The sequence below is a fragment of the Amborella trichopoda genome, chromosome 1 (assembly GCF_054954075.1).
Source record: "Amborella trichopoda isolate Santa Cruz 75 chromosome 1, AtrichopodaSantaCruz75HAP2 v2.0, whole genome shotgun sequence".
NCBI classification, from domain to species: domain Eukaryota; kingdom Viridiplantae; phylum Streptophyta; class Magnoliopsida; order Amborellales; family Amborellaceae; genus Amborella; species Amborella trichopoda.
The window spans coordinates 41,743,870-41,888,048 of record NC_142336.1 but is presented as its reverse complement, the minus strand read 5'-3'; the positions used below and the strand labels follow the sequence as shown (position 1 = coordinate 41,888,048).

At 35.9% G+C, this 144,179-nt stretch overlaps 3 protein-coding genes, 1 long non-coding RNA gene, 1 other non-coding gene and 1 pseudogene across 24 annotated transcripts; 2 read left to right on the top strand and 4 right to left on the bottom strand.

Moving 5' to 3' along the window:
- Positions 1-8,410: 8,410 nt before the first annotated feature.
- Positions 8,411-17,129, bottom strand: LOC148783837 (uncharacterized). Of its 3 annotated transcripts, none has more exons than XR_016054882.1 (3): positions 14,068-17,129; positions 11,377-11,489; positions 8,411-8,695 (listed from the first exon to the last, which is right to left on the bottom strand). It is a non-coding gene; the product is annotated as an uncharacterized LOC148783837 (long non-coding RNA). The 3 variants fall into 3 exon arrangements; XR_016054881.1 differs by lacking the exon at positions 11,377-11,489 and adding an exon at positions 9,119-9,165; XR_016054880.1 differs by lacking the exon at positions 11,377-11,489.
- A 25,592-nt stretch (positions 17,130-42,721) lies between these two features.
- LOC18425628 (AAA-type ATPase family protein) lies at positions 42,722-69,938 on the top strand. Of its 3 annotated transcripts, none has more exons than XM_088865670.1 (9): positions 42,722-43,197; positions 43,512-43,555; positions 43,658-46,122; positions 47,630-47,849; positions 50,586-50,864; positions 50,938-51,144; positions 52,221-52,866; positions 62,715-62,778; positions 69,591-69,938. In XM_088865670.1, exons 3-9 carry the CDS (start codon positions 44,074-44,076, stop codon positions 69,681-69,683), a joined length of 3,558 nt encoding a protein of 1,185 aa, XP_088721796.1. In that variant the 5' UTR covers positions 42,722-43,197; positions 43,512-43,555; positions 43,658-44,073; the 3' UTR covers positions 69,684-69,938. The 3 variants fall into 3 exon arrangements, with proteins under 3 accessions (XP_088721796.1, XP_011629383.3, XP_088721802.1); XM_011631081.3 differs by having other exon boundaries at positions 42,724-43,306; XM_088865676.1 differs by lacking the exon at positions 43,512-43,555 and having other exon boundaries at positions 42,839-43,197.
- A 2,794-nt stretch (positions 69,939-72,732) lies between these two features.
- On the bottom strand, positions 72,733-78,125 carry LOC18425627 (Peroxisomal membrane 22 kDa (Mpv17/PMP22) family protein). 4 transcript variants are annotated; one of them, XR_016054878.1, is made up of 6 exons: positions 77,849-78,125; positions 74,569-74,712; positions 74,211-74,343; positions 73,984-74,023; positions 73,099-73,240; positions 72,733-72,976 (listed from the first exon to the last, which is right to left on the bottom strand). XR_016054878.1 is itself a non-coding variant. In XM_088865737.1 (5 exons), the coding sequence occupies exons 1-5, from the start codon at positions 78,107-78,109 to the stop codon at positions 72,864-72,866; spliced, it is 678 nt and encodes a 225-aa protein (XP_088721863.1). In that variant the 5' UTR covers positions 78,110-78,125; the 3' UTR covers positions 72,733-72,863. The 4 variants fall into 4 exon arrangements, 1 of the variants encoding a protein (XP_088721863.1); XR_016054875.1 differs by having other exon boundaries at positions 72,733-72,963; XR_002279514.2 differs by having other exon boundaries at positions 72,733-72,963; positions 73,984-74,343.
- Positions 74,598-114,399, bottom strand: LOC18436336 (Nucleotide/sugar transporter family protein). Of its 12 annotated transcripts, none has more exons than XM_088865690.1 (12): positions 113,686-114,399; positions 113,343-113,506; positions 109,880-109,965; positions 109,645-109,694; positions 102,027-102,094; positions 96,348-96,448; positions 96,117-96,129; positions 95,713-95,897; positions 95,446-95,532; positions 93,870-93,964; positions 91,908-92,059; positions 74,598-74,712 (listed from the first exon to the last, which is right to left on the bottom strand). In XM_088865690.1, exons 1-11 carry the CDS (start codon positions 114,276-114,278, stop codon positions 91,936-91,938), a joined length of 1,566 nt encoding a protein of 521 aa, XP_088721816.1. In that variant the 5' UTR covers positions 114,279-114,399; the 3' UTR covers positions 74,598-74,712; positions 91,908-91,935. The 12 variants fall into 12 exon arrangements, 11 of the variants coding, with proteins under 11 accessions (XP_088721816.1, XP_088721822.1, XP_088721813.1 ...); XM_088865696.1 differs by lacking the exon at positions 74,598-74,712 and adding an exon at positions 81,250-81,307; XM_088865687.1 differs by lacking the exon at positions 74,598-74,712 and adding an exon at positions 81,368-82,264.
- LOC148783836 (uncharacterized) lies at positions 83,294-84,398 on the bottom strand (annotated as a pseudogene).
- Positions 114,400-120,827: 6,428 nt separating the features above from the next.
- Positions 120,828-136,882, top strand: LOC18425625 (large ribosomal subunit protein uL15x). Of its 2 annotated transcripts, none has more exons than XR_016054799.1 (2): positions 120,828-121,336; positions 136,650-136,882. It is a non-coding gene; the product is annotated as a large ribosomal subunit protein uL15x (transcript). The 2 variants fall into 2 exon arrangements; XR_016054801.1 differs by having other exon boundaries at positions 136,620-136,882.
- The last annotated feature ends 7,297 nt before the right edge of the window (positions 136,883-144,179 follow it).

The window sequence follows — 144,179 nt, the reverse complement described above, 5'->3', positions numbered from 1 at the left end:
TTCCATTCCTCTAGGTTCTAGGGTGCCCTTTCTAACTTTAATATATGTTCTAGTTTTTTGAAAAAGGTTTGAAATTGTTTGGTGGGTGTGCTCTGGTAAGTGATAGTATGTATAATGGAGTAGAAGCACACATAAAAGAAGTGTATCAATCAAGAAAGTGCACAATAAAAGAGAATGAGCACTAGGCACAATTAATGTCAAGTGTGGTATATATAACTTGAGTCTATTGCAACTCAATCAGATGCATATGTAGGGTTGGGGTTTCTTGGTGGTTCTTAAAGGTGTTTATTTTAGTTTTCTTTTTCTCTTGTTTTCTTAGCAAGCACAAAACATTGAAATGATACAAAGAAGGATAATTAAAGTGCAAAAATTATCGATAAATATTTTAAAATTATCAGAGGAGAAAACATGAAACTTTGAACTATAGACAAGTAATAAATAAATTAATGATTTACTAATATAATATTCTTTTTCTTTTTCTTTTTAAGAATTAAAAGTGAAAAATTAAAGTAAGAATAGAAAGTAGAAAGAAGCCGGGGTTCCCCAAAAACTATCGGATGGAGGGGAATTTTCTGGGATGGCGCCCTGACCCAAACTCATATCGCCTCAGCCTTTCTAAAAAGATCTTAAGGGGAAGGATGCCCACAAATATGATAAAAATGTCACATGTGACTTGGCCACAACTATGAGCAGCCATAGGGGAGAATGTACTAGTAGCACACTCTGTATCACAAAAAGCACCATAGCAATGTTGTGCATAGCTATGTAATCCCTGCAACGCCCTAAGTGTCAATAAGTTTGCCCCTACAAAAAATTTCTTGGGGCAAGATTAAGCATGATACAATGGGTCGCACGACTTTGAGGGCTCATGTGGCCCTTTTTGCCGCCAAGCTGTTCTCCGTCCTCTGGGACTCCCTGCTTTTGGTTTGCAGTTATCAAAAATTGTATAGATCAAAGCTTCAATTGTGTTTTTTGGGGTGAGAGCAACGACATCCCTTCACCTTTATTAGCATTTAAACTCATCTGTTTGACCCATATCCAATTCCCAGGCTTGTGTCCCAATGTGGTAAATTTCTTCCCTTTTTGTTGAGAAAAGTACATCATCTTGTCGGACTTGGGTGGCCTTGACACCTTATCAATCATTTTTACTGATTTGTTAGCTCTAGTGGGAGCTCGGCCCTCGAAAGGTGATAGTTGGGTGGATCTCTAACCCATTGTGAACTCGTCGACCTAAGCAATCTGAGGACTAGGCTAGGTGCCATTGACTCAGGAATCCCTTGACCATGATGTTTGGATAGTAGCCTCATTACTGTGAGGGCTTTAAAGGATAATTCTTTGGTCAAGGTCAATGTGTGTCTGTGGTCAGTGCTGAGAGAATGTGTTCCAGCATGGAATAGGCGGCATATGAGAACAAAGGCCAAACCCTCAACCCATCTTCATTTACAACATATGCATTTGGCAATTGCTAATAGATAGGAAGTTGCCTTCCTGGGAGAGTGCCCAGTGAAGGACGTCCACATGTGCGTAGAGACGAAGCGCCACATCCTTGTGTGGTGCTCAATGTGCATGCCCTTGGGGGCAAAAATGCAGTCCACTAAATCCCCGAATACTTGCCATTTATCGGTCAGCTTCGATGGGTCAATCACAATCCCTTGCTAGAAACTGTGAGCCATGAATATTATGAGGTCAATTTGAGAAATTGGTAGAGGATTTTGGGGTAAGCCGAGTGGAGTGCCCAAAATCAATGACTCCAAACCCATGGCACCTAATTTCCCTTTATGATTTTTCTGAGCCTAAAATAATTTGAATTTATTGATTATATTGAAATATGATTTTTGAGGATTTAATACTTTTTAGAAATTATTCTAGATAAGGAAATGGTCATAAATAACAAATTCAAGAATATCAAATAAGGACATAACATGTGCGAACTATGGCACATGTAGGGTCCAAATGGCCAAAGGACCCCATATGAGTCTTTAGGGCCCATATGTGGCCCCCTTGGTGGGCCACTAGATAGCGACATGGTGATCAGGTGAGTCCTAGGGGCTGATTTGGCATACTTTTGTTTGTATAGCATTTTGAACATAAGCCACCTGTAATGGGAGATGAGGGGCAAGCTTTGGTTTGTTTCTCCAAAGGTCAAAAGAAATTTTTATCTTTAGTCCATGGCTGGATGGTTTGGGTATGTTTTGTAACAGTAGAAAGATGTGACCAGGCTCCAAGAAGATACAAAAGGAACGAGAGAAATGCACAACAAGGGGTACCGGCAAGGAAAGCCTTGCAAGTAAGATGACTTCTGGTACAAAAAATCGAAAGTCTTTTTTAAATTTTAACTGCGAACGATATAATTAGATAAAGTCTGAATAAACAAATTCAAAATGGCAAGATCTAAGGGATAAGGATGAAAAGGCGAGAGCAAGGTATTGCCTCCAGAAGAACAAAGAATGAGTGAAATTTAAATTTGAAGCCTCTTGACCAGATAAGAGGAAAATAACAGTTCAAAGTTGGAAAAGATTGGGTTATAACAAATTTTCCCACTCAAAATTATTTAAATAAGAAACTCCAGGCAATGGATGGTTACTCTTGAGTCTTACATTACTGCGACAAGCAAGTAGTCGAAGTAAGGAAGTAAAGTGAGGACCTCATTCTGGATCCGCTTTAGTGACGATCTATTCTTCCGCATACTATTTGAGGGACCTTATAGACCAAACTATATTATATGAGTACTTAATTTTCTTTCTTTTCGAGCTAGATGATCAAGGGAGTTCTCTGTTCTCTCAATTGAACTTTGATATAAAAGAAACAAACGACCTTATAGGCGTCTGGAACTCATCCCAAATCCAATCTATGTCAATAAATTTTGGACTTGTTTTCCCATTTGTCATCTCATTCTCTGGTTTTGTTTGGCATCATTTTAGCATATTTGTATTTCTTTGCTATTATCATGGAAACCCATTTTGGGCGAAACATGGATACATGTCACTAGATGACTTATACCATGTGTAAAATAACCTTGTCCACATGTACACTTATGATTTATGACATGTGTGAGTTGGTTAGAAGTTAGAAGAGAAGATATTTTTGTATATTCCATTTGCCCTCTGATGTAAAAGGAGAAAGATGAACACCCATGAGTGACATGTCATTCTTATTTCCCTCTTTAGCTTTTTTCGACTAACATAAATGTGATTAACAAAATATCTTCATAAATGTGATTAATTAATTAAAGATGTTTATGTGATTTGTGTGGTCTAATGTGATGTTATTCTAATTCTATATATAGTTTTAAATAAAAGGGATTGAGGGTTTGGAAAGTTAGGGAATAAGGTGTTAATCTCAACCCTTGATTGCTAATAGCTCATTAAGGGTTGGATGGCTTGAGTGAAGCCTCTTTCACCCTATATATTTCCTAGATGAATGGCCCACATTGCTCTAGCAAAGAAGAAGCATCTAGGCTCATATTAAATCCTAACTCTTATCTATAGATATTCAAATACGCTTCGCTTCGGCCAAAGCTTTCAGATTTTAAGCATAAACCGAAGCGAAGAGAAGCCAGGTGCTGCTGCTTCAGTCAGATTCGGGCCACTTCGAGCTGCTTTGGCCTGCTTCAGGTCTGCTTCGGTCAGAAACGAAATACACCTATATAAAAGTATTTTTTAATTTTAAATTTTGAATTATTTCTATTGTTTTTTATATTTAATATAAAAATATCTAATTTATTTATATTAAATAATAATAATAATACTAATAATAATAATAATAATAATAACAACAACAACAACAACAACAACAACAATAATAATAATAATAATAATAATCTAAAGTCTTCCCCCAAATCGACCGAAACACTGAAGTGCTTCATTTTTATCACCAAACCAAAGAAGACTCTGAAACGATTCTGACAACATTGATAGATATGGTCATGGGGGCTCATCCATTTCAAAGCAATGTTATACTGCTGAAAATTTCCTTGAAAAATACTCTCCCATGCCCCTTCTTCCTTGAGGTTTCTTAGGTGTTGCCTTGAAGCTTATCCTTTGTTAAGTATCCCATACTCCTTGGTGCATTATGTAGTGTAGACCACTCCTCACACTGTCTCCTATAAAGCTCACCAGGCTACCCTTCAACCTCCATAAGAGCTCCAAGAGCCCAGTGAGCAACTATCAGCCCCATTCTCAGTCACTTGCCTTAGCCTTTGATGGATCCTTGATACCCACGTTGAAGCCCTAACTTTGTGGAATATTGTGTTGGACAATATTAAAACTATGAAAACCATTTAAACACACTCTGAAAATACACCAACCGTCCTGACAATAGAGCACTTAATCCCACATTAAATCAGACCCCATTCCCATCATTTAATCTCGGGCACTTTATCTTGTTTTTTCGGCTTCCCATGGTCCAGTTCGTTTTGAGGCTTCAATAACATGTGTGGATGTATTTGTAAAGTTAAGATTTCTGTCAAGTGTTTATGTGAACGTTGTGAATTTGTCTTTGATATAGTTGTGCTGAATTTTGTGTCAGTGTTTGATAGCACTCTCAACTGTGTCTTTGACTGGAAAAGTGTGTATAAGAAGTGTCTCTGAATTGGACTTACTATAAATTGTATTAAATATTCCATGCAAATGGGCTTCTGTATGATTGTTATGTAAATTTTTTAGATTGTACGCTATTGTCATCTCATTTTTTTACTCTATCTTCATTTATATTTTCATTAGATCTGCTTCAGATTCAAATTTCATTAAATTTAAAGAATCTTTGGAGTATTAGACAGTGCAACTGGCAATCCACAAAAGGAGATAGTCACATTGACTTTCTGTGGACCATTATTTGACATGACCTAAACCATTACCATTTCTCAGTATTAAGAATAAATATTTAAGACAACTAAGTTCGGAGATCAATTAGAGAGAATACATATTGCTCTTCCCCAGTTTAAGTATAAACATAAATAATACCAAATGGTTTTAGCATAAGAATACCCCAACCCAAGCAAGGTAACGGCATAGCTGTTTAGAAATAAAATCATCTTAAACAAAATTAAGAAATGCAATCAGTTTTCGTTTTTTTTTTTTGGAAAAAGTACTGAAAGTTTTTGCTCAAACAATAAGTACAGCAAACTCAAAAAAAAAGTACATTCAGCTAAGAAATGAACATAGGTTATTTGAAGTAGAGAATAACCACATGGCCATGATACTCACCGATCCATAACATCCTACTCTCCACTCCCCCTATTAACATATCAGAAACGTTTTGAAAAAATTTCTCAAGAGAACGAGAATAAAAAAAAACTTTTCCCTGTAGATCTGGAGGACTTTGAGAATTTAAGAAAATTACCAATGTGCACTAAAGTATAAGCATAAAAAAAAGTGTGCATTGGGGCTCTCTATTCGATCTTGAGACTTCATTTTTTCCAAGTCCATAGAGAGTATGATTCATTTTATGTTTATTTTGTTAGGTAATTCAGTGGGGAAGACATGCCCCTCTTGTTTTTTCAAATAATTTAAGGGGTTAGTTTTTTTAAAGTGCTAGTAAGGTGGTGAACCACAATGTAGTAATAGGATATGGGGGTGCTACCACCGACCCCAGACCGTTTCCCAATACAGAGTGTAATTTAAAAATCTCTTTTATTAACATTATTATATGAGTTGAAGAGCTTATACCCACAAACAACATGCTACGGTGGGAGCACGAAATCCTCCGACTAAACTAAATTACTAAGAGCATTTTTTATTACAAGAAGTTAGGGAGAAGCAAAAAGAGCTTCACTATTATTGTACAAGTTATGTGTTTCATGCACGAAACTTATACATTAAAGAAGTTGCCCCTAGAACTTCATTATTCTCTTGTGCTTTGGAAAAAAAATTCCATCTAAAATGATGGAACTTAAAATAAGAACTTGAGTCCTCGAACACTATTTTGCCTCCCTCCTTATATTTATATTGTTAATTTCAATTTGTATTTATATTATATTATATATCTTCTCCAATACAAATAAATATTAATAAAATAATTTATTATATTATCTATTATGCATAATACAAATATATATCAATAAAATAAATTAAAAATACACTATATTATATATTATATTACATTATATATAATATATTTATTTAAATTATTCTTATACATTTGCATTATATATAATATATTCAATATATATGCATTAGATATAATATATTCATGTAATACAATATATGTTTTGTTTTATATTTGATTGTATAATATATAATATATTTTATTATATAATGTATTTTATTTATATGATATATTTTTATAATATTATATATAATAAAATATATATTAATAGAATATATTATATATTTATATTTAAATTATTAATATATTTGTATTATATATAGTATATATATTGATGTAATATAACAAACAAATAAATATAAACTACACTATATTATATAGTGTATATTATATATAATATATATTTACATATATTCTATATTATAGTATGTAATATATATATTATATATTTAAATTATTGATATAAATTTGTGTTATATATAATATACATATTTATGTATAAAATATATTTTATTAAATATTATATTGTAAATATCTATTATATACATAAATATTTAATATAAAAATAATATTTAATATATAATATTTAAGTAAACAAGACTTTATATTCCTAACAGGTTATCAAGCACTAGTACTTAGAACTTCTTTAACATTCCAACAAGTTATCAAATATACATGCTCACAATTTTTTTTAAATAACTTTTTTCTTATCAACGAAACAGAATTTATAATTTTCAAGGGATATTGGCCATCGAAAACATTGGGCAGCGCACCGAATAATCGAGCGCCACCCGTGTTTTGGGTGGCACAACGAAATAGTATTTAAAGCAGGATAAGGCTCCATGAGAGGTGTGGATTATGTGATGGGACGAGGTGAGGTTGAGGAATGTGTTTGCACGTGGTTGTCGCACAGGAGACGAGACATGTGTAGGGGAGAGAAGAGAAGGAATGATTTCCCCCACAAAAACGATAAGACCCACATACCAAAACACATTTCTCTCATTACCGACTGCAACATGCCACTATTTAAACCCAAATGAACCTCTCTCTCTCTCTCTCTCTCTCTCTCTCTAAACACAACTTTTGAGCTATTTCAAGCCAAAGGAACCTGTCTCTCTCTTTTTAAAGACAAAGAAACTCTCTCTCTCTCTCTCTAAACTACATTATTTAAAGACAAAAGGAACCCCTCTCTCTCTCTCTAAAAACTACATAATAAACACACAACTTTTGAAGGTAGAAGAAGAGGGGTGGACATTATTTAATATTCTAAACAAAAGATTACATGCAATAACCTGTTCCTGTTTTCGAAACAAGCAACCCAACCCAACAACCCAATCCGATTTAACACATCCAACCAAACAAACACCGCTGCTCCCATATATTGTATGATACGAAACGTGCATACATTAGAGTGATTTATGTACGGACCCGAAAATATTTTCTAAATATGAAATGCTCTATTGAAAGTAAAAATTACAAACAGGGCGGTGTGTTTTGTTTTTTTTTTTTTAAAAAAAAATTACCTCTCAGTCCAAAGACATCCTTGGGTGGAATTTTAAATTTTAAGCTTGGGGCACTGCCCTCCTAAAAATAAAAATTTAAAAAAATAAAAATAAAATTTAAGCCGAGGATGCAATCATCTTACCGAGAGACAATTTTAGAAAAAAATAAAAAATATATTGTTGACCCATCTTCTTGTAATTTTTTCATATAAATGGATCATTTTGTATTTTTAAATAAAAATTGGGATCACGAGAATAAAAAAGGATTCTATCCATAGAGATAAGGTAAGGGAGAGCATATTTCCTAAATATGAGACCACCCTTAAACAAGGAGTCCTTTCCATAAGCATTGTCATATGGAAACAAGCATTTCTTAAATAAAGGGTATTCATATTTTCTTGGGAGGAATTTTAGTATCTCTTATTATTATTATTATATTGAATGTTAACTTTAGTTATTTTTATTAGGAAAAATTGTCAAAATACTTATAAGAGATATCTTACTTTGACATTTTGCCCATTTGCGACTATTCTAACTCATGATCATGTGTCTCTTTATTAGTATTTTGACATTCAATCAAAGGACATGGTAGAATGCTAAATCATCGATCCCTCATAGGTATTTAGATAAATTTTTCTTTTTATTAAGAAAAAGTATACAATAAGATTATTTACTTTTAATACAAAGATGTCATGACTCTTGTTTCGATGTAAAATTCGATTGTTGATGGTATATCATTGAATTGATACAAAATCCAAAATAAAATTTCTTGAACTTTGTAATACACACCCAAGTTGTCGAGTTTCACATCCAATAGCTAAGATTGATTGTGGCATCCATGTAGTAAAAACTAAATGGCCTTGTAGTATACAACTCCTTTTATTAATATATACATCAGTCAACATACATTTACTCAAAAAATTGTTTGGCAAGCGAATGTACGTTCATGTTGCATTCTTCATGACAATGACTGTAGTGTTCTCCCCATCCCTTGTTATGTCCATAATCTGAAAAAAATTGGATTGGATCTCTATGGCACATTTCACTCCACCACTTGTTAACTCCTCCCTAGTAGTTTTCTACCAATTTTTTACCTTCTAATTTGGCCTTTGCCTTCTCTTCACTGGTATTAGAGCTACCTACCAGACCTGAAAAGGATAAGAACAAATGAGCATTGTAATCTCTAATCAGGCATAGGCCTCCAGTCCTGCCTAGGTCCCGGTTCCCAAGGGAAGTCCAATTAAAATTTAATTTAGTTTTTTTCTTGTGGGGGAGGTATCCATTGATTTACTGTGTTCTTTTCACCCAATTATTTTATTTATCCATGATCAACAAAGCTGTATTAAGGATGCACCACAACCTTACCCATTGCTTTATTCAATGAAAAAGAGAGCTCTACTAAGGATGCAGCAGACCTTTACCCATTGCTTTTGTTTACACGTGATTCTAAGACTAACTACACTAATCAAAGTTTGATCTGTTTGAGATTGTATCCAAACTTAATATTTAAATAGTTGAGAGAGTGGGGTCTCATCACATTCAGATCTATGAAGAAATTAGCTTTACAAGACCTATTCTTTACGAATATGTGGCCGAGCTGACTTAGGTGGTGTGAAACCTGAAAGAAACAAAATAAAGAGAAAACAAGATTGAAAAGGAAACAAGCAATGTAAATTTACTAAAAGAATAAGGATGAAATTCCATGAAAGAAAAGATGAATACTAATTAAACTAAAAAATCTAATGAAAAGAAACAAGAGAAACAAAGGAAAGCAAGAATAACAAATTTACTAAGCAAATGAAACTAAATATCTGAAGAAAATAGTAAAAAATAAAAAAAATAAGGTACAAACAATAGAAAGAACCTGGAAGGCTGGGCTTTAGGAGTTGGGTCCATATCAGAAGGAGAAGATTAAGCCATTGCTCTTTGATCTTTGAGGTTAGTTAGGAGTTGGGTCCATATCAGAAGGAGAAGATTAAGCCATTGCTCTTTGATCTTTGAGGTTAGGATCCTAAATGATTAACTGCACTTCGGGAAAGAGAGTGATGCCGAGGAATTTCATATCTAAGGCTTTGAATAACTAAATAGGCATTTTTTTCAATCTCTGAAGTTGGTTTGAGCAGGATCCTAGAACTAGGGTTTTAATGGCTTAAGTCTAGGGTTTGTAGGCTACATGTTTCTATAATTAGGGATTAGGTTTAGAGTTTCTATTCGTATTGAGATCTTGGTGAAAATCGGCTGGAAAAGTTCTTTTTATAGGAAAAAACTACCACAAAACAGGAAGTTGGCAATATGCGCCATTCCAGAGGTGACACTTGGCCATGCCCCACTGTGTAGCGTAGAAGTTTAATGCCGATTTTTCTAGGATTTTGATTATGATGATATTAACTTGTCAATTTTGATCAGAAAATTTTGGTTTGAAGACCTTCAAATATTTTCTCTCCAACTTGCATAGGAGCTTGCCTATTTTAGTTAGTTTGGGGTCACTAGGAAATATTTGGCTTACTGAAATGGGGTATTTAGGATCGGTTAAAGGAATATTTTGGGCTGGACTATGGTTTGGGCATAACTATGGTTTAGTGTGTCCTATAGTGTACTGGAATAGTGTGTCTAGGGCTTTAGAATCCATAAATAAAATTGAATTCAGAGGGGTTGTCAATAGTTTCTCCTCTTTGGCATCCTCTATCCTTTGAGGGACAGGATATGGCAAAGAAGTAGACACTCGAGACTACTTAGAACCAATGGTCAAAGAATGGTTGTCCCATCAGATCCATTGGCATATTAATTGCCATTCTATCTTAGCCTACTATTCAGGACCACGCCTGAGCGTTCTCTCAGATGTTGACATAATATATGTGGGGATTGCTGCATGGGTTCCATTATGCCACTATTTGTAACTTTTGAAATCTGAAATGAAATGAAGTTAAATGAATATAAATTTATCTTTATCTCAAATCCTTTTACTCTTTTGCACCGAAAGCTTCCTAGGGCTCAAAGGTCGAAAGTTTGAGGGAGTTTGGTTTTAGCAAAGATTTCTAATGAAGGCTTCTAATAACTTCGGAGGTGCTTAAGAAGGTCTAAAGATAAATCAATATGAAGGTTTTGCTTAGGTTTTCCCTTCCCCATTGCACTTTCAATTCTCTGGATCAAGCAATTTCTTAGAACTCGGATTTGAAATATGAATGACGGGACTATGCCATCATTTTCCAGGCAGATCCAACTCCTTTAGGTTTTAAAATATTTTAGAAAATTTTGAAAAACAAGGAGAAGTTTTTAGAAACACATATTGATACTAGGTTACCCTTTTTAAATCAAAAAAATTAAAGTTTTTGAAATGACAACATAGAATTTCGAAAGCATCTAAATTAGAGCTACCCCTGTATTTGGAGTTTTGGAAATTTAAAATTATAAAAATAAGAATTAAAAATTAAATTTAAGAAATTAGGAATTAAGAAAGCTGAAATGAAAAGAACATTTTGAAAGGAGGAGATTTTATGAAAAATGACTTACTTAACGGTTTAAGCACATACAACCATGGAGCCTTCTAAGCAGTTTAATGTCATGTAGTGATGGACATGGAAATCTTCATTAAGGGGTTTATTTTGTAAAATTTTCCTGTTTTAAAATTTCTAATAGTTTGCTACCGAATTGAACTCCTAGAAGCTAAATTTTGGAAAACGTTTTCAGTGTTGTTCTTTAAAGCTGTGATTGATTAACTAATTTTCCATGAGCTAAACTGACCTTGACTGAAACTTTTGGGACTAAAAACCGCCAGGTATTCTCTTGTCCTTAGAATTCTAGTTCTATGTCTCAATCTAAAGAAAGATACCTCAAGGTCTTTGAACGAACTGTCTCGGAAGATGTCGACGCTCTTCTTAGTGTTTGGGATCTCCTTGGGTTTCCAATTTTGTTTTCCTCCGAACTCACCAAAATCCGTCAATTCTGAGAGAGAGAAGTCTTGAACTTGATCCTTTGATGGTTATGGCAAATATAATCATAATGGAGCCCATTTTAGCAACCAGTAAACAAGTGTCGTGGTAATCAACCCTTTCTTTTTAAGTAAAACCCTTAGCTACAATTTACTTCTCTAATTGCCCCTCGGAGTTCAGTTTCTTTTTAAGACCCACTTACAACCTGTAGCTCTCTGGTTAGGTGGTACTAACTCCCAAACATTGTTTTACTTAATGGAATTCATTTCATCTTCCATGTTGTCCCTCCATTGTGTTAATTAGGTGTAATTTATGGCTTCTTAGTATGTAATGGGCTCATGATCGGGTTCCTCACTTATTCTTTCGTAAACCTCACTTGGGTAAGTGAAAAAATCGGGTAGTCTTTTTATTCTTTGACTCCTTTTAGGTCGGTTCAAATGTATGGTTGAACTCCTTATTTGCTTGTCCTTTCTTTCTCATAAAAAACCACTCGTTTATTACTCACTCTTCCCTCAAGGAATTCATCATCAAACAAATGTCAATCACAACTTTCGAGTACATTTCTCTTGGATAAGTCTAATATTTACCATGAGTTGGATAACCAATGAAACACATTTAATGGTCTTATGCCCAAGTTTAGCTCTATTTTATGAAGGGATCTAGACAAGTGTTGAACAAGCTCAAACTTTGAAGTGCTTAATAAAATGATATGAAGTTGATGCTTCCGTCTTAGTGGGAGTCTAGTTGAGGATGTATGTATTGTTCGCAAAATCGCCCGATCTAACCGCTAACCGCCCGTTTAGATTGGAACCGGCTAGTGGCCGATTCCGATTTTGGACGGTTAGGGTGATCAACTGGTATTTAAAAAAAAAAATCAAAAAAATATATATAAATTCTCAAAAATAAGGAATTTGAGTTGTAATGTATTTTTAAGTATTATTTACATTATGGTAAAGCTTAAAAATTGTTTTGGTGATTAATACTCGTTTTTATATTTTCTCAAACTTTTAAAATTTTTTAAAAATAGCCATTGGAAAATATAAAATGGGTTAAAATCCACTTTTTCATTAATTTTCAACTTCGTTTGAATGTGTTTTGTTTTAATCATTCTTTTATATGCTTTTCATATTTTAGTAGATTTTTTTTTTTTTCTACACTTTTTTTACTGCTCGAGACTTGCCCGATTAGGGCGGTTGAATCAGCCGGTTTACCGGTTAGGCCGGTTAAACCGCTTCCATGCCCATGTCCGATTTACCATTCCGGTTCGATTTTGCGAACACAAGATGTATGTGACAGTCACCTCTCCCCAAAACTCCAATCCAAGTTTGACAGTTCATGTTCTATCCCGCACCATTTCTCTTAGGGTTCTATACCTTCTTTTAGCAACCCCATTTTGTTCGGGAGAATAAAGCATGATAGTTTGGTGTATAGTGTCATTTTTTATACAGTCATAAAAAGCATGGGATGTATACTCACCACCTCAGTCCGAACCAAGGTTCTTAATTTTGTTACCTACTTGGTTTTTAACCTCGGCCTTATATTCTATGAATGTTATTAAATTTTTTATTTTGGAGGAGATACGCATGGCAATACCAGGAGTGATCATCAATGAATATAATAAATATATCATGTCTTTTTAAGGCCACACTCATAGGACCGCATATATCAGAGTGATTTAATTCGAACAGGCTCGTAGTCCTTTAAACATTGTTATGGGATTTTTTAATCATTTTTCCTTGTCTACATCGCTCACACTTAATTTGAAAATAGACAGCCTCACACTTATTTTGAAAATCCACATCATCTTCTGAAAAAGATCATCGCTCATTAATCTTTCCATTCTTGATTTACTGTTATGATCCAATCTTAAATTCCAAAGTAATAATATAATCGTCATAGCCTAGATTGTTCCTTTTAGTTTCCTCCCATGCATGTGTGTGAGTGTCAGGCTTAACATTCTTAAAAGACCAGAATCAAGACACTACGTATGGATCCCAATCATCACATCAAAAGTCACAAACATAGTTAGCAAGTCGCACTGAAAATAACGACCTTTTCAAAAAGGCGTCATTTTGTTGTAATACATTTTAAACTGTATTATTTAGAAAATACAAGGAAAAATTCATTATTTTGATTAAAACATTAAAAACACGTTTTAATGACTTTAAAAAAACGGTTAAAAATTTTCTCATTTATTGCACCCAAAATATTTTTTTTTGGAAAGTTATATATCTTCTGTTCCAAAAAAACCGGTTTTTAAACTCATATCATCACCACAACCCATCAAATGGAACTATTATATGAGGCATATCAAGGGTAATGGCACGTGGAGTACAATAGTACTTTATGGAGCATGAAAATATTAATGGAGTCTAAGGGAAAAATGTTAGCATTATGACCCCTTGTAAAATATAACTTTTTAAGGTGATGGGCTGTTTATATGGGTCACAAAGTGCAGTAACTTTTCCAAATAAATACTTACCCAAATGTTAGGGAAATGGATTCAATTCAATGCATAGTCATTCGAGGTAGTGTAGAAATAGACATGCATGGAAGGAATGGCAATTGAACCAAGAAAAAGGAGAATTTACCTTACTATAAATGTACAAGAACAGTAAGAAACAACGAGCTAAAATTCACCAAAGGTACTCCTTGTGTGCTCCAAGATTGGCCACCAATACATACTCTATGGGTGTACAGATAATGAAACAAGGAAAGGGCTCTCTTCCTCTAACTATCTCTGCATGTTTCTCTCAAAACCACACGTTGGGATTTTCTCTTTTTAAAGGTTTATTAGAGTTCAAGAGATAATGGGTATTTATAGAGAGTAGCTAGGGTTCTTTAGTTGGCCTTTTGTTAGATTGAATTGAGATCACAAATTTTGAGCATTAAAAGCTTGGAGCGAGGCAAGATCTTAGTCATCGAACCTCGCATCTATCGATTATAGATGTGTGGTTGCAATCCTCCACCATATCCTCACATGAGTGAGGCAACTCCAAATTTTTCAAACTAATTAATTTTATAAAATCTCATTTTCCCTTACTTTTGGAATACTATAAGAAGATAAAATCATAAGGAGGGCAATACCCCTCAATTCTCTACAAAAATTATGCTCACTCTAAAACGAGTTTTTGTGGTGAAGTCGTTGGCTCCATTCTCATCAAAGGGTAGGGCCCAAACATTCCCTTAGACTTTACCTTTTTAGATAATGGGTTGGAGCCTACGTGGTAGTACCAACGGCTCTATGATGAAATCTCTTACTCCATTCTCACCAAAAGGTAGGGCTTAAATCCCCACTGACTTATCTTTTTACTTACCAAAAAAAATATGTTCCATTCTCACCAAAAGGTAGGGCCCAAATCCCCACTGACTTATCTTTTTACTTACCAAAAAAAATATGTTGAATTTGAAATGAAGGTATTTTCTCACTCAACACCTCATGCCCTCTACAAATGTGGTGCGTCATAACACACTTCATATCATAAACTCAATGTGAGTAATGAGAGATTAACGCCTAATAAAGTTCTTTTGGATCTAAGCTCTCATTGGTTTAAAACTTATGATTTTAGGAAAAAAATGAAGGATCAAACTATCTACCCAGGCAACAATCCGAAAATTTCAAAAGCACCCTCAAGAGAGAAACGGGGGACGCCCACTTTTGTGGCTGACATCACCCACTAGGCTTATGTGAGGCTGACATCATCAGCCATGTGGACATTCCTTGTGAGGTCCATTGGCCATTTGGGCCTTATGGGACCTGTCTTTAGGCGAAATTGATCAAAAGAATTTATTTTAAGAGAATTTTACCTTAAAAAATTCCAAAAAAATATAAAAATTCCTAAAAGATAATCTCCAAAAGTCTCAAACCGATTATGAGGTGAAATATTACGCCCTGGCTCAAACCAATTATGAGGCGAACTCACCGACCCTGATCAAGAGAACCGTCAAACCCTTTTTGTTATAATGCCCCTTAAATCAAGCCTCATGCTTCAAGGTTTTGGTGCAGCTCCGAATTCCAGTTCGCACAAATCCAGTAGTCACATTTTTTGGGACTAAGAACTGTAGAAAATTTCAGTGTCAAGGCCCTAAAAGGCCACAACCCCAACAATATTCTCGAGCATATGTGTATCACATAGTAGCTAGTAGAATATTTTTAGCACTTTGATTCCGAGTTATCCAAATCATGTAGGAACCTCTTGTAACTTTTGTGGCATTGGATCTAGGTTCATGACGAGGATCTTGAGTAATGCGAGGTATCAGCCCTTTCTCATGAAGCACATAATCAACCTTCCTTCTCCACTCTAGGTAATTGGAGCAATTAAATTTCTCATTCTTAAGGAGCTCGGTCACAATAGCTTGCTGCCATGACCATGTACTTGAAGAACAACTTTAATACACTCCAAAACTCAACAAAAATGGACAAAGGAACCTCTTTTAGAGCTTGGTCATGATACCACTTGATAGTATAGGAAACCAAGATTAAGGTATAACTCTTGAAATTTACACTTAATTTTGGCAATACAACTTCAATTTTACATGCTTACAAGACATATGGCACTTTTTGCCTCAATTACAGCCACATAAAACCAAGTTACAACCACTAAAAAACCTTCCATGCACTCTTTACAATGAGGATACAACTTACTTTGGGTTCTTTGTAAAAATAAACCATGCAAGGAGATCAAGTATATACACTCATTACCAATGCTCTTGAAATTTTAGCACTATACAAAATTACAATGCAAAATTATAGATCAATTTTTAATACAAACACATGAAAATTTGATCTCCACATTACAAACACATAAATGCTCAAGTACTAAGTAACATGATCATGGGAAGCCTTAAAAAGCTCTTGGTGCCCAATTTATGGCCAAGGTCCTAGCTATATACTAGAGTGACATGTGAAGGTAAATATCACAGTTATGGCCAATTTTACACTATCAACACAACATGAAGAATTTGCATCTTGGATTTTTCACTTTTAATGGTGAAATAACCTTTCAAAAATGGTATCAAGCAAGTAGGAAAAATGGGGGAGAATATGGTGGCACAAAACTTCAAGATCTAGCTCGTAATCAAACGAGCATAGCTTGGAGTATCCCTTAGAAATTCTCCAAAATATTCTACCAATTATGTGATTTAATTGACTAATTCTGATCCCAAAATTCTCAGAAAGTCTGGTCAATTAAATCCTATAAAACTCGATGAAAATTCCCTCAAAAGATCAACACAATCAACTATAGATCACACCCTTAAAGACATAGATCAATCTTAGATATCAAAACCTCTTCAAGAAATGACATAGATCAATCTTAGATATCAAAACCTCTTCAAGAAACTAGGAGATAGAGATACCTTGCTATAAATGATGTTTTGCAATCATGGATTACTTCAAGGTTGAAGAAGATCTCACTCAAACTGAACACCACGATGCTTTCTGATAAATCTAAATTGATAGAGCTTTGATTAAGCTTTAATGGAGCTCAATTCAACTTTCTCTCACTAAGATCATCTAAGACCAACTCACTTTGCCTCACTTCATCTAACTAAATCTTACTTTAGAGAACAAGAGAGAGAGAGAAAGAGAGAGAGAGAGAGAACTAGCTTGGGGCACGCCACTCTAAAGAGAGAAAAGGGATGATTAAATGAAGTGGCATCGGTGTATTTGTAGGCTTAAGTATAAATATACTTTTGGATGAGTTAATCTTGGTCATTCATGTCAATCATCTATGGTATGAAGAGAGGATTGATCCTAGCCACTCATCCGCATCATGTCATCATGATGAGTGGATGAGATTTGACACCCTTGTTCTCCATAACAACCATAACACTTCAAATTTTCCTTTCTTAAAATTAATTACCAAATTCAAATTACTTCAATAATTGCCTATGTTTAATCAACTTAAGTAAATGAGAAACCATGCCTAGGGGCTTACCCTTATGGTAATCTGGAGCACATTCTAGAAATAATTTTGAATTTATATTTTCCCGTTTTTGTGAGCATGTTCAACCAATCACATGGTGCCACATAAGACAGGTGGTTATATGCATAATTCCACATGACCTTAGTGTTTCAACCATAAACCCTGTCTAATAGCTTTTGCACGTATGCATCTCACACATAAAATGTTTGCCAAAATTTCACTTTTGAATTTTCATAAAATCACCAAAATTCCCATCATAAAGAGCCTTTATATAACAATGTGACAAATGACAAGGGGCTCCCCAATGGGGTTGATATCTCCCCTATGTCAACTCCACATGGGCTAAGGTAGACACCTGATGGGCCCACCTGATCACCCATTGGCTATTTGGGTTTTCATGTGTGGGTTCTGTAGTCCTATTATCATTTGTTATTTCTTGAAAACAAATATAGAAATTCATATTTTTTGGCTCAACAAAATTCAAAAAAATCTCTAAAAATTTCTAAAAAATTATCAAAGCATTTTTCATCAAAATAACACATTATGGCACTATTTAAACTATATTAATAAGGGAAATTAGGATCTTATAGGGAATTAGGTATCAGAGCACTTCACTTGGCTAGACCAAGATCCAAAGCCACCTTCTCAGTATGACCTACAAACCCATGAGCTACAGTGCTAATCAGGGCCTAACACTTGATTTATCAAAGTCAAACCAACGTATGGCTTGGGATTCTCAAGTTGTAATGGATTATAAGTACACCCTCAATTGTATGCACTCAAACTAGATACGAGGGTTCCTCGCTCACTACATGTGTATATCTTTTTATAGTAAATCATCTGGAAGAGCAGCTTCCTAGTTGTGACTGTTCATGCACATGTTACACAAAGGTCACTTTATCAGGAATTTAGGCTTATGTCCTCTCTAAGCCATAATCTCTTTACACAAGGCTAAAAAGTACATAAATATCGAGCTTATATCTCAATTAATTATACACATATGCAATGCCCTGGCCATCACATAATCATGAGGCATAAAATAATAACTGACCTGATTAGAGGCAACCCTTGATTCTCTCAATGCTTTTCACCCATATAGATTTCCCTCATGACTCTCGGAGTTCCACGACTCTTGGTCCCTGTTAGCGTATTGATATACATTATTACTGATATATATCAGTGTCTGTATGGATACATATCTGTATGGGTGTATGGGTATATATCTCTTGGGTATATATCTCTTGATAAGATTAGGTGTCTAACATCTCTTGATTATGATAGTATTAATTAGTAATTATCAATAATTGTTGGTATCTATCCAGAACTGTTACTAGCCGTATATTTATATGGGGTCTTGTATATTCTTTATAAATTTAATATACAGAGAGTTCCCGCAATGTTCAGAGTTTCTCACATGGTATCAGAGCCATAGACTCCTTGGCTCATATCTGAGCTCGCCAACCTCAGATCTGAGGTCGGGAAATTTCAAGACCGTCTGTCATATTGTTGGCTCATATTCGTTCCAAAAATTTCGTCTACATCTTCCTCTCTCTGTTTCAAAGCCCGAAGTCTCTTTCTCTCTCTGCTAACAAATCTGGTTTACTCTCACTACATTTCTTCCATGTATTTCAAGGTGCAAGTATTACTTCCTCTCTCTCTAGAAGCTGGGTCCGACCGATCACGTGTAACTTTATCTCTTTCTCTCTCAGCTGATGATCCTATTTTGCTCTCCCTCTCTCTGTCTAATAATCTCTAATATCTCTAGCTCAGCAGTTATCTCTTTATGTTTCTCTGTAACTCTATCTCTAAGCTTTCTCTCTCTAGCTTTCTCTCTGTAAAAGAGGCAAACTGTGTGTGGGTCTCTTAAATTTTTCATCTCTCTCTAGTTTTCTCTCTCCCTGTGGGTATCATCTCTTTGTCTCACATCTCCCCAATTCAAGAGCAGCTCCTTGATCCGTAGCTTCCCATGCACTCTGATACATCTCTCTCTATCTCTAGTTTAGAGCCTTTCTCCACTCTATTGACGTATCTCTCTCTCCTGAAACATGTCAGGATTCAACACTTTCAGTCATGATGGGGAGGAGCCTAGGGCTTCATCTCGCCCATTCGATGATGATGGTTATATTGGCTACCACCCCAGCCTCCCGTCTCAACGCTAAAACTCTGCAATAACTTTGAGGTTCTCTCTCATTCTCTGTTTTCTCTCGGTCCTCTCTGTTTCTCGATATCTCTCTGTATTCTCGATGTCACAGTCTCATTATCTACTTTCTCGATCACTCAGATATTTTCTCTCTTAAAAATCTCACTCTCTTATCTCTTGGTCTCTCTCCACTCTCAGAACTCTCAATCTCTCCCATCGATGCCTCTTACCTTTTACAAACAGCTATCTCTCTCTAAACTACGGCACACTTCCTCTCTAAACTGTGCATCAAACTTTATTTGATGCTGCTCTATCTCTCCCTCTCTCACGCCTCTTTTCAAGGTTTAAAGTTTAAACTTTGCATGAACCTTTCTTTGACGCAACTCTCTCTGTCTCTCATCCCACGCCTCTGTCAAGGCCCCCTTTCTCCATTGGATACCCATTAAGGTAATATCTCCCCGTTCTCTCTTAACCAAAAATAAAAATCTCCTTATCTTTCTCTCTACACATTGGATGCCCCACTTCTCTCTCTAACTGATCTCTTTCTTCTTTCTCTCTAACTGATCTCTTTCTCTCTGATCTCTTTATCTTTCCCAACTTTCACCAACTCGGTAATTCTCTTTTCATATGGCGCAAAGCCCATGACTTACCTTTACTGCCTTTCCCTATTTCTGTCTGAGGGGTAATGAGCAATCTCTTTTTTTGTGATAGCTTTTGTTTAGTCCTACAAAAAGGCCAATGTTTGGCGGTGGTGGAGCTATCACTTGTATGGTTTAAGCCTTGAGCAACTTCTCTGGAGCCATCTCTTTCTCTAGCTCTTTCAAATTTTGAGAGAGAAACTGGTAACTACCCTCTCCTCACGTTTGAATCTTCTTTGTTTTGTAAACCATTGCTGTCGCACTCCCCTCTGATGACATACCCTTGTTGATCCAGATCTAAAACCCTTCTCGAAATCCATATCTGAAAATGGCCTCTGAAAATGGCCGATCTGCACTATCTGCATAACAACCATCAAGTCGTGTTTTCGACTCTCTGATTTCTCTCTACCGAGTCATGTTTCAACTCTCTGATTTGCTTCTCTGCCGAGGTATTTTGAATTTTATTGCTCTCAACTCCAAATCTAATGCCCAATTGTTGATCCGCCGCTGATTTTTGATGGCTCTTCCACAGGTCTTCTGTTTGATGTTTGCATTTCTAGATCCCGAATGTTTTGAATGCATATTTGTCTGCTGTTTGATCGAGTTTTTCGTTACTCGATCTTTGTTGTGCGGCGGCTCTTAAGGCCATCTGTTCCTAAGATCTGTCATTATGTGTGCTTGTTGTTCAAGCAATCTCAGCATGGAGACCACTACTTCTATCAGTCACGCCTTGCACCTGAACACCTGAAGATCGAACTTAGTTCTTTTATGCAACTTATTGTTCAAAGTCAAGCTGCTTTGTGTCAAAGCATCTTGAGTTTGAGGGGCAGTGTTAGCGTATTGATATACATCATTACTGATATATATCAATATTTGTACGGATCATTGATTCAAAAAGTGGACCGCCCAGCACTTAGGTGGTCCAAAAGGCTTGGGCACATCGCCCAGACCAAAGTGGCTAAACTGGGCAGCAGACCCTGCGGTATGGAACCCGCTTAGGCAGGCATCCAGTGCCCAGCCCTGGGCATCGCCCTACCCAGAGGAGTGGGGGCCTTTTTTGACCATGTTTTTTATAATAAAGAGCCAAAAATTAGGGTTTTAGGTTCATTTGAAACCTAAAACTTATTGGAGCCCATTTTAGAGATATAAAAACCCCAAAAAACTAATTTTTGGTGAATTCTTTAGGATCGAAGAGTTTCTCAAAGTTAACAAAAATTGATCAAAACATCATCCATTGATATTATATTTAATTTTTTATGTTTTGCAAATCTATTGGGGGGTTTTTTAGACGATTTTGAGTCTTCTAAATCATCTTTGAGATGGAAGTTGGAAGATTGAGCAATCAAACTTTTTTTATTACTTTAGTAAATTGCATTACTTTTTAGATGTCTTCTTCAGGATCTAATAGGAGTGGTGATCCCAGTTTGAAATATGGCTACAACCAAGATCCTAATGATAAAAATTTCAAAAAATGCAAGTTTTGTGATAATGATACAAAAAGGGGCATAAACCAGTTCAATAAACATCTTGCCGATATCAAGGGGGATGTTGCCCTATATAAAAAGACTGCCGATATTGTTAAAGAAGAAATAAACTATTGTTTGGTAACTTGGTTTGATAATTGGTTGGTTGGTAAATTTTAAGTTTTAATTGGATATGGAGTATGAACCGACTATGGATTATGGTTATGCGTATAGAGTGTGTACTAAATGCTAATAAGTAGTATAATTTGAATTATGATGTGCCCTAAATACCTAATTTTTATTTTTTATACAATATATATAACTGACATAACTGCAGAATCCTTTTTGGATTCAACTGGGCCGCCCAGGTTCTAGGCACCCGCCTAAGCACTGGGCGGCCTGGACCCCCCAGGCCGCCTAGGACCCGACTAGCGCTTTTTGAAATACTGGTACGGATACATATCTGTATGGGTGTATGGATATATATCTCTTGGGTTTATATCTCTTAATAAGATTAGGTGTCTAGCATTTCTTTATTATGATAGTCTTAATTAGTAATTATCAATAATTGTTGGTATCTATCCAGAACTGTTACTAGCCGTATATTTATATGGGGTCTTGTATATTCTTTATAAATTTAATATACAGAGAGTTCTCGCGGTGTTGTGAGTTTCTCATAGTCCCAAGGCGCCAAGGTCCTAGAGTCATGTCTCTTTTTTACTCCCATTGAAGTCAAGAGTTATGAAAATGGGCCCACATAATGACCAATGAGCCCATCCTTGGAGATAGGGCCAACATTATGATGGTGAATGAAACTGGAGACGACTGGGATGAGCAGATTGCCCATCTTACCCTGACCCTCCAACAGATTATGGAGAGATTGAAGGAAATGGATGCTATGATCAAGACCATGAGGTAGCAAGCACGGATTTCTCACCATGGACTAAACTAGCTCGCTCAAGTGTCGCTCGATGTTCCACTACAGAATCAAGCATGTCAGTGGCGCCTATCCCACTTTGAGTCAACCCTACAATGGGTGTACCTCCACTTCCTCCAATGACACAACATATAACTTACAAGGCGATTCAAGCCATGGTCACAGAAAGCCTCAGGAACTTACAAGTCTTGAGCTTGTAAGGTCCTGAGCTATACAAGAAGGCCTAACTAGCTTACATCGATCGACACCAATTCCTAACATCGTATCAGGGAAAACTCTCCATCTTTAACCCAATGGGCTCTCCTCAAGAGCACATTGTCCACTTTGTCTCAGCTTATCAAGACTCGATGGATGATGAGTGTCTATTATTGAGGGAATTGGTAGATAAGTTATTGGGATTATCATTCAAGTTGTACTCTTGAATCCCCTTGAATTCAATTCATATGTGAGCAGACACGGATCAAGAGTTCTATGATCTCTTCTACGAGGTTCAATGGGAGTTTAAGGCCATTCAGCTCCTAACCATGACTTAAAACCCCAGCAAGCTAGATGATAAGTTCATTAAGTGATGGAAGGACCTCATCATTTATCACAAGAACCCGATGTCCAGGGCCATAGACGTGCATAAGAAATATTCAAAAGAAGATATCCATGTATGTTGAAGCATCCAACCCTTGCACTTTCAGTGACCTGATCACCAAGGCAGTGAGGATTGAGAGCTTGTTAAAGCACCAGGGAGACCTCAACCAAGCTCAATCTCCCAAGGTAAATGCAAATTGCAATGTTGGGATCGGTTAGGACCTTAAAACAATCAGCAAAATAACTCAATTACTGTTGTGGTCATCACCAATCTGTGTCACAACCAAGGGTCCTAAGGAGGACAGCTGTAACAATCCTAAAATTTCAAAAAAAAAAAAAAAAAAAAAAAAAAAAAAGGAGAAAAGATGGTTTTAAATAGGTGATAGTCTGTTTGAGTAGGATGGTCCTTGGAGACCATCACTATTTTCAAAAGTTTTTACTTGGTTTAAACTTTTGCTTGCTGCTTTTGCCTGCTTTTGCTTGCTGCTGCTTTTGCCTGCTGCTGCTTGCCACGTCCTTTACGTGGTTTTCGTATGTTAAAAGCAGACTCTTAACGCGACACCTCAGGTATGAGGTAGAGCGTAATAAAATAATATAATAATACGTTATAAGAATTTAAATAGGGGAGGTGAGCACTCCCACCCTAGAAAATTTTGAGATCTCTCTCTTTCTCTGGTCGAAACACAGTGAACTCCTCTCTCGAACAGAATTTTTATCGGAAACTCCTTCTCAAATATTTGTGAGTAAGTGACATCGTCTTCCTGAAAAATAGTCTGTTTTTAATAAATAGTGATATTTCCGTCCAGGATTTTTATTTTATAAGTTTTGTATGTAATTGACCCCATTGTCTCGAAAAATAATCTATTCTTTTTAAAAATAAAATGAAATAATTATTTCTGCTTATTATCATGAATTTTAGGTGCGATAAATTTTATGCGCACGTGACCTCATTATCTTGAAAAATAATATTTCTAAAAAAAATTGTGATATTTTATCTATGTTAGAAATTTTGAATGCTGGAAATTAGAAAAATAAATTTATTTATTTTTCTTGTTTATTGTTAGAAATAAATGTGATATTTCTGCTTTTAGTAAAATTGTGATATTTCTTTCTATTGTTCTAAATATTTAGACATTGTAAAATTCATGTGCAAATGACTGCCTTATTATTTAAAAAAATTGACATTTTTGCAATTGATTATAGTATTGTTGTGAAATGCTTATTTGTGGATTGATATCCCATAAATTGTGATAATTCCGTATTCTTGAATTTTTATAAGAATTTTTCTATACATATTAAATTGGCAATTATGCTAGAATGCCTTTACAAACTGCTACCTTTCTAAAGTTGAGCCCAAAATATTTGATTGGTTATTTTTGAAATGTTATAGAGAGTGACTGTTATTAATGGTTTAAGTGAAATTCATATTAATGATTTCAGTGATATGTTGAGTACATGATATTGCTGCTTTCGAATGTTTAAAGAGATTTAGAAATAATTTAAGTATGCAAGTAGACTCATCCGGTTCGCCGGTAAGGTATAAGTGGACCTATCTAGGACGCCGGTAGGGATTAAGTGGACTCATCCGGTACGCCGTTGAGGTATAAGTGGACCTGCAGGGATTAAGTGGACCTATATGGGACGTCGATAGGGATTAAGTTGACCCATCAGGACGCTGATGGGGTATATAGGTGACCTACTTGGGACATCAGTAGGGTATTTTGTGAAATCCCTTGAATTATGTACTGCCGTTAAAAGTGTTATACGCATTTCAATTACTCGGATTATACTTAATTATGCATTTATTGAAAGTGAAATTGTTGATGCATTTATGTTAATAGATCTCATTTTGAAAAATATTGATATCTTTCAATCATGATTATTTTTAGGATTATGATGATCACTTACTAAGTAGCCAAACTCATCAAACTATGGTAAACATTTTTTCAGGATAACTATAGATTCATTTTGAGTGCTAGTCATGATCAACCTTGGAAGATACTGTTGTTGTGCTAGCTTTCTTTATTTATTTTGTAAGACCCCGCCACTATAAATTTGTCCTATCAATAGATGTATATATGTTTTGTCTGTCACATCTCAGGAATAACAATACTGTAAATTCTTGGAGTGTGACAATTATGGTATCAGAGCAATAGATTTAAGATCCTTAGGAAATTTAAAAAGAATGTACTTAAAATCACATTTATTGTGTGTACAGACCGGGATAAAGTCAAGATCCAGAATAGCTGAAGCCAATATGGAAGGAATTCACAAAGCCTTGGAAAATATGGTTGCTCTAATGCAACATCAGATGGAAAACAACAATCCACCCAGGCAGTCAGTTACAGGAAATGGTGGGAGCAATATCGAACAATTTAAGAAATTAAACACACCTTCTTTTAAGGGTGCTGTAAACCCACTGGAAGCCGAGGGATGGATTATGCAATTGGAAAAAATATTCGAGGTTATGGAATGTCCTAATGATAGGAAGGTGGCCATGGCAGTTTTTATGTTAGAAGGTGAAGCACAACACTGGTGGCGAATGGCAAAAGGAGTATTGGTCAAAGAAAATAAAACCTTGACTTGGGAAGTATTTCTAGAGGCATTTAATGAAAAATATTTCCCAGATTTTATTCGAGACAAAAAAGAAATGGAATTTCTAGAATTAATCCAAGGAAATAGGACAGTAGCACAGTACGAGGCCAAGTTTACTGAATTGGCCAAGTTTGCACCACATATGATTAACAATGAGGCAATAAAGGTGAAGAAATTTGAAAGGGGTCTTAGGCCAGCTATTAGAAGCAGAATATCAGTCTTGAAATTAAGAACTTATGCTAAAATAGTGGATCGTGCCCAAATTGTCGAAAAAGATTTTGAAGATTACCAAAAGACGAAAAATCAGAACAATCATGTTAGACCTACATCATCTAATCGACAATAGTTTGAAAGGCCAAACAAGAAGCTAAGGCCCTCGCCATTTCAAAACCCAATAGAACCATGTAGAAAATGTGGGAAAAATCATGGATCAAGCCCTTGTTATTGGAATACCGAAGCCTGTTTTAAATGTGGAAAATTGGGACACCAGATTAAACAATGTCCTAGCTTACAGACACAACAGCTTCCAAAGCAGGGAGAGATAGCTCCAAAGCCTCAGATGAAGGGAAGAGTATTTGTGATTACCGAGCAAGACGCTCAGGCCTCAAAATCAGTGATCCAAGGTACTCTTACTATCTTCCAAAAAGTAGCTCATGTTTTGATTGATCCTGGATCTACTCATTCATTTGTGTCACAACACTTTGCATGCCACTTAAAGGTAGAACCAGAACAATTAGAATACATTCTAGAGGTAGCCACACCGATGGGAGATTCAATTAACACCAATATAATGTACAAATCATGTGTAATAAAGATAGAAGAAAAGGAACTGTTGGTTGATTTAATACTCTTGGAAATTCAAGATTTTGATGTAATCTTAGGCATGGAATGGCTTTCTGCATACCATGCAAGTATTGATGGTTATAAGAAAATTGTTACCTTTAGTATTCCGAATCAACCAGTATTTTACTTCAATGGTGTCAAAGAAGACTCCCCATCATATTTAATCTCTTGTATTTGAGCTAATCGCCTCCTTCGAAAAGGGTGTCAAGGCTTTCTTGCCTATATCAAAGAAGATAGGAAGGAAGAAATAAATTTGGATACCACTCCGGTTATCCGAGAATTTCCCGACGTTTTTCCTGAAGAATTGCCAGGATTACCGCCTGACAGGGAAATTGAATTCTCCATTGAATTATTGCCAGGGGTAGCACCAATTTCTAAGGCACCTTACAGAATGGCTCCTGCAGAACTTAAAGAACTGAAACAACAATTGGAAGAATTATTAGATAAAGGTTTTATTAGGCCCAGTGTGTCACCTTGGGGTGCTCCAGTACTGTTTGTTAAAAAGAGAGATGGGACTATGAGATTGTGTATTGATTATAGATAGTTGAACCAAGTGACAGTGAAAAATAAGTATCCATTACCTAGAATTGATGATTTATTTGATCAATTACAAGGATCACAAGTGTTTTCAAAAATTGATCTTAGATCTGGATACCATCAGCTTAAGATTAAAAGTGAAGATGTACTCAAGACAGCTTTCAGAACAAGGTATGGCCATTATGAATTTTTAGTCATGCCTTTTAGATTAACCAATGCACCAGCTGCATTTATGGATTTGATGAATCGGATCTTTAAGCCCTTTTTGGATAAATTTATTGTGGTATTCATCGATGATATTTTAATTTATTCCAAGAATCAGAAGGAACATGAGCAGCATGTAAGAATGGTATTGCAAATATTAAGAGAGAAGAAATTGTATGCCAAACTTAGTAAATGTGAATTTTGGCTTGAACAAGTGACATTTTTAGTACATGTCATATCAAAAGAAGGTCTATCAGTTGATCCTTCAAAGGTTGAAGCCGTTGTTAATTGGAAACAACCAAGTAATGTGACTGAAGTTCGAAGCTTTTTGGGATTGGCAGGATATTACAGAAAATTTGTAGAAGGATTTTCTCGAATCGCAATCCCATTGACTCGATTGATACAGAAAAATGTCAAATTTGAGTGGACAAGTGAATGTGAGGAGAGTTTTCAAGAACTAAAAGTTCGATTAACTTCAGCACCTATTTTAACTATTCCTGAGGGGAGTGGGGGATTTGTGATTTATAGTGATGCTTCACATAAAGGTTTGGGCTGTGTATTAATGCAATATGGGAAAGTAGTAGCATATGCATCCAGACAGTTGAAAGAATATGAGAAAAAATATCCAATTCATGATTTGGAGCTAGCTGCAATAGTATTCGCTTTGAAAATATGGAGGCATTATCTATATGGTGAGCAATTCGTAATATACACGGATCATAAGAGTTTGAAATACCTTTTCTCTTAGAAAGATTTAAATATGCAGCAGATAAGATGGATGGATTTCTTAAAAGATTATGATTGTACAATCCATTATCATTCAGGAAAACCTAACATTGTGGCCGACGCTCTAAGTAGAAAATCTACGGGAGTCTAAGCTCATCTAATGATCCAAGAAATGCGATTGTTAGAGGAAATAGTGGATTGGCATCCAACTCCGTCCATTAATGGTGTGGTAAGTATGACTGCCAACATTAAGGTGGAACCCCAATTAATCCAACAGATTCTATTGGAACAAAAGAAAGACCCTCAGCTTATAACAATTATAGAAGAGGTGAAGCAAGGAAAGAGAGATGAATTCTCTATATGTAGTGAAGATTTGCTAAGATTCAAAGGTCGGGTTTGTGTCCCGAATGATAAGAGTGTAAAGAAAGCTATCTTAGAAGAAGCACATCATTCTCGTTATACAATACATCCCGAAAGTATTAAAATGTATCAGGACCTGAAGAAAACCTTTTGGTGGAATAATATGAAAAAAGAGGTAGCATTATTTGTGTCTAAATGCCTAACATGCCAGCAAGTAAAAGCTGAACATCAAAGGCCCGCTGGGTTGTTGCAGCCTTTACTCGTCCCAAAATGGAAGTGGGAGCACATCTCTATGGATTTTGTCTCTGGCTTGCCTAGAACAAATTCAGGACATGATAGCATTTGGGTCATTGTGAACCGATTGACCAAAGCTGCCCACTTTCTACCGATTCGCACGACGTACACTTTGGATCGACTGGCTCAGTTGTACATTAAGGAAATAGTGCGATTACATGGAGTTCCTTTCAGTATTATATTGGACAGGGATACTCGGTTTACTTCTAAATTTTAGGCTAGACTACAGTCAGCCATGGGGACGAGACTCACCTTTAGTACTGCCTTTCACCCCCAAACTGATGGACAATCGGAGAGGACCATCCAAACCTTGGAAGATATGCTGAGGGCCTGTGTTATTGACCTTACAGGAAGCTGGGATGACCATTTACCCCTGATTGAGGTTGCTTATAATAATAGCTTCCAAGCCAGTATTCAGATAGCACCATATGAAGCCCTGTATGGAAGGAAATGAAGGTCACGCATATGTTGGGACGAGGTTGGTGAAAGAAAGCTTTTGGGGCCAGAAATTGTCCAGATAACCACAGATAAAATAACATTAATTCGTGAAAGGCTCAGGACAGCTCAGTGTCGGCAAAAGAGTTATGCCGATAATCGAAGGAGAGATCTTGAATTTGAGGAAAGTGATCGAGTTTTCCTAAAAATCTCACCAATAAAGGGCATTATGAGATTCTACAAGAAAGGAAAGTTGAGCCCACGTTACATCGGACCATTTGAAATCCTGGAAAGAATCGGAGGTGTCGCTTATAGACTTGCCTTATCACCCGAATTGGCAAATGTCCATAATGTCTTTCATGTATCTTCACTACGAAAATATCAGCCCGACCCATCTCATATCTCAAAATATGAACCTTTACCGATCAGGAAGGACCTATCCTTCATTGAGCAGCCAATTTTGATACTGGATAGAAGGGTGCAAGTGTTGCGTAACAAGGAGATTCCTTTGGTCCGTGTATTATGGCAGTACCATTCAAGAGAAGAGTCGACTTGGGAACGAGAAGACGAAATCAGAGAAAAATACCCCTATCTTTTTCAGTAATCAGGTACACAAATTTAGAGGACTAAATTTCTTTAAGGGGGGAAGAATGTAACAATCCTAAAATTTCAAAAAAAAAAAAAAAAAAAAAAAAAAAAAAAGAGAAAAGATGCTTTTAAATAGGTGATGGTCTGTTTGTTTGCTTGCTGCTGCTTTTGCCTGCTGCTGCTTGCCACGTCCTTTGGTAGACGTGGTTTTTGTATGTTAAAAGCAGACTCTTAACGCGACACCTCAGGTATGAGGTAGAGCGTAATAAAATAATATAATAATACGTTATAAGAATTTAAATAGGAGGAGGTGAGCACTCCCACCCTATAAAATTTTGAGATCTCTCTCTCTCTCTGGTCGAAACACAATGAACTCCTCTCTTGAACCGAATTTTTATCGGAAGCTCCCTCTCAAATATTTGTGAGTAAGTGACATCGTCTTCCTGAAAAATAGTCTGTTTTTAATAAATAGCGATATTTCCGTCCAGGATCTTTATTTTATAAGTTTTGTGTGTAATTGACCCCATTGTCTCGAAAAATAATCCATTCTTTTTAAAAATGAAATGAAATAATTATTTCTGCTTATTATCATGAATTTTAGGGGCGATAAATTTTATGCGCACGTGACCTCATTATCTTGAAAAATAATCTTTCTAATAAAAATTGTGATATTTTATCTATGTTAGAAATTTTGAATGCTGTAAATTAGAAAAATAAATTTATTTATTTTTCTTGTTTATTGTTAGAAATAAATGTGATATTTCTACTTTTAGTAAAATTGTGATATTTCTTTCTATTGTTCTGAATATTTAGACATTGTAAAATTCATGTGCAAATGACTGCCTTATTATTTAAAAAAATTGATATTTTTGCAATTGATTATAGTATTGTTGTGAAATACTTATTTGTGGATTGATATCCCATAAATTGTGATAATTTCGTATTCTTGAATTTTTATAAGAATTTTTCTATACATATTAAATTGGCAATTATGCTAGAATGCCTTTACAAACTGCTACCTTTCTAAATTTGAGCCCAAAATATTTGATTAGTTATTTTTGAAATGTTATAGAGAGTGACTGTTATTAATGGTTTAAGTGAAATTCATATTAATGATTTCAGTGATATGTTGAGTACATGATATTACTGCTTTCGAATGTTTAAAGAGATTTAGAAATAATTTAAGTATGCAAGTGGACTCATCCGGTTCACCGGTGAGGTATAAGTGGACCTATCTGGGACGCCGGTAGGGATTAAGTGGACTCATCCGGTACGTCGGTGAGGTATAAGTGGACCTGCAGGGATTAAGTGGACCTATCTGGGACGGCGATAGGGATTAAGTTGACCCATCAGGACGCTGATGGGGTATATAGGTGACCTACTTGGGACGCCAGTAGGGTCTTTTGTGAAATCCTTTGAATTATGTACTGCCGTTAAAAGTGTTATAAGCATTTCAATTACTCGGATTATACTTAATTATGCATTTATTGAAAGTGAAACTGTTGATGCATTTCTGTTAATAGATCTCATTTTGAAAAATATTGATATCTTTCAATCATGATTATTTTTAGGATTATGATGATCACTTACTGAGTAGCCAAACTCATCAAACTATGGTAAACATTTTTTCAGGATAACTACGGATTCATTTTGAGTGCTAGTCAAGATCAACTTTGGAAGATACTGTTGTTGTGCTAGCTTTTTTTATTTATTTTGTAAGAGCCCGCCACTATAAATTTGTCCTATCAATAGATGTATATATGTTTTGTCTGTCACATCTCAGGAATAACAGTACTGTAAATTCTTGGAGTGTGACAACAGCCACCTTAAAATGCTTCAAATTAATATATCTCAGGGCCCCCTGTTGTAGTTATGGCCTTTCAAGGCCTTAAAAGGGTGGGGCCTATCTCCAAGGGTGGGCTCATCGTGATGAATAAATAAGTAAATTAGGCAAGAGGGCATTGGTTGGTTTGTCCAGCTCTTGAGCTTACGTCCGATGCAAGCTCTAAGTTCATGAGGGTGCTTGAAGCTCGGATACCCCGACATTCTGCCCATTGGCCCCCGGTAAGAAGAGGCTCCTCATTATTGATTAGTACTTGGAGGTCACATTCACCATCCTCTTGGGCATTAATCACATGGCAACAGGCCACGATGCTCTCTTCTTTGGCCATGAGTTCCCGCAATAGGAAGAAGGGATTAAGCTCCTCGAGGGGCTTGTAGGTGATTGCACCATATCGATTCCCTTTCCTCGTGGACAATTGAACACCTCTTTTCAATTAACTTTTTAGTTTCTTGTGGGCGAAGGTGATTAGCTCATCCAAGTTAGGATGGAACTTGGTATGAGCAGTCTTTCCTAAGGCCCGACTCAAGAGAGAGGCATCTGCTCCTTTACCGAGGGTTGTCTTCCCTTATTATTTGATGCAGCTGATATGCATGTTTCAAGACGCAAATTTTTTTTTTTTAATTTTGATATATTCATTTTTCATTTTCTAAAGTAAAATATTTTTTTTTTAATTTTTTTTAATGTCGTGATATTAAAATTTGTTGGGGTTTTATTTTTGTTTTTACTCATGATATGGATGCATTTTCTAATAATTTTTTAATCACATTTACTATAACATTATAATTAATAATTATACATATATAATTAAATATTGTATTTTATTTATTCATTTATTTACATTATAAGTTATTTAATGTATTATTTTTCTTATTGTTGTAAATAAGATTATAAAAATTATATGATATTATAAGATATTTTATATTTTTCTCTTATTTATATAGTAAAATAATTATAAAATATAAATCAATAATTTCAATTTTACTATATAGTATTATAGTTAGTTAGGTTGCGATAATTTTGGATGAGTAAATCGAATTGATAAATATTTGATACTTTGATACTAATTTTATATGGGAAATTATTATTTTTAATATGATAATATGAAAGTGATTTTTAATATTTTTAAATTATTTTGATGTAATATTATAATACTATATTATAATTAATAATTACACAAACATCCACACAAGCAAACAGCATCTCAGTATTCACCTATTTTCACAAAGTAATGAAAGTACATAATGCACCACTCTTAATATCTTTTTAAAACTAAAAAGACATTATTTTTAGAGATTTATAGTGATTTTTTGAAGAAAAAAATTGAGTGAAAATTTGTCAATTCGATCAATTTTCCAATCCAATCCACCGATCCGACAGGAGCATGGGTGTGAACAATTCGGTCACTAATCCACTGTTTTTTAACATTGGATAAGACCAGTGGTTTACAAAGCGGATCAGTGACCTGGATCGAGCACCTCAAAAACCCATTCGGATCTGTGAATCGACGATCCGGATCGGGAATCAGCCGAATCGGTCGGATTAAGCCTTAAAAAAAATCCAAAAAAATTATTAAATTCATTATAAATATTGTTTTTTAGGAATCCAATAAGAAATGGGGGTATTCTATTAAGAATTTTCATTTCTTTGCATGAATATGCGAATATTGATATATGTTTTCCCTACATGAACTAATGTTTACCATTTAATTTACATCACACAAAAGGATAAATATAGAATTATGATAGATTAAGTATATCATCATACATGGACTACAATAAAGCATACAATTCGTAACATACGACCTAAAAATAAAATGACAGACGACATCATTCTTCATCTTGGTCACGTTGGTGCTATTGATTGAATTCGCGTGACAATTCATTGACTCGTTCTAAAAACGAATCATCCAAATTAGTGGGCACCTGATTATACTCAAATCCCTGAGTGTTAGTGTTTGTTGTGGTCCTCATCCAAAATCCTCAAAGCTTGTCCATCCTTCATGCTCACCTACACTGTCGTGTTCATCCCTATCCTCTTGCTATTGGGATTTGATATGTGAACAATTTGGCTGGGATTGGGTGGCCTCAGAATTATTATCTCTCTCATTTTCCCTTAGACCCCCTTCTCACTCTCCCTCATTAGTTATAATATCACCGACATCTCAGATGAATTGTTGATATGTTGGCGGGCTGCTTCTTCTTTTATGTTGTTCATCACCTTCTTCAAGATCTTCCTTACCAATAGCCTCAAGAAACGCTTTCTTGTGCAATACTGGCTCATCTTCCTATACTATCCATTGTTCTGCTGTGTCTATGACAAATATTGTGTCCAAGTCTATCGGCCCGTAGTCTTCAAGCTTCCTTCTTATTTGTCGCTCTCGAAGGTTTAAGTTATAATGAACGTAGACTAGTTTATGAAGCCTCTCCGAAGCGAGTCGATTTCTCCTAGAAGTGTGCAACCATTGGAATGTACTCCAGTTTCGCTCACACCCAAAAGCAAAACATATCTGGGAGAACACCTTGATTGCTATCCTCTTTAGGTGAGGTACATCACTACCATATAACTCCCACCATTCAGCTGGATTAAAATGCAAAAAGCATTGTAAGGGCAAGAACAATTGTTAATGCAATAAAAAAGAGATTGGTTATCGCAAAGCGGGTTATTGCAGAACTGATTATCTCTTTTTTCTTAGACTATTCTCTGAACAAAAATAAAATTTTAGAGTGGTTATATATAAATCTTGACACCAACCTTGCTTCCTGTAGAGTCTCCTTCATAATTTTGATCTTACCTATCTCCTCTAACATAAGATGGATGCTGTGTGTAGCACATGGGATCCATACTAGATGTTTTCTCTTATCCATCAACTTCCTGCCCGCAGAAACACGTGGACACGCATTGTCCATAATAAACTGGACTACATGCTTATCTCCCACCTTCTCCACTATCTGATCATATAGTCGTACCAAGAAGTTTGCATACTTCTTTATCCCTGATACGCCTTTGTTAGTCAAAAAAATTATACCTTTTGGGGAATAGGTCAAGAAGTTAAAAAACTCCTTTTTGCTAACCTTATTCAACCAATCATCACTCATGAGAGTAATGCATGTTCTTGGCCAACTCTGTTTATATTCTTCAATCCACTTTCTAATTTCCTCCACATCTTCATCCAAGAATGGCCCACTGAGCTCATATGTCGTCGGGGGCTTTATCCGGAGCCCGGCTCTACAGATTGCGTTGACCATAGGTGGGAAATATGGGTTATTGGCTACATCAAAGGGGATCTCTTTATCGTATAACTATTTACCAATATATCTACCCAACATTTTCCTCGTACATTTCACCATACCGTTAAGGGTCATCTGTTGTGACTTAGGCTTTGAGAGAAATGGGTTTATACGATCATGGCCTGCAATACTGGCACTTCTAAATAAGCCAGAAAGAATGTCTTCAACGTCTAATTCCTCTTGATACATATTGCCACCAACCCCTCCATACATATTTGAGTTGGGCCTGCCATACATGCTCGAGTTGGGCCCGCCATGCATGTCTGAGCTAGGCCCACCATGCATGCCCATGTCATAACCACCAGGCATTCTAAACCCGCATTCCCTCTTGTATGTTTCCTGTAAACTCATTCTTGTGGCCATCCCCAAGTCATTATTTCTGGATCATTCCCGTTCGATGGTGTTTATAAACATGTTATCTCCACATCCATCATCTGCTTTGGTACATTACTAGGGACACTATTGCACCCAGAAACATCTCCCTTAACCCCTGTCAAGTGTTGCTTGAACCTATGTACCCCACTACTTATCACTTTTTGACAATAATTACAAATAATTTTATCTTTTTTGTTGGGATCAAGTCTGACCCCATGTTGCCATGTAGGGTCTTCCCTAGATCTTGTCATGGTTCAAATGTTTTAATATGTAAATGGTTAAAAATTAACCTGACAATTCAACATGAAAAATAATCACCATGTGTAGTGATAACATGTAAGGGTAGTTCATGAAGTTATATTTGTTGTTAATGCAAAATACTTCTATTGGCAAAAATATTTTAGTTCCTACTGACAAAAATAATTTATTTATGCAACATTATAGATAAAAATAATCTATATCAGCCATTACAATAATATAATCATCCATAATGCCACTACACGTACATTAGGCATAAAAAATATTTACAATGATATAGTCATTCACAATGCCACAAATAATATTTAATTTAATATATGGGCACAATCCCAACTCAATTAAAATGACCACAAATAGTTATACATCTCAATTACAAAAATGCAAGATAATATAATAAAAAAATACAAGCTCCAAACATACCTGCAACTCAATTATCAAGAATATATATACAATTTATGTATCAACATACATTTTTTTGCATTAAAAATTTAACAATAAAATTGGAAAATGCAAGATAATATATTTATCATACATGCTACGATTTTTTTACAATGATATTCATACAATTAATTCCAAGAATATATATACATGCCACAAATAATCTTTACAATGATATAGTCATCCAAAATAATATAATGATAAAATATTTATCAATCATATACATACATTTTATGCATTAAAATTAAAAAATACAGTTTTTTCATTAAAAATTTAATAACATGTATTTTTTTGCATCAATAATTTATCAACATGCAATTTTTTAACAATAAAAATTAAAAAATACAATTTTGCATTAAAATTTTAACAACATGTATTTTTTTGCATCAATAATTTATCAACATGTAATTTTTTAATAATAAAAATTTAAAAATACAATTTTGCATTAAAAATTTAACAACATGTACTTCTTTGCATCAATAATTCACCATGCAATTTTTTACAATAAAAATGAAAAATACAGTTTAATTCTTTAAGATAATCAAAACCTAGTCATGATTTTAACAAGTTTTCAGAAAGTCATGATTTCTCGAATAAATCGATCATCAATTTTTTTTTAAAAAAAAACGCAGTTCTTCACAGACCCACCTGACATCAATCATTCCAACTCGAAAATCCGCCTCAAATCGAATAATTTACATCAAATTGAATACATGTTATTTATTAACACATTATTATCAAAAAAAAGAAATAAAATCGATTGAATGGGGGAAAAAAAAAACGCAGTTCTTCACAAACCCACCTGATATCAGTCATTATATCTCAAAAATCAAGCTCAAATTGAATAAATTAAATCAAATTGAATATATTTGATGATAAACAACACTATAAGGAATCAAAATCCTATAAAATTAACATATTATTTGTAAATAATTGAGTAAAATTGATTAAATGGTGGGGGGAAAAAAAATGCAGTTTTTCATAGACATCAGTCATTTTTTCTCAAAAATCAAGCTCAAATTGAATAAATCATAACAAATTGAATACATGTGATGATAAACAACACTATAAGGAATCAAAACCCTATAAATTTAACCCATTATTTACATATAATTGAGTAATATCGATTGAATGGCTGAAAAAAAAAAAAATATGCAGTTCTTCACAAACATCAGTTATTTTTTCTCGAAAATCAACCTTAAATTGAATAAATCATATCAAATTGAATACATTGATGATAAACAACACTATAAGGAATCAAAACTCTATAATATTAGCACATTATTTGTAAAATATCGAATAAAATTGATAGAATAGCGAGAAAAAAAAAAAACACAGTTCTTACCTGTTTTTCTTGCACCCGTGACTTTAAATTCAAATCTAAGATGTAATAGTTCAAAATACTCACAAATTATGAACAAAAACTTGTAAACGACACTCTTAAAATCAATAACCCTCATATTTTACAAAAAATGATGTCCTATTTTGCTTGAAATCATAGCAATGGTGGAACCCTAAAACTCACGCTTTGTTCTTCACAGATCCAATTATTTGTGATCAAAATCAATGATTCTACAACAATTTATTGATTGAAATGTCTAAAAAGATTAAAGTAAAGGTTGAAAGATTCGATTAAAAAGCTGAAAACGATGAAAAATGACAAAAAAATCAAAGATCTCGTGAAGAACATTGTTACACCCGTGTTTTTCTATTTCGAATCGATGACCCGGCAAGTTTACTGTTGGAAATCGCCCGGTTCTCTCGAGACACGGGCGATTCCTTGTATTTCTATGGAACCGGCATGGGTGTGCTGGTTCCTGAGTCGAACTAGACGAATCCGTTCGACTCGCCGAATTTTCAATCATTAGATAAGACCATTTAACCGACCATTCAACCATAGCAATAGTTGAAAGTTCGACCGGTCCGGACTTGGCGGCCTAATGGGGCCGTGATAACTAAATGCAAGAGTAGTCGTATGTCACAGGTACACGTAGAAAGAGCAGTGCCTGCATAAATGCAACGGTAACCTGGCAACCAGCAGGCGACATATTTCTTACTCGTATCTCCCCTACATGCACTGAACTGCCCATAAAAAGCTGCTTTTCTGCCACCGCCGCTGCATGAGGCTTGTTTGACGCACCAACTCGAATGTTCCAACCCTTCTCTCCATTTATTTCAGGGAAGCCATACTATGGTCCATATGACCGTTATCATATCTATGGTCACAACTGTCATCATCAACAAAACAATGATCGATTGGGAGTGATGGAAACCCAGGAGAACAGCAACAAAATAACATGACCCAGTGGTGGGACCACTATCCACCTCCATGGATGGTGAAAAACTCATGACCATAAATTTTCTATGGTCACGTGGAACATTTTAAGCTATTTGGAAGCTGAACTATTTCTTCAAAACAAACTCTTACTTTCCCAAGTTGGTCCTTTTTTTTCTAAATAAAATTATTATTTATTTACACAGTCTTGGTGCAGGGGTGGCAATGGACCTGGACCATACCCGGGACCTGCCGGGTAACTTGACATAGGTCTGGGTATGGGTCTAACATTTGGACCCAGTGGGTCGGGTCCGGATCCAAAACTTGGACCCGAACACTATCGGTTCTAGGTCCGAGTCCAGTTAGACCCGACCTATACCCGTAGACTGTTGGAGATAAAATACTTCAAATCCTATTCGTTTGGGTACATTAATGATCATATACAATAAGAACTCGTAGTCATCTTTAGCTAGTGACGACAAATCATATGGTTTAAAATCTAATGGTGGGTGATTGTGACATTGTTGTCAATAATATACGTATATGATGGTAAAAGAAAAGAAAAAACTCATAGTGAAGGTGGCAATGGACCCGACCAGACCCAGGACCCGACAAGTACGGGTATGGGTCCAACTTTTGGACCCAAATACTATTTGGATATGGGTTTAGGTCCACTCCAACCCGACCCGTACCCAACCCGTTGCCAACCCCATTTCGATCTCTATCTCTAGTGTCCCACTGATGAGGAAAAGATATGATATGATTCATAGAGTCATATATATATGTGTTTTATCACTTGTCCGATCGTGTATTTTAAAACTTGGCGATTTTCTATCTGGATTGTTGATTCAGTTATAAATTAGTCAAGACCGAACTAGTTTTGGGATAGTATGGTTTCGAGCCGATTCTCTGTTAAAAAAAATATATATATATATATATATATATATATATATATATATATATATATATATATATATATATATATATATATATATAAGTGGAAAAGTCTTCCCAACGCCTATAGGCGAAATTGAACAATGATTTTGCCTATCCCGCATCACCGTCCAAAGTTCATCGTACGGTCACGATTGTCTGGTAATGTTTAATTTTTTTTTTTTTTACAAATTAGAATACTCTGAAATTTAGAGTGTGTGTACATCTTAGTGATGCGCACCTAATAAAAATATTAAAAAAATAATTTGTAAAATATAAATTGATCAAAATACCCTCGAATTTTTTTGGGGGTAATTTGGTCAATTTTTTCATGTAAAATATTTTTTTTATATTTTTCATAGATTTTCATATTTTTGATGAAAACAAGCTTCAAATTTCAGGCCATTATGATTTGTAGAAAAAACATGAAAAATGAAACACTACCAAACAATCGTGATCGTGCGATGAACTTTGGACAGTGATGAAGGCAGGCGAAATCACTATTCATTTTTGCCTATAGGCGTTTTGTAGTATCTTCTTATATATATATATATATATATATATATATATATATGCAACGAGACTATTTACCTTTGATACAAGGTGGTTACAATTTCTGACAACCATTTGATGTGAAATTTGATAGCTTGGATGTGTCATAGGGTTCGAGAAAATTTCTTTAAAAGTTTGAGCTTGGTCAATAGAATTGCAACCACCAAATTTCACATCTAATGGTCAAGACGAATGTGACCATCTTGCATCAAAGGTAAATGGCCTCATTCTATGCTTTCCCATATATATATATATATATATGAATGATCCAATGCAACTGTTGTATCATAGTATAGTACAACGACACTTCTAGAAAACCATGTTTGTGGTATTTGTATGACCTCAAATTTTGCACACACACTCTTTTCATCTCAACAATCAATCCCCCTCAAAAAAAAGTTCAATTTGAACCCTAGATAAGGTCAAAAAGAGTCCCCTCCGAAAACGAATCTAGACCATTTATTTTGTGAATTTCAAGATCTTAGCCTTTATAACTTCAAAATCTTCTTTTTTTTTTCTTTTAACATTGTTCATCTAATGATAATAAAGCCATCAAAAAATATTGAAAATGAAAAAATCCTTCTAAGGCCTAGATTTAAACATCTTACCAAAATGAACGGCTTATGTCAATTGGGCAAAAAAAATACTTTCTAAGTTATGTTTTCAAATATATATTTCTTTTGTGATTGTTCATTAGAATGTAAAGAGTGTATACTTCAAAATTTGGATCAAACAAATGGACACAATATGGCTTTTTAAGGTTGTTGCATCATATTACTATATAACGATTGCATTAAATCATTGCTCATATATATATATATATATATATATATATATATATATATATATATATATATATATATATATATATATATATATATATATATATATATATATAAAAGGGCAAGGATTCCATGCAATGATTATATAGTAATATATATAGTAATATGACACAACAACTTTCAAAAACTATGTTGGGGCCATTTGTTTGATCCAAATTTTCAAATATGATTCTTTTCATTCTAATAAACAAAAAAAAAAAAAATGAAAATGCAACTTAGAAAATATTTTTTTTTAGCCCAAATAACATAAACCGTCCATTTTGATAAGATGCTTAGGTCTAGGCCTTAAAAGAAATTTTTATTTTCTAATTTTTTTAGATGGCTTTATTATCACTAGATAAACAATGTTTAAAAGGAAAAAAATGATTTTGAGTTTGTAAAGGTTAATATCTTGAAATTCACCTAATGAATGGTCTATATTCGTAGTTGGAAGGGACTCATTTTGACCATATCTAGAGTTCAAATCGAAATTTTTTTTTTTTGGGATTGATTATTTAGATGAACAGAGTATGTGTACAAATTTTTGGGTCATACAAATACCACAAACATAGTTTTCTAAAAGTAGTTGCATTATACTATGATACCATGGTTGCATGAAATCACTGCCCATACATATCAGGGTGCTCACTCTATGAAGTAATTTATCATTGTACTAAACAATTTTGGATACTTTTATACTATTGTTTTGTACTTGGAACATTTTTTTAATAAGCGTATTTTTTATTGATGTAATCAACATAGGTGTAACATCACCCACATGAAGTACACTAGTGGCATTTAATGTTCCATGTGGATGATGTCATACCTCATGTGGATGACGTGACATCCTGTTCAAGAAAAAAAATACCATTATTAAAAAAATGCTCAATGTACAAAATAATGGTATAGAAATACCCAAAATTATTGAGTACAATAATAATTAGGGAAAATTATAAAAAACACCCTAAAATTGACTATCTATGCAACTTACCCCCACCCCAATTTTTTATCTCAAAATTTTCCCCAAAACAACATTTATTCTCAAAACCCCCTAAAGTAAATATTTGTTATTTTTTGGACGTAAATGCCATTCCCATACAAACCAAATTAATTCGCGAGTCCCAAGTAGCATACTGTCGGAGCGGATCTTTGCAATGCCGAAGCACATATTTGCACTGCCGGAGCACGCTCTCAAAATGCTCCGTACATTTAGAATGCTAGAGCGCTTGTTTATACTGTCGGAGCGTTGTGGCTCCAGAGACTTCATTGTCAGAGTGAAACGTCGAAGGGCGCCTTTGTACTACCAGAGAAAGTTCTCATAATGCCGGAATGCACATTTAGAATGCCGGAGCGTGTGTGAAAATAAGAGAGAGAAGGCCGTATGAAAACAAATAAGGGTAGTTTAGTCTTATTTCATCCTACTTTTGAGTTGAGGGTTATTTGTGAGGAAACGTTGTTTGGGGAAAAAAGTGAGAAAAGATTGGAGTGGGAGTACACTGCATAGATAGTCTAGTTTAGGGTGTCTTTTGTAATTTTTTCTAATAATTACTCTATGGTGTGAGCATCCTATAAGATCATTTATTTTGATTACAAGGAGATCACAATTATTTTTAACCATTAAATATTAAATTCAAGAGCTTGAGGGGTGTCACAAAGGGTAAGAATTTCTTTTTTTAAAACTTTGGGTATGATCAATAATACACTCATAACTACCTGATTAAAATCGTGACACACAAGAAAGATCGTGATTTTTTTATACCAAAAGTAAATAATTTTTTTATATACTTTGGTGTATATTTTCAAACTTTGTGCCATATCCCAATACATCGAATTTCACATGGCTAATACCATTTGTGACCTTCTCGTTACAAAGATAAATGGTCTTAGGACATCTTTTGGCGAAGTCGAGAGGATGCATCGAATTTGTAATATGGGAGCTACTCTCGCCATCACCATCTGACCCACTGATAGATCGACGATAATTTTCATGGTCTCTGACGACCATATCGATCATATTATATACCGGTGCAATACTATAATGTACCAGTGTAGGGCCTTTGTCCCCTGTTCACAGCCATGGGTTACCTGAATTTCAACAGTTCAACATGATCGTGATGTCCCCTGGTCCTTTTCAAATTGAACTGTACCTTTCCACCTCATTCTCTCTCTACAATATACCCCGCATGTAGCCAAAAATATAGCAATAAACCCTCAAATCCCCTCTTTCTCTCTCTAAAATCCTCTCTCTCTCTCTACAAACCCCACTCAAACCCATCGGCCGACCATACACCAAACATAACAGAAAAAGTCCAGTTATAGTGTCCCTCTCTCTCTCTCTCTCTCTCTATATTCCCTTTTTTCTCTCTCTGATTCTGGAAACCCAAAAGATCATTTGAGCCCCACCATAATGAAAAATATGTAGCCTTGAGCAATTGCTTTCAATCTTCAATTTTTGCCCCAGAAAAAAAGAAGCAAATTAATTTGTGTCAACCCATTTAAAAGGATTTGTAGCAAAGCAGTACATGGGATTTTTGATGTCAGGATCAGATCTCACTGTCGTCGCATACATAATACTTTCTTGTGCCGTTTAGCCTGCTCTGTTCATGTGAATGGTGGCAGATGCATCTGGGGATCCTATGCTACTATGTTGCTGGTTTTTGTTGAAGTTTTGGGGTGAGTAAAGTCATCCTTTGAGGATTGAACGTGAAGAAAGTTCGGGAGTGAGTAAAATGAATAGGAGGTGGTGTTCACAATGGTGCTTCTTTATTCAAATGACTCACGTGTTCGTACACCTACCTGCTTGAACTTCTTATTTCCTGTTCACAGGATTTCTTCCTACTTTCTGCTTTTTTCTCTCCCCTTATCTCTCTTTCTCTTTCTCCTGTATCTGGAATCTCTTTCTTCTCTGAGTTATGTTTAGGTTTTTATGAAGTATGGGAGGTGAGAACGATACTGAACCGTCGTTCTTCGTATTCCTCTTTTTGCAGAGGTTGGGAAAGATATGTGGAATTTGCTGTTTTCGAAAGAGTTGGTAATCTGTTTTTCTCTGCAGAAGATTTTTTTGCTGGGTGTGGATTGTTAAATAGTGAAGGAAACATGCTAAGGAGTTTTATATTTCTTGTTTTGAATGCAGGTTCTGCTAAAATTTATGAAACTTGGAGCCTCTCTGGGTTTGGGAGATTGGGTTTTTCCTATGACCAGTAATTTGGAGAGGGTTTGTGCTCGTTTTACTTCTTTTGACATATTTGGTGTTCGTTTTGTGTTGACATATAGTAGTGGTAGGACTTTGTTTCTATCAGTTTTACTCTCTGAAAATCATTTCTAGCTTACGAATGTGGGAACTGTTGTGTGAATTTTGTCCTTTTCAAGGAATGTATACTCTTATAATGGTATTGCTACCAGAAATGTTTCAAATTTCTAGGAAATTTTTTGTAGTAGATGCGCATACATAAATCATTGCACTGGTTCGTATTTTGGGTCTTATGTGGACCCAAAAATGGTTGAATGTCCCATACTCAGGTTCAGCTTTACTGAGTAACTTGGTCTCCTATGATGAACGGGAATGTCCTTGATGCCCCTCTAAGGGAAGATGACACTGGTATTCAGGATCATCTCCGAAATCATGTGCATTTAACAAATTGCATTCACTTGAAGAACCATATGCACAAATATAGCCCTGTAGAAAGCTTACTTATGAGGGAACTTATTGTCCTCCAAAGGTCTAAATCACTGAGAGATCCTTCCACTAGCCCTTCATGGCATTCTCCTTTCATTGGCTCCTCAAGGAAGAGGTATGGAAAGGAAGGGGCAAGTCAAGGTGGGCGTAGATCTTTCGAGGCTGAAAGTAGGAGAGATTTGAGAAGGAGTTCCATCAATTCATCTCCTATTGCTAGCGTAAGTAATCTTGGTAGATCTGGAGGAACAGATGTGGAGTTTCCCAAGGATAATGGTGGTGGAGGGAACTTAGATAGTTGGAACGAAGAGCTTAGAGTTAGGGAAATAGGAAAACCTAAAGGAGGGGAATGCTCGAGAGATAATAGAGTCCCCCAAAAGGGGGCTCATACTGGCCACCAGAAGCAATTAATCGATCACATAAGAAAGCGATCTTTGGCTAGTGAAGACGTGGGCTCTTCTCGATTTGTTCCTCACACCAGACATGGTAGAGAAGAGAAAATCATTGAAGAAGAAAAAACTGAAACAAGTTCAAGGGGTCAAAGTAAAGAAAAGACTCGCCCAGGCACTAGCGTAAACCGGAATCAAAAAAGAAAGTTTAGAGGTGGGAAGAGAGGTCGGGCTCCTATAGTACCAAGAGATAGTGGTGACCATCACGAGTTGTCTGTTGCTTCAAACTCGCTAGCTGCACAAAGTGGACATGCAAAGTATATTGCAGGATTCAATAGATTCGGAGGTGTTGAAAATGTTGAAACTGAAGTCACTCAAGATCCAAGAAATGTGTGTGGAATTCCTTGGAATTGGTCTAGGATTCACCATAGGGGTAAAACCATTTTGGACAAGGCAGGCAGGAGCCTTTCTTGTGGGATTTCAGATTCGAAACAAAGAAAGGTTGATTATCCTGCTCCACAAGAGGGACCCAGTTCTCAAAGGGATGATTTGAACATTCTTGGTGCATCTGCTTGCTCAAGTCCATCCATGAGAGAAGACTCTGATGCCTTGCCTTTATTGGTTGAGCCGTCTGGGTCACATGGGAGCACTGAAACCGTTATATGGGGACAAAACTATTCTGGGGAGCTTGGAATTTATGGTGGCAGTAGTATGAACCGGAACGAAGACTCTGACCTTGCTTCAGAAGCTCGGTCAGGTCATCGGTGCTCTTCGCGGGGACACCATGAAGCTATACAACAGCTTAAACATGGAACAAGAGAGAGGCATAGGAGTTTGACACAAAAATATATGCCAAAGACTTTCAAGGATGTAGTGGGGCAAAACTTGGTATCCCAGGCTCTTTTGAATGCTGTCATCCAAAGGAAGATCGGGTTTGTGTATGTGTTTTATGGGCCTCATGGTACGGGGAAAACTTCATGTGCTCGGGTATTTGCTAGAGCTCTCAACTGTCAATCTTCAGATAAGTTTAAACCTTGCGGAATGTGCAGTTCATGCATCGCACATGATATGGGTAAGAATGCAAGTATTCGGGAAGTGGGCCCTATTGGGAACCTTGAGTTTGAGAGTATTATGGATCTTCTTGAGAGTATGGTTATACCTCATCATGCTTCTCAGTACAGGGTGTTCATTGTTGATGACTGTGATACTTTGCCTGGTGATTCTTGGGTTGCCCTATCGAAGGCCATTGACCGAGCACCTCGGAGGATTGTTTTTATTCTTATCAGTACAACTCTTGATCATTTGCCACATAACATCATATCCAGGTGCCAGAAATTCTTGTTTCCAAAGTTAAAAGATGCTGATATTGTATCTACTTTGCAGTGGATTGCGATCCAAGAAGAATTGGAAGTTGATAAGGATGCACTGAAGCTTATTGCTTCAAGGTCTGATGGATCTCTCAGAGATGCAGAGATGACCCTTGATCAACTCAGTTTGCTTGGTCAGAGAATCTCAGTTCGTTTGTTTCAAGAACTTGTAAGTTCAATTTCATTTAAAATATGCTTCATAGGTCTGTCATGTGGAAAATAACTTGTTTTAAGCGGGATGCTAATTGCAGAGTTACTATTGACAACCTTAGGGATTCCACTTATACTACAAGGATGTTTTACTGTGTTGATCTTGAGCATTGACCTATAACATGATCTCTTTATTTTTCTATACTTGACTTGGGCAAGGTAAATCCATATCTTGACTTGAATGTTTGCTAAATCTGATCACATTTTTTCTTCTTCTTTTAATTATTTTTTCTTTCTTTCTAATATGTGGAAAGTGGTAATTTTTTTTCTCTTGCCATTGAAATCCAAATCCAAATATTCTGCTGAAAAATTAGTCCAATCAAAATTCCAAATTTGGGTTTCTTTCCAAACTTAAGAACTCTTTTCCTCGGAGAATGAATGTTTGCATAAATTTCGGCTTTGCTCATTCCTGCTTCCAACTTTTTTCTGAAATTAAAAATTTGAACTTTTTATCTACCTTTTCCCTCTATATGATGTTTATGATATCTATATTTGCTCGTTTGTTGCAACTGTCAGCATTTTGATGGTGATTCTGAAACGTCAGTGTCCATTGGAATCTTACAAGTCTAGTATTAACTTTGACTATTTAGGGAAAAAAAAATGTGGGTGTGTTATGATCATCAAGTCTTTTTTTTTTTGGGTAGTTCAGTGGTAGGAATCGAACTTGATATGTAGAGTTACTTGATGTCAACTGCTAACCACTCAAGCCCAAGCCCAAGCCCAAGCCCAAGCCCAAGCCCAAGCCCAAGCCCGACTCCTTTCATCAAGTCATTATCAACTTGTATGATGACCATGAACATTATATGGCTAAAAGATTTAATCGAATTACTATGTGCTAGCTTGATAGTAATTGGCCTCAGTTGTCCGGCGAAAGATATTTAAAACTTAAATTCCAATGTGGTTCTGATCGAAAATGCCTGGATAATGGTATCTTCTTGAGTGTGTTCATCAAAGCCATCTGCCCAAAATGCCCTATAGTGGACAGGTTGAGAAAAACTAAGAGTCGCCATTAGATTTGCTTGTTCGAGTTCAATTACTCCATTTAGTTTGGAAGTTAAGCTAAAGAGAGTGAGATGGTGCAACTGCAAATGATAGAATATACATCTCTTGAAACCCTCAAATGATATGTACCAACATGATTTTATTAGTTAAGGAGTTTGCTTAGTTTAGTAGTTTTGACAATAACGAGTACATAATCGAAATGGAAATGTTGTGAAAATTTTTAATCAAAGCATAGAGAAGCTGCTGCTTATATTAGCTTAAAGAGAATCTTGGAGCACCACTATTAGAATATTGATCCTTTGGCATACTGTATACTGATTTAGTGTGAAAGATAGCCAGGGCCTATCCACGGAAAATATATTCCGCTGTTATTGAGAAGATAGATATGTGAACCTAAATAACAGATTGTCTAGATTAACTTCATATAATTCTTCCTCAACATTAGTGTGTTCATTGTTGTTCAGGTTGGGTTGATTTCAGAAGAGAAATTGGTAGATTTGCTTGATTTGGCCTTATCAGCAGACACTGTCAACACTGTAAAGAGTATACGAGAGCTCATGGAAGCAGGAGTTGAGCCATTAGCTTTAATGTCACAACTTGCAACAATAATAACCGATATTCTTGTTGGTAGTTACACGTTTACCAAAGAAAGGCTAAGAAGAAAGTTCTTTCGTCGTCCAACATGTGAGTTAACAAAATTCTGATTTTCGCACTAAGTCTGTCAATTTATTTAATGAAATGTTTACAATGTTGTTCTACTTTATTTTGAACTTTTTTTTACTCGATTTTAATTTTAATGTTTTCACATTTGGATTTGCATATTTGATATATTATTGGCCGATGATTCATCGTCATAAATGTATAGGTTATGTAGGCCACATATGGTCCTCCATGAGTCATTCTTGCATATCGCTATGTAAACATTAGGTGTAGATACTGGTCTCTTAGTGTGGAACACTTTTAAAATTTTATAGTAAGAATAGTATACACCACAATTACATATCCTTTTCCTCAAAAGTGCAAGCCAATTCTCACTGATACAGCCACCCTTACAACTCAAATTACATTAGCAAAAAGGCTGAATAACACTTCAAGACTTCCCCAACATGATTGCCATTCATTTGAATACAATGATATTGCATGTATACAACAACTTTCTCCTATGTAAAATTTAGTCACATACAATTTCTTATAGAAATAGAATTACATTGAATGCTTTCTTATACAATTACAACTCAAATGCAATGACATAAGCCATGGGAAACATCAATTTGCTAGGGGTTACCTCCAAGGGACTTATTTCCACTCTGATAGCAAAAGGAATCCGAGCCATGTCACACTCAAATTATGGGAAGCACAAAAGTAACTTCAAACACACATTCTAGGTTTGGAGATTGATTTAGAGAAGCAAGGGAGTGAAGAAAAAGGGTAGGTGCATGGTTCAAAATTGGGCTACTTTTGATCCAAAACCATGGAGTATAGCATTGGCTGATGTGAGCATAATGCGGGCTTAAAACTTTGAACAAAAAAAGACACCATGAAACAGTAAATACCTTGATGTAAATGATGATTTGTAACAGGTTAGAGCAACATGAGAATGGCTTGATGGCGACATGGGGTGAAACGGGAAACACGGGGCTAAGCTAGTATGCCATGGCGTGGCCATGGAGTTCTCTCTCTCTTTCCCTCTCTCTCTCTTTAGGATGAACTCTCTCTCTCTCTCTCTCCCTCTCTCTCTCTTTAGGATGAACTCTGTCTCTCTCTCTCTCTCTCCAGTTTCATACTAGCATTATGACATTGCTTTGGACTGCATGGTTTCAAGTGTGAGAGTTATTTAGGCTTTGGAAGGGAGTATGTAGAAGCTTCTCATGAGGATCATTTAAGGTCCTTGATCTAGGATATCTATATGGCGACAAGGGCTTGATCTTAGCCATCCAATTCCTTGTTAGCTATCATAGATCAAGGGCTGTAAACGAACACCATAATCCCTTGTTTTTTGATATAGTTATTGGAAACGCCTGAGGTTCTGAATCGTTGAAGGAATCAGAATCGCGCTGGCAAGAGATCGCTGCTGGCTAGAGATCGCTACTGGCTAGAAGATTCATTTTTTGAGAATTGATGTTTGTACAAGGGAATCACGAGAAAACAGATTCCTACTTTGTGGGAATTGAGTTTTGACCTAAATGGAATGCTTGTATGTCCTTATAGGGGCCTAATTATATCAGGTTTTGATATACTCATATACATATAGGACTAAGCTGTTTTTCAGCTTTATTTTAATGTGGTAAACTTTTCAAAAATGTAAAAATTATGAAATTGTTGTAATTTTTATTTTTTATTTATTAAATTCCATTGTTTGTTTTTTAATACGACAATAGAAACTAACAAAGAGTTTGTCAAATATGTCTTTCTATTGTTTAAAAAGAATTTTTGAAACTAACAAAATGGATGAAAAATGTCCTCTCACAATAGTTTCCTAATAAGTCATATTCAACAAAGCATTTATCTTATATTCCAGATTTATGAGAAGTTTTGGCAAAGTTTTATGTTAGCTACCTACTCCTAATAAGTAGATGTAATAAATAGCAGGATTTGTTGTCCTATGGCAAAGAATCTTTATAGCCCTCTCTCCATTTTAATTAACACTTTTGATTATTATAAAGGTAATCTGTATTAGTTTAAAATATGAAAGCTAAAAAATTAGATTGATTGCATCTGTGCATCACCTAGGTTGTGGATCTCCACCCCCCTTTACCAACCAATGGAATGGCACAATATCATGTAACATACACATGCATATATATCAAAAGTAACTTATAAACTTGTATACATTGACAATAAATGTCTCTCTAAACCTTATTCCTACGTCAATGCCCTCCATATGGTCTAATTATTATACCCTGCAAAGTGGGTTTTACATAAGAGTCCAACACTTGTATACATGCATAATTGACAATAAATGTCTCTCTAAACCTTATGCCTTCTTCAATGCCCCTCCATATGGTCTAATTCTTATACGCTGCAAAGTAGGTTTTACATAGCAGTCCAACAAGTCGTGGAACAGATTTCCTAGCAGTAAAGTCATTCGATGCTGCGGGGGGCAAATTTCTCTTTGAGAAAGTTACTCCTAAAAGCTTGCTTGTGGTTCATTTTGTACGGGACTTCAATTTATTGCTTCGCATAATTCCTTGCCAACCTTCCTCTCTGCATTATTCATTTTCAGTTCAAAGTCCAAAAATCTTATTGCGCTAGAGCTAGTTCATATGCAAATCATAGCATATACATATACACACTCACATAGATACATGTATATGTACGCGTTTCCCTGTTTAATCTGAAGCTATGTTATCTATGTCATCTGTTGTGCTTTAATTATATGCTCTACACCTTCCGTGACAACACTGTGTTTGAATTCTGTAGTGTCTAAAGAAGAAATGGAAAGATTACGTCAGGCTCTGAAAACTTTATCCGAAGCTGAGAAACAGCTTCGAGTTTCAAATGACAGGGTGACATGGCTCACAGCTGCACTCCTTCAACTTGCACCCGATCAACAATATGTGTTACCAAGTTCATCTGGAGAGACAAGTTTCAGTCATAGCCCAATGCGGCAGCATCAGACAAGTGAGAGAGACTTATCTGGAAGACCTGATAGGAGCCATGCCGTAGTAACTCATAATGGGAGGGGTCTAACACCAAATGGTAAAGAGCTGTGCAATTCAATAGATTTAATGTTGGATAAAAAAGAAATGTTGCTCATTAGATGATTACACAGGTGGAAAGATGCATGTTGGCATGGATGGTGGAAGAAGTGGGTTTTCTACTGACATTACTAAAGTAAGTGGGGGACAGTTTCCAGGTAATGGTAGCGGGAAAGGGACTAGAGAAATTTGGGAAAGTGCTTTGGAGAAGATTCAGTCAAATACTCTAAAGCAATTTATGGTCAGAGAAGGAAAGCTGGTCTCGGTCAGCTTTGGAGCAGGTACTCCTTGATCACCCTAATGATGGTTCAAGATTTTATGGATCTTATAAGGAAGATGACACCAATATTGAGGTCGATATGGGCAAAAAGAAAATAGAAAATCTACCCACCTGAATTTCAAACTACAGTTGAGGTCCCTTTTGATGTTCATGAATAAATGATGCTTACAAAAATAAAAGAACGTAGAAAAATGAGAGCGATTTTGAATTCCAGCAAGTAGAAAATTTTGACCAATAGGTGTTGAACTCTTTCAATAGTAAAATCAGTCTAGATTGGTGTATTATGTTGATTCTTGCCAAAGTTGGGGAAGTAACAACTGACATATATGAACTTATAATGTGCTGTTACTATCCACGTAATTCAGTCAGAAAAGATGAGATCCTAATCCAGGTATAAAATAATCTTGTCTTGGTTGTTTGATGTCTTAAACGATTTAGTTAACATTTATGGGAGGATTTGTATGCATGAATGTCATTATCATGACCATCTTGATGCATGTGGAACACTTTTATGGAGTCATTATTTATTTATTTTTTAAACAGAGTCATTTTATTGTAATTTGCGCTCACCAGAGTTTGCTTAAGCCACATACTCCGTTAAGTTAGCAATCGACTTAATTTGCTGCTTTTATTTTCTTTTGATTGGTACATGACGTTCAGACCCACAAATTTGCTCCAAACCTCAAGGCTACAGGGTAGAAATCTAATATTGTGTTGTTTTTGTGAATATCAATTTAATAACTCTCTGAAAATGTTTCCTGTCGCTCTTTAATCAACTTGCTTATGATCATTTGCGGAAGTTATTATGGCATAGATTTGTTTTTTAATTTTTTTCTGAATTTTTGGGCTGGAAGATAATTTCTGAATCCATTGTTTCTTGCTTGCACTGATACCTTCTCTTGGACTTTTCTATTAATGCATTCAAGGCTGCTCCTTTGGGCTTTTTCTCTTTCGTAGTTTAGGATGATAAAAGATGCTTTCCAATGCAATTTTGTGAAATTTTGAATATCCTTTCTGTTGTCTGTGTTCAAATTAAGTTATTGAAAGTTTAATTTTGTCGATTCTTTTGCTACTCAGCTCCAACTGCGCAGTTAGTGTTCAGCTCCCATGTAAACAAAGCAAAGGCAGAAAAGCTCAGAATGTACATACTACAAGCATTCGAGGCTGTTCTTGGCTCTCCCGTCACAATAGAAATCAGATGCGAACCTAAGAAAGACATAGCCTCATATACTGAAATTCCACTAGGCTTGTCACCTTTGGGGAATAACAGTGCTGGTCAGTTGGTCTTACGACCTGAATTATCTTCTGGGAATAGAATATCGAAACCAGAACAGCTTTCAAAAGAAAGAGTTGGTGAAGGAACTAGCTCCTCACAAATTGGAAAGCTGCATTCTTCCTACCCAGAGAATTTAAATTCGAGGAACGAAATTGTTGAGTTAGTATCTACTCCTCGAAGAACTGAGGACAAAGCTCTTACAGAAGATCTTGGAAAGTTGGATGATAAGCGGCTAGAAATTGCGTGGGTACAAGAAGAGACACTTAATTCTCAATCTTCCTTTGACCCTTGTTTACGTGAAAGGAAAAGAACTACAGGGCAACCCCAAAATCAAAGCCTTGTTAGAGGCCGAGTCTCCCTTGCACATGTTATTCAGCAGGCAGAAGGCACTGGATGGTCCAAGCGCAAAGGAGTTTCGATTGCTGAAAAGCTTGAACAGGATAATTTGTGAGTATTTTCACTGACATTACATGGTGATTTTTGCTTGTTCTCTGCCGCAATATATATATATATATATATATATATATATATATATATATATATATATATATATATATATATATATAGATATAGATATAGATATATTATATTAGAAAGTTTATATATCTGGTTGTGAAAAAATTGTAAAGTTACAGATGCAAGATTACAACCAAGGTTCTGTTTTTCAATCATTTTCTTAGTTATTTTATCCTGCAGTAATACTTCCTACAGCTGTGTAGGGAACTGAAATTGAATGTACGAGTAGAAAAAGTTTGTATGCTTGCCGTCTCCCTATGCACTTTTCTGAGAGTCCATTTTGCCTAAAGTTCTCTCTGAATTATTTACTTGGGTTAGGTTGCCTGAAGGAAAGAACATCTGTTTTTACGTCCTTCGAAGTAGATTCAGAAGCTGGCATGATTTCCTAGTACCCTGTGTAATAAGCAGGAATTGAAAGTTGGATATTTCTTTTCTTTAACAATCATTTCTGTAGTAATTGTTTTGTTTATTCAAGATAAATGTGATTTACTTTTGAAGCTGAATACTTAAGTTTCCTTTTCATGAAATCTTGAAAAGGAGGAAAGGAATAGCATTGCTAAAACTAAAAGAACAATTCCTTTTTTTCAAAAAAAAAGGATACCAATTTGGCCAGAATTCTGATAGGATATATGAGGCCTGTATGATGGAAGTCATCATTTTCTTCGTTCTTGTTATACCTCAACTTGAAATATTGAGTGTGGCATACTTTGTACTCCATGTTGGATGTGGCTCTTAAATCTTATCGTAGCTCATGCTGAATAAGGGTGAAGCACAGTCACTTATGTTGATTTATTGTTGATTGATAGCCTTCTCTTGCTCTATAAATCTGGCGCACAATCATTGATGTCCCTATGATTACCATCAGTTGCATTTGGCATTTGAAAACTGCTCTTGCTTATGCTTTAAGAGATCTGTTTTGCCATTTGTGTTTTGTTCTTTTCATTAAAACTAGGGCCTCTGACTCTATATGCCAAAGTTTGTTTCATATGTTAAGTTGTTCTCTGTCTTATTTGTATCTAGGGGCAGTACCATAAATTTTCTCAACTTTTTTTTTTAAGTTTTGGGGGTATTTTGGTCAATTTATATTTTGCGAATTATTTTTTAAATATTTTTATTAGGTGTGCCTTGATGAGAAGAATGGACGTCTGAAATTTCAAGTTATTTGGATTCGTAGAAAACAAAAATTAAAATTCAAATACGAAATAAGGCCGTGACCGTCAGATCGCCCCAAATTCAATTTGGGCCGTTGGGCTCAGATGTTGACATGAACTAGTGGGGTGATATCAGCATTTTTCATATATATATATATATATATATATATATATATATACATATAGGAAGATACTACAAAATGCCTATAAACGAAAATGAACAGTGATTTTACCTACTTTCATCACCATCCAAACTTCATCGCACGATCATAGTTGTCCGGTAGTGTTTCGATTTTTATTTATTTTTATTAATCGGAATGATCTGAAATTTGGAGCATGTGTACATCTTAGTGAGGAGCACCTAATAAAATATGAAAAAATAATTCACAAAATATAAATTGACCAAAATACCCCTGTAAATTTTCGGTGGTATTTTGGTCAATTTATATTTTGCAAATTATTTTTTTCATATTTTTATTAGGTGCGACTCACTAAGATGTACACATGCTCCAAATTTCAAGTAATTTGGATTTGTAGAAAAAACTGAAAATTGAAACACTACTGGACAACTTTGACAGTGCGATGAAGTTTTGATGGTGACGAGGGTAGGTGAAATCACTGTTCATTTTCACCTATAGGCGTTGGGAAGAGTTTTCCATATATATATATATATGTGTGTATATAATAAAAATGTACACAATGGAGAAACTAAAAGACGACATCCCACAACTTTGGTGCTCTGTATACAAAAGACAATAAAAAGATAAGGGAGGAGGAGGCAAAGGCAGAGAGAGACTAATATAAAGAAATAAGAACTACCACAAAAATAGCAAAAACGAAACTGCAAATGAATTACAAAAACTTCAGAAGCTGCTGGAGAGTCTTTGAAGTAGTTAGCGGGTCTTCAAAGCTTTCTGGCATCATTGCAAGAGACGGGCTGGGGTCCGAGGTGAGAAGGTACCGGAGAAGAGAGTGGTTATGGATTGAAGAGAGAGGGATAATTAAAATTGTAGAGCTACATTGAGAGAAATCCTCGTGGTGAGAAGGCTCAGGAGAAAAGAAATATGTATGATAGATATGAGAGACGTAGTAGAAAAGAAGAGCAATCGAGAAAGAAAGACCAGTTGAGATGAGTTCTAAAGAAAGAGAAGGAGAAAAGAGGGGAGGAGTGAGAGATAGAAAAAGAATAGAGGTAAGGATTGAGCCTTTGTTAGGGAATCAGTTCTTGTAGAAAGAATGCTGAATTTGCCTTGTACGAGGTCTTCAAGAGGGAAAAGGAGGGGGGGGAAAGGGTGAGGGGTGGAGAAATTGCAAGGTAAGGATGGAAGAGAGTTGAGGTAGATAGAGAGGGGATAGCAGAGAGATAGGGTTTGCAGAGAGGGAGGATTGGCAGAAGTGAGGGGGGCTAAGTGCAGAAGAGAAAAGGAGGGAAGAGCATAGTTCTTTGTTTTTGGGGGGGGAGGGGTTGAAAAGAAAGGTTCAACAAAGAGAGAGAGAGGCTGAAGAGAAGACTAGAGAAAATGGAGAGAATGAAGAGAATGAAGAAGAGAACATAAACATGACCTGCCTTTTCTCTTTTTCCTTTTTTTTTTATTTTTCCTTTTCTTTTGGGGATTTTTTTTTTTTGGGAGTGAGAAAGAAGCAAGGGGTAAGATGAAAGAGTGAAAGGGGAGAGAGGAGAGCGAAGGGAGGGGTCAAGGAATTGGGGGAGACCCTTCCTTAGCTAGTTGTTGTTTAGTCAACTCTGCCATGGTCGATCCCAAGCCGCTCATGCTCCTCCCAAGCCTATATAAAGGAGGAGGGTTGTGTTAGGTAGGCAACCAACGTAAAACTTTGCCACATCTTTTTATGAAAGTCTACTCCATATAGTTGTGATAAGACTCGAATGATAATGATGATGATGTCATTGTTTAGATGTAAACAATACATAGTTACTAATTGAAGTTGTATCGGTATATATGAAACCCTAATTGGGAAAAGGAATTAAAGGAGAAAAATGGTTGAACACATCCTCATTGTGCTTTACCTGCATTGAACTTCTTTGACATGGTATCAGTGCAAGTTGAGTTTTGGATCCTTGAAGACTTTAGAAGCAACTGAAAGCAACATGAAGAAAAAGTCGGACGAATCAAAGTGAACACAAAGCATGAGTAGAATAGCCTGCCCATTGGGTCCATGCCATTACCAATATTGAATCACTCGAGCCTAGATTTCTTTGGCCTCAAGATTTAAACCTCAAGCCCATACCTAAAGAGAGAATGTCAGAATTTTTGTGGATTTTTAGATGCTTTGAGGGCTGGATTTGAGGTGCTCCAAGGATTTGCATATTTTGGGGGAAGAAATTTGCTTTACTTCAAAAGTGCCTTCCCAATGTTTATTGGTGTGGAGTACATGGTGTTGTGGAGTTTTTGCCCCCTAAATTACCTTAATATTGTAAATGTGAATAGCCATTGTTAATGCCCATAGCCTGAGGCTAGAATCATGTTTTAAGAAGAAAAGTACTACCTGATTTATCTTATTAGGCAGATTTGCAAACCAGATGAATCCAACCTCAATACAAGGAATCAGGGTTATTTTGTAAAGGTTTCCCACCTTATATGTATCTCCTAACCACCTAGGTTTGACATTCCAAATTTGTTACAAATTTTGACTTGTTCATCACCTTCAGCATCATCGTCAATTCATCATCATCAGAGCCTTTTCCCAAACTATTTGGGGTTAGCTATACGAATCCTAGTCCGCCGTTATACTCTATCAAGGGCCATATCCTCAGTGAGGTTATAGGTCCGCATATCTTTTCTCACTACGTCCAACCATGTCCTTTAGGGTCTGTCCCTTCTCGTTTTTGAGCCTTTCACTTGAACCAACTCGCTCCTCCTAGGCGATGCACTAGGCCTGCTCTGCACATGCCCACCCACCTAACTTTACTTTCCCTCATCTTAGTGCTTTTTGGAGCCACACCTAAGTTCTCCCCGAATGTATTGATTTCAAATTCTATCTTCTTGTCTTGACACTCATCCATCTTAATATACTCATCTCAGATACATTCCTCGTATAAGTATGTTAACCGCTGAACATTCTGCCCCATTAACCAAAGCTGGTCTCACAACTATCCTAAATTTTGACTTGATACTAGTTCCCAAGGGAAATATTTAGAAAATATCTTTGGAATTAAATTACATAGAAGTTCAAACTTGAGTGGCGTGTACCCTCCATGACAAAAAGGACTTCCATGCACCCTCCCTCATGGTATAAGTTCCATGTGCGCCTCACAACGATCGGAGTCTATGTGGTCCTCACTATGGTTCATGTGGTCCTCAAGCGGTCTAGAAAAAGAGTCCACTAGGTGCCCACAAAAATCACAATGGTCCCTCAAATTTACCTGTCTCTCTCTATATCTCTCTCTCTGCACACACACACACATACATAAATTACTCTAAATATACTCATACTTTAGACATTGTTTTTATTACAAAAGTAACCTTGTTCTAGAAATATATTTTTTCATGGTTATTGGGATCCCCAAACCAAGGGGTCGGTCTTGCTCCAGATGCTCACTCTTGCAAGGGGGATCTTTCTTCTCTACAGTTTATAAATTTTGGGGTCTCGATCCTTCGTACTAGGGATTGAGATCCTAAGTTACATGGGGTCCAAATCCATTAGCATCATATTTGAAGTTTCATAGATCAATTGAACCAAAATCCCTCTCGGCCTATTTCATAAGTCACGAGTTCCAACGTTGAGCTGCAACTGAATGATAAGCAATTGCTATTTTGTATAATTATTTAATATATATGATATATTAATTGCATGTTTTGTTCACACACATCATTTCTGGTGGTGATACCTACAGTATCCTTTTTGGCCTATGTTAAGGTCACAAGTTAAAACCTCGGGCTTCAACTATAGTTGTTGGAAACACTTGAGATGCCAAATTGTTTTAGAAATCATTATCGCAAAATTACGAATGACAAGAAGATTCCCATTTTCATAATCGACGTCCATACAAGGGCAATTGCGGGGAATGAGTTTCATAGTTTATAGGAATCGAGTTTTGACCCAAATGGAACAGAGATCCTTACATGGAATTAAGATTCTAACTGCTTTGGAATCAAGTCTCTAACCTATTTGGAATCAACCCATATGGCAACAAGATTCTTTCATATATAGAATCACGATTTTGACATCTTTGGAATTGAGTTTTTGATGTATTGTGACTCAAGATTCACACCAATATGGAATCGAGATTCATATCAGTTTGGAATCGAGTTTTGATCCACATGGCAATCGAGATTTGTAATCGAGTTTCAATCCTTTTAGAATCAAAATGCCTAGATCAAGCAATCGAGATCAGAGGTCTCTAAGACTTGAAGAAGGGTTCTGTAGATATGAAGTCAATGTATTGACTTATTGACTTTTGAGCTTCTAACACAGCTTCAAAAGTAAGGTCAATTAATAAACACTCGTAGTCCACCAAGGAAATTGTCTACAAACGATACAATTTTTTTTTGAAAGTGTTACAAACCATACAATTATTATCTCATGTATTTTTGGAATGTGATTTTGATTTCATTATTCTAGTTCAAAATATGACTATCTGTGCTAGGAGTTGTATATGTTGAATGTAAAACTCTTTACCAATTATATTTCAAAGAAGGAATCCAGTCCTAGCATTATTAGAAACATGATCCGAGCCAGTCACCCTAGCACCATCAAAACTCTCATTAATGCTCCAACAGCCTAGTTATACCAGCCTTTGTTATTTGCAAAAGACATTAGAAGCATTCATGTTGAGTACTTCTTCACTCTAAACATTTGGAATTGAAAGTAGGCTTGTGTTAAAAATACTTCAGCACCGTGTTCATCGGATTGTTATTTGGAACAACTGTAAACCATGGGAAACAATGCTCTCCAATCGGGTTTCTAAATAACTGAAATCAGAATCCATAAATATTTGAGGTGAGATTCATAAAACGAATCACAATTTTGTGCACCTATGAACCGGGGTACTTAACGTTGTGGATTCTGGATTCGAAAAAAAAAATCAAATCGAGATTCCTTATATGTGGAATCGGGAATCAACAAGTGTGTAATCAATACTCAATAAATGTTGGGATCGAGATTTAAAGAGTTGGAATCGAGATTTCATAAATGTTGGGATCGAGATTCCTAAAATAAGGAATCAAGATTCCTGATTTCAAGGAAACGGGTTTCGCAAAGATTCCTTTTTGGAATTGCTAAATTGGGATTCCGAGGCGAAATCGCGACCTGGGCAGTGTTCGGGTAACTATGGCTTCAACTTTTCTTAATACTTTTCTCCTGAACGAAGAAGAATGAACATGATTGTTATGTTACATAAAGTCATAAACTACACTCAAGGAATACAAAAAGTTAACTAATAAGAAAAGGAATTAAATATTAATTTTTTTTATAAAATATCTATTTCTTTAAAAAAAAATATTTCTTAATTAAAATATAAACTACACCCAAAGGAGTACAAAAATATTAAAATATTATAGAAGACTAGGTACAAACTTTACCTTTTTTTAATAAAAGTTTGGATTTGAACAAAAACATTACTTTTACCAAACATTGTCCGAAGTAACTAGCAATGCACATGCTGGGTAGAATTTCCATTGCCAAGGTTTTCAGGCGTCTGTCCTCACAAACCCCTGTACATCCCACATCCACAGGAGCCTCTTTAATCTCCTGGCCACCCGAATAATAGCTATCAGCTTGGCTGTGCAGACCTCGACAAGGTTCCGTGGACCCCCTTCAGCAGTGCACATTATGGGACTAACTAAACACAACCAACCCAGTTTGCAAGCCCACTTATGCTAAGGTCTGGGTCGCATGCCAAGGTGCACTATGCCTCGGATAGAGTCGCTCCCTAGTTATGCCCTTCATTAGGCACCCAAGTGTAGTGCACTCGCAATCAACCTGACTAGTCTCTAATAATAGAGCATGAAGATATACTCCTGGGGAAGATAAAACAGAGCTTTAATAAAAGCTTAAGAATATAATCCTAAGAGATGTCACGCTGTTATGCCACATGTGCTTTGCTTCAACATGAATGTCATGAATGTTTCCTTCTGATTTACAAAGAATTCAACCTACTCTCAGATTCTAAGGGAGTAGTGCATCAAGAAAGCATTCAAGGGCTAGGGCATGGGTGAAACTCCTACTGCCATATGCTATAAGTTAGGACAAGTCCGAAAACTATTGCTTCTTCAATGCCTGTCCAACCATTCGTATTGGGAGTGCTGTTGCTCGTTGCTGCATGCTTTTCTTTTCCTTGTGATAGGGTGACGCAAAATATAAAGTGTCTTGATAAGCTTGGGGCTTCCTCTACCACAAATATGTTCTGCATAGCTGCAGTTTGAGTAGTGTGTTTTTGGTTGACAGTTTATTTACCCAATGCCGAGGGAAGGAATCTTGATACTTCACTTTCTTTGCTCTTTATGTTCCTTGTTCATGAAATACTTGTTTACTCTGTCAAATCTTTTCCTTCTCAATGTATTATTGAAGACCTGAATACTGGGGAAAGATTGGTAAAGGATGTGTTTGCATATAACATTCCCATAGGCAACTGTCAGCCACTATCTACTGAAAGAGGAGGATGACATTGTGAATCTTGCGCTCTCATCTTATCCATTGTTTCTCAATTTTATTGTCTTTAAGGTCAATTTTATCAGTGAAGGGTAGGTTTTATGTGGATCCTTATCTGTTGCATCACTTTTGATGGAGGCATGCTTTTATTCATCTCCTCTATTTGAGAGTGTCAGGGGAATATTCAACCCGGAGACACAATAGCCTCTGCCTCCTATGCATGATAATCCAGATGAGGATGAGCCTACATCACCTATTGGCACAAATGAAACTTTATGCATTTATGTTATGTTGATGCTCTAATGCATGAATGGCCCTGACATTCACTTGCTATGCGATAATATTCTTAAGATAAACATCCACTTGATAGTTGGGTTCCATTTGACACTCCCTTGAGTATCAGTATTTTCGTTAGAGAACTTAGAAGGATTGAATATCTTGAAGAAGCTAACTGTGATGCTCAACAGAAGCATATGTTGTATGATGAGATACTAGCATTGTGTGAGGACATTAATTAGGATGTTTTTCCTTGACCGAAAGGAAAACTATAGGTGGAAGTAAATGATTGTATGAAATATGAAGTCAGATGAGATCATGAGACTGAAGAGTAGTTCAAGCTTTGATATGTATAAAATGCTACAATGGTTGCACAGAACAGACATTAGTAAGACCCTTCAATGAACGTTCGTAGCTTTTTGGAATTTAGATAGTTTGAATGCTTGTCAAAAATTGATATTAAGAAAATGCCATTATACAATATTGAAGTGCCTATGGAACTTTATAAAAATCTTCCAACTTTTAGTGGTAGAATTTGTGGCTTCGAGAGTTCATGAGTTCAGCTTGTTTTTCCTCAAATAAAGTATATATGGAACAGCTTGAGTTTGCTGAAGCCAGTGTTTTATAATATATTTCAAAATTAAAGTAGACTACCTTTATGTTGATGTAATTGGAACCATCCAATTCTCTTGTCTTGGATATAACTTTTATGTCCAGCCAGATTTTGTCATAATGCAATAGAGAAGGCCTATAGTTATATCCCACAACCCAAATAGTCCAAATGTGGATTTGGATCCTAACATCATGATGTTTATTTTTCAATCACTTCATTTGTTGCAATCTTACATGGTACCTGATTCGATGACATTGTGTCAGTTGCTAATTTGTCAAATTGGTTGGCTACTCTATCAGGCAGGTTGGTCATGGATATTACAACCTTTCTTGTTTCTGATTTGGTAGGACATATTTGGTGGTTGATTGTGCCTATATTAGATAAGAACATTATGTATTCTTATTTTAACTTCAAAAGTATTATTGAAGAATGTCTAATGACGACATGGTTGGTTCACAATCTCCCTATGAACATGAATACAAGTCCTCTGTTGAACTGAGAATGGAGCCATTTTTTTCAGGTGAAAGTGTACAAGAGCGTGCTGCTAAAGAAAGGACCACATGAACCTACTTTTGTTGGTGTTAGTGTATAGAATCTCTAGTATGGGATTTGGTCTGAATGGGATGTTTGTCTAGGGATTGCTGCAAAGATGAGTTCCTATGTTCCAAATTCCATGTGATTCATTTCCTGGGATAGCAACCATGTCATATGTGATATTCTTCAGCTATTTTATTGTAACTGAGAATCTTGGTTTCTAATTGTGGACAAATTTTTTCATGCTCGAATTTCCATTATGTTATTCAAGGTTGGCATCTTCATTTCGTGGGTAATAACAATCTCTTGTTTGATATTCGTAAGCTATTTTATTCTAACTGATAGTTTGCCATGCATTCTTCTGGCCTTAGTCTATCCTATTATGAGTGAGATGTTCTAATCATTCTTGAAAATCTTTAATATTGAAATTCATTCCTTGAAATGCAAGAATATGCACTGTATTCGAAAATTATTGATTTGTCCCATATGCTTCTTTAATGTGCATTATGTACAGATGCTTTATTACTCTAATGCCACATAATACTGAGCAGGGGTGTTTTTTCTTCATTTCTTTGATGGTTTAATGTATGTTTTAGGAGATTGGAGCCTAGTTCAAGGAGCTTGCTTTGCTGGAAGACTTCTCGAGTCAAAAGAGGGAAGGTATTTCTCTTAAACCTAAATTCCATTTGGATGTCTTTTTACTTTTAGAGATTCATGCTTTTTTGTAAGTGGTAATTGCTATAAAACATAGGACCATAGTTATCAAGACCAGACTGGACTCGGTCCAACATATTAGACGGCTGATCGGTACCTTGGCTTGTTTGGTCAAAAAAAAATTGGGGTTGTTTGAAAGCCAGCTAAAATCAATGTTTGATTGGTTTTGGCTGGTGTGGCTAGCAGGTTTTGAATGGTTAGACTGGCCGAACGAAGTTGGGAAATTTTTTGTTTTTAGATAATATATTTTGTACTTTTAAACTATTACTTGCATTTTTCTTTGACATTTTTTAAATCTAGTACAATGGGTTCGACCGGCAGTCAAACCAATTTTGATTAGACTAGACCCATCACTAGTGCGGTGGCTAGTTTATCATGAGAACAATGCTGAAGACAAATTGTTGGTTCTTATACTTTTTATATATATAGGAACAACTTAACAATATATGGGTACAACCTATCAAATGCTTTGAGCATTCTTGTATAGTGAAATCACACATATATTTCCCATTGTCATCTTCTTTTAGTTTATTTAAATGGACCACACTCGCCCTCCCTTTCTCTTCCTCCAGCTCTCGCGCTCTATCCCTCTCTTGGCCCTTCTCTCACTCAGAACCCTAGCACTATCCTGCTCAGTGTCCCCCACTCCCTCTCATTCTCTTTCTTTTCCCACTCCCTCTCTTCCTCCTATACTCTCTCCCCCTCTCCGTCTCTCCCCTCCACACGCTCCCTCTTGCTCTTCCCCCCCTTCTCACACCTCTCTCTCTCCCCCCACTCCCACCCTCTCCCTTTCCATTTCCATGTCCATTTCCATTTCCATTTCCATCTCTGCCTCTTCCTCCCTCTCTCTCTCTTTTGAGATCTATAAAGGAAAATGACCAAGTTTTTGCATCTCTCTCTTTTGAGATCTATGAAGGAAAATGACCAAGTTTTTGCATCGAAATTGTTTTGATGACCTAAATACTAGAATTGCATCTTGGGTGCCCTTTCTTTCACTCTCTCTCTCTCTCTCTCTCTCTCTCCATCCCTCTTGAAATCTATACACCAGAATCGCATCTTAGGTTTCTCAAACAATTGAGTTTCCACTAGGAAATACGGTCTACAGATTTGGACGAGGGAAAAAGGGCTGAATCTTGGGCTTCTGCATTCTTATCCTATATAAGTTTCTATAAGTTGGAGGAAAATTGCGTGATCCCACTTGATGACAGCACCCTTAAATTCATGAATTTATCTAAATTGCAAAGGAATGATTTCCTTGGGGGATTGTCTACAAAGACAATATTTATCTTTTGTATATGGAAATTACAATCATTATTGCCCCTTAAATTTCAAAAAGAGTGGTTTGTCATTGAATAGATACAAAGTTTTAAAAAAAAATTCTCAGACTTTGTGATTCACCCCATGCCATCCAATTTGACATCTAGTAAGTGAGAATGATTGTGACCTCTATGTACATAAGATAAATGGTTTCTTTATAGACAATCCCTCCCTTTTTTTGGAAAAGGATCTTGAGAAATCCACCGTGTCATCCGAGTCAAGAAGACAAAAGTGTACGATTTTGTTGATTCAAAATCAAAGTGATAAGTGCCAAGAAACAGAAGCAGAAGGAAGGCCAATGGAGCAGGAGGAATAGAGTTTAGATTGGAGAGTGCCCCTTTTTGTCTTGCTCAATCCCCATTGTCTTCCAACTAAAAAAGATGGACGCTTGAGTATATATGAGTAGTTTCACTGTCCAAGAATGCTAAAAGCCTCTCATAGAGGCTGTTCTGTGCACGGACACACTTGTCTACTCTCGCAAGTCAATTTTACTAGCTCATGGTTCATAAGGTCCTGAAAAAAAACAATAGGTGAATATGTTTGATCCCAAGTTTTACATATATAATGTTGAACCAAGCTAACAATTCCAAATAAAAAAATATGGGAGAAAAAAAACAACTAGGAAATACATTTCTTTAGGAGAGAAGATTCAATGATCTCTGATTGTCCATATTAGATTGAGGTTTTTAGAACAATGAAAAAAAAAAATTTCTTTTTTTCAAGCATCCAGTAACGACGAAGACAACTGGAAAATTTGGAGTCATCCCATAAAAGGCTTATATCTAAATTCAATACATTTTGTCTCGCCTGAAGAAACCAACTCTTTATGTAGTAATCTTTTGGATTTTTTTTATGAGTTTGTTCCCTGGTACAAATACGAGTTATTTATATGAGTTTGTTCCTTGGGACAAATATGAGTTATTTACAAAAATATTACTAAAAAACAATGGGTACTTTTGTTATTTTATAAGGGATAAAGTGAAAATTCTTATGAAAGGACAATAGTATTTTACAAATAAAGTTTTAGGACACTAATTTTCAAAATATCATTGTATTTTTGTAAATGCTTTTAGTTTTCTGTTAATTATTAAGTTACCTATTAAAATTAATTTTTTAAACAAAAAGTACTGAGTTTTTCATTACATCAATCACACCCATTCTAATATTAACTTTTGTATATTTTGAGGGTTCTTAACCCTAGACAGAAAAACCCATATATATATATATATATATATATATATATATATATATATATATATATATATATATATATATATATATATATATATATATATAAGATTATGTTAGGGTATCTATACATATGAATATTTACCAAATGTATTCAACATCTTTTTACATTTAATATCCTTACCCTATAATGTAGTAATTTTTTGGGGATATTTTAGATAATTATTTAAAGGCAAAGTAGATATTCATTATAGAAAGAAGAGTATTTATTAATTACAGTGTAGAATGACATTATCTACATGAAATATGACATCACCCACATGGAGTATCAGATGTTATTAAATTCTTATAGATATATTTTTCCTACCCCGCTTAATAACGAAAGATACCCTTGCTCAAAAAACTTTTGTATTGCAAAATATGAGTAATTAGTGTCCAAAAATGTTTGAGTACATTTAGTAAAGGCTTACATGTATGTGTACCTTATTATAATCCTATATATGATTATGTTAGGGTACTCATACACATGAGTATTCCTTTAATGTACTCAACTTTTTTGGATACTCATATACTCTTGCTTTGTAATACAAGTTGTTTTTAGTAATAACACTTTTTGTATTAGAATGTGTAGGATAGATATTTCTATAAGAAAGTAGTGTCATTTATTTGTGGTTAAGAAGCAATCATTGCTACATGTGGGGGATGTCACAATGATCTTATCATCTACTATAGGTGATAAATGTTTTTCTTTCTATCAAAAATTTCAATTTATCTATATTTAATTACCTAAACAACCCTTAGGCAAATTGGTTACTACATGGAGTAAAGGTATTGAGTATCCAAAAATTTTAGATACATTAAGTTTGTATTCCATGTGTAGAAGTACTCTAACATATATATATATATATATATATATATATATATATATATATATATATATACATGAGAATGGAGAAATTGATGATGTCATGCATAGAATTAGAGCTAAGTAGACGAAGTGGAGATGTGCGTCCTGAATCTTATGTGATCGTCGCAAAACCAATTATGCTTTATGGAACATAATGTTGGGGGTCAAGAAACAACATATATATCAAATAAATGTTGTTGAGATGATGTTAATATGGATGAGTGACAAGACAAGAAAATATAAAATTTAGTGGTAACTCAAATAGGTAATAAGACGAGAGAAAGTAGACTTAGATAGTTTGGTCATGTGCGATGTCGACCTAGACCAACACCAATTAGGAGGGATGATTTGGTTCAAGTGGAAGGATTATAGAAGACAAAGGGAATGCCAAATAGACATAAATGAAAGTAGTGAGAAAAAATATAGTAACTTATGATTTGATTGACAATATGGCCTTTTATAGAGTGGGAATAGACCGACTCCGAATAGTTGAAAAATGCTCGAGTAATACATACACAATGGGCACGTATAGCATACCACCACGAGCATATGGCACGTATAGCATGCTCCCACGAGAGCATATTGTACTTAACTTCTTGGGTGAAAGAGGTGTTTTGGAAGATAACTTTTTTTATTTGAGTTCTTGGGATCTAACGAGGAATAACTAGTTCCTAGATTATTGGGTAAAAGAGGTGTTTTGGAAGATAATTTTTTTTATTTGAGTTCTTGGGATCTAACAAGGAATAATTAGATGATTATTTTCAAACAAACAAAAATAAAAAGGATTTTGAGTTCTTCAATACCTAGATCTTGCCCTTCAAAATTGGATGGTCCTCGTTCATTCTTGGGACATCATTTTTTTGAAGCACATACAGCATGTGATTTGAAATTTTTCTTTTTATAGACCTTTGATTTTTATTTATTTGGAGTGGTCACCACTTTACGACTATCTTTAAGATGGATGTTTGATGCATCAGGGGACGCAAATTTGGGATGTGTCATCCCTTTGATGCATAAAACGCATTCCCTAAATATCTATGTATGTACGCATGTATATGGAAATTACGTAAAATTCTATTTAATTTTCAAATTTAAAAAACAGTCTTATATTATATAGTTAAAACTCTCACTTTTTAAGAGCATTTAGTATAGTTTGATTTTATTTTTTTTATACATCGGATTGAGCTCAAATTTGTGACATCTATACTTTTTATTGTTACACACATTTAAAAAATAATTCAATAAATACAAATGATCAATATATCCCTGCAAGAACTTTGAGTATTATGGTAATTTGATTTATTTGATTTTTTATAGACGTGTGATGGTATGATGCACACCCCAAATTTATGCTTAATTAGAGAAAAATAACATTAAAATGCACTATACACTATCTAGAATTGGGATTCGAGCGTAAACTGGGGACTAATTTTAAATTTCAAAAACCATAATGGGGTGCTTCTGTAAAGTTCCCATACACTGCAAAGAACTAGCGAATTTCTACAGTAATTGGCTTGGACTCTCAACCTTTTGTCTTGATTGGAAGTATTTTCTTTTTACTCATTTAATTGGGATGAAAATTTGAGGTGTGCGTGCCTTATCTGGGGGCACCAATATTAATTGTAGACAAAAATAATTCTGAAGTATAAAATGAGCAAAATACCTTGCATAATGGCAGGGATATTTTGGTTTTTGAATATTTTTTTTATGATTTTCAGGCGCATGAGGGTGAGAAGCATACACCCTCCAAAATACAACGGAATTTGACAATGTAGAAAAAAATAAATTCAAATATTGACGTGTGCTCCCAACTGTTCAATCAAAGATCGAACGTCTGTGAGCATTGAATGACGTATTGTAAAAGTCCAGAGTCTTTTATAGCATTTTCCACACGAACACATTATTCTAGATTGCATCTTCACTAACTCCAACGGTGATTTTAGAAACCTTTGCTCCAGCACTTCTAAAAATACACATATTTTTCAATCTATGAAACCAGATCAATGGAGGGGATTCAGTGTAAATGTGCTTCAACTTTCAAAAAAAATTTAATTTTTGTAGGAATTGGGTTTACCTTTAATTTTGAGGTTTGTCGAAAAAAAGACAAAAAATAATTTAAATAGTTAAACTGACTAAAACACCCTATCAAATTGTGAATTGTCCGGACTTTCAAATTTTTAAAATGCCCTTACAATTGTTTCAAGGATATTTTGATCAAGGATTGTTTGAAAACAAAATTATAAAAAATAATTTAAATAGTTAAACTGACTAAAACACCTCTCAAATTGTGAATTCTCCAGAGTTTCAAATTTTCAAAATACCCTTACGATTGTTTCAAGGATATTTTTATAATTATTATTTGGGGAGTGATTTCATGAAACAGTTGTATTATAATATAATGAAACAATCTTTCTATGGTGTGTTTTCAAATTTTGTTTGTTTTTGTAATTGTTCATTAGAATAAAAAATGTGTATATGTAAAAATTAGTGTCAAATAAATAGCTCTAACACAATTTTTAAAAATTGTTTCATTATATTACTATAAAATTGTGTGTAAAATTGCTATTATATATTTGTTAGGGTCTTCACACTATAGAGTAATTTATAATTATAGTCAACAAATTTTGGACATTTATGCACCTTTGTTTTGTAAATGGAATTATTTTTAGTAAGGTTATTTTTTATTATTAAGAGGGGTTTGACATGATCCACATGGGGTGTTACATCGCCTACATGGAGCGCGTTAAATGCGACTAGTGTGCTCTCATGTGGGTAATATCATAAATGATGTCATACCCCTCTTAATGACCAAAAATAAGCTTATTAAAAAAATGTTCCATGTACAAAACGAAGGTATGTAAATGTTCAAAATTTATTGAGTACAATTATAAATTGCTCTTTAGTGTGAGCATCCTAACATAACATATATCTTACCCCAAAAATTTCAATTATTTAACGTTTTATCATAAGTGTATTTCGATGTGAGAATTTTCTTGTTCACCTAAATTGCAAGACCCCATTTTGATATGTCATTTGGTAGACTAATTGAAAATTGGAATACATGTAATTTTTATTGTCTTTAGAGATAAAGTTTGAAACTTAATGAGATTCTCTCGACTGTGTTTCTCTTCTACTGTATCGGACAGGTTCTAAAATTACCCCAAATATTCCTGTCCTCAAAATAGAAAAAAAAGAAGTTATTTTATAGTAAAAAATTTGGGAGTTGAGTTTTTAAAGAGTAGGATTTGTTGTAGAATCATTATTAAAATGAGTAGAGATGGCTCATCTTCAATTAATTAATTATTTTATTTGAACATTATGGCTGATCTTTAATGTTGTTGTGCAGCTACCGCATTTGAGGCATAGAACTCGGGGTTCACGATTGCTTCGCAGGCTTGCCCCATGTGCTAGATGCCCATGTCCCAGATCTCCCCGGTAGCTGCCTTTGTATTTTTATTACTCTAAACCCCTTCCACTTCCATTGTCGCCTCCCCGGTAGCTGCCTTTGTATTTTTATTACTCTAAACCCCTTCCACTTTCATTCCCCCCCCCCCCCACCCCTTTCCTTTACTCTTCTTCATAATTTTCATTGCCATTGCCATTGTTGCACTTTTCTTATTATTCCTGCTCCTCTCATTGTAGCAAGCAGAGCAGGTCCCTTCTAATAAAGGAAATGGGTATTTCTCATTTCTCATTAGGGACTTCCCTTTTAGCTTTTCTTTGTCTGCTATCATTACTGTTATCATTGTTATTTTTGCATTCAGCCATTTTTCTCATGGTCATCTTCAGGGAAGGTGTGATCAAATCACACTCAAGAAAATTTTTTGTTTTTTTTTTGGGTAATTCAGTGGGAAAGACAGGCTCCTGCTTATTTTTTTTTCAAGTAGATTAGGAGTTAGCTTTTTTAAGGTGTTAGTGGTGTGAACGAAGATCACTATGTGGTGACTAGGGTATAAGGGGTGCTATTACCACGACCCCAGCCCCTTTCCCACTCGAGAGGACTATAGATGATCAAATCACGTTTTCTACAATTCTTAACAATTCCTATTTATGATCCATGATGACGTTGGGCTTAAAATTGAAAAAAAAAACCGAATTAGATCTTAAATAGTTTAATTTTTAAATGCAATCTGATAGATTTCCTTAATTTCAAAAGGAGTCTTGATTGAGGAAAGCTTACAAATGATATTATGGAGGCAACAGTGTGCAGCCTGTGGTACAACATTGGGGTAACCATGGTATCTGATACTTGCCCAGGCTGCGTTAATCTCCGCCATCCATGTGCTATATGCCACTAATTAATGGTTAATTTCTTAGAATAATTGCAAAAGACGCATGATATTTAAGAGGATGGTATACTATATTAATCATAACTATTAGATGTCCAATTAGATGTTTAAAAGGATGGTATATTATATTAATCATAACTATTAGATATCCAATTAGATGGTTAAGGTTATCTCACAAAGTTCAAGAAATTTTATGTTGAACTTTGAGTTTAGTCCCAGGTACTCCTACAACTATTTGATTTGAAATTTGATGGACAAATATAGTTGCGACTTTTTTGTACTAAAAGTAAATAGTCTCTTTGTATACTTTTTCATTTCTAAATTGCTTGAAACTTAACTACTGCTTTCTGCAAGAAAACATACAACTATCTTTGTGTTGCATGTGAACATTTTGACGCATGTCAACAAATTGTGATGGACCCTGCATGTTTCGTGTGAATTAGTGCCGTATCACAGTATCGACATTCCTGTCAACCGTGTCAAACATCAGTTGTTTGTTTTGTTGGGTGGACTCCCTTGTGATAAAATTTGGTGAAGTATTTTCTCTAGAGTGATGAGCTTCTAAAAAAATTTGGAGGGATGAAATGGTGACATTCTTTGAAATGTTAAATACCCCTGGTGCAATAGTATATGAAAGTGCTATTGGTTTTGGTGAGTACACCTTCAGAATCCAGCACGATCAAAAACATATTCTTAATACTCTTAATACTCTTCCAAACTTTATCATGAGATGCAATTTTGAGACATGGCAAATAGGAAGTGCCACTACGGAGAGAGACATATCTAAGATCTGTAACATTGTAGAAGAGTAGGGAGGCAATCAGCACCGGAGACTCAGCCAGTTGAATGCCTCCTCCATGGCCATCAAGAGGTTATATATATCACCATGCACATCACTGCTCACACGTCTTGAGCTTATCTCACATATCACGAACCGACACACAGGACACTGACCATGGCTCTTGAGCCATGGTACCAAGCAATCTTCGTGAAACCTGTGGTTGCAAGGGGTAACAAATAGCTCTTGGTATGGAGTAAACTGTTCCAAACACACTGCACAATTTTCTGGCTCCTCTGCAACTAGTTTCTCCTTGAACAACCCTCTCTTACCACTTCTTTTGTAAGGTAGATATGTTTGCTTCGTGAGCTTTTTCATGGCTTCTTTCAACTCTTCTTCGGTTAGGTTGCTTTCTTCTTCTTGTGAGGGTGGGCCAAGGTGCCATTGTACTCTTGTTCCTGGGGGTGACTGGTTAACGAATTCGCGTAGCATTGGGTTCATATTTCTAACGATATCATCATCCAGGATGAGGATCCATAGTGGTGAATGGGGCCTCGTAGGAAACCTGCCTCAGGACTCAAAAATTTTAGTTTGTTGGAGGACCTCTCTCTCTCTCTCTCTCTCTCTCTCTCTCTCTCTCTCTCTCTCTCGCACAAAAACAGACCGTGAATGCATACCGTGTTAAGCCATAAGGTCCTGTCCTCACTCTATCCTCATACAATCCCCAATCATTTTGCCAATCTCTAACCTCCTAGACCAAAATAAGTTTTCTCAATCAAGAAGAGCAGAGAATGAAATAACTTCACAGAAAGCCGAAGGAGGAATGGCACAAAAACCATACAAAGAATCAAATTACACAAAACAAATTAGTCAAGTAAATTGAAATCATTGATAAACAATTACAGGCTCGTAGGGAAGAGAACTAGGAACAGGGTGCCTGCTTGAATGATTGTGAGAACGACGCAAACGGCCATTGTTTTCCTGTTGATTTACAGGGGTTATGCGAAGACTGCTCATGCTTCCTGTGCTGATGGCCACAAATGCAACGAGAAAGATGCAGTGAAAGAGGCTGCTAGATATATATACTACAAGGGTTAGTTTGATGGTCCACATATTCCTGATGGATGCATTCCTTTCAATTTGCACCGTCCGTTGAAACCAGAAATTGATAAATACTGGAAGACCAGAACTTTCTTAAATTCTTCTGCTTTTTTTATGAAATAGATGAACGAATGATCTCTCTAGATCAGAATCTTATGTCATACAAAAAGAACATTATTCTCCAGCCCAATGATTCTTTTGGTTGGCCATGATAGCGCTGGAGCATGTTGTAACAGAGGTTCCCTCTCTCTCTCTCTCTCTCTCTCTCTCTCTCTCTCTCTCTCTCTCTACATAAATAGATAGACGCACATGACATACACTAAGCAAAAGAACTACCATGAATCATTTAAGTAACATACTTTCCAATGCCATGACCACAGGAAGTGGCAAGTCATTATTTGTCCACACAAGTTCCTTTCACAACAAACTGGCATCCAAATCTCAAAAGCAATTATTTCAGATGGCAAAATGGTTTGAAAACCAATGGTAACCCCGACACTTGATGCCCAATGAACCATCTCCTCCTCAAACAATGTATGTTTCTGCTGGTCCTGGTGTAGAAGGCTATTCACAATGTTAGCTTAAGACAACTATTTGCCTAAGAATCAATTTATCCAAAAAGAGAAAAAAGAGGAACAAAGAAATGCAAAAACGAGGTTGGGAGGTTGGGCAGTGTAACCGCATACGTTTCTGTTGAATAGAAGGGTTGATCTTTCCCCATGGTGAGTATTTAATGTCGGCTACCTACTCATGGTGGATGAGAGGTAAAAATTCCAAAATATGGAGCAGGTTGACATGAATGCCACACGAGCCTCAAGAGGAACCACCCTGCCATTTTTCATATGTATTATCTAAATCTCTGCCCTTTAAATGATGAGTTGCTGAAATAAAGAAGCGTGCCTCTATCAAACCCCCTACAAACTGATAATAGTAAAACTCAGGATGTGCCCAAATTAGGAAACACCAATTACCTTTGATACTAGTAGGTTACAATCATCCTAATCTGTCAAATGTGAAATAAGGCAGCAATGGGTATTTTCACAAAATTCAAGAAAATTTTTCTTGAATGATGCATATGGTCAATGACACCCCAACTGCTCGATTTCACATCTGACAGCTAAGGGTGATTCTACGCTTTTTGTACTACGGATAAATAGTCTTATTACATACTTTCCCATTAGAAAAATACAGACTAGATTTTGTAATATTTGAGAATCAGTTTCCCATAAATAATGACAAGGGAAATGCCAAGTACGGTGCAAAAGCCTCCTTAATTGACCAGAGAACACCCTTTCTGAAAGTACACTGCAAAAGCCTCCTTAATTGACCAGAGAACACCCTTTCTGAAATTGCTCTCAAATTCTTAAAAGTGGACAGTTTTATGCTATATAAAGAATGTGAAGATTGCAGCAAGAAAATGGTGGTTTTGTTAACTACAGAAAATGCTACTAGGTATGTAGACTGAAAATTCAGAGCATTTTCCTCATTATCTAAATAACTAAGAACACAATAGGCCGGTCAATTTCATTTTGTTTAAAGACCTAGCAGATTTCAAGGACAGAAAGATTTACCCAAAATTCAGCACACTGACAGGGATCCAGAATTTAAACCCTGGGATATGGCAAAAACAAAAACATTAGACTTAGGGAAAGTTATCTATGTGTGTGTGGGAAGATTGTTCTTATGTGTGTATGTGCATGTGTGTATAGATGTATGTGTGCATATAAATGCATGTTTGTTTGGTTGTATGCATATTTGTTTGGATCTGCTTCAAACAAAGCTACTTTAGAGATCCCACCATTGAAGAGTGTAGGAAGCGCATCATTCTGATATTTTTTAGGGAGCTCTGAAAGCCTTCCAATCCAAAGGTTATTCCATGCAAAAATTACAGCAATCACACATGGACCAAGAACAACCTGATTCAATATAACCTGCAACACAAATTCAACTAATTTACTCAATAGGATTTGTAAAATGGATCACTCCACTACAGTATTTATTTAATTAGAAAAAAAGTTCATACGATTTGTAACATCGATCACTTCACTAAATTTCCAGAAAAAAAAAAAAAAAGGATGGCGAAGTAATTACTTCACTGAGTTCAGCTACAAAGCTTGGCAATGATGTACATGTGCTATCTCAGAAAGCAAGCATACCTTCAGTGTCAGGTTTTCAAGTGTTTGCTTTGGTAAAGTGCTATCAAGCAACTGGTACCATGCATGTGATCCAGGACCATACAGAAGAAACCCATAGGCGGCCATTCGGAGTGCTCGAAGCCAATCATGATTTGATATTGCATCCTAAACATAGTCACCCAAGAGTTAAAACAGAGATTTTTCCCATAATGACAAATTTGAAGTAACTGAGACTAGCAAATTAATAATAAACCTTGGAAAACAAACCGGAAGAATGGGTCACTGAATAACCACTAAATCAGCAGATGGAAAGTTACAATAGGCTTCATATCCAAATAAAGAAGCATATCCTACAACCATTTGTTGGATACCTGAAAGAATGCTTCATTCACCCAAAACAAATTTTTCAAAACAGAGTTTAAGAGTTCAAAACCATGTAAATGATACAAGAAAATATACTGATTTAAATATCATTTACTGCCGGTTTACTAAAATTCAGTTTTGTAAGTTTCCATGCTTAATGTAACCGTCATGCCGGTAATACCCAAACTTATTCAAGTTTCTAAACCTTTTAGATTTATCTCCCCTTCCTCTGTTTATATAAAACCAGCCATAGCACCTCAAAAATACTCAATTTCAAAAAAGTAACTTTGTTTTTTGAAAGGAATGGGCCCGAGGCCTGGGTCTTCAGGGTGGCAGAGACGCAAAGGGACATTGTGGTTTCCATTCCTACTTACTATACCCATTAACATGTCAAAAAAGGAGAGAATAAAAAAAAGATCCCATACTTTTATGGACTCCTATGTCTCTAGATGAAGCAGCACATAATCCACTATTTCTTGCTTTAATCGAAACATGAGAGGAACCATAAGATTGTAACTGTGAAAAATTATGACTTGCATGTCTGAAGTTATTATTTTGTGTTTCATTTCCTAGTTTCTTTCTTTTTCCTAATCTCATATTATATCATTCATGCATTTTAGCTTTCCAGAATTTGTGTGGAAATCATTACTTTTTCTCAGTTATTTTTTATGCTTTTTGGAAACATGGAAGAAGCAAGTTGCCGATCAACGCACAAATATCTAGAGCTCCTTGCAAAGTGTAAAAGTTACTGTAATTTAAAATGGCTTGTTGATCCAGCTCAATGGTAGCTTGAGCCAAACTTGACTCAGTTAAGAGCAGTGTCCACTTAAACATTTTTAAAAAGATAAAAATTGTAAAGCTTGCATAAGCACACAATGCAGAAGTATGGAAAAGCTCTTTTCTGATTACAAGAAAATAGTTGACATAAAAGTCAAGAAACATGGGTCAGAAGCAGACAAATAATGAAAGTATAAGGCTGCTATTTAAGTGTTGAAAAGAAACAGGAAAATATGATATTGGACTGTCTAATGCATCCATCTGTTACAAAAAGAAACTGGAATAACATAAAGCAAAGAACTCACACTAATTATTTATATAGGAATGGATGGGTTCTCAGCATGAACACTGGTATAAGTAGAACACGATGTATATGCCTGTGTATCTCAACCTCTGGTTGAATTATATTTGAACCATTTATAAAGACAAATTTATATAGGAACTGCCAAAAGAATGATTAACATTTATAAAACTTAAGAAGAAGGTCACACAAAATGAGATGAATTTATAAAACTTAAGAAGAAGGTCACACAAAATGAGATGAATTTATAAAACTTAAGAAGAAGGTCACACAAAATAAGAAGAATTTAAATTGGATTCCTTTTCAAAAGTTTCTAGTTAGTATTTCACTCCTGTAAAAGTTTAGATTTAAATTGAATTACTTTTAAGATTTTCTTATTAATAATTCACTTCATTAAGAATTCAAATGGTTACTCACAATCCCTATGCATATGCAGTGTGGTTTTGACTATTCAAGTCATATTCTTAGTTATCATACATAAAATTAAAGCTCTTATCTTGAGAAAACTTTTCAAATATTGGGAAATGCCTAGTATATTCAGTCTGGACTTGCAGTATTTGTGTAGGGAAAACAAGCCCCATATAATGGATTCCTGCCTTAAAACATAATACCACCATCCACATCTTTATCTAGAAACGCACTTTATTGTATTGAAGACAGAACTAAAGTACCTTCGATCAATTCCACACAAGAAAAGAAGGAAAGAAACCTTCTGGCTTAAAGAATTAAGCGCTTCAATCGGCAAGCACTACAACCTAAAGAATTAAGTGCTTCAATCGGCAAGCACTACAACCTAAGGTTAAAGGAGCACAAAGGAAAACTAGAACTTATCCACTTCATCGACCGCTGATGTTTCTCTGGAATGTGCTTTAGAAGAACTGAATTTCACAAGCCAGAGTTACTTAGATGCATACAAACATCGTAACCTTATAGTTTATTAGTTTGTTTGGTGTAAAATTAGCAACTTTCAAATTTCAATGTCCATCTGGAATGCAGGGAGATGCTGCCAATTTCGAAGACCTGGAACTAGACAACATAGATAAGAAATTAACCTGATAGTCACAAAGAGGCAGACCAAAATCAAGAAGAGGAATGAAAACAAGAGAAGAAGATAGCAACAATTCACCTGGAAACAGATGATGATAGATCCATATGATCAACGATTACACATTATATCATTTTTGTCTTTCAAGTATTAATGACACTAAAGCTGTAAGTTTTTAAATCAGGAATCTTATCCAAATGGATATCACCTAGCAGTCTACAAGCTCACCAAGTGCATTCAAATAGATTACTCTTATGGCTAAGAAAATTTACATCTAGCCCCCTAGAGAACTTGACAATGCTACAAGAATGACCAGCAAGAATTTCTAAACTGACTTCAATATTGTAAAATGAAACTGAGCTGAATGTTCCATTTTTCATTTTTATCTCTTCTTCTTCTTCTTCTTCTTTTGGCTTTTCAAATGAAATCCCATAGGTTAGAAAACCATATCAGAATTGGCCCAAATGCATCAATGAATAGCTTATTCCATTTGTATCAAATGTTTCTTACATTACTAATTTATTATTTTACAACCACCTGAACCACACACATTAGAGAGAGATCAAAATGCAAACTAATAGAATAATGGGTAATTCCAATAATGTGAGGCTTCCCCAAAATTAGTAACAACAGATCATATCAGACTCAGAACCGTTTTCCATAAAATCGGAGCATCAAAATTCGGAGAAAAACACACACTTAACTATTAAAAAAAAAAAAGCTCGTAAAAATGAAAAATGAAAGAGAAAAAACTGTAAAGGAACAAAGATTAAAACAAATAATGGATAGAAAAGCAGAAATGGAAAATGTGCAACCTTTTTTGTGAGATGGGGCTGTTGAGTTGAGGTTGTTGGAGTTGTTGGGCGGGTAATCTGGGCAATGGTATCACCAGTAAGAGCGAGAGAGGCCGCAGTAAGAGCTGGTTTCAATGGGAATTTGAAATTCCAATCACCATTTCCTTTAAGGGTGGACTCACCATCTCCTGATTCACAAGCCTTTGCTCTTCTTGGGTGTCCATGTTTCCTTCCAAAATGATATTTCCACCCAAACCCACCTCCAATCCCCAGAGAACCCATTCTCTCTCTCTCTCTCTCTCTCTCTCTCTCTCTCTCTCTCTCTATCTCAATATTAGAATTTGAAGTCTGATGATTCAATGGAGTTCGAGTCCCTGCATGAACCTGGCAAAATTAAGACTCTTTATTTGGCTATTACAACCCTCCTCTCGAATAAGTGGTCCATCTAAAAATAAGTGTAACTAATGGTTTAAATATTTTCTCAATATATTATTATTATTAGTTTTCAAAAAAAAAAATCGTATTCATGATCTCCATGTTAAAGATTATATAGTCTCTAAAATTTAGGATGAAATTATATTTAAAAAATACCTTTATTGCCCATCCCGCATTTCTACCATACGCTTAGAAACCGTGTCCTTATCTGTATCTGTATCTATATCTATACATATACTACATTATTAATTGTATCTATATCTATAAATATACTATATTATTAAGCCAGAGTTAAGGATTGGATATATGTCGCAAAAATAAAAAAGGGCCCTAATGTTATGGAAATTGTATGATATATTCTCATATTTGAGAGAAGATTAGGCAACCATTTTAGGAGAAAGAGTATACACACTTGATTGGGAATCGGTGGTGTGAAATGTGTGCCTACACTATAATAGGATTGATGATACTATTATTTCTCAATTCAGTTCATTGATGGAAGAGTTAAATAAGGTTTATATCTCAAAGGGAGTGGAGAATGAAATTGTATGGGATGTGGAAAGTGATGGCCAGTTTTCAGTGAAATCGATTACGCTCGATTATTCCATGACCGCTGGTGATGGTCTTTGTCACAAGTATTATATGACCGTGGCTGTGGGCTTTACCTCAAGTTGCACAATCCTTTATAAGGTTCAAGTTTTCATTTGGTTGGCAGCCTAAAATAGAATCAGCCTAAAATAGAGTCTTGATTATTAACAACCATATTAAGAGGGGAAAAATTTTATCCAATATTTGCCTAATGTGTAGGGAGGATAGGACAGGAAATCTGGAGCCCATCTATGTATACAATGCGGCTTCAAATCTCAATTTTGGATGTCATTTTTGAGTCAAATGGGTATGCGAACTGCTATGCCTCAAAGTGTCTGTATTGATTGTATCACAATTGGCATTTTCCTTCTCTGCCAATGGCGGTATGATAGAGCCGGATTTAGAGTGAGATTGTTCAAGAAAAACCTTGCTATTGAAAGGTATGTAGTTATTTTATTTGAATTTCACAATCATCTACTCTATAATTTTTTTTTTGTCTCACAATCTTATTGTTGAGAGTTATTTTTTTTTGGAATACCTGATATGACATCTCATAATTGCTAATAAATTTCATGTTGCAAGAATTTTATTCGTTATTTTTAAATTTTAGGATTGATGAAAATTTTGTGCTTTTTTTTTATGATTGATGTTGTTATCACGTGTAAATATCTTCTAAACTAACATAATTTTGAAAAAAATGCATAAACTTTGTAAATATCTCTCTGGAGATCCCCTCCACAGACTTTGATAACGGCAATGGGCATTAGGTATCCCCCCTCTCTCTCTCTCTCTAGATCCCCTCCAGATTCTTTGATAGCGGCAATGGGCATGAAGTACCCTCTCTCTCTCTCCAGATGGCCATTCTTTTTTCTAGCTCTATGGGAGCATCAAAAAGCTGTCTTGTAGTGTGTCTTGTATTTCGAATACCGGATGAAGACTCTTTTATTTTGAAACAAAATTAACCTTCTCTTTATCGGTTATTTACATTGCAGTACGAAGGCAACTTGGAAAAAAAAAAAAAAAAACCTCGAAAAAGTACTCGTAATTTTGAACAAATGAATGAGAATACCCAAATGGTACATAGTCATGTATTTCTTAATTGTGGGTCAGGGCCTTCCCCTTCTCTCTCTCAATTCAATTCCTATCCATTTAAGGCAAATTCCCGAAACTCGTCGTGAGCAAAGGAGAAATGATGTCCATTCCATCCCTCCAAAAGATACTAAAACAGACAAAAGTTGGTTCTCGGAGGATGGGCGTCGGAAAAGAAAAGAGAGAGAGGGTTTTAGGGTTTCGGAGGGGAAGGTTGGGCCAAAACCAAAGAGACGGAGGGAGGGAGGGAGCTTAGACTAGATCCAACTGGTGATCAACCGTAAATTGTCCATCTCTGGTTTTCAAATACAACAGTTTTTGTGGACCAAAGTGTGGTTTTCCTGGTGATCCTCTTGAGTCTTCCATTTTTTAGTGAGAGAAATCATAGCAAGAGAAACCAAAAGCATTCAGGCCAATAAACACCGGCTACTTTCGCAACCAGCTCTCTCTACCAAAATCTTGTCACTAAAAAAAGCCTAACTTTATCTTCTATCAAAACTCGCTTCATCGATTCTAGAGAGAGAAACAACAAGCCCAAAAATAGAAGAAAAAAGAGAGATCAATGAAATACTACTCCATACTCGTCTACTGTTTCATCCAATCTCAAAAACACCAAGTATGAAGAGCTCTCAACCGATGTAAAAATAATAAAATAAACTAATAATTTCTTAACATTTACAAGTTAACCCGGTGCCTTTTTACCGATGACTTGGCACTACATCTTTTCTCGAGATGCTAAAAGAGATCGGATGGCAATAGAGTGGGGTCTTATACAGCCCTCATGTATGTATGAGGAGCTTGTAGGATCATTACTATATATATATATATATATATATATATATATATGGAAAAGTTTTTATAGAGCCGAAGCTCTGAACAATCAAATTAGAGCCTACTTCAAAAATTTCACTAGAAAAGATTGTTTTGATGCCCAAATATCCTCAAATTGATCCTCTCGCCATCAAGATGCATAGACATGATAAAAAAATGGATTTCAAGTTTTGAAAACAGCGTATTTTGTAATGCATTTTTTGAATGTCAATTTTCAAGATTTTCAAGTTTTCATAGATATATCGATCTACACTATTTTTGAAGCTTTAAAATTTAGAAATAAAAATAAAAATATATTTTAAGGCTATCAAAATGATTTTCAATATTGAAACCACATTTCTCGACACTATTTGAAGGTATGCTCTAATTTACCTAGGCTCTATACAAACCGCACCCTATATATATATAGCTCCAAAGTGTTCCAGTAAACTTGGTGAAAAAAAAGTAAATAAAAAGTAGAAGACATGGGCAACCTACCATTTTTCACTCACCCCAGAGCATTCTATAAAGCAGATGACTTTAATCATTGGAGTCATTCTGCCAAAGAAAAGCCAGCATGTTTAAGCATCCACACTTTTAACAAATATTAAGAAAAAATTGGCAAAGTTCAAAAAAAATCATGAATATTCATTTTCAAACCAAGATACAATGAAAGTCATTATGACACCCTCAAATATCACTTTTGACACTTTTTTATACAACTTGATGCACTTTTGACACCCTCAAATATCATGCTCCAAGAAGCGAAAAAAAGTAAGAGAAAAAATCTTTTGGGAAGTTAAACACATATATATTGAACACACATTTCCCCATTAAATGAGAATTGGAGATACACTTGGCGAGGCAAAAATATGGATCTCTTGTTGAACATGAGACAAACAACAGCAATGAGCTTTTACCCATCTCTGCAAACAATTGATGGAATCCTAAGGTTCGCCTCATCTTGTTTAAAACGCCAGAATTGTAACGTGGGACCAAATGCCTTAAGTATGTGTCACTTGCGGATTAAAAATCATCCTGCGAGGTAAGGAGTATGTGCAAAACCCAGAGCTTACTTTTAAGCCCACTAGCAAAATGGTCAATTGCTTCATCCTTCCTGAACAAATTGAATAGAAGACATATGGAAGCTAAGTGACCTAAAGTTGAGGCTCTAATGCATTGTGCTGGTCAAAGATCATAAACAATAGATTTATTTCTGAAATGAAGCTGCGATAAGAGTTTAATGAAGTACGAAAAGCATTTCTCATGTTAAATGTGCAGTGTGAGGGCAATATGAGCACCATTGACAAGGGGCATATTTCCCCCATGAGGATACAAGCCGTAGCATTTTTTTGAAGAAGATGAAGGTATCATTTGTGTGAAAGCTCATATAAACAAACACTCAGCTACAGCGCACACACCTCAGCATGGAGTTCAATATAGAGAGCACTTTCTCTATTGAAATGAGTTAGAGCTTGCATACATACTTGTGCAGGCTTCACCATATTATCCACCCTAAAATGAAACAAACAATACTAACCAACAACATAGTATAATACCACATACGACCCCAATTGAACTTATGAATCTAATCTAATACTGCAACAACAAACGAACAAAATAGAATCAAAGGAAAATTTTATCTACAATAGATCATATCAATGTTTATGAGAAAAGAAAAAGAATTGACATAAAACCATGAGTTCTTGAGTCCCTGTGATGCAGGGAGAAAAATAATTATTATAATAAAAATAAAACAAAGGGTGAGAGATTATACCCTCTCTCAAGGTCTGCAACAGAATCCACCCCCAACGAGAGAATATACCCTCTCTCACGGTCTGCAAGGGAATCCACCCAAAAAACGATCTTTTAACATGACCAAATTTACTCAATTCTCATTCTATCATTCCCAGATCTTTTACAATGAAGGGACATCGCCCTTTAAATAAACTTCGACATAAATAAATAATTAAATAAATAACAGAACCACAAAAATTTGTTATGGGCTCGACTTGCTGAGTGAGTTTGACGTTGTTGTTCGTTCAAAATGTTTACGTCAAAATCCTGAGCTAGATATCTCAACTCGTGAGACACCCCTTTGTTCTTACTTTACCTATTTTGGGAGGAACGTTTTACCCAAGATAGAGTATAATAACAGATTTACAAGAGAGACAATTAGTAGTTTCTTCGAGGGAAACTAAACCTCCCGAAGTGCTGGGCACAAGATATTGATAATTATCTCCTTTCTCCCCATTACAATGAGATATTTATAGCCATTCAATCCTTGCAATGAGACTTCTTTCCCATTCAAAGTAAATGCCATCCATAATTTGGAAAAATCCCATGTGATTGAGCCTAACGTGCTCAGCCACTGCGCTCCGAGAACCGCATCACAACCCTCCAACGGTAACAGATAAAGATCCACCACCAGAGGGATTCCTTGCAGCATCATGCATACAGCCTTGCAGCGTCCAGAACTAGAAAGCTTTTCACCATTGGCAACAGCCACTTTAAACTTTCCTTTACTGCTAGGATTTAGGCCCATTTTCTGTGCAATAGCATTATTCAAAAAATTATGCATACTAACAGAGTCAATTAGAAAAGTTACCCTTTGTTGGCCCAAACTTCCTTGAACACATATGGTCTATGGAGCCTTTGCCCCATAAATGACGTTGAGGGAGATTTCAGGTACCTTGTCTGCCATGATTGTCTTCGCCTCCGCCTCCTCTTCTTCGTCTGGCCAGCTCCCTTCGATGAGGAATAGCTTCTTGCAACGATGGCCAGGGCCAAACTTTTCGTTGCAATTGAAGCAAAGTCCCTTTGCACGCCGTTCACTGAGTTCTGCTAGAGACAGCCTTTTAATTGGCATGAAAGACCCACTCGAGCTGGACTGGTTGGTGCCAATTTTCCTTGGTTCGTTAGGCACTGCCTTCTTGGTGTTCAGTTAGCGATGCTCATAAAGGCGGGCGAGTCGTATTGCCGCAGTCAAAGTTGCCGGTTGACAAGCCTGCACATCCATCTTAATGCTTTCTTTGACTCCGCTTATGAAACACCCCACTTGCTGTAATGGTGTTAATCGTCCTGCCCGTATCAACAGACGCTCAAATTGAGTCTAATATTCTCATACAGACCCAGTTTACTACAGCTTTGTGAGATCACCAAAAAAATCCTGGAATTGGGTTGGGCCGTAATGTGCATGGAGGCTCCTTTTGAAGTCATCCCAAGAGGCAATCCCACTCTCTTCCTTTGTCAGCTAATACCACAGCTGAGCATCACCTTCTAAGTTGAATGACGCAAGGGGAACTCAATCCTCTTCCGATGTATGATGAAATTCGAAGAACTGGTTGGCTCTACATACCCAACTAGTGGGGTCTTCTTCCCCATTGAACTTGGGAAAGTCCAACTTGACCATTCCCGGAAGGTAGGTTCCAACGGACCCCGAACTGCCATTCGGAAATGGTCCCATATGTGTCTTCCCTGTGTGGGAAGATTCACCATTTTCGCGGTTGTTCCTCGCTTGATCAAGGCGGGCATTGATCGCAGCGAACATCTGTTGTATGGAGTCCAGCATGTCCTTGAAGCTTCGCTCCTGATCTGCCTTCAAGCTTCCTATCTCGGACTCCAAACGTTCAATGCGTTGATCCGCCATGCTTGGCTCTGATACCAAATTGTTATGGGCTCGACTTGCTAAGCGAGTTTGACGTTGTTGTTTGTTCAAAGTGTTTACATCAAAATCCTGGGCTAGATATCTTAACTCGCGAGACACCCCTTTGTTCTTACTTTTACCTATTTTGGGAGGAACGTTTTACCCAAGATAGAGTATAAAAAGAGATTTACGAGAGAGACAATTAGTAGTTTCTTTGAGGGAAACTAAACCACCTGAAGTGCTGGGCACGGGCACAAGATATTGATAATTATCCCCTTTCTCCCCATTACAATGAGATATTTATAGCCCCCTACTAACCCTCTACCACCTCCCTGATTATTCTATCCACAATCCCTATATAACAGGAATGTGACCCATTACGACAACTACCCACACGTATCATGGAGACCCCATTAGAAACCGTCTACCACAACTCCTAACATTAAGCAACAGACTCCTAAATACAAGTGAACAATACTACCTAAACAACAGCTGCTCGTGCTAAGCACGAGACTTTATTGAAAAATAAACTAAGCCTGAGAACAAAACAAAATTAACTCTCTCTCTCTCTTCCATGTTTTCCTCTCCCTCCCTATTTTTTCTCTCTTTATCTCCCTATGTTCTCTCTTTCCTCACGTGCTCTACCCGTCATGTGGAGTCCCTTGAATCAAGGAAACTCCCCTAGCTTTGTGTACTCCCCATATCCTTCTTATATCTAAATCCCATTAAATCTCTCAGTAAATCTAAGATAAGCTTAAAAAAAACCAACTCACACCAAGATTTACCTTTCCTAAAAACTCATGCTACCCATTCCTAAAAAGATAAATTCAAAAAATAATAAAATTACAATTCTGAATTTTTCCTAATTTTCATCTGCATCATTCTCACCGGATCAGGAGCAACTCGACCTCATTCTCAACGGGTCGGAAGAAGCTCGACCTCAAGCTTGAAGCCAATCTGTCACACCCCAAGTTTTATAACTCTAAAATTCCTGAGATGTGATAGTCTATTCTTAAAGCAAAACAAATTCGAAAATTTTTACTATATATTGCTCCAAAAACAAATTCTCCATTAAAAAACTTTCAAATTTATACAAAGTCTATTTCATAGCTTAAAATAAGAATGAATTTTAGTGTGTTATAAAACTTAGGGTATGACACAATCACTCTCTACTAATTGGTGATGAAGTATCACCATTCTCCTTAGTATTTTTTCTTCAATTTCTGACTCATTCATCAAAGGCTTTGTGCTTATGTCGAAGTAGAACACTGAAATCTCAATGTCCATCTTGATTTCTCCTTTAGACTGACAGGGTTGGATTTTGAATATTGCATCACACATATCCTCTTTTTCATATTTGATTTTCAAAATTTCTTCGTTTTCATCACAATTGATATTCAAAATTTCTTGCACATCAGTGTCTCCTTTTGTATCAAGATCCACCTCTTCATATTCTTCTTCCTCTTGTTCCGATTGCAATCTATGAAATAAATCTCGTAGACCTTATTCTACTACTTCGCTAATGCGCTCTACTAGGCCTTCTTTGAGTCTATATCAAATCTTTGATCCAATTGCTGCAACCGCTCATTGATGTCACGAACTTCTCTTCGAACATCTTCCATAATTAGATCACGGATCTCAAAGCTCTCTATATGGATCTTAGGACTCTAATACCAACTGATGCAGGGAGAAAAAAAAATTATAATAAAAATAAAACAAAGGGTGAGAGATTATTGAAAGGACTTTATGATAAAGAACGGTGTATATATTTAAAAAATATTCTTTATTCCTACACCGACAAGATCACTTACAATGTCCAATTACAATCAAACCACTCTTGAAATAAATAAAATAATATAAAATTGGTTCTCAATTGCTACCTCTTCAAATACAATTCTTTATTCAACAAAAAAAACTAGAATTTATTGCTTTATGGGAAAAACTAGACTTTATTGCTTTATAGGAAGAGAAGACCAAAACATAAATAAATATTTAAAAAATGTAAAATTGCCGGAGATTACCTCAACCGGGCTTAGTACACCCCACCCCGAGTCTCCTCCTTCCAATGGTGCTTGGTGGTGCTTCCAATGGTGCTCGGTGGTGCTCAGGATCTATGATCGGTATGTTGATTTCCTTACTATGGCAAAAATCCACTCCTACTATGGCAAAAATCCACGCAATGGCTTAATCTTGATCAAACCTCTTAGCTTGATTTTAGAGAGATGAGAGATGGATATCAAAAGGAGAGATCTACTAACAAGGGGTTCCACCCCTTTGCCACCCACAAAAAAAGACACCACGTAGGCTTATGCGTACCAACCACCCAGAACAACTTGGAGGGAGATAAAAAATTGGGGCATGCCACCCAAAACAACTTGGAGAGAGAAAAAATTGGGCCGTGCCTCCCCTTTTGGGAATCTAGAGAGCTAAATTTTGGGTAGGGAGAAAGAATTCTTAAAGAGAAAATAAAATATGTAGGCAATTTTATGAGGGGAGACCTCCTTTTATATTTTCTATGCCATAGATTTTGTCTTAATTCGTAGAGTCAAATCTCAACTGTCGATATAGGGAGACCTATGGAGTGAGGGTTTTGAGCCATCCATCTCCTTGATCCACCATCAAGATTCAAATAGATGAGCTACAATGTTATCCTCCCTTCCCTAAATCTATTCTCATCGAATAAGAAAAGTTTATAATTTAATATATCCAATCATTAATTATTGGATAAACCAATCTTAATACAAAGATTTAGTAAATATCTAAAATAATCAACCTTATCACATAAGTTGCCTATACTTAAAAAGATAAGCCAGCCAAAACGATAAATATTCTTCCCAAGAAGAATACGCAAATGAGTGGGGCTGTGCCACCCTTTTGGTGGCCACCTTGAGCCCCACCCAATCCACATGTTTTCAAATTTTGGACCCTATATTTTATGGAGGTCACATATATTTTTAGAAAATATTTTATTTTATATATAAAATTTTTAAATCTTATATTTTATTTAAAACATTGGAAAATTAATTTCTCTTAATTTATATATCCAAATGACAAAAATAAAATATCAGAAGATTCACAAAAATTCAAATAAACATTCTAAAAATCACATAACATAAAATTAATTAATTTTGATGGGAATTGGATCCGTTAGATTTAGGAAATTATCAATACATGGGAGCCCTGCACCTTCAACTGCGAATCACGATCCGTGTAGCTTTCTCAAACTGACCCAACAGTTCCCATGACCCACAGTCTACTGTAAGGGTTCATGATTGGACCACCAAAGTCAACCAATAGACTAAAAGACGCAATCCCAGTTTATGGATTCCGGTTCTCCACTAGAGACAAAAATATGATCATCCAAACCATTATGCAACCAGGACTGTGTTGCATAGGGGTAATCTCTCGCACATGTACACATTTCACCCTCATTGATGAATATCAAAACGGATATCTATGTACATGTCGTGTGATGATATAACGATGAGGTTTTAGCCCTGTCTCTAAAAGCTATTCATCACACAAAAGGGCTACACAATCCCTCAGCACTCATCCAGGTATACACCGACCTCATCAAGGGTTAACCCACTAAACCCTTCTCGGTTAGACCCCTATGCCCAGGTATCAACCTAGGCTGGTCTAGCTCGTAGAGCCTAGACCGAGTATCAGCAAAATAACATTTGCCTAGTATGGTCTACAAAAAGACCACATTCCCATTGAGTTTATGCTTCATTTATTGAAAATGTTTTATACAATCTCTCATAAGGCCTTTAAAGGCCACATAAACCCAACAATTATACTATCTCTCAAAGTCAGCAAGGGAATCCAACCCCAACGAAAAACATACCCTCTCAAGGTCTGCAAGGGAATCCACCCCAAAAAACGATCTTTTCACAAGACCAAATTTAGTCAATTCTCATTCTTTGATCATTCTCTGATCTTTTACAATAAAGGAACATCTCCCTTAAAATAAACTTTGAAAAAAATAAATAATTAAATAAATAAAAGAACCAAAAAATTAACTCTCTTCCACATGTTTCCTCTCCCTCCCTATTTTCTCTCTCTTCATCTCCCTTTTTTCTTTCTTTCCTCACGTGTCTCTCTACCCATCACGTAGAGTCCCTTGAATCAAGGAAACTCCCCAATCTTTACATACTCCCCATATCCTTCCCATATTTAAATCACCTTAAATCTCTCACTAAATCTAAGATAAGCTAAAAAAAAACCAACTTACACCAAGATTTACTTTTCCTAAAACCTCATGCTACCCATTCCTAAAAAGATAAATTCAAAGAATAATAAAATTATAATTATGAATTTTTCCTAATTTTTATCTGCATCACCCTGTGGGCGCCATGTATGGATTTGGAGATATGCTTTAATTCATCAAATTCAATTAAGCATTGCAAGTTCATAACCTTCAATTGGAATTTGACAAAATCATTCAAATTAGGAATAAAGAGAGGCATTTATGCAAATGTGGATTCCAATTGAATTAAGACTATGAGTTGTTTGCAATTATTTATCAGACCAAGACAAAGACTTATAGATTTTATCTTTTTTGGCACGCAGAATGCAGAAAATTCCAACCTATTTGGATGCTTAGTGAGTTATTATGGTTGCTCAATTTCAAAAAGTTCATCAAAAGTGTCTTTGGGATTAATGCCTACATTTTTGGTAAATTGCTTCTACAAGAAGTCACATCAGTAAAGTCAAAAGCCTCTCAGATTCAAATAGGCAATCATGAAAAAATTATGTGAACTCTGTTCTTTGATTGATCTTTATGGGTCGAGGAAGAGAGAAGGAAATTCTTTTCATAAACAGCATGTTGCTCATATTTAATCATGTAACACTCGTTGATTCATCATCTCGTGACACTAGTTCAAGAAGTCCATTCACCAGCTTACATAGCATGCCAAAGGATCCCAACTAAGCAGCTGTGGAATCTGACTTCTTCATTCATGATTCAAATCAATAAGAATAACTACAAGGTTGGCTCAGCGGAAACAACTATGCAAGACCTTCAAACACTTCCTAAGTACCACTCATTTCATTTTATCATTTATAGATATTTAATTGTCACCTGAAAATAATGTTAGACAACATAAGGCAGAACCCAGGGCACATAAAATTAGATGCAATGTGAGGATTATATGTGATCCTGAACACACTAAATGAAAAATTTGTTCGAATTGTTGGGGTTGGTAGCCCTTAAATGCCGAGTGAGCATGTAAAAGTCATTTATAGTGGAAATATACACTTCAGTAGAAGTATGAATTGTTTGATTGACCTAAGGTTAGGCGATCTATAGCCCTAGTCATGTCCAAAAACCTTTACCCTTAGGCATTTGGCACTATCAAAAATGGTTTACAAAGGGTCATCCCTTGTTGAGGTTAAAAAGATACCCAGGGATAGTTTGTAGGCCAAAAGAGCTATGTGGTCTCCTGTGTGCGGATGTAGGCCTGTGAGAGCAAGGGCTAAATCCTCAACAAACTTTCACCCGGCATGTACATATGACAGCTGCATTACTGGAAAGCAACCCTAAAGCAGGATACATGCACATGTGCATAGAGAGAGTCCCCTTGCATTATAGTGATATGTGCTTGACTTGCTCTTGAGTGGAGAACTGTTCGGGACTATGATTCTACTATTTAGTGGCTAACTTTGACAAGCCAATCATGAGCCCTTTGTATGGGATTGTGGGTCATGGGTTCCATTAGGTTGGTTTGAGACGACAGTTGTAGATCATAGTCACTAGGTTGGGTTGAATGCCCTTTAGTCACTTGTTTTTTACATATTTATTTTAATGAATTTTAGAAATTTTTCAGAATTTATAAAATTGTTTCTGCTGTAATTTCCTTGAGAACTATTATTTTCAAAATTATTAAAGGAAGGGCACATGTGGGCCCTTGGATCCAACCCCACATGCGTGCCACACCCTATGGGTGGAGTGTGGGGCCCATAGTTAGTTAAACATGATCTTTTTAAAAAGAAGATTGTGTTTTATTTTGTGGGAGTTAGTTTTGACTAAAAATATATTATTTTGACCTCATACGATTTTAAAGATAATAAAAAGAAGTTCTAGAAGGTTTTTAAATTTGGTTTAATCTTAATTAGACTAGAAGTGGATATGGGTTAAATATTAAAAGGATAAAGTTCTAAAGTTCTAAAAGGTTTTTAAATTGGTTTAATATTAATTGGACTAGAAGTGGATATGGGTTAAATATTAAGGGGATCATCATCATCATCATAGCCTTTTCCTACTTAATTGGGATCGGTTACACGAATCCTGGTCCACCATTCTGCTTTATTAAAGGTCATACCCTTAGTGAGGCCATAATTCCCCATATCTTTTCGGACTACTTCCAACCATAACCTTTAAGGCCTACTCCATTTGGGCCTACCCCCTCTCTTTCAATACAATTCTCCAACCTCTCTCTCCCAATGCTCTCTCTCTCTCTCTCTCTCTCTCTCTCTCTCTCCCCTCCATGCCCTAACTCTCTCTCGTTCATCTCTATAATGCCCATCTCTCTGATCGCTCTCACTGTTCCATGCCACCCATAAACACATTAAACCACACCTAACCCTAACTAGGGTTTTGTAGAGAAAGGACTAGTCTAACCCTAGAAAAGGGAGGTGTCTTTTTGAAGCATGCCCTAATTGTGTTTCTATGCACTCTAATCCTAGTTTAAGAGGTTTTGCCTAAGGAATCTTCCCGGCTATCAAAATTCAGCAAGACCAATAGGATTGAAGTGTACCATCAGTCAGGAAATCGGGTGTGGGGTCTATTAAGTCCTGTGGGGGTGACCCTAGGCATAATCGAGTAAGTCTTCCTGGCTATTTATTTTTGTTTTTCAGAAATATTTCCATATTCACTGTGATATTCTAGGAACATCATTTATACTCAAATTGTTAGTGGAAGTTTGTTTTCATTCCTAGATTGTGTCTATTTAATTTTGGCAGCAAAAGGAAAGGTCCTAGGTTGTATTTAGAGTTTCAATTTTCGTTTACAGATGTATATTGTGGTATCTGCAAATGGAATTCAGATTCAACAATAAAGAAAGAAAAAAAAAGTTTATTTTATTGCCTTGAATTCCACATGGCCACTCTTTTCAAAAATATAGTATGACTCAACAGTAAATGACTTCATCATGCTGTCCAACACTGATATTAATCCATGTCATTCAGTTACTTTTTGAACTTTCCTACTTGTAATATTCATACTGCAAAATCATATATGGAAGGGAACTTCTAGGATTATGTCAAATAAGGAGTATAATATGGTTGTGACAAGGATTTCGTCAAATCAATTCGTGATAGAAGTGAGAAATTCATGACATACACAAACACCTAAGCAATCCCATTAGCTAATTGACAGCATTGACTATGTATATACTTGTACGTCTATAGGCAAATGGCAGGATATAAGTGTGTTTGGAACCATTGGAAAGGAATGGATACATCTAGTAAGATATGAACATTTGGTTCTACAACTACAGAGCAAACACTCACCACTTTGGAAAACTCAGCTTGTAGATTATCAAGGGCCCTCATCCTGATCTTCCATATTATCAAGAATAACATATTTTGCAGCACCATTGGTGTTTGACAGCCCAGCATCTTTGTCATTCTCCCCAGGGTGAGCATGTTTCAATTTCAAATACCTAAAACATAAAGACAACATATTAGATAATTGGGCATATGCGTTCCGTCTAACGTATAACTATAGATCGTGCAAACCACAACTATTTTGCAATATGAATGTGGATAATATAACAAACATAATGCAATGTGGAAATTTTAACTTTTCAGATTTCTTTTCCTTTTGCTGGTTTTGCAAGCATTCTGTTGATGAATATAAAAGACATCATCGTGATGAATCCATGTTCAAATTATAATTTAATTGTCCCAAATAAAAATATAGCAAAATGAAAGAACATTATTCTGAAGTCTCAAGTTCATGAGTTTAGGACATGAACCCATGAGGACTAACAGAAGATGTGCATGTCAACAAAAGGAAAATCTTTGGCTATCCAGAATTACAGCCTATCAAAAAAAGGATCATAGGTCATAAGTCTACATATAACAAGATCTTCGGAAATCAGGTTGAACTTTAGAAGCCAAAACTCTTTAGTTTTTCCTAATGTATACACGCATTGTACACATGAATCAGTGGAATTTTGTGAATATTTTTAGATATCCTGTATCATAGATAATTTTCTCATTTGAAGCCGTTGTGTGTAAAAGTGCTTAAGGTCCATTTTACCGAATAGATCCATTTTCTCTACCCAAATGGTTCATCTCACAACATGGTACAAGACTTCAGAAATTTTGAAATTCTGGTTGTTTACCCCTTATTTATGCTGTACTGGGTCGCTAGGATATCAAAGCGAGGACATACAAGCCATCAAGCATATGTCTCCTATGCCACCTACATATCGCATGGCAGGGTAGCACATGTGGAACCAGTTCCTACAAGAAAGTTCAGCCTTTGGCCCTCACATCCTTGCAACAAAGTTAAGATCATTACCAGTCCTAGGTCACAGGTCCTACAAGAATGATTGAAAAATGGACTTTGAGCAAGACATGGGGATACATTTCGCTTCACATGTGTAAGGATTCGCATGTCTCCACAACTTGTGTAATTCACAAGGACACTTCCAAAGTTTTGCTGTCATTCTTCAGTTTTTAAGATTAAAATGAAGTCTTCTGTTAATTCCAACATAAATCATTTTGAAGTTCTTGTTCCTTTTTTGATGCAGAATCTAGTAGGCTTAGAAACCCTACTCATGCTTCACCCTAACCATTTACATTTATGAAATTTAAAGAATAGAGGCATGATTTTTGTGTCAAATCTGAAGTTCAGTTTATGCTCATAGATGTAGCCTCAGTTGTCAATATATATGCTATCAGATTTGCTCAGGTAAAAGAGCTATTGTGTTTTAAAGCTCCGATCCACTTTTTCTTCATGAATTAATTTTTTTTATCATGTGTTCTACAATCGTATTCTAGATACCTTGGGGTATTATATGATTCAGGTTTCTTAAGTTTATGATATAAAAGATAGAAACATTGAGAGACTTGGGCACATAATTCAATGACTAAGGTGCAGCCTTTGAAGGTGAAGAAACATAGACTAGCAGTTGTGCAGTTCAGGGGTGGCTAGTGATTGAATGTGCAGCCCTGAAGTCATTAACAAGCCCAAAAATTTCAATTGAAGCAACATCTTTACAAAGTACCTGAATAAAAGAATTAAATACAAACCAGAGCGAGAGAGATGAGAGTTTCTGCAACAGGGAATTCGTTTTTTTTTTTTTTGGGAGGGGGGGGGGGGGGGGTGGGGGGTGGGGGCTGGGTAGGAGAGAGAGAGAACTATGCCACTATAGAAGATATAACAAGCATTAGATCTATTTTCAATATTAATAAGATAAACAGTGCAGAGCTTCATGTCAGTATTACATATATCATACTCACTTGTACCAGTTGAACAAGCTGACACCAATCATAATAGTGAGAAGCCCAATCCCTTTCAATAATGTAAACTGATCATGGAAGTAAAATACTGCAACCTGAACAGATATGAAATTTAGACACCCGTTTTTTATTGACAAATATTGCATCAGAAAAATTTCCCTGTAAAATAAGTAAACCAAAACTAAAACAAGTGCAAGTATTGATCTGATAGTTAGCTAATATTATTAATGTTGTACCGACATAATGGAGATAACTTTAGGGTTTTCCTAAGAATTTCTGCAGACAAGCTAAAAAGTGACAAATTATAACAACAAAACAAAAACACAAAGATGAAGTAATGCATAAACCAAGTGCCCCCTCAATAAAACAAGTTACCCACTACAGAAAGATCACCACATTGCACACATTTAATTTTTGTTCATTGTCTTGACCAAGCTCGATAAAAATATTCACACCTTTGTATGGAAGTTCTAGGATGCCTACAAATCATGCAGCATATGTGAATCACACTCTTAATATTCGCATAAAAGCACAACAAGCAATCTCTGGGGGGAGCATTACGCCTTCATTCTGTGAATTATGCCCCTATGCTGTAGGAACAGATACAGAATTGGCAATTCTGAAGTATTCGACACTCCATATATCCTCAGAAATAATTCTTGCCATTGCTGTGAACTCCTACTGATGGCAGCAGAGAGAAAGATTACTTGGTATTAACACTTTCTGAATACATAAAGCCCCACATTGATTGTTAATAATCCAAGTAACCCCACTGATCGTCTATCTTCCAAATAACAACAGTAAATCAGCACATATGATATCTGAAGGCTAATAAAAGAAAGAAAGAAAGGTGGCAAACAGGTGAACCATTGAATAGGAAGTCAATGATCGAATCCCCTATCCCTCACTAAACTTTTGCATCTATCACAATACCCTAGTTCTATGCATACTCTTTTTAGGGAAACTTAGCAAAATATACCACACTGGTTTACCGTTTAACATTGCACCCACTTCCAACCATGCCAACTCATGATCATTGTATTTGCATAGGCTTTTTGAAATTAAATCAAGAAAATGGGCAAATTGTCAAATGGTTCATCCTAGGTACATTTTTTATCAATTCCCATTTTTAATTAAACTTGAATAATTTTTATAATATCATACAAGGGACTCTTTGCACTGGAGAAATTACACTGAAACGAGAAAATTTCACATAGTCGCATCTTGCACACTGGTGGTGGCTGCCACTGTCCTGAACCCCATAGAACCCTATTGGCAACCACTCTCTCCTTTGCAGGTTCCTTCAACCAAAGTTTTCCGTACCCATCAAACTCCTAAGCATCCATTTTTCTTTCTGTTCCACCTAATCTCCCCCATCAATCAAGCGTCTTATGCACTCTTTATACATACTATCCAGCAAGTGTATGCAATTGTCATTACTCATGTAGTGAACAATATAGAAATTTATGAAGGAAACAAGGAGTCTAGATAAAAAGAAAAACAGCAATGCAGTACAAAATGGGTTAATCCACAATCATCAAGCACCAGTGTATGGTGACAGGAAATGATGCTATACCAAAATAGTGACCGCTTCCTTGACAACACCTGCTATCGTGACGGTTACAGCACTGGTAGCTGAAATAAGAACATATTCAGTTAAAACCTGCAAAAGCAACAAGCAATGTACAATGTCACATAGAATCATTAATATGGCTAAAGAAACTCATTGACCATCAGGTAGATTACACAAGGAACAGAACGAAAGCATTAGAAAAATACAAAATTAATGGAAGATGCTAGCCAGTTGTTGAGTTAGAAGAAACAATAGAGAAGTCTATATTACCATAAAAAATGCTAATGAACCTCCAATAAGCATCAAAAATGAACTTCGAAGGACATGCCAAGAATCATAGAAGTAATCATTCCTTCTGAAGTCAAGCCAGGGATCAAACATAAGTGAGAGTAGACCCGTTGCCAATGCCATCACAGGGGTAACATAGCTCATCAAGGCAAGAGGGTTCTTTAACCCTAAACAGCATCAGAAAAAGAAAAAAAGAATCAATTAACTATCATCATATAATTTCAAAGAATTCAATATTATGAAATTCTGCATTCAGTGAATTGCATTCACATGTCCTATGCTGCATGCAAACTTTAAGAATTGAAGAATTTTGCATATAAAACGTATGAATAGGAACCTCTTAATGCACATTTTGCTCATGTTAAGAAATAAATTGCTTAGCTTACCATATGATTCTTTCTTCACAACACCAAGTTTGCCAGTTCCATAGATAAGACAAAGAAAGAAAACAAAATGTCAGAACATGGCCCACATGCATATAGAATAAAAAATTATACTTCAGGTAGAATATATCAGATTTCAAAAAATAAAAAATTGCCAAATTACTTCAGAGACCCACCAGATATTCACCTTGGAACCACAAAATTGAAGAGAAAATACCATAATTTCAAGTATACCTGCAAAAGAATTTGTGTCATGCACCAGCGGAACCCAGACATGACAGCAGCAAGCATCACAAATATAAAGCCCCATAGTTCAAATTCTGTCTCTTTCACAACTGCATCCATCGGAATAATATTTTAGGATAACATGACATCAGAAAAATTGTGGCCACCACAATAAAAATTATCATAAACAGCCTTTTGCACCAAAATCAATGAGAAAGCACACTCAGGTGTCAATTATAGAAACATTAAAATTACATCATCGATCTAAAAGCGTAATAAATATATTTTTGAAAAGAAACATGACTCCAATCAAAATCATAGAAGCACACAAATCAGGGAACAAGCCCAATCAAGATAATATGAAAATCAAGAGCTTTTTTAATTTAAAATCAGAAAGGGTTCGAGTGTTTGTAAACAGCTCGTTTGATTTACATCTAATTTTTACACAAAGAAAAGAACACCTTTGAACAGTGTTTACAAAGACTTCCAAGGACTTAAAGAAAGAAAGAGAATACAGTCATAATGGCATTGGAGTTTGCATGTCAATCCTGTATACCTCGTGCATGAGTGAAGTGCCAAGCTCGTTTTTTCTCTTAGACTTCGCTTCAAAATTTTGATTCGACTCTCTCTCTCTCTCTCTCTCTCTAGAAATTGTGAAGCCCTCTGTATCATAAGAGCTTTTTTCCAACTATTTGGGGTTGACTTGAGATTCAAGTTAGAGTTCTCCCCAAAATCCTGCTCAAGGCACCTCTTTATAAAGACGGTAGATACTTGATGAGCAAGGAAGGAAGATATTCAATGTTCGAAATTTTTCTTCTTCAATTTTTCTACTACTAGAGTCTTTTTAACTTCCAAAGGCATGAGAGGATCAACATTCAGAGATTACATGCTATATGGAGCATGAAATCCCATGATTTATGGATCTAAAGATTGAATATGGAAAGTTTGCTGCGAAGCGTGGACAACCATGAAATCAGGATAAATGGCCATCAAGTCATTTTATTTTGGCATGTTTTTGGACTTTATTTTGGACTGAATTAAAGGATTTATTTAATAAATTTGGGTGCAACCCAAACCCCATCGCATATCTCAAGATATTCAAAGTGTGGACAACCCTGAAATCAGCTATGAGACCAGCTTTGCTTCATGGGGTAGAATGCTGAGCAGTCAATAAACAAACTACCCATAAGATGAGTGTAGTTGAGATGAGGATATTGAGACAGATGAACAACAAGAAAAGAATGGATAGAATTCGAAATGAATACATTCGATAAAACTTAGGTGTGGCTCCCATAGGAGATAAGATGAGAGAAAGTAGACTTAGGTGGGTTGGGCGAGTGCAGCGTAGACCCAGTACAGCACCTGTTAGAATGTACGAGTTGGGTCAAGTAGAAGGCTCAAAAAGGGCAAGAGGCATGACCAAAAGAACATGGTTGGAAGTAGTGAGAAAATAAATGGGGACTTATGGCCTCACTGAGTGTATGGCCCTTCATAAAGCAGAATGGCGGACCAAGATTCATCGCAGCCAACCCCAAATAGTTGGAAAAAAGCTCTTATGATGATTATGATGATTTGAAGATCAAATTTCCTTCTAAAACATAGTTCAAGTCTATGAAGTTCTCACTTCCAATCATGAATATATCATCTCAAAATGGAAGGATTTTCCATAAATAACCTTATGACATCTTTTTCATGATTTTGGAATCAAATTGATCGGATTCTTTCCATATATTGGAAGGAATCTTCAATTTGGATCCAAAAGGGAAACCTTCTCAACGATTTAGGGTCAAATTTGATCAAAATTGATCAATCAAATTGGAGAAACTCTAGATCAGTTTCTCTAAATCATTCTAAAACCTACAAATATTGAGGCTAGAAATCAAAAACCAGATAGTTCACCGTGAGGCACGAGCTAAGACATAAGGCTCATGGTGAACTAGTCATAGTCACAACCCCGTAATTTCTACATGAAATACAACGAAAATTGTTCCCTACCCTTTCTGAGCTTAAACAAGATGCTCCATAGAGTTGCACTACCAGAAATTTCAACTTAATCCTTATTGGCATTATTCAGCACTAGCCTATTTTTAGGCATACGTGATGAACTTTTGAAAATTCATTAAACTTGCATTATAGCTCAAGTTGACCTTGGGATATTTCCAACAAATTTTAGCCCATTTCTCATTCATTTTAAATCTTATTCAAAATTTCACCTGAAAGCATGGGTAAGCTACACATAGCCCACGGTGAAGTTTCAAAACCTACTCAAACCTCATCCAATCGCCACGGGCTACAGGAAGTTTCAAAACGTCTTTTCTCCACGGGACCTATTTGGAGCATATACCATGCACACAATGCAAGTACATGATCAAGTATGGTGAGGGCTTATGAGATTCGCTTTTAGAACAGAAAGAAGGGTCAATTTCCCTTGCTGTAAATGATCTCTAATCAGAGCTTACAGCAAGGTAGATGAAAGCCAAAGGGTGCTCTAGTGGTGGCATGTAGAAAAAAATATGGTTCAAAAGGGCATAATGCAAGTATTCAATTTAATATGGTAAAGGCTTGTAAAACTGAACCATAGATCATGATAGGGTCACTTTACCTCGCTGTAATTGAGGCTATATGTGATTTACAGCAAGTTTGATGAAGGTTGAAGCTCCATAAATGGTGGTGTGGAGCTTTGAAGATGCTATGGACCATGTGAGTTGTATTGGAGAGCGGAATAAGGTTATGTGATCTTCTCTCTCACGGACCTATGGACAATGGAGAATCGCTCACTCACTCTCTCTAGGCTTAGGTGTGCCAGTCTTTGGACTCACACTCTCTCTAAGCAACATAGCATCACATTGGTTGGAATGTACAAATGGGTGAGGACCCCTATTTACAGGCTCGAGAGGAGAGTGCATAGGATATTCCTGGGAAAAGCACTGAAAACCCTTGGTCATTGAGATCTATGGGGTATAAGAGAAGCTTTGATCTAAGCCATCCATTCCTTTGCCAATTATCACAGATCAAGCGCATGAATTTAAACACCATTATACCCTTGGCCAAATTCAAACTCAATTTTCCCTCCAATTTGAATTCAAATTTCCCATCAATGTTTCATTTCAAGACCACGTTCATTTAACCAAAATTCGAGTTTTTCAAAATGAAAAGGTTGCCCATGTTAATTTGAGTTAAATTAGGAGAGAGAGTGACACTGTTAGAGGCATGTCCCTTAGATCAATAATTTCTCTCTCCTTTCACATGAAGTAAGAGATTGCAGAAATTCTGTCTTTTAAGTAAACTAACTTGCACATGGGGTGGTGAATGAGAATGTGATAGTGTCCATCCAAATGGTACTTCAATTTAAAATTGACTCTACAGGTTTCAAACCAAATGTCAAACCTTGTGCCCTTTCTAGATGTTTTGCACACATTACATATAATACACTTATGCACACATCCAAACACCCCCTTAGCAGGTGACCTCATGTGATGAGATCATGTTAATGATGTCATGTTGATGTCATCAACATGTGGATGAGCTAGGGCCCATGTGTGGACAGCTCCTCACTTAAGGCCATCTGAAGCCCATGGCCATGGGCCGCGTCTAGACCCACCATCTTGTCTTTAAATGGGATTTTCTAAAACAATTTATTTAAGCCTATTTAGGCTCTTGAAAATAAATAAAATTCCTAAAAACAACCAAAAATCACTTTTAAACTTTTCTTAGCATTTGAGTTAGTTTGGGTTGTTAAAAAGAACTTATAGGGAAATTAGTTACCTTTAGAGCTTGATATCACACAAAGTCAGGACACTCTAGTTGGCTTACTCCAAAACTCAACCATTTTCTCAAATTGACCCAACGGAACCCATGACCCACAATCTTACCCATAGGCTCACACTTGGTGCATCAAAGACGAGCAATAGAAGGTGGTTTTCAAGGATCTTAATCAAGTATAAGTAACCCCCCAAGGATAAGTATACTAAGCACCATTCATAAGGCATAAACCATAAACCAAGGTAGGGGTGTTCTTCTCTCAGCACATGTGCACAATCCCTTAGCCAATAGATCACGTGGAAAAAGGAGCTTCCCCAAATGTGGCTGTTATATAAACATGTCGTGGGTTAAGTCAAAGGTCGAGGTTTTGGCCTATGCCCTCACAAGCCACCTACCAACAAGGGATATCCTCTTTCCTGGCTACTTCAAGATATTCTCACACTCGATATCAATCACAGCCAAACTCCTGCATCGGCCATTCCACAGTCAATCCATACATGCTTGGAGGGACTTCAACCGAGGGATTATCCCAAACCCCTCACGGTACCCTGCTAGCCTATGAACCAAAATTGTGGTCAAGGTTTTGTGACTCAAAGACACCACTTTTGGGGCTCAAACCACCTGGGCCCAGTGCGTCACATGGGTCCTTTCGGGTCCTTTGCTCCCACTAGTGTCAAAGTCCATTACAAAGAGTAGGAGTTCATACTGTCAAGGCCTTGAAAGGCCACATACATCCCACATTAGTTAGTTTAAACTGATATTTATTGATTTATTGCAATTATGAAATGTGATCAATGATTTTAATGTGTTTCAAGTGCATGTATATGTATGTATATATGTATATATGGTTAGGATACATACACATGCACAAATGATCCATAAATATGGATGTAAGAGCATTTGGGGTACGCATGGTAGCTAGACGCCTCCAACTACATATGGTCCACCTAGCATGCCCTTTGATATTGCTACATGGACCAATTAGACTATGTATGCCAATTACCAACACATAAAGTCATGTGCTTTAATTGGTAATTTCCCTGAGAGACTACAAAGTCAAAGAACATATTTATTTGCCTTAAGTGAAAATTCAGACATTCATGAAGCCCTAAAAACATAAAATTTTCAATAAATGATGTCTAGCCTCAACTATCTCAATGAAGAACATCATTGATCATAGTTATTAAGAGAGTTGTAGGATAGAAGATTTTGTCATCACAAAGGATAGATGCCGCTGTAAATGATTGCGGTATCAACCATTTCAATGAAGAATATCATTTATCGTAATTAAGGGATGTTGTATAGGCTAGATGCCTAAGATTTAGTCATCACAAAGAGATAGATGTGATCTATTTTCACAGGTTGGAGTTGGATAGAAGAGTATAATATCAGTAGGACTTCGATGATGACATCAACGCACCCAAACCTGTCAATAGGACTCCAGTGAAACCATGGTCACTTATATGTCCATATAACATTTTCAATTTAAATAAATGGATTTATAGCAGAGACAATTTCAAAATTTTGATGTAAGGATAAATCACATGGAGACGCCCATTACAGTAATATGTGTGATACCATGTTTCCTTTATAGCCATTGGTAAGAGTTAATTAATGAAAAAGAAAAATAATTCAGAGATCGACACATAATTTCAAGCATGTATGTAACCATATCTAAATAACTGACATAAATGATAGAAGAAAATATGTGGATCAATTATTATAATAGAACTCTAGTAGAATGATGTATTTGTGGCATATGTCCAGAGAAATACATAAGAATAGCAGCCACTCATGTATTGTTCTAGAACCAAAAGTGCCACCATCCTTTCATTAGTGAATGATTTAATCCAAATATCCAAAACAAAAAATCTTACAACCTTCAATAATAATGAGCAGTAGAAGTATTTGTAAAATCACCCCAACCTGTCAATAGGACTCCAATGGAGATAACGAGTATGATCCCCAGCAGCTTAATACTCAGACTCTCCAACCTTACAAAATAAATTTGAACTTTAGAGAATTGAATACAGGAAAAAAATAATCAAAGAAAAGGGAAAGAAACATAACAACATTGGTAAACAATTATTAGACAATACGCTCTTTTTCTTTTTTGAGTAAATGTGACTAATAAGAAAAAGGGATTTATGTAGAAGATTGAAACAACCATCAAACCAAGAAAATGTGGCACAGACATCGAATGGGTTTATGTTTCAGACATGTTCCAAAGTGTCTAACACCCTTAAAATCAGAGATCGGAAAGAAAATCCATACAGTTGTGATGCGTAACAATAATGGGTTGATTCGAAAATTTATTTTTATTTTTATTTTCAAATATGTGGGTAGATTTTTGGGTTAGTTTTTAGGAATTTTATTTAGTAAAAGTTTTTTGGTTTTAGGGTTACGTTTTGTTTTTTTAAAAGGTTGTATTATGTGCTTTTTAGGGTGTCTTTTATTTTTGAAAAGCTAGAATATCTTTTAGATTACATTTTAGAAACTTTGCTTCCTTATCTTTTAAAGATTTACTTGAATAGCAATTTATCGATAAGAAAGATTGATGAGAATAGGACGTTATATCATAGAGGAGCAAGAAGTTTGTCTAGTAGGGAAACCTTTATCCTTCAATTGGGAGTATCAGTTTATGTACACGCAACACCCTCAATGGTGCTTTGCTTCCCGATACAACTATCATGTATACATGTCGTGTGATGGTCTACAATGAGAATTTGGCCCTTGTCCCTTGAGGCCTACCAATCACTTACAAGGATCACACAGTCCCTTGGAAAACTACCCGGGCATCTCCGATTTAATCAATGGGTAACCCTGCTAATCCTTCTTGGTTGTCCTCTATGCCCAGGTATCTTAGGGTTTTAATACTCAACTGGCCTAGGTCATCAAGCCTAGTTTGAGTCTCAACATCAATATTGCCAACCTCGGTCCCTCTGGCCCATACTCCCACTGGAGTTCATTGTTCCACTATAGTCAAATAGGTTACATGCTCTCATAAGGCCTTTAAATGTCCACAATAACCCAACATCGATATCGGCCCAAACAAGAAAGTCTTGCTTCCCAAATCTCATCTTTGACAACCACTGCAAACCTCAAAAAGATTGGGGATGAACATTCTTTAATTTCGTGAGCATTTGACGAGGTTGAAAAAAATTTCGATTTCTCTACAAATCTTTAAATCTTGTTTTTCTCAAGGTTTTTCTCACTCTAAACCTCACTAAAAACATTTGGAGGGCAAAAATGGCTCCCAAAACCTTTTTCCCCACTTTTTAAGGGGGGAAATGACAAAATTACACAATGACTGAGGGGCATTTTCCACCCTCGGTGTCGATTGTTCGAGGCGGCTAGGCACCCGCCTTTTATGCCACCTAGGCGTGCACCTTGATGCACCCACCTGGAGCATACCACCTAATCCACGCCTATTCAATTTGAGAAAATGGCTGCATAGGCGGCAAGGCGGCCAAATTTTCTTTCATTACATTTAGGTCAAGTGGTTGTACCCTGATTCTGTTCACGTCATTCAATGCGTGCAAATTGAAATCTATAACAAAGGCCTGATTAGGGACCTTTGAAACAACCCTCATTACTTTCCTATGCTTTTCTTCTCTTTGAAGAAGAGCATAGACATCAGATCAATGGTAATTTTTCAATGGATAATACAAGAATGAGAAACTTCTCATAATCATCATTATAGCCAGCTAGGAGTTCGAAAATATGCCTCTTCTTAGCTTGGTTTCGCCATTCCAAACTAGCATTCGCAGACATACATGGTGAGAGCTCATAAAGTTTGAGTTCCTCCGATCCACATGTTTGACTACTCCATAATATTCTGACAGCTATTGCTCTCTTTGAGAGCATAACGTTATGTCTCTGTGAAGCTAGTATACTCGGGCAATATTATCTTTTTGAGAAAATTTCTCTTACGGTGTCCCAAATTTCATGCGTCAAATCAAGGAAAATAAACCATCTCCAATGGTTTCATCTAAAGATATGAGAACCCATGCCATAATAAGTGAATCTGATCCCATATGTTATGTAATCTATGGGTTAGAAGGATCAGGGCACATGGATGTTCTATCTAACTAATCTTGTATTTTCTCTCAAGTATCATTGTGATCGACTTGGCCCATGTAAATAGTAGCTAGCATCCGCAGTTAACTTGATGGTAGCAATTTGCAAGGCCTTTGGGTCCACTGAGGATGGATTCCTTCGATCTACCATTTAAAGGTTGAGATAGCTTCCTAGCAAAAAAGTTGATAAAGAGCTTACCTAAAGATGATGTTCCAGGCATGTGAAAGGAGTGGCTATGTAGAACTCAAGGTATTAAATTCAAAAAAATAATTTTTTTTTATTCTATACACCTGAATTCCACTTACATGGGTCAGTTTATGTTGTCATAAATTAAAATAATATAATTATCCAAAAAAATTAAGATAATATTCTAGATACAACACAGGATCTTTATTTTCACTGCCAAAAGAAATAAAAACTATCCAAGAGCTTTAAACAAACTTCCACTATAATTTTTTTGCTACAATACATGTACTTAAAAATTCACAAAAAAAAATAATACTGAAAATTAATTAAAATTACTGAGAAGACTTATTGGAAGATGCCTGGAGTTACCCTCATAGATCTTGGTACATCCCACACTCGATTCCCTGACCGACGCGCACTTTGACTCCTTTAAGTGTTGATGGAATTTGATATAGAGAAGCTTTGTAGGCAATACTTTTTTTTCTAGGGCTTTAGAGAGCTAAAAAAACAAATAGGATTTATAGAATCCCTATGTGAAAAAACTAAGGCTAAGCTTTATGACTTGATTTCTCTCTAGGTTGGTTGTCACCTTCCTTTTCTTCAAAATGCAGCAAGCTTTTTTTTTTTGAGAAATATCTCATTTTGGCACCATAGAAAACGTAATTGTCAACAATTCAAAATACAACAAGCTTCACTTAGGGTTTTGAAAGTCCCATCTTTCCTCCTTTTTTTTTTCTTTTGACAGAACTTACTCCAACAGGTGGAGAGAATGGATGGCGTGGTAGAAAATATGAGAGAGGGTGGCATGAAAGAGAATAGGAGAGAGGGTGGCATGAGAGAAAGAGGGAGAAAGATTTTTGTTGCATGAGAGAGAGAATCTTGTTGTCTTGAGATAGGGGGTTCGAAACAAGATCAAAGTCCTACTTTGAAAAGGATTCCAATCTAAGTATGCCTTATCCAATTTCAGCTTGACCTTTACAATAATGAAGAATCTGTGGGGCGAGAGAGATTTAATTAGAGTCATCCATCCCACAAATCAGCCATCATGATTTTGGGTGGAAAATATAAACTTTATCCACTTAAATTTTGACCCAAATTCAAATCCTATTTAAAAATTGAAATACAACCAAACTTTATCATTATCTAGATCTCCCATAATCAAGGATACTCTATATTTAAAACTCCCATAAGATAGAAAACCAAATCTAATTTAGATTGAAGAGATTTCCTATCTTTACTGATTATGAATTTTAAACAATAATAAGAAAGTGGGGCGTGTCCCCCCACTTCCTAAATAAGTAGCTTGGTCCCCGTATTTCCTAAATAAGTGGCGTGCCACTTTTTTTATATAAAAAAATTTTGGGCGTTGCCCCCTCAAGGGTGGCACCTGGTCCCCACTCTTAAAAAAACACACACACATGTGGGGTTGAATCCTTAGTCCCACAATGTTATTTTAAATTCTGGAAATTTTAAAAATACCCTTTTGATAAAAATTGCAACAAAAAAACAATATTTTAAAATTCTGAAAAATATTTTAAAAATCGTAAAAACATTTTTAATATAAAAATAAAGAACACTAGTAGTGGACTGACACCAATGGATCAAAATTAACAACAATAAAGGCACTCCACTCGTCCCCAAAAGACTATTGTATTCTTATCCTTCTCATCAAAGACCGATGAACCACAATCTCATTGCAGAGGCTCATGATTGGCTTGTCAAAGTTGGATAATAAACAGTGGGATTATGATCCTATAATGTGGATTTCAATTCCCTATTTTAAGAGAAAATCTTGCACTTGTCACCACAGTACAAAGAGGACTCTCTATGCACATGTACACATGTTCCTCTATAGAGCTGCTTCCCAGTAATGTGATTATCATGTGTACATGCCATGGAAAGTTTGTTGAGGCTTTGGCTCTTACGCTCACAAGCCTACAAACGCATACAGGAGACCACACAGTTCTCCTGGCCTACAAACATCATCTCTAGGCATCTCTTCGACCTCACAAGGGATGACCCACTACAAACCCTTCTCGGTAGTGCCACATACCCAGGGGTAAAGGTTTTGGATATAACCAAGGCCATAAACCGCCCAACCCTTGGTCAGTCACCACACACTCCCGCTGAAGTGCATATCTCACTATAAAATATCATATTTAAAAGTTCTCTAGGCCTTTAAAGGCCACAAAACCCAACATCTCCCACTTGGCCTTTGAAGGTCGCACAATCACTCCCTCTCAATTTTTCTCAAGCTCATCCAACATGTTTGGCAAAAATATTTGCCACCAATCTTTCTGTCAAAGGATCTGCTAACATAGACTCTGTCGAGCGATATGCAATCTGAATCTCTCTCGGTAGTGCCACATGCTCAGGGGTAATGGTTTTGAACATGACCAGGGCCACAAATCGCCCAGCCCTTGATCAGTAAACACCTACACTCCCACTAAAGTGCATATTCCACTATAAAATATCAGATTTACAAGCTCTTTAAGCCTTTAAAGGCCACAAAACCCAGCAGCTTGTATAATCTTTGAACGTTTAGAAACAGTCTTTATTATTTCAGGCAAAAGGCACATATACATGATCACTCAAAAAGTGCAAACCCTAGGGTTCCTTCCAAAGTTTAAACCCGAGACCTGAAAATATACGTGCAGGTATTGTTCACTGCAAACCTTGGTCCGATACCATGACAAATTTGTTGGCTTGGATCTCTGAGGCAGAAAGGAAAGTAAGAGAAAGAAAGCATGCACAACGAAGGCAAAGGAGGCATGTTGGAGGCCACAAGATAGGCCTAGGGTTTGTGTGCTTAGAATTTATGCACATAGTAAGTTACAAAGGCAACTTTGTCGTACAGAGTTTACAAAAGGACTAACCTGTTTGTTGTACGTCATTTTTGACGTACTTACACCTCCCACGCGAACAAAGAGAGAGTTGGTAACAGCTCGGTCCTGCTAACACTCAAAACACTGACAGACCAAAGTTGTACCGCGAAATAAGTCTCGAATCAAGCAACCTGGGAGGAATGTTATCATGCCAAAGAAAGACCTCACAACTGTAGCCCTATACTAGCCGCTTCAGAACGATACCAGACTACTGTCATCGCACTCAGAATGTCGAAAAAACCCCGATGATCAAATTTGGGCTCAATCGGACTACCCAAAAAGAGTATACGCCCTTACGGCCTCAAAACAGGTAGGTTTTACATTATCGCAATGCGGCTTCACTGAACCAGTCCCCAAGCACGGAGACTGCAACATCGCATCTTGAGATGGACTTCGAAGAACCCACGACAACTTCACCAAGAACCAAAAAAAGTACAAACTTCGACATGTTCTAGATCACGCCAGCCCCGTCATTTTGACCTAGGGCATGCATTGTGGCGCGACCCAGAGTCAAACTTCTTCTAGAAAGAAGGTGACCACAAAACCAGAAAAATCAGGGTTTTTAAGAAGAAGACATCTCGAACCTCGTGAAGCACAGCTTGGAATCCACTCATGGGATCATCGCGAGGACGAGTTCAATGCAACCACCTCGTGAAGAGCTACAAACTGGTATAACTATTGTACCTCATCCAAGGCCCGATAAGTACAGATCCCCACCTTGCTGAAAAAGCAAACCCGCTCCATCACCGGAATCCCCTTTCCCGGTGACGTCCCAAATTAAGAATTGCTACAAATGAAGACCAAAACAGACCAAACTTGGTGTAAAACGACTATGACAGACTCCTCTTTCAAATGCAAACAGAATGAAGACTCAGAGCATCACAGGTCGGAGGGCATTAGCAACCGAAGTTCACACATCTAGCCGGACTTCCACCATGTGGGAAAAAGGTTGCCTCAGCACGACTAAAGGGCATCAAAATGCTCAAAATCGAACAAGCACTAAGGATATAACAACAAATCGGCTGAACCATCGCTACAAGTCCACAGAAAAGCTTCTCAGATCTGGCAATGGTGGAAGGACCCTCAAGCAAGGATGGTTTTGTCATTCACATAAAAGGTCCCAGGGGCGTTTTGGCCATTGCACCTAATTTTGGGATTTTATTATAATTTCTTAAATTGTAATTAAGCTTTGTTTTTTAGCGTTCACCTCTGTTTGGTAAATCCTCTATATAAGCAAGCTTAAGTCACTTGTAAAAGGGTGGATTATTGAGCATCATTCATAACAAAAATAGATGCATAACGCTTGTTTTCATTCGTCTCTTGCTTCCGAATCCTTAATCCCGCCAAGAGGAGAGATAAAATACCCCTGAGTGCTCGGTCATGTCCGTCCCAAAGCGAGAAAACATCTCCACCCTCACAAGCACGTTCTATTCCTCTCTCAAGCCGGGTCACGTCCCGCACCCTTTCTCTCTCTCCTCTCCTCTACGCCTCATCTGCCCTAGGCAGCCACTCGCGCCCACTAGCCATGCACAGTCACGAGCGCGCCCGCGAGTACCAATCCTCAGTTTCTCGCTCACCTTCCTAAGCCAGCCAGCTAGTCCTCCTCCCAGAGGGAACTGTCGCGAGAGGGGGATAGCCGAGCCCCGTTGCAGTTGCACAAGAGAGAGAGAAGAGACTTTCTTGCCTAAAGAAAGTCCCCGCCCAAACCGCAATGGCAAACAGCCGGAGGGCTTCGTGACTGTTCTAAGAGGGCGAACCGCCCGAGCATGTCCCACGAACCCCAAGCGGCAAGGCAAGGGCCCGAACGCACCTCCCCCGCCGTAAAATCTCTCTCGTTGTTGGTCCCTATCCGCGCACAGTAGAGCCCCCACTCCCCCGCACCCACAGGTGCCCAGCTCGAGCGGATCCCTTGCGGTTGTTTGAGAGAGGGTCTTCCACCCAGCGCGCCCGCCACACACCACGTGACCGCACGAGGACCGAGGAGAAGACACCCCACACCACGCAACTGCACGAGGACCAAGGCGAAGACTAGGCCCCGACCACTATCCTAAAGAATGACAAATAAAATACTAAAGAAAGAAAAAATCCCACATTGAACTTTCGAACCACATATACAAAAATATACACTCTCTCTACAGTCACTAAGTGCATGATACCTTAACAAGATTTTCTTTTACAGCCTGAATATCATAACAGAGACTTGATCAGCAAAATCATAAAATTATCACGATTTGGCTCATAGGATTCAAAATAGTTTAATCCTCTCTATGTAATTAAAAAGAGCACAAGAAAGAAGATTATGGACATAATGAATTGTAAAGCAGGTTGAATACTGACTTATCAAAAATAAAAATAAAAAAAGAAAAGAAATGATCTAAGTGATAGTAACTTACCTGAATGCAAATGCAAATAGGAGGAGAAATATTGGAGAAGCGGATTTACACTGTGAAAGGAAACCATAAGAGATTAATATTCCAGCAAAGATGCCATAGCTCAAAATAATATAAGTTGATATTTATCAGTCGAAAAAAATATATAACTCATATTCAGAGACCTAGTCAATTGGACAACATAAACCAAAAGTATTGAAAAAGCTATAAATTGGTAATAATAAGTAGAAAAACTAACCATGGTAGCAAATGTGACAGATATGAAAACAAGAGAAGCATTGCTCAGATTTATATCCAGTGCTGTCGCAATAGCCGTTGGTACAACTGCTTAAGCAAAGGGCCACCTGTAAGATTAGTTTACGGAAAACTGCAATGCAAGCAGAGTTCAAAACCATGCATAACAGAAAAGGATAAGAAATATTTCACTAAACATCTGTAGGCTTGGTTACACAGGAAACTACAAAACAAGCACAATTCAAAACCACATAATTCAAAACCATATAAACAAAACCACCATAATCCAAACCATATAGACCATATAGTTCACTAATATATCCTATCTCTCTTCTCCTTCATTCCTTTTCCAATCCACTGCACAAATGATTACTAATGCATTCAGAGGACCTCTTCTTTGAGTCTAAATCTTCATAGGCAATCTCCCCCACTTCCCACCCCCTTCCCCTCCTATCCTCCTCTAGCTTTATTTCTTTCTCACCTTAGCTCTTGCTCTATGACCATGCTCTTCTCTTCTTTCGATATTAAGATACAGGACCAGTTTTTGTTCATTAGCACACAAAGAACTTCAGAGGACCCTTTTTACTCTAGACCCTCAAAGAGTTTTTGTTGCCCTTTTCCCCAGCTCTCTTGCTTACCTTCTCCTCACACACACTCTCACCTTCTCCTCCCACACTCTCTCTTGCTCACTTTCTCCTCCCATACAACCTCTCCTAGTCATCTATTCTCTATATCGTTCTCGTCTCACACTCTCCCCCTTCTCTTGATCACCTACCTATTCCATGTGTGCTCCCCTTGACGTGTTTTATTCTTTCCTTTCATCTTTTTTGGGGGATCCTTTTTGAACAATATTTCATTTTTTCTTCACTTTTGGCTGTATAGTCGAAGCACTCGGTCTATGGATGCTTTTAACCACATCTTGTTGATTTTTGTACAACATTACATTAAATAAAGTCAACATTCTCCCAATATATATATATAGAAACAAAAATAAATAAGGAAACATATGATTCAAAACATGAATGAAAAGCATAAAAACCATCATAACCCATTATTTTTTTCTCTCAATTATGATTTCTAAGCTTGGTAGTTTCATTAGAAAAATTTGTCAAATTTTTCAATTAGTAAACCTAATGCCTCTACCCATTTTTGTATATGTATGTCTTTAGCTTTGAAAACATCACTCCCTTTTTCTATTTCGCCTTGTTCATTATTCATTTTGGGCAATCATTTCTGAAATTTCTTATTTGCGATGACGCATGGGGGTACTTTGATGGTCCCTTTTCCAAGGCCCGGTGATGAGAAATTTAGCACCCTGGAAGATGAATATTACAATACTCATGACATGGAAACAATTCAGTAGCAGCACCAATGCTATAAAACTACTTCGATATTCAGCCAGTGGGAATCTGTGAGATCTTTTGAGACAAGTGTACCCCCAATCTGATCATATGCACTTTTCAACTCAATCAATAACTCATGACAATCGCCCAAATGTTGGGTTTTGTGGCCTTTAAAGGCCTAAAGAGCTTGTAAAAATTATATTTATAATGGAATGTGTACTTCAGTGAGAGCGTGTGAGTTGACTGACAAAAAGTTGGGCAGTTTATAGCCCTGATCATGTCCAAAACCCTTAGCCCTGGGCATGTGGCACAACCGAGAAGGGTTTGCAATGGGTCATCCCTTATGGAAGTCGAAGAGATGGCCAGGGATCATGTTTGTAGTCCAGGAGAACTGTGTAGTCTCCTGTGTGCTGTTGTAGGCTAGTGAGAGCAAGGACTAAAGTCTCAACAAACTTTCGCAATCCATGTACACATGACAATCGCATGGGAAGCTGTCCCATAGAGGGACACATGTACATGTGCATAAAAAGAGTCTCATTTGCACTAAGGTGATAAGTGCTAGACTTACCCTTAAAGGGGAAAACTAAAATCCACATTCCTGGATCATGGTCCCACTGTTTATTTTCCAACTTTGACAAGCCAATCATGAACCCCAGCAAAGAAACTATGGGTCATGGGACTTTGTTGAGTTGGATATGAGAACAATTGTGGATCATGGTTTCTAGGGAAAGTGGAATGCCCATATTGTCGCTTATTTTAATCCATTAGTACCAGTCCACTGTTTATTATCCAACTTTGACAAGCCAATCATGAGCCCATGCAAAGAAACTATGGGTCATGGGACTTTGTTGGGTTGGATAAGAGAACAATTGTAGATCATGGTTTCTAGGGAAAGTGGAGTGCCCATATTGTCGCTTATTTTAATCCATTAATACCAGTCCACTCTTAATATATTTTATTTTGGCATTATAAATGTTTATATAATTCTTAAATTTTTTTCAGATTTTTTAAATATTATTTCTGCCCTATTTTTTATAAAAGGGCATTTTTAAAATTTCATATTTCATAACTTTACACAGCACATGTGGGGGCCAAGGATCCAACCCCCACATGTGTGTGCCACCCATGTAGCCCACATGAGCTCCTAGGGTGGCATGCCACTTTCTAAGCACTTAAGGGGGCCACGCCACCTTTATGAAAAGGGAGAGCACACAACCTTTTTAGCTAAAAAGGTGGCACGCCATTTTCAAAATACAAATCGTTCAAGTGAAATGCTCAAAAAGGGCAAAGGGTATACCCAAAAGGACATGGTTGGAAGTAGTGAGAAAAGATACAGGAACTTATAGCCTCACTGAATGTATAGCCCTTAATAGAACATAATAGCGGACCAACATTCGTATAGCCAAGCCCAATTAGTTGGGAAAAGGCTTTGACGATGATGATGAGGACCATGTATTCCAATTACCTAAGCTATCCTATATAATTTCCACCATCATATTTATCCAATAAATGAACTTTGTGTAAGCATTTTGCATATAGATCAGAAGGGCATTAGAGACACCATGTTTTGTGTAGGCATTTTGAAGAATCAGTAAGACATCAAGGTTCATGAGATTTTACAGTTTCTAAGAACAAATTATTTACAAGATGTCCTAGGTTCCACCATTATTATAACATCTGAGGTTGTAATTTCCAGTTACATATGCTATACTATGTAACTTTGCATATTGAGATACAAATGGTATATGAGACAGAAAGCTAGTCTCTTGCTTTTTCACTAATTTGGAAAGGTGGGATTGGACTCAGACCTGCAAGTCAAGGATCGAGTAAAAGAGCTCAATGAACTTAAGCAACAGCCAAAACCCTGAGCTATTCTCTGGCAAAAGACATCACATCAGACACAATGGGATTTATTTATGCAACGTTTTGAATCACAGAAGCTTTTTATTTTAGGCCACTTCCAAATGACATACTGTTTTGGCGAACTTCCTCCAAACCATGTTACTGTCAATGAGAGATGCAAAACAAGAATCAATTTTACCCATGAAAAGGAAATAACTAAGCGTGGCTTTAATGTACACATTCATTAAACAAAAACACTAAGGTATGAGAAAATATAGTGACCTCTAATGAAGTAATCTGTCCATGACATTGTTCCACCGGATTTCATGGACCAATACCACAGAATGAGCCTCGAGAAAACTGCTTGCATTGCAAAATGGACTGTATTCATCAGCAAGGGAGCCGGAAATTTCCCCAATTTATCTCCCAACAAACTCTTGTTGTACCTAAAAGAAATCTGTGCATTAAAAATGGTGAATCTCTCTCTCTCTCTCTCTCTCTCTCTCTCTCTCTCTCTCTCTCTCTCTCTCTCTCTCTCTCTCTCTCTCTCTCTCTCTCTCTCTCTCTCTCTCTCTCTCTCTCATACACAAAAGCAAGACTTCAGAAGGTATATGTCGACCCTTACAGTGTCAAGAACGTGCTGAAAGTGTACCACACAAGTATGTAAATCAACGTCCTGATTAGAGAGACTGCAGAAATCCCACGTTGCTCCCTTTCTTCGATATTGGGAGCCGAAGAATCAGGCTCTCTCCCAGTCGTGACCCATAAACCAGAGCTTAGCATCTTACCATGTTCGCTCTCAACCTCTAAAGAAGCATATCTCTTCCCAATTCCTCCATTCTCATCACGAAGAGTCATATGTTCCATGTCTCCCCTATCTGAGAAGCTCCCATGACTGAAATGCAAAGAATTGTGGCTCCCATTCAAATGGGCAACACTTCTCTGTCTGAAACTAGGAGACAGAGGCTCATTCTCTCTCTCTACAACCAAATGATTCGCCTCTCTCTCTCGACCGACAGTCTTTGATTCATGTTCGCTCTTAGGAGAGGGCAATTCGAAATCAGCGTCTTCACCCCTAATTTCAGCATCTTTTGCCAGGCCATTAGACCTCTCCAACCCATCTTCATCACACCATCTTGAGAACGAAGGCTCTTTACGAAGATTTGACTTATGAGCCTCTGCTTTGCTCTCCTTCACGCTATCTTGGATCGAATCCATTGAATTGTTTCTATCAGCAGTTCCCAATCACATTTCTGAGTCTGAATTAACAATCCGAGGTGCAAGCACCTTTCTCACTCCAATAAGACCTCAAAAATCCCACAAAACCATCACGATCAAGCCTACACCCCCATTATCAGATCCATTCTCCAACAATAAAGATGATCTCTAGATACAAACGATCAAAGATCGAACAAATTTTACCAAATCCACGCCATTTTTGCACTACCCAAGATTCCACCTCCACTTAATCAGAAAGAACATGGCAAATGAATCAAAACCAAGATCCAAGAAAATGGCCAATGAATCAAAGAATACAGAGGACTCAGATCCCGTGGCATCACACAAATATACCAGAGGCCATTGAGCTAAAAAACCCAGCTCATAAATGACCTTATAACAAATAAATGAGCTTAATTACTCTCCTGAATTCCATGTAGACCAAGAAAACAGCTCAGAAATCTTCATCTCAATCAAAAAAAAAAAATTCAAGAAACGAAAACCATCATTCCTCAAAACCAAAGGAGTAATTGAAGCTAGAGGATGATAAAGAACAGAGCATGCTACACAAAATAAGAACTATTATTTCTAGAAAGAGGATTTTGGTATGAATACGAAGAGAGAGAGAGAGAGGGCGGTAGGCGATCTAATGGAGGGAAGAGGAGCATGTGCCGGCGTTGTGGCACACGTGTCCTGTGATTTTTCTTGAGGTAGGAGGGAAGATAGATTTTCAACCCGGCACAAAATAGGGAGAAGGGATGCTTCAATTCAACGTCGCACTTTGACAAAAATGTCCTCCGCTTGGGACAAGAGGGAAAAAGTCTATTCGAAGTATGACGCTCTAAACAATCAAATTAAGGCGCGTCTCGAAAATTTATTAAAAAAAACAGTTGTTTTGATGCTGAAAAACACCCAATTCGATCATCTAGATCATCAATTTTCAAGATTTTCAAGTGTTCATATATCGACTCGATCTGTAATATTTTTTAACTTTAAATTGTATTATTAGATATTGAAAATCAATTTTCATGCCATCATAGAGATTTTTAATATTAAAACAATATTTTTCAATACTATTTGAAGATGTGTCCAATTTTGATTGTTTAGAGCCTCACATTTATACAAACCACACCCAATTAAAAAACGTACCATTTTTTTTTCTTTTTTTCTTTTTTTTTTTGAAGAAAACAAATTTACATCCAGAGGCAAATGCCATTTAAATGGTCTAAATAGTAATGGAATTTCTAAAGTACAGTGTCCTTAATCTAAATTGAGGAGCATTTGTATCTATGTGGAGCACAAATTCTTGGTGTGTTCTTGTGCTTTTTATTTCAATTGAAAATATGAAGACCGTATGGTTACGAGGAAGTAAAATTGTTTATATTTAATAAAAGAAAATCTTCATAACTCTAGTTTTTTTTTTATGTGAAATTGAGTGGCTTGGGATCCACATTGATACGAAAAAAAGTTCATATAAGATTGCAACTTTATACTGTTGGAATAAAGTGCACCTCAATATTCCCACTAAACAGAGTATTCGAGTGTTGAAGTACCCTCCAATTAACCATCAATAACTTGAAAAATATGTGAATGAAGAAAAAAGGAATTCTACGTCTAAAATATAGTGCATATTCTAAAATTTTATTTGGATCATTTATTTTCAATATTTTTAAGTGTTTATTAATTTATTAGATCTATATACTATTTTTAGCTTTTTAAATTTTATGAATAGGGATAAAAATAGATTTTTAAGCTATCGTAAGTTTTTTTGACACTGCAATGATATTTCTAATCGAAATTTAAAGGTGCGCCTTACTTCTACAGTGTAAGGAAGCAACCTTATACAAACCTCTCACCCTCGTAAGATTCTTGTACGAAATATAGATGGTCAAGTCGTATAGAGCCACGTCAAATACATATGATTGGAAAAGCTCAGGTGGTGACTGGTACAGCATGTGGACAGCAACTGTAGATTCTAGACAATGAACGGGTCAGATGGGTCGCATTCTCTAAGAATAGAGATTTGGAATTGTTTTTTTGAAAAAAGTTTACATAAATTTAAACTACGGATGCATCTCAAAAATCCATTGAAAAAAGGTATTTTAAAGTTGAAAATCCATATGATTGAACATCTCGACATCAAGATGTATGAATATAAAAAATAAAATAATTTTAAGTATTATAAATAGTATATCTTACAACATAGTATCTACACCATCCATTTTTTAGATTTTCATATGTTTTATAGATCTATTTGATTTTAACTATTTTTTAAATTTTAAATTTTATAATTAAATATAAAATTAAATATTGAGATAATCCTAAAAATATTTTACATCAAAACTATATATTATGATAAAATTTGAGGGTGTACCTTAATTGGATTGTTTATGGTTGGAACCTTATGAAAACCACACCCTTGTTTTTCACATTGCATTTCCATTGCCACTTCCAAGATGTTACAGTATGTTTCGCCATTTGCAAGATGTTACAGTATGTTTCTTCCCAGCTCGTATGCGAGTACCCGCGTAATGATTAGATTCGCGGCACTACAACTGCAAATGCAAATTAGTCTAATAGCATATGCTCTTGAAGGAGCATACTATACATTTGCTCCTAGGGAGAAATAGCTATTTAGAATGAATTTTTTTTTATCTGAGGTTTTTAGCATTTACTAAAAACATCTATAATAAATTGTAAATATTGATTTCTTTGTCACTTAAATCTAACAATCCAAAATTTTGACAGTCATTGTTTAATCATAAGATGTACAAAGCGCGTTTGTTTTTTTACTTTTCATTAGGTTGATATATGTTGAAAATGTTACAAAACCCCCAAAATTCAAGGCTACAAAAAAAAATTATAAATTAAGTTTTATCCGAGGGAGTAAAGGGAGAAAATGCTCCTCATAGAGCATAAATATTTTTTACTTCTTTAGAGTAAAATGTTACAGTAATTCATTTCTAGGATTGAAGTTCCTTGGTAGACAAGTTTAATCCTAAAAATAGGATTAATAGTTTTCCCAATACATAATGAAGTAGGAAGTAATAGTTGGTGGCTTTTCAAAAAAGTGGTAGTTGATGGTTTAAAATGGAACGGTTGGTGAGCTTTTGCATCTCTCTTTTTCCCTTTCTCCCTTGTATTTGTCCTAAACTACCGGCATGTTTAACATGAGGTAATAAACAAAAGAAAAAGTTTATATAGAGCGAGGCTCTAAACAATAAAATTAGAGTGTGTCTAAAAAATTTCACTAAAAGAGGTTGTTTTGATGCTTAAATATCCTTAAATTGATCATCTCGACCTCAGGATGCATGGACATGAGAAAAAATGCATTTTAAGTTTTGGAAATAGTGCATCGTGTAACGCATTTTTTGACCGTCAATTTTCAAGTTTTTCATAGATTTGCTCGATTTACATTATTTTTTTAAGTTTTAAATTTTATATTTAAAGATGAAAATATATTTTAAGGCTATCACAAAGACTTCCAATATTGAAACCACATTTCTCAATACTATTTGAAGGTACGCTTTACTTTGATTATTTAGAGCCTCAACTGTATACAAACCTCATCCATACATAAATAAAAGCTTATTATTTTGCAATAAACTTTTAAGGTCGGTTATTATGTTACGTTGTGGTTGGTGTGATGCATATTTTTGTTGCATTGTTAAGCGAGTAGTATTGTTTTTATCATAGTATACTTATCCATTTTTTGTTTTGAATGTCCTCCCTTTTTTCTTTTTCTCTCTGTTTACTTTTTATTTTATTTTCTTAGTGGTTCACTCCTCCAACTGCTTTTGAATTTTGAAAATTCACGCCAACATTTTATTTTGGAAAATCTATCAAAATGCACAAAGGTTTGAATTGTTTAACATATTACCGATATTTTTTGGTTTAATTGTAAATTGAAAATTGCAAATAGCCTTATAAGTGATGCATCAATATGGGTTTTGAAATTTATCAAAATAGATATTACGTAAATTGTTAGATAGTTTAACTTGTAGGTATAATTTGATAAATTTCCACTCTATCCTTGAAGACAAGTATAAGCTTGTTGGATGTCGACAACTGCAATCCTGACTTAATTCCTACATAAGGAAAACAAATGCTTAATTGCTTATATAATCCTGGTTCGCTAGTTTTAGAGGTCTCCTCTAGAAGTGGCAATGGGCTAGGTGTTTGCAATGCCGGAAAGGTGGAGCAATACGATAAATAAAAAGGGGCAACCAGGTATAATATTTGGGAAAATATTTTCCATTTCATGATAAAATCGAACATGAGAAATGAGAGGGTTGAAAAAGGCATCTTCTTACAAAGTTTCGTTGTGACTTTACAACTTTTTAGTCCACACCTGCTATAAAGATAAAACACTTTTTCAGTGAAATAATTGTGAAAAAATACATTTTTTGGGGAATGGTTTTTTTTGGGATGGGGAAACAAATGTAAAACACATTACCATGTTTTAATATATAAGATAGGGAAAATATCATATTATCCTCTATTTTTAACTTCTATGTCTCATCAAACTCAAAAATTGAAAATATTACTTATAAACAAAAAGATTCAATCTTTTCTATCTTTCAACCCCCTAAACCCTTTTTACCATGTATTACTGACCTCAACAACTTATGAAATGATTCTATCTCTCTTTCTAAAACTCCACCTCTTTCGCACATCTTCGTCTCTCTCTCTCAAAACTCCATCTCTCTTTCTCACATCATTGTCTCTTTCAAAACTCCATCTCTCTTCCTAAAACTCAAACTCTATCTCTCTCTAAAATCTAAACTCCGTTTCTCTCTAAAATCCAAACTCCATCTCTCTCACATACATAAGAAGGTGTGTTCATGTTCGAGCTCGAGCTAATAAACCCTTTGGCCGGTAAACTCACCAAGAAACAAAGAGAGAGAGAGAGAGAGATGAAGTTTTAGAGAGAGAGATAAATGGAGTTTGAATAGAGTGTCATTTTAATATTTGTTTGCGTCAAAAATTTATAATCAAAAGGATCCAGGAGGTTGTAATATAGAAAAGATGAAGACCTTTTTTGTACAAGTAATATTTTTAATTCTTTAGTCTCTTGAGATATTAAAGTTAAAAAATAAAAACCAAAGAGATATTTTCCCCAAAAGATAACATATACTATGCTTAATAAAAAGCATAATTTACTTTTACTCCCTTGGTCAAAATACCCACTTGGGAGGTTTTTTTAATATGAAATTTTAGGAGCCACTCAAGAATTGCTAGATGATAAGGAAACCTAAAATTTGAGTTTTCTAACACCTAATTTTTTAATATGAAATTTTAGGAACCACTCAAGAATTGCTAGATGATAAGGAAACCTAAAATTTGAGTTTTCTAACACCTAAATTTGAAACTGGATAATAGTTGTTCTATCTCAAAGCCATTATTTTTTTTGAAGTGCATAGAAGGTACAAATAGAAAATCTTCTGAGGCTAACCTATAGGATAAAAAGGTCACATCCCTAAATTTTGGGATCTTAAAAGTAACGCTAAGTTGGAATTTACCTGAGGGAGTAAATTCTTCCTGCAGAAGTATAATATTTATTTGGCAAAGTAAAAAATCTTTTTAGTTTTATTGGAATTAAAAAATGATCTCTTCGTTTTTTATATTCACACTGGGTCTCATTTGTCAATTTCCAAGATACCCTTGCTCCTATAGATCTGGTACTTCATGTACCAAACTCCATTTTGAATTTTTTTTTTTCTTACGTTTTTAAATTTTGATAAGAAAGTTTAAGCTCCAGATTAACTTATCTATAATAATGTACATCCAGCACTCCAAATATAGGACGAACATTTGGCAACTTATCAGAGCTGAAGTGCCAAACCAATTCAAGATACAAAATAAAAAATAAAATAGGGTATTTACAAAACTTTTATTTTTTGTTAGTATTTTGAGCGTGAGTGGTATTTCAAGTGCTAGACCACAAAAATGGCGGTCTCACAAATAGGATTTTTGGTTGAGCAATGCAAGTGTCGGATTGATTTTTCAAAAAAAAAAAGTTCGGATGCTATCTAGTGCTTAAGTACCTGATTGAGGTATTTTAGGCACCAATAATAAATTGACCCAAAAGAAGCCCAACAAAATATGAAAAAGAAAGAATTGCAATAATTACTCGTGAAAGTATAGAAAGAAATTATTTATTTTTTGTAAATAAATAAATAATAAAAAAAAAAAGTCACAATCGCCACTGTCTTTTAAATTCCAAAAATAGGTAAGATAAATTCAAAGTGAAAATACTCGTGACCTCTAGGTAAAAGAAAAAAAAAAAAAAAGAAAAAACGAAAAAGAAAAAAAAAAAAAAAAAGAAAAAGAAAAAAAGCCTCTTCATAAACCATCCCTAATTACGATGCCTCCAAATCATAATAGTATCAGCGGTGGCATCCAGACTCGCCCAACCGTTGGGGCGATCACATATTGGAATGAATGGCCCAAAATAGATCTCCTACTTCCTCACCGAAACATCTGAGCCGCTCCTTATCGTCCTTAGGTCACCTATAAATTCCATTTCTCCCCCCTTCTTCAATGCCCAAGGTTCATACAGTTAGACCCCTGAAACGAGTAAAACCCTAAATCACTGTTTCTGAGCCATGACTACGAGGTTCAAGAAGAATAGAAAGAAAAGAGGCCATGTGAGCGCCGGCCATGGCCGCATAGGCAAGCACAGGAAGCACCCTGGCGGACGAGGAAATGCTGGTGGACTGCACCACCATAGAATTCTCTTTGACAAATACCACCCTGGGTATTTCGGGAAGGTGGGGATGAGGTATTTTCACAAGCTAAGAAACAAGTTTTATTGCCCCATTGTCAATGTAGACAAGCTCTGGTCTCTTTTGCCGGAGGAGGCGAAGCCTAAGGCTATTGCTACTCAGAAGAGTGGAGAAGCTCCTTTGCTAGACGTGACTCAGTATGGATATTTTAAGGTTTTGGGAAAGGGGGAGCTTCCGCCCCAGCCGCTTCTTGTTAAAGCGAAGCTTGTTTCGAAGAGGGCTGAGAAGAAGATTAAAGAGGCTGGTGGAGCGGTTGTTCTTACTGCTTAGGTTGGTCTTTTGATCTCTTTGATTTCAGTTTCGTTATTTTATTTTCCCCTTGTTATGATTGATGATTTGGTTTTGGATCTATTGTTGATGGTGGGTGAATGATTGGTTGGAACTTAGTTTTAGGATGTAGTTTCATTTGGATTTATGTAGGAAAATGGATATTTAGTTTGTTTTTACTTTGCTGGAAATTTTTTTTTTTTTTAAAAAAAAATTGGGGAGTGATTTTTCTGTTGGAAAGTGTAGTTCTTTACATGCATTTGCTATTTATTATTTTTTGTAGTAAATTTCTTTATTCTTTTTGGCATTTTGAAGTCATTAGATTCTTGGAGGAAGGCAAGTTTAGTCTTGGTTTGAAATAGATCCTGTAGTGCACGGTGCTGAAAAAGTCCTAAAAAATAAAAATAAATAAGAAAATATGTTTTTTTGAGAAAATTTTAACTCGTATCAATAGTAGTAAAAATATACAAAAACCACAGATGTGGTAAATGGCAGCCCACAAAATTGGTGAAGCGTCAAGAAAAACAAAAAAAAACGTAGAAAGTGAAAAAACTGAACGACTGAATTGTCAAAGAAGTTTTATTGTGATGGACCCCATCGGGGGTTATAAATCAGAAAATATGTTAAAAATAAAATAAAATAGTAAAAAGAAAATGAAACTGAAAACAACATTAGAATACCAAATAAGATGAAAAATAAATAAAATAAAATATGGATTTAGGAGAAAAATTGATTTATTACTGAAGGCATTACAAAAAAATCCGAAGAGACAGAGGAAAATTTAAAAGCAGGACATATGTCAAGAAAAACCCTCAATTCATCATCAAAAAATCAAAATTATATTATATGAAACATTTATGCAAGATTGTTAAAATTTATATTTTAGTTTTTATTAATTGCTTCATGATTTACCTGAGTACTTGGCTCAGCCGGCAATGGGGCGAGTCCAAGTTCGATCACTATTTGAGACAATGCCCATTCGTGGGCATGACTATTTTAATTGTTGTACTATTTCCTTGATGTTCTTGAATCCATGGTTGAGAGGGAAATACAACTTTAAATTTTCATTTTGATTTTTGTAGACATTTGGTCTTTCATATGTATCGTTTTTATTTGTCTGGATTGAGACAAGCAAAAATGTAGAGTTCGGGTCCTTGGGGGTATCATTTAGGTGGTTATCTGATTAGTTATCTGAATTTAGATGTTGTGACATTGATGGGGAAATTGGAAGACATGTTTTGAAACAAGTTATACTTTTAGTTTTGTGGTGATAATTAGTAATGGATGGAATGTTTTGAAATGGGCTGCTATTGGGATATAGGATCGATATATGGGCACTGGTGATGTTGGTGGTGCTAGGATCTTTCCATTGTTGTGGATTAAGGATGTATTGATGTTTTCATCTTGTGTTTGATTCCTTTAATTAGAATCCTATTATTTGTTCTTTGACACGTTTTGTTTAAAATAAAATGAATTGAACCTTGTTCTTTTGTAGTACAGTAGCTACTCTTTGGGATTTGATTTTTATTTATTTTATATTTGGAGACTAAGCCCTAGCTGATTTTTGCCTCACGCAATGGGCATAATGATGTAGAACAGAGAGAAAAGAGAGAAATAGCTTACAATCATGTGGAAAATAAGGGCCCATTTGGTTCCTTGGAAATGAGATTCCTTAGGAAATGTGTATCTTGGAATTGGTATTTCCTGGAGTTGGCATTTCTTGGAAGATGGGGTGTATGCTATTTGGATAGCATTTGGTAGAGACTAGAAAGGTGCATATTAACCATTCAGATTGATTGGAAGGTGTTTCTACAGGAAATTTAGAAATATCATTATTTTTTAAACAAATTAACCATGTACAATGTTGTGATTATTAAATCATTTTTCTAGTGTTTGTTCAAGTGAGGTGACATTTAAAAATGGCCAAACTTGCCTTCTCATTTCTAACAACACCCAAAATTTGACGCAAAAATGAAAGAGTTTATTTTTAAAATTTCTAATATAACATCCATACTTGCAAAGGTGAAATTATTTCCTTTGAACATTACAGTTCACGAAACATGTGAATCCCAAATTGCTCAAAAAGAAGTATTTGTTACATAATTTTATGAAACATGCCCCCTTCAAACATTATTCGTTGTTTTACAACTATCATGAGAAACAAGAACATAGTTGCATGCTTGGCTTGTCTTAAGTTTTTAACCTTGTACATTCACCTTAGTAATGAACATAATATTTGATCAAGTTACGGAGTCTACAAGGTGCACCAACACAAAGCTGAAACCATTTATCCACTTTCCTAGTTGACCATGAACTAAAAGGGGCTCCAATCTATATTGGAAATAAAATGCACACTATGATCAAAATGTCATAAGCATTAATCAAATTTCCTTTCTTAGAAGAAACACCAAAGTCAAGGCAGTAACCTCCCTCTACTATTTACTAAAAAATATGTCAAAAGTACATTCACATTAACAACCAAAAAGAGATTCTCCCTTTCCCCGACCATTTGTAATTCCAATTGGTCCTCCATTGTAGTCTAAAATGGAGTTAGAGAGAAAAAGAGAGTAAGCATTAGGAGCACACAAATATCCCTATAATTCAAATTAAAAGTTAGAGAGATGCCTGTACTATACTAGTGACTCCCAACCACTACTTCATGGCATAAGAAAAATACAACATAATATTGTTGAGATGCACATGAGCATCGCTACAACAGTGAGAGTCTTCAAAACACTCGCACTTAACGGCATGGCCACAGATTCTTGGTGACCAAGTCCTTGGTGACTTTAATATGCATGTAATCGTCCATCATATTCATCAAGAGTTGAATAGGAGCAATTGACTACATTCGAAAACCCTGGAACTTGCTCAAAGCATTCAACCCACGTCATATATAACTCAAGTCTACGGCCAACAAACATACCATATACCCTTGGAATTGTCTGCAAAAACACACGTTCAAAGTTTTCATAAAAAAGTAGAGACTCTGAGAGGATCATAGGGATAGAAGGAACATGTGACATTAGTCAAGATCATATGATCCACCACCATACTTAAACTGAATCCAGGCAACCTTCTTTACATTGTTCATCTTAAGGAAGTTCTTGCTCATATGCACATCTGAGCAGTTCCCCATGCATGCTCATGCAAAGTCTACATCTGCAACACCATCAATTCTAGAAAGGGCCTGGCAAACCTGATCAATGTGAGGATTATTGGAACGACTAAAGTTTTTAACTGCAGACCCTATGTGCACCACAACTTTAGCAATCGAATCCACGGTATCAGCCACTCCCCTCTTCTTCCTCTTTTACTGCCTACTTGCAGTTGAAAATATCGATTTCTCCTTCTCACTAATCCTTGACTGTGTCGAGGTCTCAGGACTGTCCACCTCTTCAACCTTCATACCTTCATGATCACCATCTTGATCTTCCCTTGTGCTTACCTATCTCTTTATCTTCTTGCATTACATCCCGCTCGACCATTTTTGGTATCTTCGCATCAATAACATTGGCCATTGAATTGCTTATGATGATGCTCAACTCCTCATAAGGGGGAAATGGTTTCCCCTTGAACTGCTTGGCCCCGGAATGTGCTTATACAATGTGGGCAATTAGTAATGCTGGAGATATGTGTACATTTGAGGAGTTGAGAATAATCATAAGCAATTCAATGATCGAGGTCACAGCGCGCTGTTGAGATTGACTGATTGACTGAGATTTTGCTACCCATCACTTTCCCTAGAAGCCGTACAACCTACCTTAGGCTAAATTGGATAGACAGACAAAGTTCATGCCATGACAATCTATATGGAAGGGCAATTTTGTGGATGATTTCCTGTTGAGAATGGTGCCTAGCAAACAATGGCTGGAAATTAGGATGGTGATCATGGAGGTACTGAGTTTGAAGAGGGGGACATTCCTGGGACCCCTACACAGTCAAGGGTTAGTGAGAAGGGCAAAATAACATTTTTAAATTCAAGTCGGCAGTCAAAGAGGAAAAAGTGGGGAGTGGCTAATACCTTGGATTTAAGTTGTGGCACACCTAGGGTCTGCAGTTGAAAACTTCAGTCGTGTCAATAATTTTCACATTGATGAGGTTTGCTAGGCCATTTCCAGGATTGAGAGTGTTGCTTTAAACTTTGCACGAGCGTGCATGGTGATTGGCTCAGATGTGAATATGAGCAAGATCTTCCTCAAGATGAATGATGTGAAGAAGGCTACCTGGATTCGATAAGTATGGTTGTGGATTAGATGATATTAACTGATACCAGATGTCCCTTTTATCCCTATGACCCTTTTATCTCTCTCTACTTCTTTTTGATGGAAACTTTGGACATGTGTTTTGCAGACAATGCCAAGAGCATATGATGTGTTTGTTGGCCATGGACCTGAGTTATATATGACATGGCATGAATGTTCCAAGCAAGTTTTGGGGTTCTCGAATGTAGTCTACTGCTCCTATTCAACTTTTGATGAAGTTGAGGAACGATATTTCATGCATATCATAGTCACCATGAACGCGTGGCCGAGGAGTTTTTTGAAAACTCCTTGTTGTAGCGATGCCCGTGTGCATCTGACAAATATGTTTTTGTATTTTTCTTATGCCATGAAGTAGCGGCTGGAGACTAGTATAGTGTAGGCATATCTCTAACATTTACTCGGAATTATAACAATGTTTGTGGGCTCTTGATGCTCTCATTCTCTTTTTCTCTTTAACTGCATTTTAGACTACCATGGGGAGCAATTGGAATTACAGATGGTTTGGGAAAGAGAGTACTTCTTTTTGGTTGTTACACGTTGTAGACACACTGATCGCAGTTCAGAAAACCGTATGAAAACCAAAACCCCCTAGACGGTCACCTCAAAGACTTGAACCCTTCCAAATACCGAAATGAACCATACATAACTAATAATATCATAAAAAAGAAGACAGAACCATACATCACTACTTAGACTGCTAGCAAAATTCTAACCTAGTAAAAACAACCTCATGCGACCTCAAAGGGAAGATATGGGGGCCAAAACAATAAATCCAGGCAAGATACAAGTGTTTACAGGAGGAAGAACCGAAGAAGCGAACTCAAGATCCACCTTCGTTCTAAGGCAGTGGCAGACGCAACTCAGGTTGGAACTCTGTTGACGCATATGGCAATTGCGTCAAAATTTGATTGGCCAAAAAAAGGTGGTTTAACCGTCTGACATTGGAGTGAGGGAACTGTAATCATTTTCGAAAACGGAGAAACAATTGGCGTCAACAAAGTTCACAGTATCTCTCTCTCTCTCCACTCATTACCGCAAGTCCCCGTACTATTTGGGGCATCATTGCACCTTTTCCCTCATATCAACGTCTTTCTCGATCTCTCTCAACTCATTCACCTATCTCTCTTCCTTAATTGCCTTGCATCACTCCCCATATCTCTCTCTCTCTCTCTCCACTTATTACCTCAAGTCCCAATACTTTCTCTCTGTTCGTTGCACCCTTTTTTTTTTTTGAGATAATTTTCTTCGTTACACTCTTTCTCTCTCTTCATTAAATGCTCATCATTACATTTCCTTTCTATCACTAATCTTATTCCACCTCGCTCAACCTACCACTCTGCCCTCGTTCTCACTCACATGGGCCCCACTATCTCTCTTTCTCTTTGTCATGTGACCATCATCAATCTCCCTCTCTTCATTAAATGCTCATCATTACATTCTCTATCTTTTCATTAAATGCTCATCATTATATTCCCTCTCTCACTGATCTAACTCCACCTCATTCAACCTACCACTCCATCCTCCCTCTCATTCCCATGTGGGCCTCTCTCAAATCTAACTCAACCCACCACTCCACTCTCACTCTCTCTCTCTCTTCCATGTGGCCGCTATCTCTCCACTCATTTTCTCTCCCACACCTCACACTCTGAGTGAGGGAGTGAGGTGTGGGAGAGAAATGATTGCAAAGAGAGAGTGATAGAGGCCACGTGGGGAAGAGGGAGGGCCACAAGGGAGAGAGAAAGAGAGGTAGTGGGGTCCACATGAGTAGGAGAGAGGGTGGAGTGGTAGGTTGAGTGAGGTGGAGTAAGATTAGTGAGAGAAAGGGTATGTAATGATGAGCATTTGATGAAGAGAGAGAAAGGATGTAATGATGCCCCAAACAATATTGGGATTTGGGGTAAGAGTGGAGAGAGAGGGATAAGGGGAGTGATACGTTGCAATTAATGAAGAGAGAGGTGAATGAGTAGATAGAGACGGTTTGAGACTTGAAAGAGGGAAAGAGTGTAATGATGGCCCATATAGTATTGGGACTTGGGGTGATGAGCGGAGAGAGAAAGAAGGGGAATGGAGTAGGGTGCACTTGGGTGTAATTTAGTAGCATAGTCCCTAGTGTGGATTAAATCAGAATAAAAGTTTTTGGTAGGGCAAAAATTAGGGTTTTGGTTTAATTTAGGTCCAGGAAGGGTCAATGTCAAATTCCTAGGATTTTTGGTGTCCTAGAATTTCCACAGCTGAAAATGGGGTATCTACATACGTGAATGTACTTTTGAGATATTTTTGAGTAAATGGTAAAGAGACTACCTTGAAGCTGTTGTTTTTTCTGAGAATAGGGATTTGATTAATGCTCAAGAGATTTTGATTATAATGTACATGTTACTTCCAATATGAGATTAGAGCATCTTTTTAGTTCATGGCAATTAGGAAAGTGGATAAATGGTTTTTGCGTTGGAGCACCTTGTAGACTTTGTAACTTGAATAAATATTATGTTCATTATTGCTAAGGTGAATTTGCGAAGTTAAGATATGCAAAGCCTGCAACCAGTGATTTAAAACTCGGCGAGTCAAAACAGACTCGCCCGATTCGACACGGGAATCAGTCACTCCATGTCGATTCCTCAAAAAAGCGTAGACACGCTCAGTTCTAGAGGAGAATCGCCTGTTCTAAACAGTCAATTGTTTGAATAACGTCACAGATCGGAGCAATGGTTTAAAAAACGGATTGGTTCCTCGGATCGGGCACCCCAAAAACCCATCCGGATCGGTGAATCGGTGATTCAGATCGGGAATCGGCCGAATCGATTAAATTAAGCCTTAAAAAAAAATCCAAAAAAATTATTAAAATTCATTATAAATGTTGTTTTTTAGGAATCCAATAAGAAAGGGGGTACTACATTATTAACTTTCATTTTTTTCATCAATTTACGAATATTGAGATGTTTTTTCCCTGGATGAACTTATGTTAACCTTTAAATTTACATCACACAAAAGAAATATCATAGAATTATCATGGATAAATTATATAATCATACATGAACTAAAATGAAGAATGGATTAAATCAATGAAAAAATGGTCATTAAAATCTCAAATTGGCAGAAAACCTAATCCGCTAAAAAAAAACCCAAGTTCTTACAACCTAACTAACTATAATCCAAAATTATTACTGCCTAACTAACGATAATATTATATATTGAAATTGAAATTGCTGGTTTACATTTTATAATTATTTTATTATACAAATAGTAACAAATCCAATATATCTTATAATATCATTTAATTTAAAATGTATTATTGACAACTGTAAGAAAAATAGTGCATGACATGATTTATAATGCAAATAAATTAATAAATAAAATAAATGATTTGGTTATCAATGTAGAAATTATTAGAATGCGTACCAATTTTTTAAATAACTTTTAATCTTTCAAAAATTTAATTTTTTAGGTTTCTAGAATAAGTTTAGTGGAAGAGATTGTTAGTAGAGAGAGATTTCAAATGGCCTCATTGTATGAACCCTATCTTTAAGTTAATATTCCTAAATTTATGTTAAAGATCACCTTGTTATAAAAAAAAAAAAATTCTAATTAGACCATTTATTCTTAAGTTGTATTAAGAAATACCTTTTATTTTTTTGACAAGAAATACTTGTTGTATTACCTTTTATTTTTTTGACACAAAAAATATGATACTTGTTGTATTACCTTTTATTTTTTTGACAAGAAAAATAAGAAGATGTTGTATTACCTTTTTTTTTTGCTTATTGTATTACCTTTTATTTATATTTGACAAGAAAAATAAAAAAATAAGAAAATGATGCTACCAAGGTACCTTTTATTTTTTTATACCTTTTATTTTATTTTTTTGACAAAAAATTCTTGTTATATTACTTTTTTTTTTTTTGACAAGAAAAATAAGAAGATGTTGTATTACCTTTTTTGTTTTTTTGACAAGAAATGCTTGTTGTATTACGTTTTATTTTTTATTATTTTCTTCTTTTTATTTTTTTTGAAAACAAAGTATTACCTTTTAATTTTTATTTTTTTCCTTTTATTTTTTTGACAACATTATTTCTTCTTTTTATTTTTTTTTGAAAACAAAAATAAGACGCTGGATAGTGCCCGGGTTCAAACTTGGGACGTCCAAGACAAAATCGTAAGTTCAATTGCATCACCACCTCACCGAGTGTTTTGCTTTCCATAATAATGGTATATATTGAATTACCATCTCAATGTTTTATTACCGTATTGGAATCTCGCATCGAAAAAATAAAAGCAGTTTGACGGGAATAAATACCTCCTCAATACCTCACTCGTTAGCGTGTTTAGAAAAGTGGGCAGTGTGATGTAGCATGTGGTACACGTGGTCTTCCTTAAAAAGAACCTTTGTTGTATCGATTTTAAACTAAATTACAAAAATGCCCTCATCCAGTGACTTGACAATTTATAGCCGATTAGTGATGTCATACTCCATTCTGTGATGTCATTCGAACGATTGACTGTTCAGAATCTGCGATTCTCCTCTAGAACTGGGCAAGTCTACCTTTTAGCGGAATTGACAAGGGGTGACCGATTCTCGTGTTGAACCGGGCGAGTCCGTTTCGACTGGTCGAGTTTTAAATCACTGGATTGGAGTATGACATCACTAATCAGCTATAAATCATCGAGCCACTGGATGATGGTATTTTTGTAATGTAGTTTAAACATTGGGGCAACAAAGGTCTTTTTGTAAGGAAGGCCACGTGTACCACATGTTACATCGCGCTGCCCACTTTTCTAAACACGCTAACAAGTGAGGTATTGAGAAGGTATTTATTCTCCTCAAGCTCCTTTTACTTCTTCAATATGGGATTCAAATACGGTAACAAAAAGTTGATATGGTAATTCAATATATACCATACTTATGGAGAGCAAAACACTACGTGATGTGGTGGTGCAATTGGTTATCACTTACAATTTCGTCTTAGATGTCCCAAGTTCGAACTTAGGCATTATCTAGCATCTTATTTTTGTTTTCAAAAAATAAAATAAAAGAAGAAAATAGTGTTGTCAAAAAAATTAAAAGGTAATAAGTTGTTTCCAAAAAGAAGAAAATAATGTTGTCAAAAAAATAAAAGGTAATACAACAAGCATTTTATGTCAAAAAAAACAAGAAAGGTCATACAACATCTTATTTTTCTTGTCAAAAATAAAAAAGTAATATAACAAGTATTTTTTGTCAAAAAAATAAAATAAAAGGTATAAAAAAAATCAAAGGTACCTTGGTAGCATCATTTTCTTATTTTTCTTGTCAAAAAATAAAATAAAAGGTAATACAACAAGCAAAAAAAAGGTAATACAACATCTTATTTTTCTTGTCAAAAAAAAAAAAAGGTAATACAACAAGTTTCATATTTTTCTTGTCAAAAAAAAGGTAATACAACAAGTATTTCTTGTCAAAAAAATATAAGGTATTTCTTATTTCTTAATACAACCTAGGAATAAATGGTCTAATTATATTTTTTATTTTTATAACATGGTGATCTTTAACATAAATTTAGGAATATTAATTTAAAGATAGGGTTCATAAAATGAGGCCATTTGAAATCTCTCTCTCTCTACCAACAATCTCTTCCACTAAAGTTATTCTAGAAGCCTAAAAAATTAAAATTTTGAAAAATTAAAGTGTTATTTGGAAAATTGTTACGCATTCTAATAATTTCTACATTGATAACCAAATCTTTTATTTTATTTAGTAATTTATTTGTATTATAAATCATGTAATGTACTGTTTTTCTTATAGTTGTCAATAATACATGTTAAATTAGATGATATAATACGATATTTTGGATTTGTTACAATTTTTATAATAAAATGATTATAAAATGTAAACTAGCAATTTCAATTTCAGTACGTAATATTATAGTTAGTTAGGCCTGTAATAATTTTGGATTATAGTTAGTTAGGTTGTAAGAATTTGGGATTTTTTTAGCGGATTAGGGTTTCCGCCAATTCGAGATTTTAGTGGCCATTTTTTTATCGATTTAATCCATTCGTTATTGTAGTCCATGTATGATTGTATACTTTATCTATGATAATTCTATGATTTTTTTTTGTGTGATGTAAATTTAATGGTTAACATACGTCATACAGGGCAAGAACATCTCAATATTCGTAAATTGATGAAAAAAATGAAAGTTAATAATGTAGTACCCCCATTTCTTATTGGATTCCTAAAAAACAACATTTATAATGAATTTTAATAAATTTTTTGGATTTTTTTTAAGGCTTAATCTGATCGATTCCAGATCCGAATTGTCGTCGGAATGGGTTTTTTGGGCGCCCGATCCGGGGCACCGATCCGTTTTTTAAACCACTGGCATACACCCATCTTTCAGGAAATGCCAATTCCAGGATACACAGTTCCTCATGAGTCTCATTTCCAAGGAACCAAACGAGCCCTTAAAATGAGAATATAGGAATCCCCAAGAAATGTCAATTTTGTCCTCTTTGGGAACCAAACAGGACATACTGGCCCATTTCCAAGGAACCAAACCGGCCCCAAGGGATTTTAACTGTGATTCATAGACAATGCATTGAAGCTAACAAAGCCTAGCTTCAATGGTTTGTAAGAGGGTCCTAGGGCACCCCAAATTGGGGACTCAGTTCTTGATTTCTGGAATTTTACACCAAAATACATTGATTCCAGCAGGGTAAGGACTTCCTCTTTTAGTAGACTTGGCATGGCTTCTAAGTCGGCATGGCTTCTAAGTCAAAGCTCTCTCTTAGCTTTCCAAGTCATGCAAAATACCTTTTCCCAAGCCATGCACAATTGAAGTTTCTAGTAGTATTAATGGACATAGTGCCCATGCACAATACCTCTTCCTAAGCAAAATTTAAATTCGAATTCTAGCCTTTCCCTCCTAATTTTCCTATGCTCAAAATTAAAATGGAACCCCTTGGCTTTCTTGTAAATTCCATAAAAGTCCATTATAGAGAAAAATTGCCCAAAATACCCCTGCAAATACCAAAGGGAAAATGCAGTCCACAAAATGTCAACAAAGCTTTCTTTTCTTTTCTTCATCACAAAAGCCTTAAGTGTTGATCTCTACATCACAGGCTATTGATTACAATGCAGTGACATTGTTTGAGCTATTTATTTTTTGATTCTTTTCTCCATTTTTATGTGTGTTTTGTTTTACTTAGTATTGTTCATTTTTTGCTCTTTACTGTCATTCAGTTTTAGTCTGACGGATAATTTCATTCAATTATTGGATCCACAGTAAAACCATAGTGTTTAAAATTTTGAAGGCTTTTTTGTCATAAAAGAAAAACGTCGGTGCCTTTTCAATATTTGAGGTGTGTAAAACCTACATGTTTAAGTATTGCGACATGTGTTGTTCTATATTTGGGATGTATAGGGGGTTTGGTAGCATCTGGACAAAATTGAGTGCTGCAATATCTAACATTTAGTGTGCCAGTCTCCGACTAGTTTATGGGAAGTATGCTGTAATCCATGTATGTTGAAGTTTGGGTTCCAAGTTTAGGTACAGAAAGGCATTCAAGGTGAAATGTGCATAGATAGGCAACCTGGCGACGATTTTTGTTTCTTTTTGAGCATGATTGCATGTACCTTGCTTGGAAGTTCATAATCTGAATCCTGATTATGATTTGAGCCATAGTGGTTGGAATGAGGAGAGAGATCAGAAGCAATACAGGAATCAAAGGCAGGATCGTGAAGGGTTAGAAGAACCCTATGGTATGGTGTGCCATCAATACAAATACTTGTTTTAGGGATCTCGATCCAACCTTTTTGGGGATCTTGGCCCTAAACTTTTGGGGCTCTCACTGCCAGCCTTTTGGAATAGTGCAAGAAATTAGGGTATACTGTTTAATTTCACAATTTCCAGTAAGGACTAGAATTAAACAGTGTAATCTCAAACAATGGAACTATTTTAAGACTAGACTATTTAAATCATATAGATCTTAAATGCTGTAATCTTCAAAAGGTTGGGATTGCTCCCAAGTGGGGATTGAGATCCAAAAATTTAAAAAGTGAGATTTCTTGAAGATACCTCTCCTCTCCTGGAGCACAGAATTGCCACCTAGGTTAGGTCATCTTGGTAATTGTGGTTTGAGTTTGATTGATATTTTTTGCTCTTCTTGACCAAAATATACTGCATGCTCAAATCTCAAGTGGTAATTTTCTGATCCGTGAATCCGGAGCGTGCCTGCCAGTTTCAGAGGGGCCAAACATGGTTGGGACCCTATTGTATTCCAAACCAGTTACTCTTGGGGTTTTGTGTTGGAATCCACTGAGTCCGGCACATTTTTAGATGTAAATAGTGTTCCCCGCCCGGGGGGGGGGGGGGGGGGGGGGTTTGGTTTGCAAATCTGGTCCTCCTTTCTTTCTCGTCCTTTCAAAATACATATTAAAAGAGAAAATCATCAAATACCTATGATTTGCATCTCTTTCTTCTCATGATCATGTGTCTTTTTTACGGGTATTTTGGAATTAAATCAAACAAGATGAGGAAAATGTGAAATACTTCACCTATCATCGGTATTTTGATAAATTTCCCATAAAAGCTTCAGAATACCTTTCAAAATGAAAAATTCAAACTATCGAATTGCAACATTTGTAATATCAAATTAATGTTCGTCCAACCCCCTTTTCTTGCTTGGTTTTGCAACTCGAGCTCATTTGACCTTGAATATTTTGTTACCTATTGAATCCAAAACTTCAATTCAATTAAAAAAATATTAAATATTGAATTTGATGATGGCAATTAGCTTTTCGATGGTTGTTTATGCCTCTACCATACTTGAATTGTTGCAAAAGTATTATTTTCTATTAAAAATATAATGTATAATCCTTGTTCATATTTCAATGCATAAAAAGATAGTTATATAGATGTATGGAAATGTATGGAAAACTCTTAAAAATGCCTATAGGCGAAATTGAGTATTGTTTTGCTCTGCCACGGACATGCTATGTTCGTTTGCGGTTTTGCCTTAAAACCGCTATGGATCTGTGGGAGCCGTGGCGGTTTCCCGTGTTTTTTTGCATGAAAAAATACCACCACAGACATGCTATGTCTGTAGGTCTGTTGCAGTCTTTTAATTCACGCTGTCCAAAAAATCGGACGGCGCGAGCCTATGGGTGAAAATACTGTTCATTTTCTCTCGTAGGCATTGCATAGTCTCTAACATTATGTATACCTGTGGGATTGCTTTTTTATTTATTAACTTGATGGTGTAAATAGGATACATTTTTTTGGTATTCTATGCCCATAGTAGCCAAGGTAACATTTCCACTCGCAAAAGTCAGTAAATAATTTTTTTTCATATTTATATATGCTAATCCATATTTTTTTTGGGTTTCTATTTCATGTATTTTGTTTTAGTTAGTCTTTTATGTTTTATGGTCTTCAATGTTACTGGTATTCTCTATACGAGGTGGATGATCTGTTTCCAATGGGTTTTGTCTTGTGCGTCATGGACAGTGTTTGCATTGGTCTCTGTTAGTATTCGCTCTTTGCTACTTGTTTTAGGAGTGAAGGAGGTGTTCAAAAAATTCTATTTGCCTCACCATATAGATGGTTTTTCTTTTTTTGCATGAATGAGGAAGTATGTTCTAAAACTTTAAAGTCACTATGGATTATGTAGGGGTCTTATTCTCAACCTTGTAGCTTGGCCTTTTATTATCTTTCTTTTGTCTACCTGTTCTTAGTCTCTTCATACGGTACGGGGCATGTTCTGTGAGCACAGGTGGGATATTTTATTTGTTGCATCCATGCAATTCTTTGGAACATGAAGGTGGATCTTTTTGGGGTTCATATTCTCAATTTGCGGCTTGTCTTTTTTTACCCTTTTCAAAACTCAGGCTGTAGGTGATTCTGAATGGGAGTTTGTTTGCTTTCTTTGTCTACATTTTAGTGGGTCCCTCAGACATTGCATATCATGTTCAGTGACGAGGGTTGGATATATTATTTGCTCCATTCATGCATGTCTTTGGAACATGAAGGTTGGGGTATTGTCTGATATCTTAATGGTATCCACCTATAACTTGTTTCCAATACGTACATCTTTTACTCCTAAAACGCATCATAGGCAACAGATACTAATGGTTTCAGGTCAAGCTTGCCGATCAATTGGTATTTATGGCAGTTAGTCTTCCTTTGGATTATTTGATATGCTCTGTATGCTTTTTAGGAAAACAAGGTTTTGTGCAAATACGTGGGGTTCCAAGTATCTAGACTGCAGGATTCTTTTTGTATAATGCTCTCTGGATCATGCGGTGATCTGTGTTGCTATTTTCACTTTGCCAGTCACTGCCTAGTCTTAAAGACCCCATTTGGATGCACCAAAATTTGGGAACAGAACTGGTTTTCTGTCTCCCATTTTGTGGTGAAAAGTGTACAGCTTGGTGATCTCCTCTATTCATGGATGCCTCTCTTTTGTGATGGTGCTTATCAACAAGTAGCCACCAAAACCCTTTCTTTTCTTATTTTCTGGGCCTATTTTTTTCTTTTTTGTTTGCTGTATTTGCTTGTTGGATGTGCCAATAATGCCAGTCTGAGCCAATTATTGAGAAAGAGAGAACATGTTGCTCGAGGTCCTAACTATCTTGACATGCCCATGGTCGTGTTGAATTGTTGTACTTCTAGGTCATTATTAAGTGCTTTAATGCACAATGCCACTGCTGCAGCGTGTTTATGACAATCATGGTACTCTCGGAGTGCATCAAATTGTTGCCAGTGTCCTCTGATAGATTAAAAATGTCTAGATTCATGAATTATCTGATGGATATTCTATCTTCAGCAAGTCTTAAGTACTTGACGCGTTCCTGATGGTTTTACCATTATTAATTCACTGCTTTTATCATTTATTTGGGTTCACACAGTACAAGGGTCCTTATAGAAAATATTCTTGCAATCTGTGCCATCATTGCTATAATGGGTTTACAAATATCTTTTCGGCCTTTATTGTTTTCATTCTGTTATTATTTGTTGTATGATATATTAATGGAAGGATTTTTGGTGAAGGCGAAGTAATATTATGGTTTGTTGCTGCAGACTCCCCCAAAGTTGAGTGGATACTGGGAAATTGTTGCATGGCCTTCAGAATCTTGCATCATCCTTAGTTAGCTGCTTAATGTTTCTGCGATCCATAGATTTGTGGTCGAGAGCGGGACATGCTTGAACCCTTATTCAAAGATTTATTTTTTGCAATGGTAGGACCATTTTGATTGAAAATTGTTGAAGCTTAATCGTGCGGCATATTTGATTTATTGTGTTTGATTATCAAATGAGAGTGTTTTTATCCTTTGGTGATTACCCATATCTATGTGAGTGATAGATCTAGTTGCTCTGCTGGCGATTGGGAAAAAGCTGCTTTTAATAGATGGAGCTCTAGTCCATTGTTGATGTTCTTGGGTCTGCTATTGGAATGACTTGAGAAAGTCCATTTCTAAGCGCTCCATACAAGAATCTTATCGCGCTACTCGTTTCAAATTATTAACTGCAACAACATACATTCTTGGCAGTATTTGAACTAGCTCGAATGGGAATGAGGATCGATGATGTTTTTCAATTTTAGAGCATCCGAGTAAATTTATGATCACAAATTTTCAATTTTAGAGCACCTGAGTAAATTTATGATTAAAAATTTGAGGGACCGGTATCTGGAGGAAAAAGTTTTCGTGTGCCCATATTGGCCTACCCTTCCAAAAAGGATCCCGATTCTATGCGGCCAAGCTTGCATGTGTTATAATCTGGGCCTCTTACTAAATCTATTTTTGAGATGGATTTTTAAAGACATGTAGTTTCTAATAAGGAGATCATGAATATGAAAAAATAAATAAATTTTAAAAGCTAGAAATAATAATTCTAGTAAGAGAACATTTGGACTGTTAGTTTCTATTGGTTTTAGATGGAACACCTACTCTTATCCATCTTTAAGATGGATGATTTACACTTTCGGGACCGTATATGTAGAAATGCGGTCCAGCTTGAATGAAACAATTTTCCTTCCTAAAATTCATCTTATAAATGATTTCAGTAGTTAAATATTCAGAGGAATGGTGGCCATTACAATCATGGATATAAAAAAGGAATTTTAATTTTTAAAATTGTTAGATTATTTTCAAGGGGTTGATGAATGGCATAAAATGGCAGGTTAAAATTGTGTAGTTTTGAAGTTTAAAGTTTATTTTTTATTTTCTTCAGATTCATGTTAGTTATGGTTGATAGTTTTGACCCGTTAATTTCAGATCCATAATCCAGTTCTAAGAGGGATTTAGGAGTCCGCGTATGTAAAGACTGTATTGACTGATACACACGGCCCCATCATCTGATAACTGGTTTGCTAAGTTCCACTGATTTTAGCCAATTTGGTGCGCCTGGACTATAATTCGTGTTTATTACTAAACTTATGCAAGCTGCTTGGTCTTTTTTTCTTCATTTTATTTTTTTACTTTAATATTTTTTTTCCTTGAACTTTATATTTATTTATGAATGCCCAATATAAATCCATTCTTCACCATAAAGAAAACAATTTATTATGTGAGATTAATAGATATCCAAAAACTAGGTGGGGTAATTTGAAAAAAGGAAGAGAAAATAGACTTATTTAGGCGTATATTGGTAAAAGAATGAACATAGAATTCTAAGTGTGAGGTTAGTGTTATATGGAATGAAATGATTGACTTTGTTAATAAAGTGGCAAAAGAAGTTTTAGGAGAGTGGAAGGAAAAGAATTTCGATAGGAGAATGTGGTGGTGAAGTGATGAGGTTTAAAAGCCTATTAGCAAACATCTTATAAAACTTGACAATGTATTAGCAATGATGAAAACTTAGATGAATATAAAATTGTAAAGAAAAACACTAAAAAATATTAAGGTTTAAGTTAAAGCATATGATAATGTATACAATAAACTGAGAAAAAGACGAGGTAAAAAAGATGTCTTCAAAGTAACAAAAATGAGAAAGAGGATGTGTAGGGTTTAGACTATATTAAATGAATTAAAAGTGCGCATCTCATGTTCTTGGTGAAGGATAACGAGGTCAACAAAAGTAGAAAGTTCATATTTCAAAAATTATTAAATGATAAATACAATAAGAACACAACGCTAGGAGGAACCTTTGACATAAATAAGAGTAGATTTCATAAGTACATTCGCAAGATTAAGATTCCTAAAGTGAAAGAAACTTTGAGAATGATGAATAGGTGAAAGGCTTTAGGATAAGATAGAGTCCCGAAAGAGGTTTGGAAATGCATGGGGGAGATTGGCAAATGCTGGCCGGCTAAATTGTTCAACAAGGTATTGAAAACAAAGAAACTACTAGAGGAATAATTTTTTTTGCTATGGTACCCAGGGGTGAGAAATGACCCAATCCAGATCCAAAACTTAGATTTCATACCCCATTCAGATCCAGGTATGGACCCAAAATCTAGATCCAAAAGCTACATCCGAATTGAAATCTAGATTGGATCTGTGTGCAGGTGGATTCGATCCAGATTTGACCCGGATCCAGATCTAAATCCAATGGATTTTTTTGCAACAGTAATTTTATTTTATATATATATAATTTTTAAATCGTATATATAGTTCGGATTCGATGTATAATATTCAGATCCAAATTCGATTACTATTCGGATTTGAATCTAATATCCAAGATCCAGTTTGAACTTGGATTCGACCTGGATCTGATGTATACTATTCGGATCTGGATCCGGATCTGGTTAAATCCAGCCCTGATCTGACCCATCTCATCCTTAATGGTACCTATTTACAAGAACAAATGTATTTTTGACAAAAGAGTTATAGAATTGTATTATGAGCCATATTATGAAGCTCTATGAAAAAATAATTAAGCAACAACTAAGGCATGAAACAAGTATATCAGAAAATTAGCTCTATTTTATATCAGGGAGGTCAAGAATTGAGATCCATTTTTCTAATTAAATAACTAATTGTGATTTGGTTCAAGTAGAAGGTTCTAAAAGGACAAGAGGGAGGCTCAAATGGACATTGATAGAAATAGTTACAAAAAAAAAGGGGACTTATGGTCTTGATGAGGATATGACCCTTAATCTAGCATAACAACATAACAAATTTGTGTAGCTGATCTCAAATAGTTGGGATATAGCTCTGATGATGATGCGGGATGGACAACATAAGTCTTTTTGGTATGTGGTTTTTATTTGATACATGGTAAGTAGTTCAATTATTAAGAAGAAAGGCATTATCTAGTGCTTTCTACGTAATATGGAAGTAGTTTAATTGTTCGTGTAGCCGATCCCAAATAGTTGGGATATAGTTCTGATTATGAAGCGGGATGGACAACATAAGTCTTTTTGGTCTCTGGTTTTTATTTGACACATGGTAAGTAGTTCAATTGTTAATAAGAAGGGCATTATCTAGTGCTTTCTACATAATATGGAAGTAGTTCAATTGTTAATAAGAAGGGCATTATGTAGTGCTTTCTACCTAATTTGGATGATGAATAGCGGAGGCAAAACATGGTTTTCAAGGATTTTGAACCCGCAAAATATTTATGTCATTGAGGCTCCCTTCCCACCGTACATGCATCGAATTTAGAGTTCCACTAAATTTTAGATAAAATAAACATTCGACAAAAAAAAGGTGCAAAATGGACTATATTTGAAGTTCAGAACTAGTGTTTTGTTTTGGAAAAATTGCAGATATGCGCCCAACTTTTGCTTTCTAGATAACGTTCCCCAATATTTTCTAACAAATATCCCCAAGTCAAAAAATGCAATATTTGTTCGACAAAAATGCCATTGTCCGTACATGATGGCATCATATCCCTATAGGATGCTCAACGACTAGAAAGAATGTCAGACTGAGCGCATATTATCACATAATAATTGCCGGGCGGCACTTTGGACCTGATGCCATACTGCATGGGCCTATTGCCAGAACAGATGGGCCTATTGTCGAACCGCTTTTTGGCAGTTCCAGACCACCTTTTTGTGTGCGTTATGGGAAAGTTAAGTCTTGGGTGTTAGAAGAGAAAGTGAGGTCAGTTTGATCCTAAAAACTATGACTTTTTTACTTGGGAGAGGGGGTTAATTGCTTGAAAAGTTTGTCTTGGGATAAAATTTGTAATAAAAAAATTGGTTGAGGGGAGGTTATAAAGAAAGTTGAGTCAAGGGAGGTTTTTTGTAATTTTCATTTTTTTTTGTTGAAAAAAAACGATTGTCATGATTGAGATCATAGTTAGCAAGTCTCTATTTAAAATATGATTTTTTTTATTTTTTTATTTTTTTATTTTATTTTTGAAATCTGTTAAAAACTCCAAGCTTTCATAACATCTTCAAAAAATCACATTTTTCTAATGGAACCAATGTAAATCTGTATTTTATCTTTTTTCAATTTTTTTTTTCAAAAAAGCTTCTTCTCTATAACTTTATTTTTTCATTAACCTTACTATTATTATTGAAATTGGTTTAAATATAAGCCAATTGACAGGGAGTAAATTTTTTTTCATTAACCTTACTATTATTATTGAAATTGGTTTAAATATAAGCCAATTGACAGGGAGTAAATTAAGAATCTTGATCTAAGAAAATATTCAATACAAAATTTCACCAATAAAGAATGCGTAGATCCACCAGGCTAATTCACCTCTCACAAGCCACCTATTGCAAGGAAATGCCACTGAGATTTAAGATGAGTGAATGCAAACCTATATACACGCCAAATGAGAGACGAACATAGTTAAGTTTAAGCATGTGCCATAGGAATGAAGAAAAAAGGAAGTATATGGAAAGATGATCCTATAGAAATGCAATTGGATCTTTAAATGTACCAAATACAAGGAACTGGACTGGACCTAACATTCTCCAAAGTATGATTGGTGCATTCTAAAGTACCCTAGATACTCCAATGTCGACTTCCAAATGACCCTGGTGAATTTAAGTCCACTTCAGGTTATCTATTCCTGTATGGTAGAGGAGCAATACTTTAGTGTTTAAAGAAGCATAATATAATAGCTCTATCAATTCGAATATGTAGCGTCTAACAACCAACGAGGCCATATGAATTAAGAAATTTCTCAGATATATTATGGGCCTTGAAGTGGGGGATTGGAAGGATCATGTATGGTAATCAAACACCAATACATATAGCGAAAGGCGAACCAGTTATATGGACTACATACAATTTCAACCCCTGCCCAAATATCTGATAAAAGTCATGCCCCATTCCACAAAGACAAACAGCACCGCATTCCCTGAGACATTCCATGAGGCATTCCATTCCCATGACCAAATATTTCATGTGTGAATGTTCCAATTTTCAGCTATTTTTTCAATATTCTACATATTTACTCAATGTTTTCCGAAACTCTAACGAACATAACATAAACCCCATAACATAAACCCCATACTAGTAATCAAACTACACCATTTTAACACCAAAGCAAATTGATATCATGAATGTGTCTCAAGCAATCACCGTTCCAGCCATGCCACCCCGTGCTACATCATCCACTTAGAGTGATGTAGAAATCATGTGGGTTCCACGTAGCACTCATTGGCCACTCGAGTGCCACACCCCCCATATTTGTGACTTGTCTTTATTTTGTATTGAGCCCAAACAAACTTAAAAACTCATATTTTCTCTTAGAAAAATTCACAAAATTTTTCAAATTATTTGAACTCATTTTTAATCATTCTTGATCAAATTAAACCACTTTGGCATCTCAGGAAAAAATATAGAGGCAAATTAGCATTCTTTAGGAAATGTAGTTGGGTACCAGTTAAGTGCACTTGGCTTGATCCAGAACCCTAAGCCATTTTCTTAAGCTAATCTAACAAAACCCATGTCCCACTAACTTTGGCAGGTATTCCATATAGTTTATCAAAGTTTACATAATAGATGGATGGATCCTGTACTATAGTGCCTTGCAAATGCAACCTAAGGAATGCACTCTTGTGCATGTGGAGTCCTCCCTGTGAGCACATGTATATAACTCTAACAAGTGGATCATACCTTGAAAGAGCGGCTTCCTATATGAATGCAACTGTATGTGTATATATTGTGAGAAGGCTCAAGGTCAGAAATTTTGACTCATATCCTCTTAAACCCCGGTCTTCTCACACATATTTATTTTCACAAGGAATTCTATATTAATTACATTCTCATATCCGACACTTATTATGGCACACACAATCATAACGTATGTTCATAATGCCTCTAACTAGAGGAGACACTCAAACCTCACGGTTCCAAATAAGGCCCTCCATACAAACCTCGTGATATCGGGTTTTGTAAATCTCCAAATCCCAATTCGCTAGATATGTGAGTCATGCATTCTTATTCACTTCTATTGTGACCAAGAACTATCATATGATGGTGGGGTTAGGGCCTTGAAAATCCATAACTCCAACATTATCCTCCTTGACCATTTGAAGCCTTTATACATACATTATCATTATACATTCATACTCATAGATATCCATTCATGCCCATACGAATACCCATGAAAACATTCATCCATGCTCATGTAAATATTCTTACACAAGTATTCATAAACATGCTCATGCAAAATATCTATCTCATTCTCTCATTTCTCACATTCTATTAAACCCATCCCATGCACATGCCTAGTAAATACATTTGATCCTTTTGTCATAGAATCTACATGCCTAGCATCAGGGGATGGCCTAGCATTAGGGGCATGTAGATCCTATAGCATTACTATTGCCTAGGAACTACATGCGGTGTCATGGTATCACCATACTTGCTATCTCGCCTAATGTAATAGTAATGTCCTTGAAACCTAGTTTCATTCCAGCTATTTGATGGGTTTTCTTATGGCAAGCTTAATTTGTTAGGAGGGAAAATGAAGTTTTTCATATTCTCCAAGATTTCATATACATATTTACATTAATACCCGTGAAATTGCAACCTTATGCATATGCAACATGCTGCGCCTTCTCATATTCGGTTGAGATTGAATGAACTTCCCTTGTAGTTTGATCTTTGGAGCAAAAACGACAAGTTCATCAAGAAGCAACACTGTTTGTATCCAATCAAGTTGCTATATGAATTTTGCAGTCAACCATGCACAGTCCCCATATCTAGAAGTGCCAAAAAAACCACAAAGCAAGTACCATAAATGCAAACCATGTGGCAGCTAGAATGGGTTTTGTGATGAGTATCTCCATTGCTTTCAAGATAGCAACAGAAGAATAGAAGAGATAAGGTGGCTCAACAAATGCCAAGGTTGCTGAAGTGTTTGAATTTCGGGAAAATCAAGTGGTTTAGAGTTTAAACTTCCTATATAACAGATTAGACGATGGACAATATGCCCGGTATAGTATCCTCATGGAAGAGTTGGATAAGGTGTATATCCGCAAAATACGGAAGATGAGATTGTGTGGGATATGGAATCTGATGGACAGTTCTATGTGAGATCTGCATATATGCTACTCTTTCATGATCGTTGGCGGTGGTCCCTACCACAAGTCGCAAAGGTTTGGAAGTACCTTGTCCCTGACAAAGTGCAGGTTTTCATTTGGTTAGTAGTCCAAGACAAAATCCTTACTGGGGATAACTTGAATAAGCAGGGTAA

What these genes read in the sequence shown, in the direction of transcription:
- LOC18425628 (XM_088865670.1), top strand. Translation starts at nt 44,074, where the DNA reads ATGATGAACGGGAATGTCCTTGATGCCCCTCTAAGGGAAGATGACACT. An exon ending in GTTCTTTCGTCGTCCAACAT is followed by an intron (nt 47,850 to 50,585) that starts GTGAGTTAACAA and finishes TGAATTCTGTAG; the next exon opens with TGTCTAAAGAAGAAATGGAA. An exon ending in CTCGGTCAGCTTTGGAGCAG is followed by an intron (nt 51,145 to 52,220) that starts GTACTCCTTGAT and finishes TTTGCTACTCAG; the next exon opens with CTCCAACTGCGCAGTTAGTG.
- LOC18425627 (XM_088865737.1), bottom strand. Translation starts at nt 78,109, where the DNA reads ATGGGTTCTCTGGGGATTGGAGGTGGGTTTGGGTGGAAATATCATTTT. An exon ending in AGCCCCATCTCACAAAAAAG is followed by an intron (nt 74,713 to 77,848) that starts GTTGCACATTTT and finishes GACTATGTTTAG; the next exon opens with GATGCAATATCAAATCATGA. An exon ending in GTCAGTGTGCTGAATTTTGG is followed by an intron (nt 72,964 to 73,983) that starts GTAAATCTTTCT and finishes CTTCTACACCAG; the next exon opens with GACCAGCAGAAACATACATT.
- LOC18436336 (XM_088865690.1), bottom strand. Translation starts at nt 114,278, where the DNA reads ATGGATTCGATCCAAGATAGCGTGAAGGAGAGCAAAGCAGAGGCTCAT. An exon ending in TTCAGCACGTTCTTGACACT is followed by an intron (nt 113,507 to 113,685) that starts GTAAGGGTCGAC and finishes GATTTCTTTTAG; the next exon opens with GTACAACAAGAGTTTGTTGG. An exon ending in AGGAAGCGGTCACTATTTTG is followed by an intron (nt 93,965 to 95,445) that starts GTATAGCATCAT and finishes ATATCTGTTCAG; the next exon opens with GTTGCAGTATTTTACTTCCA.